This window comes from Rattus norvegicus, chromosome 5 (assembly GCF_021556685.1).
Source record: "Rattus norvegicus strain SHRSP/BbbUtx chromosome 5, alternate assembly SHRSP_T2T, whole genome shotgun sequence".
NCBI lineage: Eukaryota > Metazoa > Chordata > Mammalia > Rodentia > Muridae > Rattus > Rattus norvegicus.
In genome coordinates, this window is record NC_141538.1 from 153,842,523 (window position 1) to 153,967,576 (window position 125,054).

The 125,054-nt window shown below is 48.9% G+C and overlaps 1 protein-coding gene and 4 long non-coding RNA genes across 5 annotated transcripts; 3 read left to right on the forward strand and 2 right to left on the reverse strand.

Moving 5' to 3' along the window:
* Positions 1 to 21,108: 21,108 nt before the first annotated feature.
* On the reverse strand, positions 21,109 to 28,050 carry LOC148006102 (uncharacterized). Its single transcript, XR_015621228.1, has 2 exons — positions 24,990 to 28,050; positions 21,109 to 21,231 (listed from the first exon to the last, which is right to left on the reverse strand). It is a non-coding gene; the product is annotated as an uncharacterized LOC148006102 (long non-coding RNA).
* A 9-nt stretch (positions 28,051 to 28,059) lies between these two features.
* 1700029M20Rikl (RIKEN cDNA 1700029M20 gene like) lies at positions 28,060 to 31,561 on the forward strand. Its single transcript, NR_185228.1, is given in 2 exon segments — positions 28,060 to 28,322; positions 29,062 to 31,561. It is a non-coding gene; the product is annotated as an RIKEN cDNA 1700029M20 gene like (long non-coding RNA).
* A 15,426-nt stretch (positions 31,562 to 46,987) lies between these two features.
* On the forward strand, positions 46,988 to 48,347 carry LOC148006103 (uncharacterized). Its single transcript, XR_015621457.1, has 3 exons — positions 46,988 to 47,047; positions 47,218 to 47,442; positions 48,168 to 48,347. It is a non-coding gene; the product is annotated as an uncharacterized LOC148006103 (long non-coding RNA).
* A 4,614-nt stretch (positions 48,348 to 52,961) lies between these two features.
* LOC148006104 (uncharacterized) lies at positions 52,962 to 68,207 on the reverse strand. The gene is made up of 3 exons (XR_015621229.1): positions 68,001 to 68,207; positions 57,383 to 57,643; positions 52,962 to 53,444 (listed from the first exon to the last, which is right to left on the reverse strand). It is a non-coding gene; the product is annotated as an uncharacterized LOC148006104 (long non-coding RNA).
* A 22,159-nt stretch (positions 68,208 to 90,366) lies between these two features.
* Ifnlr1 (interferon, lambda receptor 1) lies at positions 90,367 to 112,938 on the forward strand. The gene is given in 7 exon segments (NM_001191868.2): positions 90,367 to 90,763; positions 94,570 to 94,693; positions 102,432 to 102,610; positions 105,036 to 105,181; positions 108,539 to 108,698; positions 108,989 to 109,119; positions 109,850 to 112,938. Coding segments are annotated over 7 exon segments (1,590 nt in total). The 5' UTR covers positions 90,367 to 90,705; the 3' UTR covers positions 110,642 to 112,938.
* The last annotated feature ends 12,116 nt before the right edge of the window (positions 112,939 to 125,054 follow it).

Below are 125,054 nucleotides of genomic sequence, written 5' to 3' on the forward strand. Positions count from 1 at the left end.
TTACGGCTTCGACATTAGAAGGCCTGGGTTTACGCCTCACGGGCAGAAATACTCTAAGCCAAGTCCATTCCCCAGCTGGGCCTCAGACCTCCCATCCAGTCAGTAAGACTGTCATAGCCATGACATCAGGAGTTAAGAAAGTTAACGGAAAGGGCTGTGGAGAGAGCTCAGCTGGTAAAGCAACTGCCACACAAGCAGGGGACCTAGTTTGGACCTCTAAGATCTGTACCTGTAACCCCAGTGCCGAGGTAGAGAAGAGCAAATCTCTGGTGCTCATTGGCTGCCCATCCTCCCAGTGGGTGAGTTCCAGGGGTCGTGAGAGACTTGTATCTAAAAAAAAAAAGGAAAGTTGGAGAGCATCTGGGAAAGACACCTCAGACTGCCACATACAAGTGCGTACATACATACACACAAAATGATCACATGCAGTGACCCTAGGCCACTTTCTGGGATGGTGGGAAAGGGGCCTTTCTTGACCAGGCTGACTAAAACCACAGAGCCATCCCGCCCACCCCATATTGCTCCCTACCCCAACCCTGGGCACTTACCACCTTCTGACCCACTTCATACATTGCTTTCTTTGGCTTTCTCTGTCTCTAGCCATAAGCTACACGAGGGCAGAGCTTGGACTTCCCTTCATGACTGTAACCCAAGAGTCCTATATGGGCCTCTTCCAGTGCTGACTGTTTATGGTGTATTATAGCACAGGCATCTGGCATGTTCTAAGCTATGATGAAGAGCCACCATTGGGGACCACTGTGGCTGGCTTTCTCTTTATTCTCAGTGTAACTCCTAGAAGCTTGAGGACAAGGAGGTCCTGGCATACTGGACTGGGCCCGTGGAAGGTCCCACCCTTCCCAGATGGCATAAGTCCAGAGAACGGTGCTCCCCAGTCTGATACTCCTCAGTTAAGGTAGAAGGCTGGCAGGCGTGCAGTGTCCAGGGAGTAGCCCACTGCATCTGGCCAGACATGTAGCAACCTGCAAATGCTGTGGCCCTAGCAACCTGGGTGAGGCACAGGGTTGGCCCGCCCCAGGGGTCTGAGCTGAGAACTGACTTGTCTGAGCCTGCTCACCCCTAATCTGACCACTAAATCAGGGAACTGACTGAACCCCGACTTGTCCTAAGGGAGCTCAGAAGCACCTTGGCCTGAAAACCTGGTCTTGGACTTGGCCTAATAATGCTTATCCAACAAGGTGCTAAGCGCGAGGGCCTCTTGTGTATCTTAGAGGGTTTGTAACCACAGGCCACCATCTTCTAGGTCATGACAAAGATTGTACTGTTTCCCAAGGGTCCATGGTGTCAGATCCCCGTGAGGAGCTCTGGTAGAGGATAAGACACAGAGTCTGGGTCCTCATTCTGGAGCTTCTAATCTGATCCCAGGCGGAGGACATGAAACGTAGAGTTTCCAAAATTACAACTGGCAAGAGGCCTGGAAGGAAAAGTACAAAGGACTGTGGGTGCTTTTAATTGGACACTGAACTAGGCTGGGGTGTTTTCTGAAGAGATGGCATGGAAGCTACGCAGGAAGGATCGTGGGCGTTAACCAAATTGAGGAGCCGGGGTTGTGGTGGGTGGAGGGGAATGGTGCCTCAGAAAGAGGGAATGGTATGTGCAAAGGCCCAGTGGCAGGCAGGTCTGATGTGCAATGCAACTTTATTGAAATCCTGCAACAACACCCCAAGAGGAAACATCTCATCTTGTTGATGAGGAAACTGGGGTTCTAGAAGGTTAGCCAAGCACCTGGGATTCCACGGAGCACACTGAGCCTGTGGGGGTTTCCTGAAGACTCACCCTTGAGTCACCCTGGTCCAAACACCAAGCTCATTTACCTGTAGGAAACATGCAGAAAGAGTCAGTGTTAATGAGGTTTTCTGGGGAGGAAGCTCACCGGGAGAGGTAGAGAAGGGAGGGGAGGAGAAGGAAGGGAGAGGGGAAGTAGAGGAGAGGAGGGGAGGGGAAGGCAGAGGAGAGGAGGGAAGGGGAGTGGAGAAGAGAAGAGGGAAAGGGAGGGGAGAGGAGAAGAGAGGGGAGGAGAGGGGAGGAGAGGGAATGGGAGAAGAGGAGAGGAGAGGAGAGGAGAGGAGAGGAGAGGAGAGGAGAGGGGAGGAGAGGGGAGGAGAGGGGAGGAGAGGGAATGGGAGGAGAAGGGAGCAGGAGAGAGGAGAGGTATCCTGTCTCTTTGAAGGTAGTTCAGGCAACCTTTCCCTGACTCTCCTGGAAGTCAGCCCATCTGATACACCTCTCTTGAAATGAGTCACCATGGAACCCTGGCCAGATGTGCAGATAGGTAAATAAATAAGCCAACATGTGGCCTGGGCCCCTCCTCCTGGGGGAGAGAGCCCTGCAGAATCTGCAAACACAGGAAAAGAGCACCCGGGGACTCAGTGTCATCCAAGACCGTTGCTTCTCTTTGCGGCATTGACTAAAGACAAGTCCATGGTGGCTGAGGTCTGATGAGCAGACGGAGAGGAATTCATGGGGAAGGCTTAATCGAGGTTCAGTTCGCCTGCTTCACAGCCATTTGCAAGCCCAGCTGTGGCTGTCCCCCAGCGCACAGCCTCAGTTTGATTTCTCATGCTGGAGAAGCTATCAGCTCATTAGGAGGGACTGGGGTGACGCCCCCTATACTTCTCAACAGGAACAGGATGACTGTGGCTGGTGTCTCTAGTCAATGTGTGACACCCAGTCACCCACCTGTCCCTAGGTAGCCACACCTAGCTGGGTAAGTGTTAGGTAACTTGGCATGAACCACCCATCCGCATGGGTCATGCATGCAATTCCGCATTTGCCTCGGTGAGTCACTGTCCACAAGTGAGGACCTTGGGGTCCCAGTCTTGCCTGTTGTCTACCAGGGAGGCCGCACAGGAGCTCTCTGTGAGGGTATGTCCAACTAGCTTCAACAAGAAGCCTTCATTTGGGGGGAAAATCCTTTAAAAAAAAAAAAGATTGACTGAAACCTTTGAGCCCCAGAAGCAGCAAGCTAGTTACCTTGCCCAAGGTCACATGACTAGCAGGGCGGACCCAGGTCTGGAACAGGGTGCAGGAGAGCTCTAGAGCACCCTCCCGCCCTCATGCTACTACATGTGTGTTAGTGTATGAGTGGAAGCCCTCACCCTTCACTGGGGAAGGTCGGCCATCCACTTCCTGTTGTTCTAAATCCAGGAATATCCTCTGTCATCACAATGCTTTCCTTTTATATTCAAGTAAAATCGAAATTATATCTTTTCAACGTTGTTGTAATTCGCAATATTTATCATAGGCCCTTCAAACATCCTAAGGGGTTGATACTCACCCAGAGTCCCTCGGATCTGAGTCAGTTTCTGGAGACGTTGCTTTTTGAGGGTGAGCAAGTGTGGGGTGTCTGCTGCAGCCACATGACACCGCCTTCAACAGCGGAGCTTCCAGTACACATGCGTGTGGCAGCACACATGCGTGGTTCTAGTTCTTGGGAGGCTGAGGCAGGAGGATTGCCGATTCAAGACCAGCCTGTGCTACCTAGCCAGTCTGAGGCCAGCCTGGCTATATAGGAGCCTAGCTCAAAAATCAAAGTTTACATGGTAACACAGGCCTGTAATCCCTGCACTTGGGAGTTGAAGGTCTGCCTCCGCCCCATTGTGAGTTCAAGGCTCGCCTGGGCTATATGTAACCCTTTCTCAAACAAACCAATAAGTCAAATAAAATAACTTGCCAGGTGTACTGGTGTACATCTTCAGTCCCAACACTCAGGAAGCAGAGGCAGGTAGAGCTCTGTGAATTGCTGGTGAGCCTGGCCTAAAAGTTAGTTCTGGACTAACTGAAAAGGTACAGACTTTAAAAGCAAAACCTAAAGCTATACAATGACATGGGAATTCATCAATGGTATAGAGACTTAAATAGAAGAAGAAAAACATTCAATTGTATACTGAGTGTGGCGTCAAGTATACTTTTGAAAATCTGTAGGAGGTTGGGGATTTAGCTCAGTGGTAGAGCGCTTGCCTAGCAAGCGCAAGGCCCTGGGTTCGGCTCCCAGCTCCGGAAAAAAAAAAGAAAGAAAATTAAAAAAAAAAAAAAAGAAAATCTGTAGGAAGTACGTACCAAGTATTAACAATGGTTCTCTGGGTGCAGGCTATGGCAACTATATACCGTTAATTTTCAACCACAATAGTATAGGTGTCTGGAGAGGTCGCTCAGCAGTTAAGAGCACTGACTGCTCTTCCAGGGGACCAGAGTTTGACTTCCAGCAACCACATAAGGTAGCTAATAACCGGCTATCACACCAGCCTCAGGGGAATCCTGACTCTGGCTTCCCAGGAGAACTGTGCTCATATACTTATACCTACATTCGGATACAGATACGCATACATCTAATAGTAATAAAAAAATTAAATATTAAAAAACAATAGTATATACCTTTTCGATGAAAAGCAATCTAATTCTAGACGGTTACCACAGTCCTCTCCTCTCCTAGCTGGTTGCTCTGATGACTTACGTCATCGATTGTCAGAGAGTTATTTACTGTAAGAGCTACTGATGGGTCAATCAAATCATCACAATAAAGCCAGGCATAGATCTGGGGACAGAAAGACTTAGAAATCTTGTGGTTTATCTACCGTCGGCCAGCAAGCTGAGACTTGGATCTGAAGTCGGATGGTCCCACAGCAGAGGCTGCCCACAATGACAGCAAACGCCCCCTTTTAGAGTAAAGATGGCCTTTTGAGGAGTGGCTCCTGTGCGCTGTGCCCAGTAGTCAGAGGGACAGAGGAAGAGCCGTCTTGGACCAAGAGGACATGGGCTCTGCATGCTTTGCCAGGAGGACTGGTAAGGAACTGCATCCATGGGGAGAAAGGCTCCTACCCAGAGAAATGTGAACCCAAACCACAACGAGATGCCGGGACACATTAGTCAGAAGCTTAACAAAGACTGACAACACCAAATGTTGACAAGGCTGTGGAGCAACTGGAAAGCTCAGTCACGGTAGTGATAGGATGATACCTGGCGGTGGTATAATAAAATCATGCAACCACTTCGGGGAATGATTTATAAAAATGAAACAAATATACTTCTAACTCGTGACTCAGTCATTACACTACTAAATATTTGCCAGGGGGAAACGAAAACTTATTGTCATAAAGGCTTGTTTGCATAAGAGTGTTCATAACGCTATGTCATCGTAGCCCTAAACTGGAAACAGCCAGGGAAGGAGGGAGGACTGCAGGTGTGGGCCAGTGGTAGAGCATTTGCCTAGCATGTGCAAGGTCCTGGGTTTGATCACCAGCACACAGCGAGACACAGAAGGAGTATGTCTTTATTACAACACGGGCAAACTTCAGAAGCACTATGTTGTGTAGGAGAAGCTTTGAACAAGAGTGCACACTGTTTCATTCTCTCTGCATTGAGTCTCAGGACAGCTGAAGACTATCGATGAGGTAAGACATCAGAGCACCCGGCGGGGAGAGGAGGAGAACGTGGTGACCGTCTGGAGTTAGATTGCTCTTCGTCTTGAGAGAGTTTGAGCCATACAGGTGCACACAGTTACCAGAACTCGAAAAATATGGACTTACATTAGTGATTCCAACATATATAAGGTTTAAGTCAAAGGATGAGAATATGGAATGTTTGTTTGCAGCTTTTGTCCTTTTGATGCAGATTTGTATGCAACACTGTGCACACAGGCCTCAGGGGACATGGATGGAGTCTGCAGTGTCTTTAAGATGAGGGGAAATAGCCACACTGATAGTCAGGAGAGGGAAAGCTTTACAGGAAGAAAGTCAGATGCTGCTGTATACTCACATAGGGTGGTAAATCCATTGAAGAAGACAACTGCCAGCTCTAGAATACACCACATACATTACACTATACTACACTACACACACACACACACACACACACACACAGATGCATACACACATACCACACACATGTGCACCCTATATACATGTACACTACATACATGGTATATACACACATACTACATACAGATAAATTACACACAGAGAGACTACACACACACACACACACACACACATGCACGCACACATGCATACTGTGCACATGCCCACTATGCATACACACTACATACACACTACACACACACACTCAAATGCATACACATACTACACTTACACAGAATACATACACACACCATACACATGCACATGATACATGCACACTACGCATGCATTACACACAGACTATAGACACACACACATGCACGCACGTGCACACACACACACACACACACACACACACACACACACAGCCATAGTACCAGTTCAGTGGCCTTAAAAACATAGGGAGTAAAATGCTTTCAACACTATACGTTTGAAAGTCTGAGGCAAGAGAATTGGCTGGAGCACAGGCTAGCCCAGGTTACATCATGAGTTCTAGCCCAGCCCAGCTAAAAAGTGAGATACACGCTATTACACCAAAGAAGTTAGGCACAGAAGAGCACTGTGTGTACACGTTTAATGAAAGGACACAACAGCTAGTGGTCAGGATAGGGGCAGCTCCAAGGAGCACTAGATGTCGGGGTTTCTGGGAAATTCTGCTTCTAGACCTACACACGGGTAGTGTTCACTTTGAAAAAAATGCAAAGTGGACATGATTTTCCATTGCGTATGTTACCATTCACATGTAATAAAAGAGACTTGCAGGTTACTGAATCTTACTCCAGGCTGTTTGAGGTAGCAGTTCACCATGGATCCTGACCTTCATCCCTTCCCTCCTCTCCAGCACCCTTTCTCTCCCCTCAGTCAGGGTCGAGGCTACCAGGCTTCTGAAACATTCTCCCGGGTTCCTTAGGTGAAAGTCAAGGTTGTAGACTCTGGCTTGGAAATCAGAGAAATTTGGGTTCAAGTTTCTGATTTTGCTACTTACCAGCCATGTAATCTGAGACAAAAAGCCCCTATGGCACTGGACTTTTTCACCCACACCAAGCACAGCGTGGACACCTGCCTCTGATGGGGTGATGCCGTGTTCCCATAAATCTGTGCCCACAGAGTACTTGGCCTGGAGCCCTCCATGCAGCTGATGCCTTCAGTGCAATGAAGTATTCTCAATACTACCTTCTCCCCTGTGTCAGCTGGCAGGAAAGGCATTGGCACCCTCTGGTTAACTGTGGGCTGCTCAGTTGACCTTCACCTAACCTCTGACTTTCTGAGCCTCAGCTTTCTCGTCTACATAGTAGAATTACCATTCCTGCCTGTCAGGGCTGCTGTGGTACCAGAGAGAACATAGACTCTGTCAGCCTGAAGACCCTCCTCTTTTAGAAGTTTCCAAAGTCTGCTAAAAGGGATGTTTAGCTTCAGATGAAGCCATGGTGTCATGCTGTGGATGGGTCCAGAACTCTGAGGTGTCTCACAGCCTTTGTCACTCATCCCTGGAGACAGGCAAAGGAGCCCAGACCTCGCAGCTTAACATCAGTTCCCGTTAAGTGGATGGTCACCCCTGATGGGTTACATGATCCACCACTGATACCTGTCAAAAGCCAGATTTGACATTACAGGGTAAACTGAGGCAGACAGCGAAAGGGGGTATGGCAATGGAGATTGGGGTCATGATAAAAGCAGCTGTCTGTGTACCCCACTCTCAGCAACAAGAGATTCAAGATTCACAGAATCAGCACTACTGACAGAATAAAACCTAATTATCTAGGGCTGGCAAGAATGCCCAGTGAGAAACTCTGAGCTCTTTTAACTCCTAAGTGTGCACACATGTAGACAGACAGGTATACATTTGGTGGATGGGGCAGAGCCCCAACAGTCACACTTTATTTCTTCTCTCTGGCAATTTATACCTTCTTTGACAAAGGCTCTTTATTAAATTACCTCATAGATAAAATGTTACACAAAGAGGGAGTTACAAAAGGATGTCAATTGTTCGAAACAGTGTTTCATTCCGTAAGCTCATTATAAGTTCACAGTAACAGTTTCACATGGCCTTGCTTTATCACGGTGCATACCTGTGGCTTCATCCTTAGACCTGACCTAGGATGAATGTTTTTCCTTAATCACAAATCTGTCCCAAGCCTATTTCTCTTAGTGTAATTATGAAAGCTCATTGTATTCCTTATTATGCGGCCTTTATTTAACATTCTATGAGGGACGGACACATTCTATTCTTGATTCTAACTTTATTACATCTTCTGGCAAAACAACCAAAACCATCTCCTTAAATTTTCTTTCTGAAATTATTTGAATCAAATCAGGAATTCTATAAAGTCATTAATTCATTTAAACAGCATCAATTCATGAAAGTTTATCTTTATGTTGATTTATAGAAAATCTGCCCAATAGCATGAGCTGATGCCCAAGAATCATTAGGCTACATAATGGCAGGTATAGCATATCAGCAGTGAGAAGCAATCCTGGGATGAAATCTCTGGGACCTTGCCTCTCCAGAGTGCACCATCACGGCCATGCAAAATGCTAGGCCATCTCCTGGAAAGTCACTCGATTGACACAGCCTTTCCTAGATGGCTTCTGTCACCTACCCCCACAAAATTTCTATTATGTCACAAATACTGTTTCAGATGCCAGCAGGACCAGAGCTTTCTGAGGTCTGGACTGGAATCCAAGAGCTTTGTGCCCAGAGCTAAAAATAGGCCTCAGGTCTCCAGAGGAGCTGGCCAGTCCAGTCATTAAGATGGACTCCTGTTGGGACGTCCCAGTCGGTAGAGCATGGGACTCTTAATCTCAGGGTTGTGGGTCCGAGCCCCACGTTGGGCGCCGACAGACTCCCTTCTGATTGGCAAGGACAATTCTCTTTTCCTTGCTCACCCTGACAGGACCCTGGGCAGCTTTCCTGGGGCAGCCAGTCAGTCATTCTAGTGAGGAGTCTGTGCCTGTCATCAGTCCTCAAATGGAAACCCTTGACTCCAGTCTGGCACCCCTCATGTAGGCAATCAGGCCAACTCATGCCAAGAGCAAAAACCAAGTAGTCTCTTGTTATGTGTGCACTGGGGGCAGGGGGAGGTCAGTAACCAAGGGGTATTGCTTGGGACCATGCCAGAGAACAGGCATATTTTCCCACCATATATTATCCTCAATCCCTTTCTCTGATGGAGAGACCAAGGGTCAGAGACTTTTTTTTTTCCTTTTTTTCGGAGCTGGGGACCAAACCCAGGGCCTTGTGCTTGCTAGGCAAGCGCTCTACCACTGAGCTAAATCCCCAACCCCCGGGTCAGAGACTCTTAGCTACTTGTCACAGCACAGGGCAGGAACCCGCGCAGGTGACCCCTCCACTCCCTTTCTTTCTTTCACCCAGTCACCACAGGTTGACACCTGCATTTATCAAACAAGCATGGCAGACATGCGCAGTGAAAGCTGACCATCATGGCCTTTAAACCCCCAGAACTACCTGTGTGTTGATATCACACTCATTCCTTATGGAAGAGGGAACTGAATACCTTTGGCGGCTGCAGTTGGTTGGCCCCCTGTGATGGTTAGTATTGTCAACTACACCGGATCTAGAATTGGCAAGGCCATGAGCCTCGGGCACACCTGTGAGAGATTATCTGGGTTATGTGAACTGAGTCGGGAAGACTCATCCCAAATGTAGGTCACACCTGCACGGGCCAGGCCCTGGACTGGATTAAAGGGGGAGGGTTAGGGCCTTGGACTGGATTAAAGGGGGAGGGTTAGGGCCTTGGACTGGATTAAAGGGGGAGGGTTAGGGCCTTGGACTGGATTAAAGGGGGAGGGTTAGGGCCTTGGACTGATTAAAGGGGGAGGGTTAGGACCCTGGACTGGATTAAATGGGGAGGGTTAGGACCCTGGACTGGATTAAATGGGGAGGATTAAGGCCCTGGACTGGATTAAATGGGGAGGGTTAGGACCCTGGACTGGATTAAATGGGGAGGATTAAGGCCCTGGACTGGATTTAAGAGGGAGGGTTAGGGCCTTGGACGGAATTAAAGGGGGAGGGTTAGGGCCCTGGACTGGATTAAAGGGGGAGGGTTAGGGCCCTGGACTGGATTAAATGGGGAGGGTTAGGGGCATTGAGACAATTTAGTAGTGAGGGTACCTGCTGCTAAACTTGACAGCCCGGGTCCAATCCCCCAGAACCTACATGATGGGAAAGAACTGGTTCCAACAAGTTCTCTGAACTTTCCATACACATGCTGTGACATGTGAGTATACAGACAACACACACACACACACACACACACAGAGGCATGCCTGTATGCATATCACATACACATACCCCACCCCCTTACACACTCTGACTAACAAGTTTATATACCACAAACACCCCATATATGCATATACACCCCACCCCCACACCCCCACACAAATATAAATTGTTTTAAGAAAGGAGGAAGCTATAAGTGTCAGCATTCATCTCTCCTTTTTGATGGGAGATGACATGAAATGCAGCCAATTGCCTCAGGTGTGGGACACCACACCCTCCCCCACCATGATGAACCCTGAGCTGTCACCTGTAAGTCCTTTTATCTGGTATTTTGTCCCAGCACCTTTGGGACTCACCCCCCGAAAAGGGGCTGATTTTTTTTCCATTTCTTTCTCTTTTCTATTTTTAATCTGAGACAAGGCTTCCCACTGTAAACCAGGTTGGTCTGGAGTTTGCTGTTTAGCCTAGGCTGGCCTTGAACTCACAGAAATCCTCCTGCCTCCACCTCCCACTTGTTGTGATTTCAGGGGCGATCCCTGCCTGAGCTGAGCATAAGCCACCAAGCCCTGTGGGGTGCATCTTTGTCTTTCTCAGTAGAGGCAGACTTTGGGACAGCGCCTTCATACTAAAACCTCGTTCACCCTCCACAACCCCTAAGACGCCAGTGTAAATCTTCCCATTCTCAACAGGCTCGGGGTCACTCAGCTTCCTGTCAAACCCTGGACACTGGTCTCAGTGTCCCACCCTGGCATGGGAGGCACCAGTTGCTTTGAGTCCAGACTCTATTGAAAATCAGAGCTACCTGGTCTGGCTGAAGCAGTGAAATATCAAGGGAAGTGTCTGTGAGTCGAAATGAGGGTGTAACTGGCCCAGATTCCTCGTTCTTTGGGGCTGTACCACAGGGTATCTGAGCCAGCTTGCCTGGGATCAGATCCCAGCTTTTGCACTGATTAGCTGTGTGACTTCAGGCAAGGAGCCCGGCTTCTTTCTCTGTGCACATTCATCCTTCAAAGGGCAGTGGTTGACGAGGACGGCCTATCAGCACCCGTCTCTGGGTAAGCAGGATTATACCAGCAAGGATTATACGTGCAAGGTGTGCAAGGTGCCTAGAGCAGACGCTGGCTCTGCATACATTACCGAAGTACCTGCGATTCCATGCCAGCCAGCGTTGGGCAATGTCTCTAAGGCGCCTTTAGCTTGGCTGCAAGCACACATATCTTTGCTGAGTTGCGATCCGATGCTATAGCCTGGCTTTTATAGATGGTGGGTATGACAAGCAGCTACCTGAGGACGTGTCATTGTCGCCGGAGAGGCTGAGGATACTGTTCGCCATGTTACACAATACTCCTTATCTCTGGATTCCCTGTGCCCTACTCCTGGAGCTGACATCAGAAAGATCGTGTCTCCCTGACCGCATATATACTCTGGGACCTACTCAAGTCCCCGTGACCATCAGGGACTTGGAAAGGGAACAAAGTGAACACTAGCCCAAGTCCCCTAAGCCTTCTCTTCCCTCGTTGATGGCTTTCTTCATTTAAAACAGTCATTTTAAGCTAGTATGGAATACATGCTTTCAATCCCAGGGTCAGGAAGCCGAGGCAGAAGGAGGATGTGTTCAAGGCCAGCCTGGGCTACACAGTGACAACCTGTCTTTTTTTTTTTTTTTTTTTTTTTGGTTCTTTTTTCCTGAGCTGGGGACCGAACCCAGGGCCTTGCGCTTCCTAGGTAAGCGCTCTACCACTGAGCTAAATCCCCAGCCCCGACAACCTGTCTTTAAAAACAAAACAAGGGGTTGGGGATTTAGCTCAGTGGTAGAGCGCTTGCCTAGCAAGCGCAAGGCCCTGGGTTCGGTCCCCAGCTCTGAAAAAAAGAAAAAAGAAAAAAAACAAAACAAAACACCTTTAAAACTATACATTCAAACCTCACCTTTTTAAATGGAGAGAGTTTCCCAGGGGAAGGGATAGGGAAAGGGTGATGGATGGGTAACTCTTACAGTCAGACAGCAACAGGAAATTCTGGGGTGCTATTGCATAGAGAGAGGCTCTAGATAAGGATAACATAGTGTACATTTCATAAAGCTAAAAGACTTTGGGAGTTTCGCCATCAAGAGACGGTAGCTTCTGGGAGGAGGTGTCTAACCTGATGTAGTCTTTATCCGATGTAATGATGTTTGCACATCGGAACAGGACACAAGACCTCGTTCATATGTGTAAAGTTGTCTTTTGAGTTACTCTTTTAAAAAGAAAAATCGCTGCCTAACCTGGTGCCTTAGACTTACAATACTAGTTCTTCAGGAGGCTGAGGTCGTGTGTCCAAGGCCAGCCAAAGCTACTGAGTGAGTTCAAGACCAGCCTGGACAGTTTAGTATGCCCCTACCTCAATGCAAGGAGGAAAAGGAGGCCAGGATAGAGCTCAGGGGTAGACAGCTTGCATAGATAGCACTTACAAGCTGTGTTCAAGCCCCAATATTACCAGCAAATAGAGAATAAGCTGTCATGTCGCATGGATTTGTTTTTATGTTAAAACACGTGTATCTTGATTGCTTTTTAAAAAATTAAACATTTTATTTACCTCTGTAGATTTTTGGGTATGTATCTCTGTGTGCGTTTTTGTGAGTACATGTATATACATATGCTTTTTAAAAAACTAACATTTAGTGTGTGTCCACTTAGGACCTCTCAGGCTTGGCAGCAAGTGCCTTTCACCACTGAGCCGTCTTGCTGACTCACACATACTTTTGTTAGAGTGAGTGCTGAGTCGGGAGCTAGGAACCTCATACCTGACCAGCTGACAAGCTCCATCATGCGTATCCTTTGGGAAATAAAATTTCAGAAAAGGGGAATTATGTCGTTTTGCTTGTCGTAAAATTGCAATTACAAAATGTGCAATTTTTTTTTTTAGCAAAAGCCATTTGTGCAAGATAATGGGCTTTGATTACATTTCCATGCTGATATAAAGTACTTTTGATCTATGACACAGCTGGTTTCTTTTTAAAGTAAGTTTTATTTTAGAGAGAAATGTGCATCCGAGTGCAGGTGGTCAAGAGACCAGAAGAGGGCGCCAGATCCCCGGTTGCTGGAATTACATGCTCTTGTGACCTGCCCAACATGGGTGCTGGGAACTGAACCCTGGTCCTCTGCTAGAGCAATAAGTGCTCTTAACCTCTAAGACACCTCTCCATCCTTAACAAAACAACTTGTGTTGTTATGGCACCATTTTGAAACTCACCTCTTCCCGCAGGTGCTGAAAACCTTATAATGGTAATAATAGTAACTTCATTTATTCAGCAAAATTCTGTGGTATGCTCAGAGGTTTTTTAGTTTTTTTTCCTATGCACCAAGAACGAATATGTGAACAAAATAAACTCCTCTTAAAGGAGCCATCAAGCCCCGTAAATCACTACAAATGACCATTTCCCAACTGCAGAGAAAGTAATGCACTGGGCTGAGGTCACAGGAGAAAGTGTGGTTGTGAAGCCTTCTCTGAAGTGTTGGTTCTGAGACATGAATATTGAGACTGGAATGGCTTTGGCTGGATCCGGGCAGAAATAATAGCAAGTGCAAAGGCCCCGAGGTTGCAGGAAAAGTTTAAGGACGGCTGTAGGCTGAAATTTTTAAAACCCGCTTTAATATGTGTACTTAAATGCTTCAACCTCCCTTCTAGCCCACCACCCACCAGAGGTCGTGGAAAGGAAAGGTTAATAGACCAAGTAGGATGTGCACCTGCTTAGAAATGGCTCTCTGGGGAGAATGCAATCTGCGTTGTCAGGATATCAGCAGTTCAGTTCCCAGGAACCAGCAGCAGTAGTTCCATTCATTTGCGAGCAACCATTTACCAACCAGCAATGACAGCTCAGTCCAAGAGAAACCTTTTAGGCTCTGTCAATCGATCCACCTCTGCAAAGGCACCAAGAAGCTACGGAAATACCATAAAGTTTTTTGGTGCATTTCTTTCTACGAAGTCAGGACAAACAACGGTCAGTAAAGAAAGGCAAACCAGTAGCAGCATCAGCAAATACCAGCGTCAGCAAATACCAGCGTCAGCAAAGCCCAACAAAGATTGGCCAGGTGAACCACTACTACACATCGTCATCCACTGTCTGTTGGGTTGTACATCGAACACGGTGATGCTGCCAGAGCCTGGCTGGGGGTCAGGCTCTGCAGCTGTTAGAGGTGGTTGGGTTTTGTTTTAAGTGTCGTTTTCTGGCTTTCCCTTTAGGAAGAGTCCCAGTGCGAGCTGAGTGGAGAGGAAGTGGATGAGGGAAGGAACAAAAGAAAGGGACAGCGGCAAGAACCTAGGTGGCCAGCAGGAGGACTGCCATAGACCCACATGGATTCAGACTTGGGTTTGAAGTGAGATGTACCAGAACTGAGGTGCTGGCCTGACATCCCAGCCGCTCAGGAGGCTGAGGTAGGAGGAGCATGAGTTCAGTGTCTGCCTGGGTTACAGAGTCAGCTCAAGGCTGGGCTGAGCAATCATTTCTCAAACTATGAGAAGGGCTGGGCACAGCTCGTTGGTAAAGCTGCCTCTTAGCATGTGCAGGACTCCGGGTTAGGGCCTCAGCATAAAAAGGAAGGAGCAAACACAGCCGGCTGCACTGAAAAGTAAGAGGCAGGGCTCACCGTCAGCTCTGAGGCTTTTCATAAAATCGACAGTCAGGGGCCATCCAGACCGCTCAGCGTATAAAGTCACTGGCCTCCAAAACTGGCATCTGGCTGCAAGATGAGAGACTTCCATAAGTTGTCCTGTGACTTCCACATGTGTGCTATGTGGTATGTATGTGTGCATACACTCATATACATACATACTTACTCAGATGCACACACATATACATGATACATGTACACGTATGCACACGCATTCATACACATATATTCACACACATATACACACATATGCACACATGCACACACATGTATACATACATACATATACACAGGCACACATATACACACATACATTATGCACATACAAACACACAGATGCACACACACACACACACACTAGATAAGTAAGTCAAAAGCGAAGGTCATTACCTTCTGATTTCCTAATAACACTCAGTGCTGACCTAAGTCATTTGCAAGTCCCCAATTCCCCAAAGCAATGCTTTGCTCTATGTTGTCGAACCTGCCAGAAGGGCTTGCCAAAGCCGCTGGGATTTGAATTCAGGTCCCCAACCCCAACCCCACACTCAGGCTTGGAACCACGGCTCATAAATCCTTTCTAGCTGTAGCCAGCAGAAGCCCAGTTTCACTAGTTGCTAATTGCTGTAATGATCGTTGATAACTCTAATACTCTCAGCCCCTACTTGCTGAGTGCTTCCTACAGGCTGGGTCTCCTACAAATGCCATCAAGGTGTGTATGGGTGGGGTCCACTCCCACTGTCTTCCCTCCCTGGGTCTCCGCCCTTCCTCCTGGGTTGTCTACCTGGAGCCCAGATGGTGTCAGCCCTGCCTGGTGGGTAAGTGTGGCAGGCCTTTGCTGCGTGCTCATTACGAGCAGTGGCTTTTGACCCATTTCCTGGGTCAAATCCATCCTCAAGTCCTCGCCCTCTTGTCAGAATTTGACAGCAAAATTTGACCAAGGCCTGCCTCAGGGTGGGGCAGTGGGTGCTGGAGAGGGAACAGGGTGTGAAAAGGCTTAAGTGTGAATTGGTCTTTGGTCTCTGCTCCCTGGAGACGGAGAAGTCTGTTTCGTTGGCATGGTTATCTGTTGCTGCCAGGATCCAATGTCCTGTCCACTTGTGATGATCCCCAAGGCTTGGTGTCACAGGCTATGTCCACCTCTCTTTCTCAGTTACAAGCCAACTCTAACTCCAGTGACAGGAACCAAGACTATTAGAGAGAAAAGTTTGATATGCAGAAACCTAACATGGATTCTTCCATTTCTGCTTTCAATGAACCCATCTATCATCCATCTTCCGTCCATCCTTCTATCTGTGTTCCTCCATCCTTCCCTGTGTCCAACTATCATTTCATGTCTACCTACCCTACCCTTCCATACATGCATCATTCTATCATCTATCTATATCTATCTATCTATCTATCTATCTATCTATCTATCTATCTATCTATCCATCTATCTATCTATGTATCTATCCATCCACTCATCCATCCATCCATCCATATATCTTTATCTATCTATCTATCTATCCATCTATCTATCCATCCATCCATCCATCCATATATCTTTATCTATCTATGTATCTATCTATGTATCTATGTATCTATGTATCTATCTATCTATCTATCTATGTATCTATGTATCTATGTATCTATGTATCTATCTATCTATCTATCTATCTATGTATCTATCTATCCACCAGTGAACCCATCTATCAGTCCATTCATTCACCCACCCACCCACTAGTGTATCTACCCACCTATCCATCCATTCACTCAATCACCCATGCACCCATCCATTTACCCTCTGGTGCATCCACTTTCCTACCCACCTGCCCTACCAACCACACATCCATTCATCCACCCACCGCTGATGACTCCATTTCTCTGCCCAGCCAGCCAGCCAGCCAGCCAGCCAGCCAGCCAGCCCACAAAGAACTATGCCCAAAGCATACCCATGCATGCTCGGGCCAATCTGAAATACAGAAGCAGCATGGGCTCTGCTCTCAGGGAGTACGCAGAAATCGTCATCAAACTGATAATTCCATCGATATTGAGGGCCATTTCTCAGAGACCCAATAAGCTAAGCTAAGAAACCTCTGCTGAAATTAGACACAGCAGTTTGGGACCTGGAGACTCATGTCTCAGCTCAGGTCTTCATTCTGTTAATCTACTGTCCGCGGGCCCATCATTACTCCAAACTTAGATTTCAAAGAGTTGCTTATGTTTGCAATTGTGAGAGTTAAAGGACATGTGAATGGAGGAATGGAGGCGCCGTGCCTGGCATGTAGGAAACAAATAATTATTATTGGCTTATTTTTTTAACTTCCTTTTTCTTTATATTTTCTAGAAAGATCCTGGGCGACTAAGAACCAGCACCCAATGGGAAGGGGCTTAGAGGGTAGAGAGCAGAATGCCACGGTAGTGTTGTTAGAGGCTATAAAATGCTTTCATTTTTGCATTGTTTGTCTCTTTCTACCTGGGAAGGAGGTTTTATCATTCCTTCATTTCTCAGCTGAGGAGAGAGAGGCAGAAGAAGTAAAGCAGCCTGCTGAGCCACCGTAGCTACAAAGTGGCCACACTGGGGTTCTGTCTGTTTGTTTTCTTGCCCAACTGCCTAGCCCATGCTCAAACCCCACACTACAATGCTTCAAGGGCAAGAAAAGAGATACATAAAGGACCAAGAACATTCGGGAAGCCCAGAGAATGAGTTGGAGTTGCTTTGGATTTCTTTTTCTTTCTTTTTTTCTTTTTAAATTTCTGGCTGTCCTGGAATTTACTCTGAAGACCAGGCTGGCCTCAGAGATCCACCTGCCTCTGTCTCTCAAGTACTGGGATTAAAAGCGTGTGCCACCACTACCTGGCTTGCCTTGGATTCTTTAAAGATGTGAATGTTTAAGCTCTACTTGGAAGGAGAGATTCTAGAATATGATCTCCAGTAGATTTGGGAGTAAGTTCCGAATCTAACCACTTATGAAATCAGATCATTTTAGTCTAAACCTGTCATCTCAGAGATGACAAGACCAAGATCCTAAGAGAGATTGGGGCATTAAAAAAAAGATTTATTTATTTTTATTTTATGTATATGAGTATTTTGCCTGCATATATGTCTGTGCACATACATGTGCTCAAGCCCAGGTAGGCCAGAAGAGCGCATTGGATTGTTTGAAACTAGAGTTACAGATGATCGTTAGCCACCATGTGGGTGCTAAGACTAGTTAGTACCCTAGTTCTCTACAAGAGCAGCCAGTTCTCTTAGTGTCTGAGTCATCTCTCCAGACCCTGTGTTCATTTCCTTTGTTCAATACCCATAAAAAATCAAATCAAATCAAATCCAGGCAGCACAGTGTGGGAGGTGGGGAAGCCAGACAGAGACTTGCACGTTTAGCCATGCCAGGAGGTGCAGGCTGGGAAAGATGCTCACAGACCTGCCCTTTGACCCACAGTGCAAGTGGGCCCCACCTACAACCACAGAGGGTAGCTTCCGAGGAGGAAGACAGACCTGCAGACCTCCAGGCCACTCGAAGACCTGTCCTCCTGGGAGGCACAGGTGGCCGTAGACACCCACTTGCCACCATGCTGCAGTACAGGGGATGTCACCCAGGGGCCTGCCAGCCACATGGCCAGCTGCAGCAGAAGCCGCTACAATGTTCAAGCGTGTGGTGGACACATGGGAGAGAAAGAGAAGAGAAGCATTTTGAACATTATTAAGAGAGATGGAACTGGAGACTGGAGGGTAGAGAGGAGTAGCATGTTGTGAGACACCAGTCCTGCTACCTCAGGTCATGGTACTGACCAAGCTGCCACTGAGGGCCATGCCTGGGTCCATGACTTCACAGCGGCAGGGGTTGTTGGTGTTGTTCATGTTACCATTAGAGAGCAGGGATCATGTGGATGTGCAGGGGCTGTGCAGAACTGGCCCCTCCCCCCCACTGGCCAAAGCATTTGGGAGCGCAGTGGAGTGCACCCTCTTGAGGGGGTGTGGGTGACCTGGCCCTGAGGGCTTGAGTGTAGGAGAGCTTACCCTGACTCTCGTCCATTGTGGTCTTGAGCACAGGAGCTCTGATCCTGCCTCTCACCAGCTGCAGAACCTGAAAGAGTGGGCCCTGCTCCTGGCCTGGACACCACAGTAGAGCTGACCTTGGTGGTGGGGCACAGGTGAGGTCCTCCCTTGACACTTGTGGTATTTAGAAGAACTGGCCTTCAGGGCACGAGAGGCTAGTCCTGCCCGCTCTCTGGCTGGAGCACTTGGGAGAGAGGTAGCCCTGAACCTCACCTGGGCAACACAGTGGAGCTGGCTCTGAAGATGTGGGTGTAGGTGAGAAGCTCCAGAAACTTGAGAGCAGGAGAGGCAACCCTGCCTCCTGCTGATGGCGGCATTGGGTGGCCTAGCCCCAGCAGTGCTGTAGAACTCGCCCTGGTGGTGTGGAGAAGGGAGAGCCAGGGGGCTGACCAGATCAACTACTGGCCAGGCCCAGATCCAGGGCACTGAGTTGGCCCATCCCAAAATCTGTATCATCTGTGAATGGTTGGGTTTAGAGAAAGGGCCACTCCCACTGATCCAAAGCTGCAGGATCTCCATGACACAGGGCAACAACAGGATAACAGGGAGGAGTCCCAGTGAGGATCCAATAGTTATGGTGTCACAGAAGCCAGACTTGGAACCAGACCAATGACTCATGGCAAGGAACATCTGCAAGTAAAGATGTGTGGACAGAGGGACACGCGGTGGGACACACTGTGACACACTACAGCTTCCACGATGCGATGTTTTCTATGGTCTGGCTTTTGTTTTGCTATTTTTGTTTGTGTGACCTTTATTTTGGGAGGGAGGTTGCAAGAGCCAAGGGGATGGGGAGATGAGTGGGATTGGGTTGCATGATGTGAAACTCACAAAGAATCAATAAAAACTTTTTTTTTTATAATTATAAAAAATAAGGAGCTGGAGAGATGGCTCAGCGGTTAAGAGCACTGACTGCTCTTCCAGAGGTCCTGAGTTCAACTCCCAGCAACCACATGGTGGCTCACAGCCATCTGTAATGGGATCCGATGCCCTCTTCTAGTGTATCTGAAGACAGCTACAGTGTACCTATATAGAGTAAATAAATAAATCTTTTAAAAAATTATAAAAAATAAAAACCAAGAAATATATATAAGCAAGAGAAGGCAAGGTTGTGCTGAAGCCAGGGTGCCTGTCTTGCACTCACTGTTGCCTTGGGAACAAGATTGACTGGCTACTGAGGACTGCTCCATGTTTCTAAGGTGTTGATTTAATGAACATGCAAACGGCTCGGCTCTCGGGTATTTCCTTCCAAACTTCATGGAGCTCTTGGGGTTCGAGAGCAGGGTGGGGCGGGAGCGAGGTGCAGGGGTGGGGGTGTGCGCTGAGGGGTGGAGGGTGGAGGGGTGGAGGGGCGGTGGGGCAGGGTTGGATGTAGAAAGCCTGAGAGAGGGTTGGACTGAGAGATAAACAGGAGCTTCCACCATCCCAAAGGCTGAACCCTGCTGGAGATAGGAAGCTGCGTGGTTCCCACTGCTCAATTTGCATTTCCCTGGTTCCTAAGGAGGTGACACATTCTGTCCCTGGTTTCCTGGCTGTTTGGGTTTCCTGTGGGTGAGGTGCTTGCTCATGGCCTTCATTTTTCTTTTCTTTTCTTTTCTTTTCTTTTTTTTTTCCTGTGACTTCCTCCTCATTTCACACACGAAGAAACTACAGTTTTGTTTTGGTTTTTTTTTTTTTAAAGTGATTTGCATACAGTTAAGGAACTGATTTACGTGTGAGGCAGAAAACCCTGTTAGCTATCGCACAGTTCTTGCTCAAGGCCTGGTGGAGTGAGTTTAAATGAACAGAGAGACACCTCGCCAGGTGTCAGAAGGAGCATGCGCTCCAGAGTCAAAAGGAGCATGCGCTCCAGAGTCAGTGGTCTACAGTTGCTACTGCAGTGGCAAACCTGCCCTGTCCCGTGTTCATATGTCATGTGAGCAGGCCCTGGGCTCCTCCAAGCCTGGCTATCCTTGCAGGAGAGGAAGCCTATCCCAGGGAAATGGGAATACTGAGCTAGCAGTGGGGTTTGCTCAGCAATGCTCTATTTCCCCTCTCTCCCTCTCTACCCACGTGACTGTGGACTCCAAATCAAGTGGCACAGGGGTTGCCAGGACTTCAGTGTATCTCCCCACGGACCATACAATGGAAAGTTGGTCCCCACTGCAAAAGTTTTGAGAGCTCATAAAAGGTGATTGGGTCACAGACTAACGTAGTTGTTGTGAAACTAGGTTAGTTGTGGCAGGGGTGGATTGGTTTTCTCTCCCTCTTTCTGCCCGTATGGCAGATGCTGTCTGCTTTATGAGAAGACCCTCACCAAACCGGAAGGTGGTGGTGTTCATCTTTAATCCCAGCACTCAGGGTTGGGGCAGGAGGATCTCTGTGAGTTCCAGGACAGCCAGGGCTGCACAGAAGACCGTCACCACATCCAGGTTCTACCTCTCAGCCTCCAGCCTGTAAGGAATAGATTTATTTTCTTCAGTAATCCCAGCCTCATACATCTTATCACAGCCACGCGAACGGATCCCGGCATGCTCTGAGAGACTGGATAGTCCTCTAGATTTCTCAGTCCTGATGCTCAGTGGGGGGGGGGGGCAGTGTTAACCTTACCAGGTGGATGGGACTTTGCAGGGGTAATTAGGTCAGAGACCTTGAGGTGAGAGGTCATCAGTCAGAGAGCTGTGATCATGGGAGGGAGGCAAGGTCAAAGGTGAGGAGGTACAGGAGGGACTCCCTGACGATTAGGTTGGAAAGCCACACCTTGGTCACTGGGGGAGGCCTGCAATGACCACCTCTGGAAGCTGGAGAAGGGGAGTGAGAGATTCTCTCCTGCGTCTTCGGAAGGATAGGGGCACTGCTGGAATTGGCCCTGCAAAATATATTTTGGATTTCTGACCCCTGAACTGTAAGAGAGTTGGTCTTGGGTTCTGTCTGCTGTGCTGAGGAAGCTCAGGGTCTCCGAGTGCTCCATAAACTCTAAGGTCTTAGCATTGTGTTGGGCCGCTAAAGGGGGTAATTCTCACCACACTGGCGGGAAATCAATATGGCAGCACCTCAGAAGGGCTAAGTCTTCTAAAGAGAGGTAAATCATGATAGTGAAGAAATAACAACCCCTACTTTGTGTTGCCTTCAACAGCCTCTAGCATTCATATCGCACTAAGAAGTAGTCAGAACTCTAGCTCTAAATGATCTGTTTCAGTGTCCCACAGTAGGCCGGAAAGACCACTCAGAGGCTAAGAGCATTAGGTGCTTTTGTAGAGGACCAGTTTGGTTCCCAGCACCCACACTGGGGCAGCTCACAACTACTTGAAACTCTAGCCACGGAGCATCTGACACCCTCTTCTGGCCTCTGTGGGTACTACACACACACACACACACACACACACACACACACACACACACAGACACCCTCTTCTGGCCTCTGTGGGTACTATACACACACACAGACACCCTCTTCTGGCCTCTGTGGGTACTATACACACACACAGACACCCTCTTCTGGCCTCTGTGGGTACTACACACACACACACATACACACACACACACACACAATATATATATATACATCCACACAGACACATCTGCACACATAAATATTAGCCAAGGGAAGCACAACCCATCATCCTGCTTGGCAGCTGAGAACACCCAAACGGTGTGGGACATTTAGCTATATTTTATGTCCTCAGAGGGGCTGGTACTTGAATCCAGGGCCACTTGTGACAACTCGTCATGCTTTTCCTGAAGGAAAGGTTGGTGGCGTGAGTAGAGGACAGACGGTGGAGGTTTGAGAGCTGGCAGGTCTCTGGGATGTGTGATCACCAGCCATTGACCTGCACCTCGTATTTCTCTAAAGCAGGGAAGACCCACGAAGGCTCCTTGAAGAGCCAAGGCGCTGTGGCATCTTGGAGACCTGAGCGAGATCACCACACTACAAAACCCCTGGGACTAAAATGGAGATCTGGTGTCATGGGTTCAGTATAATCTTTCTCCTCAGAGGTCCATGTTGAAATACAGGCTTCACCATGAGTTACTAAGAGGTGGGACTAAGCAGGAGCTTTCAAAGGTGATTAAGACTCATTAGCATCCACTCAGGCCATTAATGAACCAACGAATCAATAGTCTAATGGATTAATGGTTTATCTAGAGAACGATCTCTCCACAGCCAAGGTCTCCCAGACACTGCCTGTTGACATCTGATACCCTGGGCCACCTGGGGACTTTACTGGGTATTTTCGGGGAAGCCGTCCCTAGATATGGACCCACGGCTTTGCACCAGAACTAGAAGCCAAGTTAAGCCTCTTTTTAATAACTTTCCCACGTGGGTTGGTTGGGCACACCTTTCATTTCAGCACTTGGGAGGCAAGGAAAGGCGGATCTCTTGAGTTTGAGGCCAGCCTGGTCTACACAGTGAGTTCCAGGACACCCAGGACTACATTGTGAGATCCAGTCTCAAAAGCTCATCTAGTCAATACTATTGTGTTATTGACAACAGAATATGGACTAAGACATTGGGTCTAGCAGGTTGGGCTCTGAGGAGAGGGTGGAGGAGAATACGCAGGATGGTGGGAGACGGGAAGATGGTCAGTTAAGGAAGCCATGGGCATCACTCATTCTGAAAACTCTGCTCCCACCGAGACAGCTCACCACCTTCCTTCCCTCCGGTCTGTCAGCGTCGAATGGACTTGCTCTCTCCCCTCCTGGGTGCTCCTCCAGCCTCATGGACGAGGGGCTGTGAAGCTCTGGTCTCTATGGAGCTGGCCTATTTGTTTCACTTAGCACTGTTTTGAGAAAGGACTCAAGAGATGAAAGGCGGACAAAAATCAGATCCAAATAAAATGTCCTCGAGGTTGTCTTCAGGCAATAGGTTTATGTGTGGTTTTCAAATTCCTTTCCACACTTGCTGTTTCCAAGGGCTTTAAATTACACTTTATATGGTTTAGATTACACTTTTAATAATTGGCGAGATGCTTCTTTTGACGGAAATAAACAAAGAAAGTGAGCCCCAAAGAAAGGGAACCCAAGAGCTGTGGGCAGCAATGGTTCTCAAATGCGTATCTGGAGGAGGGGGAAGCCACATGAGATTCTGAGCTCAAGACAGAATGCAGATGAGGTGTAAGCCATGCTGTTGTCTGTCAGCCTGTCCTTCCAGAAGCCACTGACTTCTGCGTCCTCCAGTGCCTAAGAGCCGGGGACATGGAAGGCTGCCCTGGTTAATTCCCTGCTACCCAGGATTGATTAGACTACAGACGAGGAGCCAGCTGATCCGCCCAGTGCAACCTGTGAGTCATTCCCTCCTCTCACAGGAATGGTTAAGAACATTTGTTTGGCTGTCTCTGAACCCACCCAGCCAAACAGCCCTTAGGGACTTAAAGAGGTCAGACTCCACCCACTGCATGCAGCGTTAAAAGGAGGAACTGGCTTGGTTTAAAGAGAACCTTTGTGGGTAGGAACTGAGAGCAGGCGGAGGGACCCGAGCACATCCATCTGGTGCTGTTCTTGGAAGATCCTTGAGGGCTCAGATCTTTTTGTGTCTCTCCTCCACCCTCCAGCCTTGGGAAGCCTTATAGAGGTTTCATGAATATTCATCCCCTGGGTGAACCAAGAGCCTTGTGTCATGGAGACAAACAGCTTATTTGAGGTGTGGCACGCTCATCTTGGGAAACTAGCAAGACACTGGAAAGTTACCATAAGAGTAGGGGACTCTCAGGGCGGAGACCAAGGCAAGGAGCTGACAAGGCTGCAAAGGTCTATCAGAGCCTTCCTGCTTTCTGCCCCGCCATCCTGCTCCAGCAGCCTCTGTGAGAACAGGCCTGGTCCCCAGCTTCATAGCCACCCCCTCTCCCTGTTGCAAGAGTAGGCTGAGGCTATCCCAGAGCACTCCTCTCATCCTGCTTGGGTCGGCTGGAATAGAATTCGCTCCTAAGTCCGCTGTCCGTGAGGTAGGTGAACTAAGGGTCAGGCTGGCCGATCTAAGTGACTCCGGCTCAGATCTGTATCCGTCAGCCAAAAGGCTACATACAAAGGATCGAGCTAACCCCAAGGTATTTACTGCTAGGGTTCTTAGATGGAGGGAGCCCAGATCCAGGGAGGTTGAGTCAGTTTCCCAGCGTCGAAGGCTGGGATCTGAAGCCAGATCTGATGACTTTACAACCCTGGCTTGTCTTACAACCCTGGCCTGTCACCGGGCCAAGCTGCCTCCCATCCACACCTACCGGCAGAGTACCGCTGTGAGGCTCAACAATGGGGTCAAACATCCGAAATCACGCCCGAAGCTCCAGCACACCAGATGATCGATTACAGACATAGAACAGAACCGCAGAGGGGAAGAGACTGGAAAATTTTATGGCCCCTTGCCACACCCGATTCCTGTCCCCGGTCTTCTCCATTCCTGTGAAGGCGGACAGCCCTCAGGCAGCCCATCCCTCCCAAGGTGGGCAGTAAAGGAATTTTCCCTTCTGGAACCAATGGTGGTTTCATAACAAGGGCTGTGTCCCATGGGCTTTCTGAGCCACCCACTCGCTGTCTCTATCAGCTGACAAAGTGACCAGAGTCCCTGCAGCAGACTCAGCCAGGACCAAGTCTTTCTGCCTCTCCTTGCCCAGGGTGCAAGAAGACAGGTCAGAAGAGAGGAAGTGAATCTTGGCACAGGAGGGCAGCCCGACTCTAGGGCACAGAGGCAGGGGAGTCTGGCTAGAGAAAGCCCTTTCCCAGATGCCAGGGGAGGATGTCAGACAACAGGAGAGGTGACCGATTCACAAGCGTAGGTCTGGCTGCTGGCTGACTCAGCTGTGCAATGTCTCGCCCGCTCCTCGTGATTACTAACAATTGCTCTTAGAAGCGGGCTGACACAGTGACCCACCACGTGTACTTCTGAATCGGATAGGCAGGGGTAGGGCCTGATGCCGCTTCTGTCTCACTGGGGGACTTTAATTACTTCAACGACCTGACCCTCAGTTGCCACATCTGTCCAGAGAAACGACTGTGCCTCATTCCCAGGATGTCTGTGGGCAGCGGGGGGGATGGCTGCAGAGGCTTCAGCAGCCGACGAGTTAGCGGGGCCTCAGTTGGGACCACAGGGGCCTTGCTACTGAGATGGAATAGAATGTAGAATGCACGGGGGAAGCCCTCAGGGAGGATACGGATGCAGAAAGGTGCAGAAGGACATGGCGGTCTATTGCCGTGAAGAAGTGAGCTGGATGCCAACTGATTTCATTCACCCTCGTGCAAGAGCAGACTTGTGAGATGAGCTTATCGAAGTGAGTCCCCGATCTGGAGGGAAGTGTGGGATCCAGAGTCAGGTTACTTCGGAATACCCATCCCTCTTTCAGCTCAGTTTTTCAAGCTGTCAAACCCCTCCCTCCCTTCCTTCCCCTTTTCCTTCCCTCCCTATCTCCTTCCTTCCGTTCTTCCTAACTTCCCTCCTTTTTTCCCCTCCCTCTCTCCCTGTCTTCCCTTCCTTTCTCTTTCCCTTCCTATCTCCTTCCTTCTGTCCTTCCTAAATGACTTCCTTCCTCCCCTCCCTCCCTCTCTCCTTCCTTCCTTCCCTTTCTCCTTCCTTACCTCCTTCCTTCCTTCCTAACTTACTTCCTAATTTCCCCTCCCTCCCTCCCTCCCTCTCTCCCTGTCTTCCCTTCCTTTCTCTTTCCCTTCCTATCTCCTTCCTTCTGTCCTTCCTAAATGACTTCCTTCCTCCCCTCCCTCCCTCTCTCCTTCCTTCCTTCCCTTTCTCCTTCCTTACCTCCTTCCTTCCTTCCTAAATGACTTCCTAATTTCCCCTCCCTCCCTCCCTCTCTCCCTGTCTTCCCTTCCTTTCTCTTTCCCTTCCTATCTCCTTCCTTCTGTCCTTCCTAAATGACTTCCTTCCTCCCCTCCCTCCCTCTCTCCTTCCTTCCTTCCCTTTCTCCTTCCTTACCTCCTTCCTTCCTTCCTAACTTACTTCCTAATTTCCCCTCCCTCCCTCCCTCCCTCTCTCCCTCCTTCCCTCCCTCTGCTTAGCCCCTAGACGTTAGACTAGAAAGTACAGAAAGCACGTTCCCACCCACTCTCCAAGAAGCAACCCAGGCACAAGAACAGATGATATCGCTGTGGCCTTGTCCTGGGGACCCCAGGACGGGAAAACATTTGTCAAGTCAGACATCCTTGGTACTGGAATAGCTGCGCTGATATGGTTGCGGCTTTGTCCCAGGAACTCCAGGACGAGAAACATCTGCCTGGTCAGGTATCCTTGGCACCGAAATAGCTGAGCTAATGAAGCTGTGTGACCTTGTGGGGACTATACAGACTGTGTGTTCCTGCTGTTCCGGGCTTTTCACATCCCTCCTGCGTGAGGACCGTGTCGAGCCCCAGTGCACTGGTATCCCAAGTAAACCTCTTGTTTTTACATCAAGAGTGAGTCCCGTGTGTTCGTGGGGTGGTGGGTGTCCTCAGGACTGGAGTGAGAGTCTCCTCAATCTGAGGGTCTTTCATCATCAGCCCGTACATATATCATGGCCTACCGTGTTAAGAAGATATGTCTATCCTATGGTTCTAGGCTTGCAGTGGACCAAGAGAACATGTGTGAAATAGCCAGCCACACCAGACCCGAATGTGAGGCTCAGTTAGATTTTTCTGGTGTTTGAAACAGGGTCTTGGTATGTAGCTCAGGCTGGCCTTTGAATTTCCAATCTCCCTTCCTCCGGCTCCCCTTGGAACACAAACCCAAGCTCAAATCTGAGCTAGGGTATTCGTGCTTGTGTGTCTGAGGAAGCCACTTCACCCCCTGGGCCTAGGAGATGAAGCCTGTGGTCCTGCCAGCACCAGTCCTTGGTAGGTTGTGCGAGACAGAAAGCTTAAGAAACAGAAGAGAGGCGGGACTTGGTATCTTTTCTGGGGTAGAAGGTGATTGGAGTCGGGGAGTGCTTCTAGTCCAACGACAATCCACTAGGGGCCTCAAGAGTCTGGCTGGGTGTGAGGGTGGCCAGATGCTGTCCCCTCCAACACTCACAAAGACCAAAGGCCAGAAGCACCATTTCTGGAAACTTCCAACACAATTTTGCTGCCCCCACCCCCAGTTCTTGCAAAGCTCTGATTGGACCTCCTGTGACCACATGGCCCAGTAGCGAGCTCTCCTATTGGGCAGAGCCCACACAGACCCGCCTCCCTTTAACACTTTAAGCCAATCAGCTGAAGCAGCACCATGGGTCTCCTTGGAAACAGCCCACCTGCCAGTCTGAAAGAGACCGTTTTCTTTCAGGGCTGGGGGAGTTAACGGTTTGACCGGACTCTCTCGCTTAAGTCCCACTTCTTCAGGGTCATTCGACTCGCAAGTTGACTCGGCTCCTCCCTCACACCCATGCTTAGGGGGCCGTGGCCAGCATGGTGCCATCCATAGTCCTGGTACAGAAATCGCGTGTCCGGCAGCGTGACCAACCGCTGAAGCAAGGCAGGAGGAATGGCTGGAAGCCTAGATGGGATTTAAGAATGGCTCCTATGATCGCAGCATCAGAGGAATGTCAAGGTCATGGGGATACAGAACACACTTTAAGGGAGAAAAGGACCGCTGTGAGGTATGAACAAAGTAGATAGTGTTCTGCCCTGGAGCAGGTAGGGCCACCCCGTGACTACCATCGAGACTTGAAGTACACGATCCTCCCAAGAGCTTTCTCAGTGGGCGAAGGGGGACATCATGGTCAGGAGCACAGAGCTCAGAGTGAGTCCACATTGTCGCGAATGCCCATTCTTGTTCTTACATTTCCAAGCTCCAGGGCTTCAGCAACCTGCTTCGTGCGGTAGCTCTAAGCTTTTCACGGGGCTCCTGAAAGTGGCTCAGAGCTCTGTGTCTAGCAAGGGAGGTTATGATTCCTTCTCCAGTGATCAGACCCTCAGGTCAACCCAGGGTGAGTTCTAGACTCCCCAAGGACACACCTGGAGCGACACTCTCATTTCCTTGAGCGACCTGCTTGTCACTCAGAATCGTTAAGAGAGCGGATGGAGCAGATAAACCCACCCGGGCTTTCAAAGCCTTAATTCGGTTTTCTGGTACCCGAATCCTGAGGCATCACTTCTTTCTTACCCAGATTTCTGCTGGGGTAATGCTGCCAGTACTGTGTTCCTGCCCTGTCTGCTGGCTCTGGCCTGGGCTGACCCTCTCTGCACGAGATAGACCCATCCATCCCTTTAGCAGTTCAGAAAGAGAGGCGGATCATGTGTCCTCTGTCACTAGGAGTAGCCAGTTCACCACCACAACACAAAGGTTTTCAGCCACTGAATCCTCAAGTGTTTCTCAACTCCAACTCTCTCCCCTAGGGATCTCTGGAGCAAGCGCCTATACTCTCTTGGCAACTTTCCTCGATGTCCGGTTCCGGTGTGCCCCTTCTACTTTTGAGCATCGCCGTCTACTCGTCCTTGAAGAATGCCAGCAAGAAGAAAATTGCTCTGCCATTGGCAATCACATCTCATCCCAACCTTACCGTACTTATCCTAGACTGGGATCTTCCAGGACCAGATCTGTGTCTGATTCACCTCTGTGTTCCCAAAATTGAGTACCAGGTGGTACAAGGGTGGCTCCCCACCCCTATTTGAAGAGTGGATATATGTGGGGCCCATCTCATTCGCTGGGTTCTAGGCTCTAGGGTGTTTTCATCCTAACAGGAAACTGATCTGGCCTAGGGTGTTGTCTGCAAGTCACCCATTGGCACCATTGCCTTTTCCGGTCACGGTTTCTTAATGTAGTACTGGAAGTTCATGTATTCTCCCCAAAAGGGTAGGCAAAGTTTTCAAGAGTTTGTGGGTAGTTTTCTGGTGGTGGGGGTCAGCAGCAGACTCCATCAGAATTCAGCGGGGTTGTGAGAAGAGACCGGAAAAAGGGTATAGGGATAAAAGTAGTTCCCAGAAGTATTTGGCAGACACCCCCTGCCCTCCGTCCCTGCCCCCGCCCTCGCCCCTGCCCCTGCCCCTGCCCCTGCCCTGGCCCCGGCCGGCCTTTTGCATCTCCCGGAAGTACACATTTGCTGTTGTCCTCCGGCGTGGGAAGATCCCTGAGCTCCAAGGGCGTATGTCATTGTTCGGCCCTTTGGAAAGTTCTAAAACTGGGACGTGTCCCTTGCACGCACATTGTGCCTCCTATGGTATGAGCGCCCTTCAAAGGCATTCGCTGCTTTCACACAGCTCTGGATCTTTTCGAGGTTCCTTTAGAAGCCCCATTCACTGGGGCTTCCTGACCAGGGCCTGGTGCGCACTGGGCAAGCTCTCCACTCTTCAGCCCCAGCACCATTTCTCCCTGAGGTCTCTTCCCAAGCTTGCTTGCTTTTCCTTCAGGCCTCTGCTATCCAGTCTCCAGGCCAACTACCTGCTAGACCACAGCCTGAGCAGCGAGCATCCCCAACACCTGCTTCAGCACACTGCTGGGCTGATCCTGATTTTCAAGACACGTTTGTGGTCCTTTAACTGTTAGGGCGACTGACAGATTGTGGTCTCCCAGAAGATGGGCACCACGCTTGCTCGCTCCTTCTCTCCGTTCTTTATCTGTGGCCTAGCACAGGGTATGCATGCCATAGGTGCTAAATAAATGAGCAGGAACAAGAAAACAGTCTTGTTTTCACAGACTGGAGCGGCCATAGCTGAACCGGTTTCTTGGATGCTTTTTTTCTAGTGGGCGTGCAGCATGCACCGGGATGTCTTGTTTGCATAAGTGGTATTAGGTGGCCATTCTGGGGCTCAAAGGGAGAGCTTTGTTCCTCACTTCTCTGCAGACCCAGGGAAGGAGCTCAGCTACGGAGACTCTGAACCCAGGCAGTCTGGATTCAAATCTCAAAGTAACTCTATTGCCCTGAGCATGTTGATCTCTTTGTGCCCCTCTAACACAGGGATGATAACAGTCCCTACTTCCTAGGCCACTTAGGGAACTGAAGGAAAAATCGTGTATTTGTAACCTAGAGAAGGACATAGTCAGTGCATGGCTGTCATCAGTGGCCACACAATTCAAATATCTTCTGCCTTTTGCCTTTCAATAATATGTCCAAAGCTTAGAGGCCTTCACTTCAGTTCCTTGACTCTTACTTACTAGCCCAAGTAACGGGCTCATACGAGGTCATTTCCAACCTGTGGGCCCTGCGTTGTTAGCTGGAAGGACCTGTCTGAGCCCCGTCTCTGGTGCACGTGGGGCAAATCTTAGTTTCAGCAAAACGGCCATAGTTACATGCCAGTCTTGGGTCTTGGAGTTTTCTTATTCCTGGAGCAAGCCTCAAAAACCTCCTCAAGCCAGAAGCCTGATGGGAGAATTCATTAATGCCCTCATCCGACCCTTGAGAATGAAAAAGGGTCAGGGAAAGAAGCCAGATTTGCTGAGCGTCGACCATAACCCTTGGCATCCTACACATGTTGCCTCTAGTGAGCCTTCACATCAGCCTGAGGGACCCAGGAGCCTGCAGAGGAAGCCTACGACTTAGAAATCGTAGGCCACCGTGTGGACTTCTGCTCACGTCTTCACTTTTGTTAGAGGAGGCTCTGGAATGATGTTTGTGGTAATGGAAAAGTTCTGTATCTTGATTGTGGTGATGATTATATGTGATAAGCTCTCATAGGAGCGTGTGCCCCTGAGCACACAGACTGCGTGCTGAGGAGAAGCCTCTGGACTCTGAAGGCTTCTGAGTTCATGAAATTGTACTGCAGCCAACTTGGCTGGCTTCAAGGACTGTGGTCACATTGGATGTCGCTAAGGGGAAGCTGGGGAAGGGTCCATTGAACCCTCTTATCTCTACTATTCCTTGTGAGCCTTAAACTGGAATAAAATATTTGAAAAATGCAATCATTAAGAAAGTGAGGGGATGGGGGTGGAGGTTGCACATACTGCTTTTTCCAGAGGACCTGAGTTCCTTTCACAGCACCCATATGAGGCAGCTTATGACTGCCTTTGACTCCAACACTTGGGGATCTGACGCCCTCTTCTGTCCTCTACAGGAACTGCACTCAGGTGCATCCCTCCCCAAGGACGTATGTAAACATAACCTAAAATGTTTAAAAAGGGCTACATGGGGAGTTGAGGTACCAACAATCTGTGGACTGTGGGGTCTGTAGCCTCCCAAGTCTTCCTCCTCTGGGCACAGTTTGCCTTAGGTCCTTTGGATCAAGAGACTTAGAGGTTCAGAAAGAGGCTACTTTGTTCTGGTACCCACACACACACCAGCTGTCCAATATGATTGACAGTCCTGATCATCACTAAGGCACACTGATTGGTTTGACCCAGTGATGCACCAGAGCTAGCTGGTCTCAACTCTTCCCAAGCCAGTTGTGAGCATCTTCCCAACCCCACATTTGAATGGTCACTGGTGATTTGAAACCAATCACAAAGGCCTCTTTTGGGCTGGAGAGATGACTCAGTGGTTAAGAGCACTGACTGCTCTTCCAGAAGTCATGAGTTCAATTCCCAGCAACCACATGGTGGCTCACAACCATCTGTAATGAGATCTGGTGCCCTCTCCTGGCCTGCAGTCACATATGCAGGCAGAATGCTGTACATAAAATAAATCTTTAAAAACAAAAACAAAAACAAAGGCCTCTTTTAAACAAGATGGTTCGCTGGCTTGATAGAACACACTTCCCCAATCCTTACCACCCACTCCTAGGAGATCTGTCACTTTCCATGGGCCACCAATCAGAACAGGGATAATTATGCACCTGGCAGACCCTGTCACAGGCAAGCCAGAGTGCCAGCCACACAGACAATCCCTTAAGAGGCTAGGGCTCGTCGAGCAGCCTCTTGGTTCTATGGCACCTTTAGTGTGACAGCCTCATCTTTAAGGACTCTGTCTACTGAGGAAAGAAAGGAAGGGGAGTTGAGCTAGAAGGTCTTCAAGGGGCCACAGGAAAAGGTAGTTACAGTTCAGACTAGTCTTTGCTTTTTAAATGTTTTTTATAAAAAAAAATCAAAATCTCCTTGCCTATCAGATACTATGAATAATGTCACATTTTAAAAATAGGGATTGTGGGGTTTGGTGGCTAAGAGCACGGCCTGCGCTCCTAGAGGGCCCAGGTTCAATTCCCAGCACCCACGAGGAGGCTTACCACAGTCTAACTCTAGTCCCTGGGGATCCTTTGCTTTCTGACTACATTGGGCACCTCATGCACATGGTACACAGACAGATATGTAACCAATATATATTCATACATGTAAAAGCCTAAAACAGGAATTGTTTTAAATGTTCAGAGAATTAGAATTATAAGAGCAATCTCCAAAGGGAAGCTTTGTAAGTCACTGAAATAAAAAATCCCTCCAAGATGGAGGCTCCTAGCACCTTTGATTCTGAGGACACTGACCTCTGGGGTTGTGAGCAAATGTGGATTCCATATATGGAACCGCAACAGTTCTGCCTACCAGGGAGGGAGGCTGCAGGACTGAGAGGTGCCTGGCCACTGCCAGGGTTGTGCTAGAAGCCATCACCAGATCAGCCAAGACGTTTCAGGTGGAAAGTACACGAAACAGTGACTCAAAGTTTAAACAGGAAGAGGATTTTTATGGGGCTGAGCAAGTGAAAGACTGGGCAGAACTCTGGGTCAGGTCTGTTTTAACCCCACAGAGTCTGTAGGCTCTCCGGGCTCGCCCCACCCTCACTGTGCAAGGCACACTGGAGACCCCCAAGCTGCCTCCTCCTCTTGCCTGGAGTGGCTGCCTTCAGTTCTGGGTACCACTCTTCCGAGGCCCATGCCAGTGAGATGGGAGCGGGGTGGGGGCAGGATGGAGGGGGATGAAAATTGGTATGGAGGGGGGGTTCCTTCCCACATCCAACAAAGCCTCCATTCAGTCTGGGGTGTTCTGCCTGCCCTCAGCCAGTAACTGTTACAGAAGAAGGCTGTTCTCTACTTGACTTAAGGCTTGGTTTCTGATGCAGCTGGAGAGAGAGGACAGCCAAGTATGGCATATAACCCTTTGGTCAGCAGGACACTCTCCTACGCATGCCATTGTTGCTTCTCATTAGAGGAGGAGTCAAAACAGTGGGGGGACAATTAGCGCTCCTCATGCTGTGGCAGGCCCTGCAGATGACCACCAAGTTCATTTATTTTCTTTCTCGAAAATATAGGTGGACTACATTTCCCAGACTCCCTTGCAGTTAGTTAGCTGTGGCCAACCAGTGGAATATGAATGCCACTCAGCTGGCTATTAAAGTTTATTAATGTCTTCATTTTTAACCCCTGGCCTCAGACACTGCTGATCAAGTCTATGGAACTGTATCCCCAGAAATCTGAATGTTTTGGGTTTTGTAGTTCCATACGATCTCATACCTTTCCTCTTTACCCCTCTTCGATGTTCCTCCTTCCCCTCCTCATCTTCCCTTTTTCTTTCTTCTCCCCTTCACGAAGGGCGTGAAGTTTTTCACAATTTAACAGTGTAAAGTCCTTCTGTTTGGTTGGTTGGTTTTTGTTCTTTTGAGACAGGGTTTCTCAGTGTAGCCCTGGCTGTCCTGGATCCTTCTCTTTAGACCAGCTTGGCCTGGAACTCAGAGATCCTCCTGCCTCTGCCCCCCAAGTGCTTGGATTAAAGACGAGTTCGTCACCCAGTCAGAGAGTTCTTATGCAAATGCCATAAAAATAAAAAGGACCCCAGGTTACAAGCTGGATCTGCCATAGGCTATAGTTTACAAACCCTGCTCTAGACTGACGCCAGGAGCCACATGTTTGGAATGAAAATGAAACTTTTATATTTTAAAAAAAACCTTTTTTTGTTTTGGTAAAATAAATCTAATACAAATTTTACCATTTTAACAATTTCTCGTTTGTTTGTGATAAATTTGCCCTATGTAAGCCCAGGTCAGCCCTGGATTCTTTTTTTTTTTTTTTTTTTTTTTTTTTTTTTTTGGAGCTGGGGACCGAACCCAGGGCCTTGGGTTTGCTAGGCAAGCGCTCTACCACTGAGCCAAATCCCCAACCCCGAGCCCTGGATTCTTGATCCTCCTGCCTCAGTCTCCTGAGTGCGTGGCTTAGTGGCTTCTTCACCACACCAGGCAAAGCTGGAACTCGTCTGCACCAATAGCTCCCATCTCCTGCCAGCTCCACCCTGGGGACCACCATTTTACTCAATGTCTACAGAACTAATGGTGGCTCTCTCATACAAAGGGAACCAGAATTTTTGTATTCAACTGAATTCATAGTGGCCGATGCCACAAAGGTTCATCCACAGACTAGCAAGTATCAGGACTTCCTCCCTTCTGATGGTTGACTGGTGTTCAGTCGCGTGCGTTTCTCCATACGGGAGATCCAGACAGTGACCCGTATACCGGGAATCTGCTCAACCCTCTGCTTTCTATTCTTTGGGTCACACATACAGAAGTAGTGGGAGGAGTCGTGTGTGTGTGTGTGTGTGTGTGTGTGTGTGTGTGTGTGTGCGCACACACACACACACGCACACGGAGACCTGAATCAACCTCAGATGTCATTCTTCTGGTACCATTCACTCTGTCGGTTGAGGCAGACACCGAGTATCTAGACTAGAGCTGCCTCATGAGTCTCAGGGACCCGCCCCATCTGTCTCAGGACCCAATGCTCCAGAGTTGGGTTATAGCACATATCACCATGCCTCACAGGTTCACAAGGCTCCTAGGGATCACGCTGGGGTCCTCATGCATGCCCTTTACCAACCCTGCCATCTTCCTCAGCCCCTTAAGCGGAATGACCTTTACCGCTTGTCTCCAGGCGATTAGATTAGAGCGCATTGGTTGTAGGGATAAGTGTTGACAAAGCTTGCAGAGGCAGCATTGTCTCGGCTTCCTGACAGGGGACAGGTGAGGCGGTGAGTGAGAAGCGGTCCCTTCTAACTCAAGGGGTCTATCCGAGTGCAGTCTGAGCTCTCTGCAAACGCCCACCTGGTATCCTCCTGCTCTGTTCTCAGGATGTGCACGCAGGGGGAGTTCCCACCATTAACCCTCCGCTTTCCTCCGGGTGGTGGGTCAGTGCGCACGTGCCTGTGTACACATCCAGTGAGCCAGATTCAGGTCACCCCCGCAGCCTGAGCAAGGCCTCCAGGACACACCCAAGGGCCAGGTCCATTAAGACTAAGTACAGAAAGCCTGCCTGGAGCCAGGCTCAGGCCCAGGGAGGTGTCTGAGCATGCCATCTCTCCTCCCCTTTTCAAGGCAGGGCCAGGCGGCTAGCTCTGGTTCCAGGGTTCCTAGGGCAGGCAGAAGGGCAGCTTGCACAGCCCTTCCCCCACCCAGCACACGGGTTCCTCTGGCCTTCTGCTGATCGGTGTGAAAACACAACCTTCAGCTACCTCACTATGGATTCCTGGGACAGCATAATTCCCACTTCTTGTGTCCAGAGGATTCTGAGGCCTCTCTCAGGGTGGCAGCCCCCAGGCCAGTCACTCTTCCTATGGTCACTTCTGTGTTAGAGATGATGAGACTCTATAGGAGGGAGAATGACTTGTCCAAGGTGAGGTGCAAAGCTCAGTATAGCTCCACAATTGGGCTAGCCTGCTGTCCTGCCCTGACAGTTCCCTCCAGGGTATGACAGATGGGAAGGGACATCCGAGAGAAAGGGAGGCTTTGCCACCGACAGTCCTGAATCCCAGCCCTGGCTTCCCCATTGTGCTGAGCCATCTTTTTCTTTTTTCTTTTTTTTTTTCTTTTTTTCTTTTTGTCGGAGCTGGGGACCGAACCCAGGGCCTTGCGCTTGCTAGGCAAGTGCTCTACCACTGAGCCAAATCCCCAACCCCTACTGAGCCACCTTCAACAAGTCACTCAACCTCTTAGGCTTCTGTTTTCTGATCTGGAGAGTGAAGACTACAGCGACTATCTATGGCCGTCCCCACAGGGTTACTGTGAGCATTTACTGAGATGGTCAGACAAACACAGTAGACACCCAGGAATGCTTCTAGCCAAAGATGGTGCAACCCGTCACTTTCCCAATCAGAAAGTTCCTGGGATTGCACTGCATATCCAGCCCTTTCTTCTTTATTGGTCTTGGGGATGGAAGCTGGCACAGGGTTAGAAAAGTGCTCTATTTTAGATCAGGAATTAGGAGCCCCGTGTCTGGGTTCCAGTTTTGTCACAGATAGGGTTTATGGGGGCAGAGAGGCTTTGTCCCCAGCTAGAGAATCTGTCCATAGATGGAAGGAGGGACCCTGCCTTCCGAGGTCAGCTCCAGTTCTGACATCCTGGCACTGCAGTCATTGATCAAATGCTCTACCCTCAGTGAGGACATCTAAAGCAGAGCCCGTCTTTGAGATTTGCTGGATTCTCTTTCTCCATGGAGATCACAGGCATGACACTCATCACCTCTGGGCAAGTCTGAGAAGAAGTTTCTAGAACTGCAGATAGCACAGTTTGGTTCCGTGGGCTGGGGGCCTTTGGATGGATCAAAAAAAAAAAAACTAAAAAAAAGAAAAAACAAAACAAACAAACAAAAAGAGCAACCGGCTTGAATTGATCGCTCTGCTTCCTGACCGCAAACACAACCGGAACCAAATCTCAGGTTCCTATCACCGTGCCTTCCCCAGCGTGACCAACTGTGCTCTCAAGCCAAGCAGCAAAATGAGCTCTTATGGGGCTTTTGTTGAGTATTTTCCTATTGCGATGGGAAAAGTAACTGACCCGACCTACACCACGTAATACTCACCGTGTTTAGTGTCACATGACCAAATTAGCGTCCTGAACCCCTTCACGGGGAAATGATTTCTTTGGGCTCACTATTTCCAGGAGTTCCAGGTAAGGTTTCTGAACTCTGCATTTAGGAAAAACATCGAGGAGACAGAACACTTGTAGAGGAGGGGCTGTTTCGTGTTCAATGGTCAGGAGGTGGTCAGAAAGAGAGAGAGGCAGTGATAATCAGAATAAACCCCAGATACATCACACACACACACACACACACACACACACACACACAATGGCAATCAGAATAAACCCCAGATACATGACATCAACCTACACACACACACACACACACACACACACACACACACACACACTTCCTCCAGTGAGATGGCACCTCCCAAAGTTTCTAGACCCTTCCAAAGTAGCATCGTCAGTGGCGGGTGGGAGTAGGGGATGGGGGGATGAGAGGATTTGAGACCGTGGGGACACTGCATCTTCAAGCCATAACATTGACCTAAATGTAAAACTGTAAACCATTCAACTTGTAGAAAAAAAATTTTTTTTTGTTCAACATGGTAGGACCCCGTCACTCTGGGATTTAGACAGTTCTGAAGCAAGGCAGGAGGATTGAGCCTGCACCATAAACTGAGACTATCCCCAAAACCATCAAGCATCACCACACAGGCAAAGCTGCTCAATATAATACAATTTAACAAATAAAATGCAGGGCTGGAGAGGTGGCTCAGCGGTTAGAGCTCTGGCTGCTCTTCCAGAGGTCCTGAGTTCAATTCCCAGCAACCCCATGGTGGCTCACAACCATCTGTAATGGGATCTGATGCCCTCTTCTGGTGTGTCTGGAGACAGTGACAGTGTACACACATGCATAAATAAATAAATCTTTAAAAAAATAAAAAATAAAATACAGATTGGGAAGTAGAGGCAGGAAGATCAAAAGTTTGAGGTCACCCTTGGCTACATAGCAAATTTGAAGTTAGTCTGGGCTACATGAGCTCCTAGGGGCCTCAGAAAACAACAGACAAGAAATTCAATTAAAAAAAAAATCCCTCAAACTTCACTGTCACTGTTAGGTCTCAGAATGTTCACATATCCAAAAATGAACTCAAGATAAACTCTAGAAGGATTTCTGGTGGTTAGATAAAAGACAGCATTCCTTGGAACTAGTGAGAGGACTCCTTTCCCTTACCTCTGGGACTTGTGGCTACCTGTGGTGTCTGTTAGCATACCAAAGCTCATGCTGGCCTCCAGTGTCACAAGTACCAGTTACACATTTCCAAGTCCACACTAGAATCTTGGCCCTTCTCTTCCCCTAGCTATTCTCTCTCTCTCTCTCTCTCTCTCTCTCTCTCTCTCTCTCTCTCTCTGTCTCTGTCTCTGTCTCTCTGTGTGTCTTTGTCTCTGTATCTCTCTCTCTCTCCCTCCCTCTCTCTCTGTCTGTCTGTCTCTGTCTCTCTGTCTGTCTGTCTCTCTCTCTCTGTCTGTCTCTGTCTCTCTGTGTGTCTTTGTCTCTGTATCTCTCTCTCTCTCTCTCTCTCTCTCTCTCTCTCTCTCTCTCTCTCTCTCTCTCTCTCTCCTGTATTCATTCACTTTCCTGCCTGCCCAGCCTCAGCTATGCCTGGTCTACTTTTCTCTGAGGACTGAGGACTCTTCCAGATGCCTCTGGATATTTTTATCTCTCTCTTTTTTTTTTCTTCTTCTTCTTCTTTTTTTCTTTTTTCTTTTTGTCGGAGCTGGGGACCGAACCCAGGGCCTTGTGCTTCCTAGGCAAGCGCTCTACCACTGAGCTAAATCCCCAGCCCCCAAACTGGCTATTTCTAATAGGTAAATGCTAGCATGCATTGTTATAGCTCAAAAGCTATTAAAACATCAAGATGCAAGCGAAGGTGACAGTGACCTTGAAGATGGGCTGAGTAGGTTAGGATCGGAACACGTCACACTTTTAAAACAGCTTTACAACACAGCAAAGATAATACGGTTTAATGCATGCATATAACAGAATATTTTACCATTAAAATTGGTAGCCGGAGAGATGGCTCAGTGGTTAAGAGCACTGTCTGCTCTTCCAGAGGTCCTGAGTTCCCAGCAACCACACGGTGGCTCACAACCATCTGTAACTCCAGATCCAGGGTATCAACACCCTCTTCTGGCCTCCTCAGCGACCAGGCATACACGTGTCCCACATATATGCACACAGGCAAAACACCTGAACACATAAAATAATTTATGGGGTCCCAACATGGTGTAATACGCCTTTAACTCCAGCACTCAGGAGGCAGAGACAGAGGATCTCTATGAGTCCAAGGACAGCCTGGTCTACATAGAGTTCCAGGCCAGCCAAGGCTACAAGAGGAAAAGAGGGAAGAGAGGAGAAGGAGGGAGGGGGAAAAAAGAAAAGGAGAAAAAAGATGACCATAGCTCTGGGATAGGCTTCTGACTCAGCATGGGTGAGGTCCAGGGCTCCACGCCCGAATATGTGATAAAATAAAGTTCAAGTGCTCACGCGTTACTCAGTCCTAAGCATCTGACTGGGGAAAATGATGTTTAAACGTGAGAGACTACACTTACAGACACACACACACACACACACACACACACACACACACACACACACGTCATGAACGGATGGAGTTCCGCCTACACTACACTTGCTGACCTGCGGACTGGAGTTGCTCTCCCTGGCAGGTGTCTTTTGCTAATGTGCAAAAGCTACCCTAGCTAGCTCAGCTAGGGAAGACACACACACAAGGCTGCTTACTGTACAGACATCATCCACAAGTCAGAAACACGGGGTGTCTTCGGCTAGGGGCTGGCAAGCCAGAGAGCCAGGAATAGGTGGAGGCAGGCCAGCTAGGGAGTCATCCAAAGGGACGTTGGGTGAAGTCCTGCCTATGGCTGTCTCTTGCAGCCTGCCCACTGTCTCTTTCTACTCTGTAGAATCACTTTACAGATGTCAAAAGTACTGACTCTCATGGGTAGAAATTATTACACAGGTAGAAAGTAAGAGTTGAGTTTCTTTTAAAAGGTTTAACTATATAAACACAGGGTGGTGGCGGGACAGTGGGACACCAACACGCATGGGGGTTAGGAGGGATAGTGGGACACCAACACGTGGGGGGGGGGCTAGAAGGGATAGTGGGACGCCATCATGAGTGGGGGGTTAGGAGAGATAGTGGGACACCACTGACTTTTTGTCTCTTCAGCCTGTTTTGTTTGTTTTGAGACAAGGTCTCACTGCATAGTTCTGGCTGGCCTGGGACTTGCTATGTAGACCAGGCTAGCCTTGAACTCACAGAGTTCCGCTGAACTCTGCAGCCCTCCAGAGTGCTAGAGTTAAAGGTGTGTGCAGTGCTGGTGCCCAGTGACTTTTCTTCCATGTCAGCACCTTCGATGCTTTGCAACTGGTATCGTTATTTTTCTAATAATCCGGGTGGTATGTGCATATGTGTGTGGGGGGTGGAATGTACATACATATGTATATGCGTTGGTTCGTGGGGGCATATGCGTGTGTATGTGTGTGTGTGGGGTGTGTGTGTTTGGCTGTGTGTGTGTGTGTGTATTTGTGCGTGTATGTGTGTATGTGTGTGTGTGTTCGGGTGTGTATGTGTATGTGTGTAGGTGTGTGTGGGGGGTGTGTGTGCGGTTGTGTGTGTGTGTGTGTGTTTGTGTGTGTGTGTGTGATTCTTGTACCTCCACACTACTTTCCTTAAGTGTGAAATTACATCAGACGTTAAAGCTTAAGCATTTAAAAACAAAACAAAAAAGGTCGATTTCTGTTTTCTTCAAGAAATCATATACTAAAGTGTATCGACTCACTCCTTACCAGCGAGCACAATCTAAACAGCTCAAAGAAAATTATTCAGACCACAGACAGAAAGGGAGAGTGGAGGGAAGGCTGGGCACGGCGTGAAAACGGCCTCAGCTGCCTAGGGATTCAGAGCCTTCCATCTCCAGCTCTCAATTCCCAGAAACCCTGGGATCTAAAAGATTTCAGATCACAGCTTTAGAGTTTTGCTTTCTTTGCTCGCTTTGAGACAGAGCCTTACGTAGCCCAGGCTGGCCTCAAGTTTGTTATATAGCCCAGGGATAACATTGAACTTCTGATCCTCCTGCCTCTGCCTCCCAAGTGGCTGGGATTACAGGCTATACCATGCCTGGTTTATGTGGTGCTGGGGATGGAACCTGGGGCCTTGTGAGTGCTAGGCCAGCGCTTCATGGCTGAGCTGCCTCCAGAATTTTAAGGTAGGATTTCCAGTTCAGCAGAAAAGACTGCCGGGAGCCCACAAAGCTGCCATGCTCCGTCTTGCCGTTTATTTTAACTTCTCCTTGTGTACGTTCTCACTCTTCAGATGTCCCACCGCGGACACGTGTTATTTTGTCAACAATAAAGCATTATTATGGCTACATGTATTATCATAAACACAGATATGTCTATAGAATGGTTCGCAGACAAAAGGCAAGGAGGAACCACACCCCACCGGCTGGCAGCATTTATGCCTCTGCGATGGTGTCCTGTAGTCTTCTCTGTGCTTCTCTGAGGTCGCTTGTCTGTCGGATGACACACAGGAGCCACCTTTCCTGGAGTTAGGCCTGCTCCTCCATTTCCTCCTTTTCTTCCTTTCTCTTTCTCTTCTTAACCCTCCTTCTTCCTTTCACCCCTCCTCCCACCCCTCCTCCTCCCCTTTTTCCTTTCTCCTCTCCTCCGTGTGGATTTTCATATGGTGATAGAAGTTTAAGGTTGTGTTTGTTACAACATACCGTGTATGTGATTCAACTCTGGTTTACATTGTCCTCTGTGCGACGAAAACTCTAGGTTATAAAGGTTGATTCAGATTAAACGCTGATTTAAGACGCATGTCTAGCTACTTAGGCCTTGACTAATTGCTCAACACTGAGCTGCTAGAGAATTTAGATAAGTAACAATATATGTTTGATAAATAAGGTATACTTAACTTATAAGTATACCTTAATAAGTTTATACTTATATAAACTACTAAGACCTAATGAGGTTCGCAGTAATGTTTCTCTAGCTCCTCTGTCTTTTAAGTCTTAGCAGTTTAGATAAACTAAACCATACCAAAACCAAATCAAAACAAAACAAAAAACTGCAATATTCTTTAATAATGGGACTGGTCCCCCAAGAAAAATCCTTTTCCCAAGGTTGGGCATTTAGGCAAAAGCCCACATTCCCTCAGGGACTTAAAGTTTTTTTCCTGCTAACATGGGAGTCATTCCCCTTATCTCTGGCAGGCAGAAACTGAGGCCCTTCTAGTATATGACTGTGGAGTATTAACTAACTGGTCAGGGCCAATGCTGGCCTCTAGGCTCCCTCAGTCCCTGCTCACAAGCCACACTCCAGCTCAGAAGCCAGCTCTGTCTCCAACAGCCTTGGCAGGTTAGAATACACTCTTCCCCACAGAACAGCTATTTTGATTGTTTTACTGCGCCCATTTTCAGGATCAGTAAAGTTGCCTGTCTTCCTGTGAACCTTATCCACGATTAAAAGTTTTATTTTGATACTAAAAAAGCTTTAGTTCAAAATCATGATTTTTTTTTGGTTCTTTTTTTTTTTTTTCCGGAGCTGGGGACCGAACCCAGGGCCTTGCGCTTCCTAGGCAAGCACTCTACCACTGAGCTAAATCCCCAGCCCTCAAAATCATGATTTTTAAAGGCTAAACTTTAGTCCTAGTCTTATGAAAGCTACTAAATTATTGTAAACTGTTAATAATATTTAAGAAATACAAGTTGAGGGGTTGGGGATTTAGCTCAGTGATAGAGCACTTGCCTAGCAAGCCCAAGGCCCTGGGTTCGGTCCCCAGCTCCGAAAAAAAAGAATAAAAAAAAAAAAAGAAATACAAGTTGGTAGTCGGTCACCTTATAAATGATCAAATCCTTTGATGCTTTCAAAACTGTATTGGGAGTTATGGTAAACACTAATTAATTATAGAAATCAGCCTTATTTAGTTTCCTGAGTATGTTTTCGAGGTTAAACCTAAGACAGGTAACGAGAACCAAGCAAAGTTTGTCTATTCAAATATACTTTAGATAGACTGGTGGTCCTCAAATACTTCAGAGATCTGGAGAATATGGCATTTAAATGTTTAATAAAAAAGGCTTTTCGTGATAGGAAGACATATCAGCTTGCGGCAGCACCATTAATCACTAGAGAAGATGGTGGGCATAGAACAGCCTCCCCCTAGAGCTTGCTTTAAATATGGCAAAGCTGCCACTGAGCTATAAACTGTCCTTCACCTCAACCGCTTGATATCACACAGTCCAGACTGTGGACAGGCAGGACACTGGGCAGTTGATTGTCCTACTTTGTCCAGACAAAGGCAGGACAACTCCCTACCTAAACTTCCCCACCTACTGCCTGTTTCAAAGGGTGGGATTCCTTCCCAATTTCCCTGGTTTGGGGCTCCCCTCCCCTAACTAACAAGACCATGGGTCTAAGGATCTAAGTTTCAAATGTACACCAAAGCAAAAACTTTCTCCTTAAACTCCTTAACTTTATCTTCTGCCCCAATACACGTGTGTGTGTGAATGTGTGTGTGTGAATGTGTGTGTTTGAATTTGTGTATGAATGTGTGTGAGAATGTGTGTGTGAATGTGTGTGTGTGAATGTGTGTATGTGTGAATGTGTGTGTGAATGTGTGTGTGAATGTGTGTGTGTGTGAATGTGTGTGTGAGAATGTGTGTGTGTGAGAATATGTGTGTGAATGTGTGTATGTGTGAATGTGTGTGTGAATGTGTGTATGTGTGAATGTGTGTGTGAATGTGTGTGTGTGAATGTGTGTGTGTGAATGTGTGTGTGAGAATGTGTGTGTGAGAATATGTGTGTGAATGTGTGTGTGAATGTGTGTATGTGTGAATGTGTGTGTGTGTGTGAATGTGTGTGTGTGAATGTGTGTGTGAATGTGTGTGTGAATGTGTGTGTGAATGTGTGTGTGAGAATGTGTGTGTGTGTGAATGTGTGTGTGAATGTGTGTGTGAATGTGTGTGTGAATGTGTGTGAGAATGTGTGTGTGAATGTGTGTGAGAATGTGTGTGTGAATGTGTGTGTGTGAATGTGTGTGTGAATGTGTGTGTGAATGTGTGTGTGTGAATGTGTGTGTGAGAATGTGTGTGTGTCTGTGTGTGTGTAAATGTGTGTGTGTGTGTGTGTGTTCCAACATCCTGCCAAGTCCAGGTGTTTCCTCAAAATCTGCCAGCTCCAAAGCCGTTAGACCCAGGTGGTCCAGCCTCACAGACTACTTCAAGCCTTCATGTTCCTAGCTCCAGAAGATCCCACAGAGCTGGACAGCGAGGGATGCAGCCTATTCTTCCCAGATTTGGCCAATATTCCATTTTAGGGCCTCTGATAGTGACTCTTTGGTGTCAGCAGGAAGTAGTCACAGATGTCACATTGCCCCTTATTTATTGTCAACAAGAAGCTGGGATGTTGGGCACCTCTAACCCTAACCCTACTGATACACAGTCAGTCCTACCAGGCTGCTCTCAGGGACCTAGCAGTTGCTTACGTCATCACATAAGCCAGGTGCACTGGTGTGTACTGCGGGATAAAAGGATCCACCAGCCACCCCAGATCTCTGACTTTCTGTCTGTGTCTGTGTCTGTGTCTGTGTCTGTCTCTGTCTCTCTCTCTCCCTGTAGTTCCTCTTCTCTCTGTGTGTGCTCTCTTTCTTTCTCTCTCTGCCCTCTCCTCTCTGTCTTCCTATCTACAAGGTGATTTCCCCTGCCCCATTCCTTAGCCCAATCAGTGACTCAGCTGCCCCCAGTAAACCTGCTTATATACTTCTAATACGACTTGAACTGGCTTATCTCATCGGTGGGGAAAAGCTATTACTGACACCCAGAGTTTGCTATCCCAAACCCACTTGGTGGAAAGAAAGGACCCATCCCGCAAGTTGTCCTTTGACCTCCACACAAGTGTGCCGTGCCGTGCGTATGCATGCACGGGCACAGCACTTGCACACACACACACACACACACACACACACACACACACACCACTGAATTTAAAAAAAAACACTACTAAAACACAAGGATCGTTCTTTTCCAAGCTAAAGCCTGAACAATAGCTTGTAACTTGCATAACTTGTGTGAGGCCCTGGGATCACACTCCCATGGAGTCTGGTCTGGTCTCCTGTGACAGTGCCTGGGCTATTCCCCTAGTTGTAGCCCCCCTGACAGTCACCTCGGTGACAGGATAGTGATGCTGTCTGTCAACAGAAGACAGGCGTGTGGACCTGAGGAGGATTCGGGGTAGAAACCCTGAACCGCCTATGGCAAGAAATGGTATCATAGCAACCAGTGCAAAAATGGCTACAAGTCCAAAAGTGTTGCCCCTCCAGCCCCAAAAGGTGTTCCTCCTTCTCTCCCTCCTCCTCCTTCCTTTTCTCTCCTTTTTACCTCCTTTTCCCCCTTTCCTTCTCCTTTCCCAACCTGCTCCTCTATCAGGGCCTAATGCATCTCAAGCTGCTGCACCGCCTTCTCCAGGAAGTCCTCTCTCCTTCAGAGCCTGGATGCCTCTGGTTCCCCGTACCCTAGTGCTCCCGCACAGCACTGAACACCACAGACTCTGTCAGCCTGCTCGACAGCCCACGCAGCAGCATCTGCCTGCCCAGCCCTCGGCAGAGCCGGAAGGAGGGCAGGACGCCCGCTTATCGTCTCGCATCTCAGGCATTTGCAGGGAGCTGGAGTTCACCCCTGCTCCTTAGGTCCCGGTGAGGTGCCTGGGCTCCTGGGAACGGAAGTCGCCTGCCTGAGTATTTGGAGGGCAGAGGTAAAGAATCTGGGCTTTGGTTCCTGACTAGCCATGCTGGCATCTCACCTCTGAAGGCCCTCGGCTTACAATACGGACAAGCGTCCCATGCCCCTAACCCTCCACCCCAGCGGCTAAACCAGAGAAAGAACAAGCCATTCCCAAGACAATGTCACTGTGATGTTCAAATGCAGCAGGTGCAGGGGGTGGGGTGGGGGTGGGACAGGAGGTGCGGGGGTGAGGTGGGGGTGGGGCGGTGGGGCGGGAGGTGCGGGGAGGGGTGGGGATGGGGGAAGGGAATCAGTCCAGAGCTGCATACAGCAGGCGCTGTGTAAATGCTCTCCAGGCTTGTTTTCTCAGCCTCCAAAAGCGTGACAGTTGGGACCCACTGTCTTCCCCCATCCCTCAAGCAGAGAACCTGGGGGGCCAGAAAGGTGGGAGTGGGGAGAGGCAGACAGACAGACCTCCCGAGCATGAAGACACCCTGCCCCTATCTATTCCCAGCCTCCTTTGGGGCCTCAACAGCCGGGCCTCCAGCTCTCCTTGTCAGAGATTAGGCTATCACATCTGCGAAACTCCAGTGGGTGACTCAGGCAGGCGGGCCACTTTGATCACTGTTCCTAGGGCTGGGCTCAGGGGCAAGGCTGAGGCGTGGGCCCTCCCCACACACCCTCACCCACGGGACCCCAAGGCAGTGGAGAGCAAACACCCCTTCCTCCTTCTCCCTACTCTTTTATTCCCACCGGTCTGGCTAGTTGTCGTCCCTCAGTGAAACATGAGATCAGTCCCAGAAAAGATCGGCATCTCCAAGCTTACAGAAGAATGTGGGGAGGAGGGCAAGGAAAGACAGGGAGGCTGGGCCAGGCTGCATACTGCAGCTGGCATTCACTCATCTATCCCACAGCGCACCGATCGCACAACAGGCAGATAGGTAAGCCGAGCCCCTTCGCGTTGCCTGCTGCTTGGAAGCACGCTTTCGGCAGCATCCCTGAAATTCTCAGAAAATAGTCTCTGAACCCTCGGGCATCTCAAAGACCCTTGGAGAGATCCAGGAAGCCATGGTCAAGCCCTGGTGTTGTTTGTCTTTTCCTTTGCTCCTAGTCACACGGTATGGAGTTTTCCAGACTGTTGCAACAGAGGAAATGCAGAGGCTCCCGCTGTGCTCAGGGAATCCAGCCACCCCGAGATGCTCTCACTTATTTGGAAAGCACTGTGTCGATTCTAGTTTGCTTTTTTGTCGCTGTGATAAAACACGTGACCCCAAAAAGGAGGAAAGGGTTTATTCGTCTTACACTGCCAGACTAAAACCCATCACTGAGGGGAATGGTAGGTTCTTGAAGCAGAAATCACGGAGGAGTACTGCTGGCTGCCTCACTCACACTTGACTAAGTTTTCAGAAGTCAAGGCACAGCTGCCTAGGGACAGTGCCGCCCACGGTGGGCTTGGCCCTCCTGAATCAATTACTAATCTAGACAATCCCCCACAGACATGTCTACAGGACAGTGTGACTGAAGCAATTCCTCACTTGAGGCTTCTCCTCTCAGATGACTCTAGGCTGTGTCAAGTAGACACTCAAGGCTAACCAGGACAGTGTCTTATAAAATGTGTTTGTATGTTAATGAGGGATGAGTTTGTTATCCTTACAAGGCTTCTCGGTCTTGATACAGGTGACACATTTGGCCTGGAAAAATATACTGATGGGATTGTCCTAGGCACTGAAAGATATTTCATGGTACCTCTGGCTTTTATCAACTAGAGCTTTAGCCCCACGCCCAGATATGAAGAACTGTGTCAACTAGAGATGGGTGTGAGCCGAGGAAACCTGTGGGTTTTAGGCAGAAAAAGTGTCTGGAAATGGAGCAACCTGGAAGCCACACACCAGGCATGCAGGCATCCTGGGCTTGAGACACAGTCAGAGACTTCCCCACCCCAGAGGTTTCCATGGCAGCTAAAGGAGGCCCCTTGCCACATTGTTTTTGGGGTGGTTAGGGGTTGGGGAAAGCTGTTTTATTCCTCTCAATTAACATTTATTTTGCTTTTAAAAACAAAAGAATGAGGCTGGAGAGATGGTTCAGCGGTTGAGAGCACTGACTGCTCTTCTAAAGGCTCCGAGTTCAAATCCCAGCAACCACATGGTGGCTCACAACCATCTGTAATGGGATCCGATGCCCTCTTTTGGTGTGTCTGAAGACAGCTACAGTGTACTCACATATATAAAATAAATAAATCTTTAAAAAAGAGTCAGCATACACTCAAAATACATTGTCAAAAACAAAGGGTGAGAGGGAGTCCTCTTGTTGTTTTGCTTATTGAGGGGAATATTACAGCCCATTCCCCTCCATGATGGGCTGTAATCTGTAAGATGAAAATCCGTTTCCTCCCCAAGTTGCTTTGGGTCACGTGTTGCATCACAGCAAGAAAAAGCAAAGTCGAACCGACACTGTGCTTTCCAAATAAGTGAAAACAGACACCAAGTCACCGCTGCCCTCATAGTCAGGAAATGGGGTTGTGGTACCAGCGCCGTCACACAGGCATCTGTGAGAGAGATGGCTTCGGCCCAAACCCAGTACCCTCAGGTCACTTAAGTTGTTCTCAGCCAGATCTAGCAGGGAGCACACATGGAGTCCCATAGGTAACCGCAAAGCCAAATGGCTTCACAGGGCACTGGGTTACAAACACTCACACACACCCTAGAATGCCTGGAGACTCTCCTCTCTCTCTTCTCCTCTCTATCTCTCTCTCTCTCTCTCTCTCCCTCCCTCTCTCTCTCTCTCTCTCTCTCTCTCTCTCTCTTTCCCCTCTCTTCTTCTTCTTCCTCTCTCTCTCTCTTTCCCCTCTCTTCTTCTTCCTCTCTCTTTCCCCTCTCTTCTTCTTCTTCCTCTCTCTCTCTCTCTCTCTCTCTCTCTCTCTCTCTCTCTCTCTCTCTCTCTCTCTCTCTCTCTCCCAGGTTCCCATTGTTGAGGTTTAAATCTCGTCTCGTTCCGGACAAAGCACACCAAGCCAACATGGTTCCATGTGAAGAGATTTAATGAGAGAAGAGTAGAATTGAGGAGAGGCTGGCCATGAGAACAGGGAGAGAAGTGGGGGATGGGGAGAGAAGGGACAGGGACAAAGAGGGCACGAGAAGAAGAGAAAGAGAGAGCAAGAAAGAAGAGGGAGAGGAGGGGGGGCAAGCATATAGTCGGGCACAGCTGGCTGTTGCTAAGCAACTGTGGGGCGGAGCATACCTGGCTGTTGCCCAGGTGTCCGGAGCGATGCTAATTCTCGCCTGTTGTGTCCTCTGTGCACCAGACTCTTTGGATCACGATCATGTCCGTTTAATTCTCTTGCCGTTAAAAACATCACTACCCTCACATCACAGATGACAAAAGCAAAGCACAGAGGCTAAGCCACACGTTCAAGGCCACGTGGCCACTGAGTGGCAGGGTAAAATCCACTTACTGGGACCCATGGGCGCCCCTGTGTGTCCTTGTTCCCTGCTGAGCTCTACTGGGTCCTTTAACATCTTCTCCCATGAAAAACAAAGACGCATAACACAGATGCCCGATCTGCTCCAGACTTCACCTGAGAATAACTGTGCTGGGGGAGGGGGAAAGCTGGTCCCCTCTGAGCTACCATTGTTCATCTGTAAAGTGGGGGTTCCCAGGGGTGTCCTGAGGACCTAAAATGGCAGGAACCAGGCTTAGTTGGTTCAGTGAAAGGAAAAACAAGGGCCTGATGAGATGACTCTGTGGTTAAGAGTTCATATTGCTCTTGCAAAGGACCCCAGTTAGGTTCCCAGCACCCATGTTGGGCAGCTTACAATCGCTTGTGCCTCCAGCTCAGGGTGATCCAACCATGTGCATGGATACACACACCTATACCCAGAAATACTTTTTTTCAAACAAAATGCTTTCTCAGGAAAAAGCAACTCTTCCACCCATCACACCAAGATGCCCTCATGTTTTCCAGGCAGCCTCTTACGGGCCACACTGCCTTGTCACCCACTGCCCCCTCCCCTGGAATACCCTCTACCCTTCAGCCTAAACCTTTCTTGTCCTTCAAGACTCTGTCAAGGCCGTGTCTTAATCCCCAAAGTCTTCTGGGGGAGGGATGATGGTAGCCCAGGCTGGCTTTGAGTTTGTAATCTTCCTGCCTCTGTTTCTCTGTTCACAGCTCCTTAATGCACATCCACCCCAGCCACCAGCTAAATCAGAGTTTCCAGGGTGGAGTCTGGGGCTAGACTTGCAATAGGCTTCCCTTTGTGAGGACACCCTGCTAGTGTACCCTGGAGGCCTGCAGCTCGAATCCTATAATTATGTATTTCCAAGACATCCAGCGTGGTCTCCCACAGGGCGTTGGGAAGTCTGGAGTAGCATAGGAGTGGATCTCCTCGATGAGTCTCCAACAGTTGCTGAGTGCTTCCTCTGTCTGTTGAGATTGTCTTAGAGATCCCGCAGATCACTGGGAGCATCAGGAAGCTGGAATTATTGGCAGGGTGGCTTCTGTCCTTTCCTTACTCTACCCTACCCTCTGGGTATCCACAAGGCAGCCCAGCCCAACAGCTTCCTCCAGAGGGAAGATAACACCTAAGGTCCTCAGTATACCTTGAAACCCATCCCTGAGGGACTGTCCCATTAGCCTTCCTGTCCTGGTGATGCTTCCTCAAGTGGACCAGCTTTGGGTCAATGTCTTTCTGTGACTTTGAGGAAAGTCTCCGGATCCCACAGCCTCCAATGCTTTCTTCTGCCACCCCAAGGCCTTCCTTGCATTTGGAATTGGGCTACTTCGAGAGCTGCGGTCTGCAGCATCTTGCCTGCTCCCTTTCTGCTTTTCCTGCCTCTCACCTGCACTTCTGCCCTGACAGCGGCTTCTCGGAGGACCAGACTCTCCTGCTAGCCACTGGACAGGTGCAGAAGTTAGCACCACATTTCTACAACTCTTGGCATCTAAAATCCTGGGAATGAAGTAAGTCTTGCCAAAGAGATGCTTTGAGGGGCACTGAAGGGGTGGGTAGAGGTAGGGCCTCATATTCTGGTTTTTGTTGCTATTTGTTTTTTCAAGATAGGGTTTCTCTGTTTAGCCCTGGCTGTCCTGGAGCTCACTGTGTAGATCAGGCTGGCCTTGAACTCAGAGATCTGCCTGTCTCTGCCTCCTGAGCGCTGGCTTTAAAGGTGTGCACCACCACCTCCCAGCCTCACATTCTAGCTTTTTAAGTGGTTTCTCCTGACAGCAGAGAACTTTTCCTTCAGTGTCCTTTGTGCCCAGACACAGAGGCCAGCAATGTGAAGGAGTGAGGTGTCTTCTTGTCCCCAGTTGGCAGTTAGAAGCGTCTGTTGAGCATAGCATCAACTGGGGAACAAACTCTGGGTCTACTTCCTGGACTCGGGAGCAGAGCCCATTCTCTCAGTGCTTGTAACCCTAAGTCCCTGTGTTGGAACCCTCATTTAACCTACCTGGAAGAGCCTCAGTTTCCCCAGCCAACATTGCAGTCATCTCTAAGACTTTTGTAATGGAGCCTGAGGTGTTGAGAAACCTACCTCAGCCCTTTAGTGAGAGTTACCAACAGAAACCAGGTGCTGTCCCTCCAGTGCCCTGTCACCTGCTCTTTGAGACAGCATATCTTTGTCTGAGCTCACCGAGTGGGGCTAGAGGCTGACCAGGAAGCTCCCAGTATCTGCCTATCTCCTCCACGCCCCTCCCCTCCCCAGTGCTGGGGTTACAAGTGTGCACTACGCCTGGCTTTTATGTAGGTTCTGAGGATAGAATTCAGGTCCTCGTGCTTGAGCTTTAACTGAGTGAGGCAGCCCCAGCCCTAACCCTGGCCCTAGCCTTGGCCCTAGTCCCTGGGTCCCCATCCTCCAGCCCCAGCCCCAGCCCCAGCCCCAGCCCCAGCCCCAGCCCCAACCCCAACCCCAGCCCCAGCCCCAACTCCAGCCCCAGCCCCAGCCCCAGCCCCAGCCCCAGCCCCAGCCCCAGCCCCAGCCCCAGTCCAGCCCCGACTGGTCCCTGCCGTAGCCTCAGTCTCAGCTAGCCCTAACCCTGGCCCTAGCCTTGGCCCTAGTCCCCGGGTCCCCATCCTCCAGCATCAGCCACAGTCCCTGCCCCTTCCACAGTTCCTGCCCCTGCCATAGCCCCTGCCCCCACCACAGCCCCTGCCACAGCGGGCCTGGCCTCAGAATGAGAAACGTCATCAGTTCTGCTCTCTGCCATGCTTGACACCTCTTCTGCCACACAGTCACCTCCCTCAGTGAGTGACACAGCTCAGAAGGTGCGCCTGCCACCCGCCGTTTGGGAGAACCTCTGTCATGTAACAGTGTGGGATAAGCCAGTAAAGTACCCAAAAGCAAGTGCCTTGAAAACCCTGCAACCCACCCCAGGAGCCATGATGAAAACGTTCCCAACGGACCTTGTCGTGTGTGCAGAGCCGCGCTCGGGGACTGGTGAAACAGGTTCAGCTCTCTCTCCAAGCCCTCAGTCCCCAAACCTTCACTGCTGTGAATTTGGGAAGGTGCTGCTCCCTCTGGATCCATTGACCAGAGCCCACGTGATTCCGTGGGTCGTAGAGAAGCAGCAAGAGACCTTTTTCCTTCCCCATTATGGTTGCTCAGTCCTCCCCAAGACCTGGCAGTTCAGTCAGGTCCCAAATTCTGGAGCCTTCTTTGATTGCCACTCCCACCTCTTCCTCAGCAGGTGTCTGCACCTGACTCTGAAGCCACTGGAAACCTAGCCCTTTAGTCCTGTCCGTACCCATAACGCCACCATCAACTGACTCCTTGTGGGCTTCAGGATCCCCTGTCCTCAGCCTACTACCTACGCATGCGTGTTACCCTTTTGAGGCAAAAGTCAGAGACACAGGGAGGTTTAGCGGAACCCAAAGACTGCATCAAAACAATGGACCTTGTGTGTAGGATTCTGAACACAGGCTGCTGGGGAGAGAGATGTGATAATTTGCAGCATTGGGCATAGACAGGTACAGGAGGAGGGAGGGAGGGAGTGAACTAGGCCCTTCCCAGCCCTGTCTTGTGGTCACCCAGGAGCCCATCCCCTCAGGCAAGTCCTAGATGTGGGCTTTGTCCTGCAGAGAAATCAGCCTTTAGCCCCTCTGGGTCTTTCTTTCTTCAGTCCAGGCCTGGGGTAGTTAGGGTGTCCTTGGTCAAGGTTCTTTTTCTTGGGGGGAGGGAGGGACTCTCAGAGCCACAGAACTTGGCATTGGTTATGTCTTCAGTATAAGGGCAGATGTCACAGGTTGTGCCTTGTGATCCAAGTAGCGTCCTGGTCTGTTTCAAGTTGGGCCTTCCCATTTTCTCTTGGTCCTTGCACAGTCTTATTTGAAGGTCCCCGTGGCACTGGAAACCATTGTGGAAACGCAGACAAGGAGAGAGTCAGGCAGATCCAGGTGGCAGTGTGTATATGAATGATCATGTCCCCAAACACAAAGGTCACCCCGTGGACCCAGTTCAGTCACTGATACTCAGCCTGGTCACTTGTGTGTATCGTACCACTGGGCACCCAGCCGTCTCTGGGGAGTGATTTAGGTGTGACCTTAAGTGTTATTTATGTTCCTACTGGAGGTTCTTAGCTGTCCCAGGCACTTCTACCTGGAGACATTTGTCAGCGCCTAGACACTGTCTTGAAATACTGGTAGGTGGAGATTGAGGGGCATCTGCTGCATGGTGCCACTCACTGCCCTACATCACATAGGAACCCCACTTCCTAACAAGGGGATGCAGAGCCTCCCTGGCAGCTGCTGGTGTGCATATGTCATAAAGAAGAATGTGGGGGATGCCTGGTTTATAGAGAGCCCTCCATAGGCAGGGAGGGAGCCATTGCTGAGATGAAACCCCATGTGGACACTGAGAGCCACGGACTCCACCAGATTGCAAGCTTCCGTGGTTGCAAAATACATCACTCGCAACCTGTCACTCAGGAGACCAGAGCCGAGAGCTAACGGCAGCCTGTGAGAATTTGGACCCTCGTGATCTGGCGAGATGCCCCTTCCTGGAGCCAGACAAAAGGCTCGGCTGTTAAGAGCACCGGCTGCTCTTCCAGAGGACCTGGGTTGGATTCCCTGCACCTGTGTGGTAGCTCGCACCCAAACTCTGGTACCAGGGGACTTGATACCTTCTTCCGGTCTCCATGGTAGATGCGCACATGTGGTATACAGATATGCAGGTGAAAGACAGCCATACACAAAAAAACAAAGTAAGTGAATCTAACAGCAGCAGCAGCAGCAGCAGCAGCAGCAACAACAACAATAAGAAAACATTCCTGCCTTATGGATGGAAAACCCAACCTTCTTTAACAGTTTCTGCCTGACCTGTCTCCAGAGAAAGGTGTGATGGCATATACCTCTTATCCCAGGACATGGGAGACTGAGGCAGGAGAATTCTAAGTTTAAGCTAGCCTGGGATATAGGTAGGTAGGTAGGTAGGTAGATAGATAGATAGATAGATAGATAGATAGATAGATAGATAGATAGATAGAGATAGATAGAGATAGATAGATAGATAGATAGATAGATACCCTATGTTTAAAAGAAAGAAAGGAAGGAAGGAAGGAAGGAAGGGAGGGAGAGAGAGACAGAGAGAGACAGAGACAGAGAGACAGAGAGAAAGAGAGAGAGAAAGAGACAGAGAGAAAGAGACAGAGAGAGAAAGAGACAGAGAGAAAGAGAGAGAGAAAGGAAGGAAGGAAGAGAGAGACAGAGAGAGACGGAGAGAGAGAAAGAGGAGGGAGGGATGGAGGGAAGAAGGAAGGAAGAAAGGAAGGGAGGGAGGGAGAGAGAGACAGAGAGAGAAAGAGACAGAGAGAAAGAGACAGAGAGAGAAAGAGACAGAGAGAAAGAGAGAGAGAAAGGAAGGAAGGAAGAGAGAGACAGAGAGAGAGAGAAAGAGAAGGAGGGAGGGAGGGAGGAAGGAAGGACAAGACAGGGTGCTCCTCCATCTCTGAGGGCTTTGTGTCCCGCTTGCTGCTTCCAGATCTCCATCTGTGGGTCCGAGCGCCGGCATGCGAGGCCTGCTGCCCTCGTTTATAAACCAAAAGTGACTATGTTAAAAATGAGGGTCAGAGGGAACTTCTAGGAAAACAGCTGTAGCCATCAGCCAGGGACCTTTGTGTGCTGTTCCCTGTGTGCAGGGGTCTCTTTGACCCACTTCCTGGTTCAAAGATGAGGCCACTTGACCCTGTGTGCTAAGCTGCTGACCAATCTCCCCAAGGTCTGCTTTGGAATGTATCCTATGACCAGTTTTTATCGAGCCAAATAATAACCTCTTGCAGAATTTGATTTAAAAGAATTTAAAATAAATACACAGTAGGAGACTAACTGGTTCGTGACAGGCATTGTGGGCACAGGAAGTTGGTCAAGTCCCTTGGGATTAGCTGTGAGCGTTCATTCAGCGTGGTACATGGTTATCCAATCATTCACTCGTTCAGCAAGATTGTGGGAGTGGGGTGTGCCGAGCATGGAACCCCAGCGCCTTATATATGCAAGGGGATCACTGATCAAGCTGCATCCCAGCCTCGACCCTTTTTGTGTTCAGTTTTGGTTTTTGTTTTGTTTAAAATACGGTCTCACCTTGACTCTACCTTCTCAGTGGATGGGATTCTAGGCCTGTACCATCAGCCCCAGCTAATGAGTATTTAATGAGTGTTTGCTGAGCGCTGTTCTGAGACACCCCTCTCCCACCAAGACCAGCACTCTCTCTTCACAACCACCAATAAGGCTGGTTAATTTCTGCTCGCTCCACAGATGACAAAGCAGAGAGTCAGAAGGGCGAAGTCACTTGTTCAAGGTCACACCTTCAGGAAGGGGGTGTGGGGTCTGAGCCCTTGCCCCCCCCACCCTACCTCCCAGGCTTCTGACTCCTTCCCTACCCCCACACCACACCTCCCGCAGAAGCCTCTGATAGCTCTTTAAGAACCCCGTACTAGGCCGGTGCTCACATAGACAGGCTCTGGAAGCCGAGATGTATTTCACTAAGCTCTCGGCAAGTCCGTGTGGCTCCACCCTTGAGAGATACCAAAGTGCCAGCCTCCCATGACAGAAGGGGAAGCCTGGCTGTTCCAGGGCTCTGGTGACTCTGGCCTGGTGCCAGCTGTCCCTGGTCCCAGAGTAGCACAGCCCGATCATGAGGGCTGAGCTGTCAGAGGTGGAAGGGGAAGAGAGGTGGTGACAAGCAGTCAAGACCTGGAGGCCTGTGATAGATGGGCCGCTTTGCCTCTAGAGACACACACATGGGTTCTTGTTAGCTTTCATGGGAAAAGTGGACCTCAGGACCTCAACTTGTCTCTGCCCCCACCTTTGTAGTTTCTAAGACAGTGTGGCAAGCCCCACCTGAAGGGATGATGCAGAACCACTCCCTACCTTCTCCACACACAGTTTCCCACAGGATGGACAACACAGATGTCCTTCCAACTCTGGCTGTGCCCAGGGCAGACATTTCTAAACGATCCCAGAATCCTTCCCCCACCCAACCACTCAGCTTCAGAGACCTGCCCAAGGTACCGTTCCAGGCAGCCACCTCCAGTAGATCAGGGTTGACGTGTGTTCCAATAACCCATGACAAGACTGGTAGAAAACAAGCATTTTATCGCATCTCTTGGTTTTACGGGTCAGGAATTCAGAACAGGTCAGCTGAGGAGACCTTTGACTCTCCCTGGCATGGGGTAGTGGCAGTGGTTACTGAGTGGCATTGGCTGGCAGCAGGCTCGTCTGGAGGGTTTATTGGCACACACTCCTGGCAGTTTGGTGGGGGTTGTGAGGCGGATTTGCCTGGGATCCCTCTCCATCTATGATATTCACCAGCTAAGAGTCATTTTCTCCCACAGCAGCTGATGGCTCTCAAGGGATAAACATTGGGATTTCCATCTGCAGCGGAGCCAGAAGGTGGCTGGGACCTTTCTGTCTTAGATTCGTGGTCAAAGCAGTCACATGCTCAATCCATGCCAAGGCAAAGTGGGTGCCCAGACACCACAGCCCACCTGGATTTTATTTTATTTAGACGTGTGAGTGTTTGGCCTGCCTGTATGTCTGTGCACCACTAGCATATTGGGTGCCCTCAGGGGCTAGAAAAAGTCATCATAACTCCCGGAACTAGAGTTACAGCAAGTTGTGAGCCCCCCAAATGGGTACCAGGATGCAAACTCTGGTCGCCCAGGTATGCAACCTGTGCTCCCTGAACCCTCCCTCCAGCTTCTAGTCAGAACATTTGAGGCAGAGTCTCATATATCCTAGGCTGGCTTCAAACCCACTGCATAACGGACATCGACCTTCTGATTCTCTTACCTCCACTTCCCTCCTCTTCCCCGGTGCTGGGATCACAGGCGTGTGGAAGCTGAGATAGATGTAAGACGTGATGTGTACAGGTTCATGTAGCACCAGGCTGTATGCCCAGCAACCATTTTAACAGCCACACTGTATCCTCGGGCTCTTCCGTAGGAACCTCCTTTGGATCAAGCTCTGGGGGACGGTGAGCAGGACCCTTCTGGGCTGCGCTGGAGTCCCCAAGGCCCTGGGGAGATGGACCCTGGTCTTTATGAGCTGGTCCTGAGAGGAACAGGAGGTGACATATCTAACTACACTGAAAAGAGGGACAAAGTTCACAGCCACCATTTACTGTCTTCAATGGCTGCTCCTTGGGTGCCAGGCACTGTCATTGGCTTGACATGTAGCAGTGGACTGGACAGGGTTCGAGAGCTCCTGCTGATCAGGGAAGGTTAGTGATGCGTGGTGCAGGGGCCACACAAAGGCCAGAATTCCTGCGGTTCCAGGAAAATACGGTGAGAGATAGGAACTGAGAGCTGTGGAAAGCGTTGAAAGTGGAGAGTCAGCCAGGCCCCTGAAGAGAAGAAAGGACGAGTAAAGACAGAGATGTAGCCAAGTACAGAGGTTGGGAGGTGTCAATGGTTAGCGCCCTGTCGAGGAGCGAGGCCAGCGGATGATGCCTGCTGGGCCAGAGTGAGTGGAGGTCTGGCTAAGTAGTGTGTGAGGGGCTGCTGGCCTCAGATCCGTCTGGCAGTGGGTAGAGAGTGGGCTGAGGGTGGGGGACCCGACGCTAGCTAGGAGGCTGCAGTGTGGTGTCTGATGGTAACATGGGGTAAAGCTGTTGGAGAAGGCAGAAGGGGGACATACAGAGCTACCGGAGGCAGAAAGCCTAGTCGTTGACATGAAGACAAAGGCTGGGCTGCCTAGGAGAGTCAATGGAGCGTGTGCTGTCAGGCATGGGCTGGGAGCCAGGGAAAGCTGGCGGAATGAGGAACCTGGACACCTCTCACAAGCTCACAAGCGGTGCAACAGGAGTCTGGGGGTGGGGGAGTCTGAGCCTAGAGCCCTGGGAAGGGGCAGGATGCCAAGGCATACTCGTCAGCTAATGACAACTTTACCTTGGTGGAGAAATGACAATAGACTAGATTGTGGCCCCCCCAACCCTCCAACAGCCCCCATAAACCTGCTAAGGGTGGGTTCGGCTGTAGAGGAGAAACCAGAGACCCTGGGGAACTGAGCACCGAGAAGTGTAACTGGTCCTCAGAGCCACAAAGCATCTCACTTGGACCTGTGTGTTCCTGGTGTGGACCAAGTCTAGGGAAATCCCAGAATTGTAGTCCTTTACCGAGTACTGCTTGCTGAGCAGTGTTCTCAATTATCATTTATTCTGCACAGCAAACCTGCCAGCCTGTACCACCTCACCCCATTCTAATGTTAGGAGGCACAGAGTGGGCCTGAGGTCACACGGCAAGCAGTGGTCACCGGGACTCAGATCTTAGCAGTGCTGTTCCAAAGCCTAGAGTGAGCCAGTGGTGGGAAGCCCAGTGCATTGTGGGAGACAGAGTCCACCAAGCCAGCTGACCTCACAGCCCTCTCACAGGTTTCCCAGTGTGGCTGGGAAATATATCCAGGGAAATCTCAGACTCCAAGGATGGGATGGCACGATGGGAGGGACAAAGGAGGAAAATGGAGGACACATTCTTGGCCCGAGGCCATCTGTGAGCATCTGTGGTGGGTGCTACTTTGCCAGGGTTGCCAAGCCTACCCCGCCCCCTGTCTACCTGTTAGCTGTCTGCAAAAGCTGAGCTAGGCATGCTGGGAGGTTGGTGCAGGGCTCTCTCTACAGCACTGCCTGGAGTTCCCCTCTTCCCCTCAGCTGCCTGTTCCCAGAAGACCGTTCCAGGAATCGCAGTGCAGAGGAAGAGCCTAGGGCCGTTCCCAACCTGGTGACTCCGTACTGTACACCTGCTGGGATCCACCTACTCCAGACTGGCGTTCCCTGCCTTCCTGCCCACTCTGCGGCAGCTTAGACATCTCCCCAAGGTCCTCAACCAACATCAGTCACCAAGACGCAGATCATGGCGCCGCGGCGCCTGCTGGTCCCCCCCAACCTTCCCAGTCCCGTCAACGTAGCTTCACCTACGGGCACCCAGACGACGTGATGAAACCCAAAATGGTTCCCCGGTCATTTTCTTCCCCTCAGCATCTGCCCTGCCCCCACTCTGCTCCGCCCCCACAGCGTTCTACCCATCAGCCATCTCGGTGGATAACTATCACATTCCCTGGATTTGAACACCTCTCCCTTCCATTCATGGCACTGGTCACGTCTACCCTGCTGGGCTGTTCCCCCTTTACCCCCTCACCCCCTGCCCGGTGCGGTCCTTCTGCACACGGCCCAGTGGCGTTGTAAGACATTGTAAGTCAGACCAGATCTTAGGACTGTCCTCAAGAGTTTCTGCTCGCTTTCTGTAAAGTGTCTTGGCCTCCTGTCTGCTCCCCCAACACCATCCCCTATGTTATCCCCACTCCCTGGGCCTTCTGTGTGAGTCCTGTCCTCTCTCTGGAATGCCCTCCCTCCAGAACATTCCATGACTCTCATCCTGCCATCATCCCTGTCTCAGCTCAAATATCAACCCAAGAAGGCTTTCCCTGAGAAGCAGCAGGCCTCCCCTACTTCCCTCTTCTAAGCAGAGCAAAGCTGCTTCCCCCACAGTGCTCCTCCCATCCTGAAATTATTGAATTCACTCACGATCTTTCCCTTGTAGAGTGTCAACTATTCAAACGAAGAGCTCAGGGCCTGCAAGACGGCTTACAGAGTAAAGGTACCTGCTGCTGATCCTGCAGACCCACATGGTAGGAGGAAAGAACAAACCCCTGCCGTTGTCCTTTGACCTCCACACACGCACCTCACCCCCATAGATGCACACAAATAAGGTGTAAAAAAAAAAAGTAAGGAAAGTTATTATAAAAATAAAATGGGATTTTTGCTAATGGCATCTTAAAATTGTGTTTGTAATAAACATCACAAATATTTTGATTACTCATTTGATGTATCCTAGGCTAGCTTTGGACCCATAATCCTCCTGCCTCAGCTTCTCAAGACCCAGGAGTATAAGCAAATGCTACTTCATCCCACTTAGTGTTGGCTCTGAATTTGGTAATGACGCACTCAGGTGGCCTGGGTGGCCCCTCCTGTGACGATCTCTCTTAGGCCTTGGGAAGACAGCTGCATGGGTGTAAGTTCAGTCCCCAGAAGGCACATGAGAAAAGGCAGGTGTGGTGGTGCATGCTTGCAAACCCAGTGCTGGGGAGGTGGAAGATCTTTGTGGCTTGCTGGCCTAACCGACAAGCTCTTGGCCAATGAGAGAAGATTCTGTCTCAAAGGAGGTGGGCAGCATTTCTGAAGATGATACCTGAAGTTGTCTTCAGGGGTCCACATGCACAAGCATGTGTGCATGCATGGATGGGTGCACACACACACACACACACACACACACACACACACACACACATACACGCATGTAAATACACACAGATTCCTTCTAACACATCGCAAACAGGCCTTTCTGCAAGCAACCTCTGACTGGCCAGTTGAAGACAAATCCCAATTCTTACGGGACGGCTTGCAATCTGTCAGAACACTGCAGAATCCCCGTTGGACAACAGTTAGGCTCTGAGTGACCACTTCGGATCGAATAATAGTTGGGGAATTAGGAAATCACCAGTTCTGATTGGTTGATGAGCAGATTAGATTGTCTAACTTTCCCTAGATGACCACTTGGGAAAAGTCCACCGCTAAATTCGGACTGGCTGACTGTTCTTCTGTACAAGTGAGAGCCAGCCCAGCGGCCTGGGGGCAGAAACTGATATGACAGCCTGTCGAAGCTGCTCCTGGTTCAGTTCTCACCCTATGATCTAGTTTCAGTGTGTCACTGAGTGTCAGACAGTATCTAGAAAATGGCCTTGGCGGGCAACAAGGCTGTGTCGTTCTCAGAGCCTTGCCTGGATGCAAGACAGAGCCTGAGTTGACCTGAGCTGCACTGAGATATGCCTGATTCCCTAGTCTGTGTTCTGATCTTTACTTTGAAACTCATGGCATCCTCTGGGCTGTAACCACACCCTACTTCTTTCTGTAGGCAGCATGGAGGCCTCTGCAGCCCCATCTGGCTGACACTGTATACCTGATAACCCAGCAAATCCTTCTGAGGATCATGTGTCAGCCTCCTTCACACCCCTGGTGTCCCGTTCCCAGTGGTCCAACCTCCAGCCTTCCCTCAGAGTAAAGAGCCCATGGCTGTGGGTCAGTGAGACACCCTAGTTCCTGGTTGAGGGGGTTTGAAACCCTGGTAACCTGCAAAGGGACAGTAGGCATTTCACCTAACTCCTTGGAAACCAGGCCAGTCACTAGCCCACAGCCCTCCATAGATTTGTGACCATCAGTCACAGAAGTGCAATGCCCCAGGCCCCTTCACAGGTAGAGGACGTGACCACAGGTCATGCAGGCTCAAGACAGTTCTCCATTATAATGAGATACCCAAAGGCCTGGAGGCTTAGCCAATGAATTTCCCTTCCCAGACACTCCTCTCTGCAAAAGGTATTTAATCTCAGGCCCACCTTGAGAAGTGGGGTACAGTTTTACTCATCTGCTTTCCACCATGACAATAAATGTCTTGAAACCATGGGTTGTCTCTTTCATCAGGATCTGCCATGAAGATTTGTGACCACCAAGAAAACCTTTGCCTACAGAGCTGCGGTCTGATCTCCTGCAGAAGGCCTCCTTGTGCTCCCAGGGGCAGCACCCAGCTTATGCCCACCGCAGTCCAGCAAAAGACTCCTCATTGGGACCAGCCAGAGCAGTCCCCCCTTTTTCTCCCCTGGCTCCGGGCTAGATCTAGTCCGCCGGAGGGCTCCCACTCTGTTCTCAGCTCTTCCGGGGCATCCCAGCAGCGCCTGGATGCCCAAGAGCCTGAGACCCAGACAGCTCTGGCCTCCTTACAGGCCTGGAGACCCCCAAGCCAGCTCACTGTGTCTCACTTCAGACTGCGCTTCCCCACCCTGGAGTGGTGCCCTGTAGCTTCCCACAGCCCAGCAGCGTGGGGTAAGTGCGGTCAAACTTCCTGCGTCCAACCTCCCCGAGTGGGTGAGACCTGTGGTGGAGCAGACGTGGGTTCCCCCCCTTATCCTACGCATGGCCAGCCCAGTGGAGGACCCCAGACCGTGAGTACCTGTCTGTCAGCACTGCCTGTGCCATGGGAGCCAATGAGAATTTGAGCATCACTCTGTTGTCCTCAAACCGAGGCTGAGGATCTTGTCCAGGTAAAGTTCATTTGCGGTTTGCAAGTTGGGGTACATAGGAGGCAACCTAAGAAAGCTGCAGCTGGGTATTGGTAGTTGCATCTGCTGATGGCCAGAGCTGTCCTTTGATTAAACCACTTGGGTTGTCCCCGTCCATCAGAAACTAAGACCCCAGGCGCATTAGCAACACGGGGCTCGTTGCAATACATTTGCACTGTGGCTTTGACACAGAGGGTACTCTTTGGGACTTTATAGAGGATGGGCGGGGCCGGGGGGGCAGTAATACCTTAAAAGATGGCATCTAGGCCTTCATGACTGGGGAGTGTATAAACCATCTTACCCATGAACACGCCATCTATCTCATAAATATTTGTAAAAATTTGTTTGAAATCCAAAAGCCTGAGCCACTAGGCCATCCTGGCCGTTAGGAACAGCCCACTCCAATCTTGGGACTGCTTGTCTTGCTTCGCCAAATAAACTCTGCTTAAGTGTTCTCTATCTGGTGACTGAATCCTGTCCTTTGAGAATACAAGAAGCCAGAGGACCCACCCCACCCAAATCCCATACCTGTGGAATCCACAGCGGGGTGGGATCACAGCTCGGTGGGATCACAGCTTGGATTATGGCAGCCTTACTCACTCAATGAGCTAGATACTCTCCCCTCCTTTCGGAATAGTACGTTATCTCACCGGTTGTTCTGAGACTCTGAGATCTGACATAGAGTAAACTCTCATTCCACAGAGGTATTATGTTGTTCTAAAGTCAACCCTGAGCTGGCCCGGCCCTTTCTAGAGTATTCTGCATCCCAGCATTTCTCGGAGCTTGCTCAGGTACACGCTAGGCCCACCACGAGACATCTTACTATCAAAAAGAAATCGAGAGTGCCAGGTGTTGTGGTGAACATCTGTAATGCCAGCACTAGGGAAGTTGGGGGTGGAGGAGCCTGAGGTTGAGGCTAGCCTGGGCTACATAACAAGGTCATCTCAAAAAAATTAAAGAGACGATTCTAAGACCCAGTACCTTTGGGAAACTGAGGGTGCTGGGAGGGTCGCAAGTTTATTTACTATTCAAAGTTCTGAGAAGGCCTGCAGTATAAGGTTTGGATTTGCATCCATTGAGCCCAAGCTCCTAGGCCACCAAATCTGTGTGACCACAAGAGTCTCTGGGCCCTGCTGGGTTGTTATGGATCTGGGTAACTGTTAATGGGAAGCCTCCAAAGTGTACTTTGGAAATACCTGCTCAATCTAAGAGGTAACAATAGAAGCATCTTTGTGCGTGCATGAGTGTGTGTGTGTGTGTGTGTGCGTGTGTATATATGTGTGTGTGCATGACTATGTATGTGTGTATGTGTGTGCACACATGTCTCTGGGTGCACATGAGTATACATGTATGTGTGTGCATGTCTATGTATGTGTGTGCACGCATCTCTGTGTGCATGTGTGTACATGTAATGTGTGTGTGTGAGACTTCATGCATGTGTGGGGGTTGGTTACCCACAAAGAGGAGCCCAATGTCATGAGGAAGGACTTGAGAATCCTTCTGCACTGCATTAACATCTAGAAGCCCATCTCTATTACGCTTGTTTTCTCAGGGACCTCTCTCCCTCTTGCTTCACAGAGGATGGGGCAAGCGGGGTAGTAGGGTCAAGCTGAGAGGGCTTCCTGGAAGGAGTGTGGAGCTAGCTGAAGAGGAAGGGCATCCTTTGTCAGGGAGGAGGGCAGAGGCAAGCGTGGCACACCCTTGGGACACTTGGCTCTTTGCACACTGTCAAAGCCAGCTGTTGGCTCTCTGCCCTGGCTTCAAAGTCTACAACCCTTTCCTGAGTCAGCTCTGGGTTCCAGTTGGGGAGGGGTCAGGCCCTTTCCTGCTTAGGGACCAGGGCCATCGTGAGGCTGCAGGGCCCTTCTCTTTCTCTGGAGTAGGGACAGGAGTGTGGGAGACAACATACAGTCAGCACAATGTGTCTACTAAGGACTGTGAGCCTACAGCCACTTCCCCGGAGGAAAAGACAGCCAACCAAGAACACAGGAACAGGGAGGGAACCCCCCAGGGCAGGAACCTGACTCAGGCTTTCTCGGGTTCCTCTAGAGATCCCCTTGGCCAATCAGAGGGGTAAGGTGTGGGGAGGAAGTGGGTGCTACCACAGAGGTGGGAGAGGCCCAGCAGGTGCTGGCCAGCCTCACCACCCAGCCCAGAGCTGGGAGCGGCAGGGAGCCTCCTTCCCTCCCTCTCAGCTGACAGGGCAGGGCTAGAGAGCATGCAGGGACCTGGGACCGAAACTCAGCAGCGTGTTCACCAGGGACCCTCGCCCAGGCGGGTGACGCCAGATAGCTTCCAGCAGCCCTGGAGCCTGCCCCACCCAGGACTCAGCCTCCAGAAAATGGACCAATATCCCAATACCCCCCTCACGACGCAATGACAGAGGGAGAGGGAAGCCATGAGGACCACCAGGGAACCCTTTACTGAGAATGCTTTTCTCTTTGAGTGTCTCAGCCTGATGCTAGACTTACAGCCGAGACCTGGGCTAGATTTGTCTTCTTAAAGGGTGGTGCCTTGGGCAAGTCCCTGTGCCCCTGTGAACCTCAGAGGTCTCTCTCCACTGTGACAGAAGGCTCCTTTCTCTCTGCCACCTGGTTCTTTAAGGATAAGCTGACTAAGCCTTGGCAGAAGGGATAGGACACCTGACAAGAAGCAGGTGTATGGTTGTCACAGTTCCACAAGTGGCAGCAGCTGCTCTACGAAGTTCCTACGTAGGGACCTTTCAGCTTGCTTCACATGCCAGTCTCCGTGTGCTTGGCTAACCCAACTCCACCCTGTCCTCACCCCCACCTGCCCCCACCAACCCCCAACCCATCCCCAACCCACCCCCAACCCCATCAAAGCGGTTCCCAGCTCCAGAACCTTCGAATGTCTAGAAGCAAATAAAACAGACCTTGGGCCCATTACAAAGGTCCCCGACTCAAGGCTGGGGCAAAGATCTGTGGTCAAACACGTATTTTGCATGCCTGGGTTTAATCACCAGCACCAACAGAAAGATGGGCGGAGTCACTGGGGCAAAGTGGACCGTGGACACGGATTTATTGCTTGTTTTTCAAAGTTCTGGGGGCTGGGACACTGTTTTTCAAACCATCACGAACCTTTCCCACCCCACCTCCTCACATCCAGTGTTAGGAATGGAACCAAGGACCTTATTGTACTAGGCCCGCTATTGAGCTGCACCCCCAGTGCTAAAAGCCAAGTGGTCACTACAGCCAGAATACTCTTTTCTTTGTGACTATTGGTGGAGAGTGCATTCATTCATACAGTGAGTGTAGGGGTCAGAGGACAGTCTTGGGCATCTGTTCTCAGGGGCCTTCTACCTTTTGAGATTGTGTGTCTCTCATTGACCTGGGACTCCACAACACAGGCCAGGCTAGCCGGCCCTCAACCTTCTGTGGACCCATCTGCCTCTGCCTCCTCTGCCTCTGCCTCTGCCTCTGCCTCTGCCTCTGCCTCTGCCTCTGCCTCTGCCTCTGCCTCTGCCTCTGCCTCTGCCTCTGCCTCTGCCTCTGCCTCTGCCTCTGCCTCTCTGCCTCTGCCTCTGCCTCTGCCTCTGCCTCTGCCTCCTCTCCTCTTACGGATTACTGTCACCGGGACTACAAACACCGGCTTTTTATTGGTGCTGCTGCTATACGTGTGTGTGTGCGTGCGTGCGTGTGTGTGTGTGTGTGTGTGTGTGTGTGCGTGCGCACACACATGCAGGTCGGGGGAGTCAGAGGATGCTGTCAGGAATCAGCTCTCTCCTTCCTTCTTTACACGGTTTCTGAGGCTCAAACATAGACTGCCAGGCTTGCACAGCAAATGCTTTTAGCTGCTGAGGCATTTCACTAAACATGCGCGTGCAAACACCATATCGGCATTTTACCTGAATCCTGGGAAGTCAATCTCATGTCCTTGCAGTTGCTGGGCAAGGGCTTTACAACTAAGCCATCTCCCGGCCGGAATTGTTTAATTTTATTTTAAAGATTTATTTATTTTATGTGTATGTGTTTGTATATGTGTTTATGTATTGTGTATATGTTTGTGTATGTGTGTGTGCATGTATGTTTGTGTATGTGTCTATGTGTGTGTGTATGTTTATGTATGTTTATGCTTGTATATACATATGTGTATGTTTGTGTATGTGTATGTGTGTATGTGTGAATGTCTGGATGTATGTATATGTACTATGTGTGTGCTTGGTGCCAAAATAGGCCAGAAGATGGCACCAGAAACACTGGAAATTGACTGCCAGGCAGTTTTGCGATGCCGTGTGGGTGCTGAGATTTGAACTCAAGTCCTCTGCAAAAACAGCCAGTGCTCTTAACCACTGAGTCTTCTCTCCAGCTTCTGGAACTTTTTTTAATCACCTGGAGAAAAATGTACCTTGCAAAAATGTGGGGGTTTCTTGGACTTCTGCTGTTGGATTGATTGATGATTGATTGATTTGGGTTTGTACTGTTTTGTTTCCTTTGAGATGAGGCACGGTTCTGTTGGTAAAGTGTTTGCCTAGCATGCACCAAGTCTGGATTCTGTCCCCAGCACCATAGAAACCAGCTGTGGTGATTTGTGACTATAAACGATTTGTGACTATAAACACATCACTTGGGAGACAGAGACAGAGGATCAGGAGTTCAAGGTCATCCTTGGCTACGTAGTGAGCTTGAGGCCAGCACAGAGTACATAAGACCCTGGAGAGAAACAGACAGACAGACAGACAGACAGACAGACAGACAGACAGACAGAGAAAGACAAAGGCAGAGAGAGAGAGAGAGAGAGAGAGAGAGAGAGAAGGAGAGGGAGGGGGAGGGAGAGGGAGAGGGAGGGAGAGGAAAAGGTGTTTGTCATGGCACACACTTATAAACTTAACAGTTGGGAGTTTGAGGCAGGAGGATCCCTAAGTTTGAGTCTAGCCTCAACTACATAGTGGCACCCCATCTTAAAATATGAACAGAGGGATACAAGATAGAGTGAGGTTAATTTAAAATTTTAAAGGCAGGTTGTAGGAGCTGGGATATGGCTGGCTCAGCAGCTGAGCATTTACCCAGCATGCTTCAGGGTTGAGGTTTGATCCTCAGCACCACAAAAATGGGTGTGACTGGTTATGAAACAATGCACACATTAAAGCCCATGTTGCACATGTATATATTCTTATAGGGCTACGTGGTTGGTCTATGTGCCCCTCCAAGGTCCCCAGCGATGGTTTCCAGGTGGTGGGTGACAGAGACACACGGTACTTCTTGCTCTGATCACTCTGTAGCGAACTGTGTGCTCCTCTCAGGGAAAAGAGACATTCGTATCAACATCAATGGGAACCACTACCCACCTCGGCTGACTCATGTGACGTCTCCAGGCCATCGCGGGGGCTGACGCCAGGCCTTCTTCGCTCACTCAAACCACCAGGTGTGTTTCTGTGGTTTTTCATTTTCTTCTTTGTTCACACTAGCAGCAGACAGCCTACTGCTGGCATTGCCCTGTGTCAGAAGCACATGCCAGAGAGAGCAGCTCCCACCCGCAGGAGGCCACGGGAGGGAGGGCGGGGCGGGGTGGAGGTGGAGTACAACCTTCTGGGAGTCTATACAACCTGAGTGAGGAGTGCAGGATTTCAGTCAGGGCTGACAGCGAAGATACACCAGGCTTTGGGCACCAAACTAAGAGGGTGTCTTGAGGGTGGGGTATAGGGAAGGTGGTTGGGACAGAAAAAGTCATCAGAGCTGTGTCCCAGGTGACTGGTCCTCTGCCAGGGCTTTCCCATGAGGTCACATCCCAAGTATCAGGGGCATGTGTATATATGTGCGAGTGTGTGCATGCGTGCCAGTGTGTGTGTGTGTGTGTGTGTGTGCGTGTGTGTGTGTGTGTGTGCGTGTGTGTGTGTGTGTGTGTGTGTGTGTGTGTGTATGAGCATGCATGCATGTGTCTGATGCAGGATGCAGGAAATAAGGTATTTGGCTAAAAACATCATGTTGAAGGTCAGCAGACATCGGGGGAGGCCACAGGGAAGATGACTGGTGGAAAATGCTTAGTTCAAGATGGCTCTCATTAAAAGGGGCTGGAGCCAAGGAGATGGCTCAGTGCTTAACACTTGCTGTGCAAACATGAGGACCTGAGATTGGATCCCAAAGACCACACCAAAAGGCCTGGCATGGCCACACATGTGCCTTTAACTTCCCAGTACCGTGGGAGATGCAGACAAGAGGGTGACTGAAGCTTACTGGCCACCAGCCTAGCTGCCGGTTCAGTGAGAGACCTTGTCTCTAAGGAATATGATAGGGAGTGAGGGAATGCACACAGATAAACACATGTGCACCTTCCTGGTGCACATCTGTGAGCCTGGCACTTGCGGGTGGGGCTAAAGCAGAGAGTTGGAAAGTTCAAAGCTAGTGTGAGCTGCATAGCCAGACACTGTTTCAAAAATAAGTAAATGAACAGTAGACTTGCGATTTGTCGAGGCTGTGGTCTTAAGAATCAACAAGGAAAAAAAAAAAAAAAGAATCAACAAGGCATGCAGAAGTCAAGCTACCACCAGTGGGCTGGCTGGCTGCCCTCTGCGTCAGGATAAACTCAAGAGCTATGAGGCCCAGCATCTCACCGCCCTCATTAGCATCCAGCCCAGCAATGGGCACGGCACTGACAATCGGGGGTGACTGGTGAATGTCAGTGTCTGTAGCTATCAGAAGATTGACTGCTTAGGGCCCCAACTGCTAGGTTCCTCTCAGCCTGCCTGTATCCCAAGCTTGGGCACATACAGGAGGATGCAAGGAAGGAAGGCCGCTGCGGCGTCAAGTCTGGAAGGAGAAACCAGCGTGCACAGGAAGGTGGCCCACGGCAGTGCCCGATCACTGGGTTTGGGAGGCTGGGAAGTCCAGGTGGGATGGACGCCTTCGGGGCAATTGAACAGCTTAGCCTGAACCAATTAGCAAAAGGGGACCAAAAGAGGACCAGGCCCATTGTGGGCACCGGGAAGGACCATCAACAGGACCATCAACAGACCTTTCTCCAGGGAAAAATCACGGCCCACTTCCTGGATCTCTGTGGGCAAAGAAGTGTTAAGATCGCCCCCTTCTGAACACTCCGGAAATTACACTGTCCCAACTATGTTGGAAAAATCCCAAACAGCAAGCCATGGAGATTAATTCTAATATTTACTTTTTTTTTTTTCCGGAGCTGGGGACCGAACCCAGGGCCTTGCGCGTGCTAGGCAAGCGCTTTACCACTGAGCTAAATCCCCAACCCCTGGAGATTAATTCTAGACCATGCTGGCTGGCATAACAAGTCAACATCTTTGCTGCTGCTTTTTCTTTTACTGATTTGGTGCTCGCAATGACATCATCATTGAACTGAGCGATTTCCTTGGATGGTCACAGTTAATTTGATAGCAATATTAGCCTCCAGCCGGCATCCTCTTAGCCCAGAAACCCGTTTTAAACTATATTCGTAGACTCTGTCAAGCCCAAGGAAGACTGAAAACTTCGTCCTTGCCTCAGATCTTAGTAGCAGCTGCCTCAAGCTCTGAGTTGAGGAAGATCCTGAGTATGACAATGAATTGGTAACATCTTCCAGGAGTGCCACAAGGGAAGGAGTCACAAATTGGTATCAAGGCCTCCCGTGGTCCAACTGTCAGAGTCTTCTTATCTATACAGGAGACCCCAAGAAAGGGATCCTCTCACTGCCTGCCTTTCTTCATGGTACTTCCAATTTAATGCCTTTAAGTATGAACTCTTGATCTGCACCCCTAAACCCATCTCGCCCACTCAATAGAAGGTCTTCGTCCACAGAAGACAAATCAGTATCGCCCCCGATGCTCTCTCCTCAGGTTCCACATCTAAACTCATAGTCGCTCCCACGGGCTCTACTTCTGAAGTAAGATCCAGAACGCGACTACTTCTTCCCACCTCCATCCAGAGCTGCTACTTCTTGGAGCTGGTTACAACCTGACTGTCCCACCAGTTCCGAGGCCCCCTGGTGTTCTCAGGATTCGTTTGCATAAAATAAACACAGGTGGTGGGGATGCAGAGAGGAGAGGAAAGATAAGGGAATCCTGCTTCTTATCTGATGGATAAGAAAGAACCGAAGCCCAGAATAATAGTATTGTTGGCTCCAAGAATATATACACAGCAGTGAAACCAGCAAGCTGGGCTTGCTTCAGTGCTGTTACCTGCCATCGCCTTCCCGGTGTGCCCCTCTGCTTTCCAGAGACTTCCTATGGGTACATCCAAAAGTTTCGGGTCAGGTAGGAAGGGTGTCAAGGATGTTGGTATTACCCCCCACCCCTGCTCTTCCAAAACTGACCTGGTGATCCTATAAGGCGTGTAGCATGAGCCATTTTCCTTTGGTGTATGGTGCCCCCTGGTGTTCATCTTAGGAAGTACATGCAATTATCTAAGATGCTTCAGGGCAAGAAATGGGGTTTGGAGGCTGGTGGGAACCTAGTCTAATTAATCACTTTCCAGGTCGCTCCTTCCTTACTGGACCCTTACTCCTTCGATTAAAAACAACTATGAAGGCAGTCTTTAGAAGTTGGAAGATTGTTTTGTTTTGTTTTTATTTCGAAGGTTTGAGCTGTATCCCGATCCTTTAAGCTCAGTGAAATTTTCATACAAAATCTAAGTGCCATCCATGTTACATGTCTTTGAAAAACACATGGCAGCAGAAGTCTCGGAAGACTAGCTTTATGACTACGTTTGCTCAGCCTTGCAAGGGCTAGCATGGCAGGCTGTGCCCAAGGTTCCAGTACATTTTTGCTGTAGCTGTTTTTAGATTTTATTATCTTTGTGTGAGGAAGGGGATGGGTGTGCATGTGCAAGCATATACCCCGGTGTGTGTGTGTGCGTGTGCGTGTGCGTGCATGTGTGTGTGTGTGTGTGTGTGCTGCAAGAGGGGAGTTTCTAAGCACCCCACTTTACCCAGGCATTCTGTAATCACAGGGAGCAGGAGGAAAAAGACAATGGAACTAAATACAAGCCAAAAGAATGTTCGTGACCAAGTTTCTTAGACATATATACAGGAGATAAACAGTGTTGGAGACCAGCTCTGCCAATGTGTTCAGAGATCCAAGGAGGGGATGTGGGGTCATCAACGACATAAAGCAAGCACACACACACACACACACCACACACACTCACATACACTACACACACTCACACACACCATACACACCACACACACTCACACATACACACACCACACACACTCACATACACTACACACACTCACACACACCATACACACCACACACACTCACACATACACACACCACACACACTCACATACACTACACACACTCACACACACCATACACACCACACACACTCACACATACACACACCACACACACACACCACACACATTCACACATACCACACACACTCACACACACCATACACACCACACACACTCACACATACTCACACACACCACACACACACACCACACACATTCACACATACCACACACACTCACACATACACACACCACACACACTCACATACACTACACACACTCACACACACCATACACACCACACACACTCACACATACACACACCACACACACACACCACACACATTCACACATACCACACACACTCACACACACCATACACACCACACACACTCACATACACCACCCACACTCACACACACACCACACACACTCACACACACTCACACACACTCACACACACACTCATACACACCACACACACTCACATACACCACCCACACTCACACACACACCACACACACTCATACACACCACACACACTCACACATACAACATACACTCACACACACCATACACACCACACACACTCACATACACTCACACACACTCATACACACCACACATACTCACACATACCACACAACTCACACACATCACACACACACTCACACATACCACACACATACACTCACACACACCACACACACTCACACATACTACACTCACACACACCATACACACCACACACACACACCACACACACTCACACACACCACACATACTCACACATACCACACACACACTGTACATACCACACACACTCACACACACCATACACACCACACACACACTCACACACACCACACACACTCATACACACCACACACTCACACACACACACACACACACACCACACACTTGGCGGATAAAGCAAACTGCAACCACTTTATCTCCGTACATATGCATTTGATGGATAGATCAAAGCTCTAATAGCTTCATACAGACAGACAGACAGATACACATTCATACACTGAGTGGATGGAGCAAAGCTGCAACCACTTTACACACACACACACACACACACACACACTCGTGGTGGATGAAGCAAGCTGCAACCAGTTTATACACATACATACACACACACATTTGACTGATGGAACAAAACTCCAATAACTTCACACATACACAGACAGACAGACAGACACACATTCACACAAAGCTCCAACCGCTTATACATACACACATACACATATATACACATACATGCATATACATATATACACATACACGCATATACATATATACACATGTATACACGTACACATGTATACACACATATACATACACATTATATTCATATACTCACATATACATACACACAATTTTGGCAGATGGAGCAAATTCCAACAAGCAAGTTCCAACAACTTTATTTTTCCTCCCGTAGCTTATATATTTCAGCAAAACCTTTCAGGCAGCATAGAATTACAGCGCGATTACATTCCAGTTTTCTTCTAGTGACAACTATGAAAAAACAGTGTGTTCCCCAATATCTTTGCAAGAAAAAACCATTACGTAGTACAGGGAAAGAAAACAAATTATTCCCAAGAACCCACGGACGTCCGTAACTAAGCGGCCTGTTACAGGTTAGCAAAGTCCGAGCGAGCGAGGTAATTTTCTCAGCCACTTCTTCTGACTGACAGGCTGCAATTTGTGGTCACAAAGAAAGTATCAGTCATTTTATTATGTGTCTTAAAAAGCAATCTTCTAAAAAATAAATCTTGAAAGAACCACAAATCTACATTTTTATATTTAAAAAATTCAGTCATTTCTATTTTAAATCCTCATCTACTCATTAACAATTTTTTATTAAATTGTATCAGGAAGCTGAGGGTAAAAATGTGCGGCACAAAATATTTATTATCTTGATCACCAGTCCAGCCTTAGCAGGAGTCAACCTTTACTGCCATTGTTCTTGTTCCCTGACCTTAAAAAGCCCTTAGCTCAACTGTTGAGAACGTGCCCTTCTGAGCTTCAAATTGTTCCCTAATATTTTTCTTTTTAAAAAAAGTTATTTGTAGTTGGGGATTTAGCTCAGTGGTAGAGCGCTTGCCTAGCAAGCGCAAGGCCCTGGGTTCGGTCCCCAGCTCTGAAAAAAAAAAAAAGTTATTTTTGTTTTATGTATGTAAGTACACTGTAGCTGTCTTCAGACACACCAGAAGAGGGCATCAGATCCCATTACAGATGGGATGTGAGCCACCATGTGGTTGCTGGGAATTGAACTCAGGACCTCTGGAAGAACAGTCAGTGCTCTTAACCACTGAGCCATCCCTCCAACCCCCTAAGACTTTTCTACATCAGAGCAAAAGCATCTTATCCTAGCTTTACCAACAATCTCCAAATTCTCCTAAAGCTGGCGATCGTTGCTAAGGATCTACTTCTCTAAGTTCTCTCTGAGGGCGATAGAGGAATTGTCAATTTGCTCCCCCAGCAATGCTTGCAAAAGATCAGGCACTGTCATTTGAGAACCAATGATTCTGCCCAGTGCGGGGCTGGAAACCCCTTCAGAGTTTTCATACAACTCAGATTAGGCAGAGCAAAACCCCACAGCATCATGAAGTTCCCAGGACGCATAGTCTTCAGGGTTCTGCCTCTCTGAGGCACACCGACTATGCTTGTACCGGTCAGTGGGACACATTCCATCAGTTCTAAACTTGTTGTTGCTCCTGCACTGTCCTCTACTAGAGCATGTCCGGGACCAGAGAGGTCACTGATTGTGCCCCAGGTCACACAGCAGATAATACAAACCCCAATTTCTGAGTTCTCCTCTGATTCCAGCAACCTAGAGCTTCCACACAACACCTTTGGGAAAATAAATTAACAAAGCCTTGAGACCTAGCTGATGACATTTTTTGGTCCTTTTTTTTCCGGAGCTAAGGATGGAGCCCAGGGCCTTGCACTTGCTAGGTAAGCGCTCTACCACTGAGCTAAATCCCCAACCCTGACAAGACATTTTAGATCTGATGAGTTCCAAACTTGGCACAGACGTTGGGGGAAGGGTCTTGAGCGTTCTACTGGTGGGAATTAAGTTGCTTTAGCCACAGCGGAGAGCAGATGGCAGTGTTTGTTGAAATGTTAAATGTCCACACCCTATGACCTAGCAGGGTGTTATCTGTCCTGGAGAAACATGAGCCCGGTACATGAGGGCTGGGAACAGCGGTGCTGGCCATGGTGAAAAACTGGGGATGGGTCAACTCTGGCACGCAGGACCCAGGGAGGACTGTATGCAAGAGAGCACCCTCCTGCTTCAAAGGGAGAAAAATGTTGAGTCACAGTTACTGAAAAGGAGTCTAAAAGAAATTGTATTGGTACATATCCCGAGCAATTTAAATTTCATTTTGGAAAAAGTACAGCTAGGAGGAAAAGAAAGTAAGAAAGAATGACAGGGAGCAGAGAGAATGTCCTCAGGAGGCTGCCACACATAGTAGGTCCAAACCGTCAGCCAAGGGGAAACACGGGCCTTTTTAAGGAAGTTGGAGGGAAGAAGATTCTAGAACAGACTCTGATTTTCCAGAAGGTTCTGGCAGACCTTCGAACTGAGTCCTGGCATTCGGTATCTGCCCCTGCATGCCTATTCTGTGGCCTGCACACCTGGGAGCTCTGTCACGAGCCTGGAAGGGACAGATAAGGTTTGGAAAAGCCCAGATACTCTTACAGGAGAGAGAGGGACAGGGGATTTCCAATGGGAATGACTTTCCTCTTCCTCTCCCACCATCTCTGTATGAATATCAGAGTCCTCCATATCCCATGGCCTACAATGTCCCATCCCACCTCACTGTTAGCAGGCTGGCCAGATGCTGGCCCAACGCCAGATCTGAGACAAGGTCAGAAGTCCCAGGCTTGTTCTCAAGCAGCCCTGAAGTTCAAATTGTACTTCCGCCATTCTCAAACTCTGTACCCACAGGACCCCTCTTTAACTGAGAGAATCTACACTCTAGTCACCCTTAAACTTGTATGTACTTATATGGGTAGGCGTGTCCAGCCTCCATGTATCTATCTATATGTTCCACATGTGTTCCTGGTGCCTGAGGAGCCAGAAGAGGGTGTCTGATCCCCCAGAACTGAAGTTACAGGTGGTTATGAGCCGCCATGTGGGTGGTGGGAATTGAACCTGGGTCCTCTGCAAGCACAGCCAGTGCTCTAACCACTGAGCTGTCTCTCTAGCTCCATAAGTTATTCTTTTTACATGCACAGTTTCAATACATCCACATTGCTGTGTATATTAAACCATCACTACCATCTAATTCACTTTCCTCACTCAGGAGGCAAACTGTACCCAGGAACAGTCATAGACACAGTCCCTTCCCTGCCCACCCCCTCCCCACTCACCCCCCCCCCAGCAACAGCTAATGACTTTCTTAGTAATTCGGTTCAGTTTTCAGAGGCATGGATAAAATGTTGTCTGCTGAATCTGCACACCTCACATCCCTCTGAGCCTCAGCTGCCTTTGGCTAAGCCTCCGTGTGAAGATTTACCTTAAGCCTGGCTGTGCACAGAGAACAAAGGACGCAGAGAAAGAAGTGTATACTTAGGAACTGCTCCGGAAGTGGGGGGTGGAAGTAAGAATCATGGACTCTATAGGACCGGGCCTCTTCCTGTCCACTCATTCTCACTCTAACAGAACCAGAACCTACTCTATATGTTTCTCACCTACTCTCTTAAATTTGAACTTCTCTAGATGTTACTTTTGGAACAAAATTCCAGCCACCTGGACACACACACACACCACACAAGCACAGCACATACACACACACACACACACACACACCACACAAGCACAGCACACACACACACACCACACAAGCACAGCACACACACACACCACACAAGCACAGCACACACACACACACAGCACACACACACATGCCACACAAGCACAGCATACACACACACAGCACAAACACACAGTACACACACACCACAGAAGCACAGCACAAACACCACACACACAGCACACACACACAGTACACACACACAGCACACACACACAGCACACACACACACCACACAAACACAGCACACAAGCACAGCACACACACACACACCACACAAGCACAGCACACACACACCACACACACCACACACACACACACACCACACATACAGCGCACACACACATACACAGCGCACACACACACACAGCACACACACAGCACACACACAGCACACACACACAGTACACACACAGCACACACACACACACCACACGAGCACAGCACACACACACCACACAAGCACAGCACACACACACAACACACACACACACAACACACAGAGCACACACACAGAGCACACACACACACACACACACACACACACACACAAGCTGCACCATCACACATGGTACTTGAGAGCAGGAATCAGAATCAAATACTAAGTGTTCTCAAAGAGTGAGGACTGGTTTAGCCTCAGGCTGCCAAGGGCGGGGCTCCTGACGAACATTCCCAGAGGAATTGGCAATCCCCCAAATGTGGTGGCATCAGGTCACCGAAGGAGACTTTTTTGGACAAGGTTGGTGTGGACAGTCACAGGAAGTCTCCTCTAAGGTAACCATTGTTTGTGGACACAGCATCTTCCAGCCCACTATATCTACTTCCCAGACTGACCAATGAAGGCAGCCCATCCTTCTGGCCACACAGATGGGTCGGGGCACGTGACCCAAATCAGCCAATCAGAATCTTTCTCTGCATTAACACCCTCCACGACCCCTACCTTAGCCGCATCCATCTTTGAAATTCCCAGTGTGGTGCACTGTAGAATTTATGCTTTGCCTGAGCTGGTTTGGGGTATACCCTTCTTCATGTACCTCGCTAGCTGAAGAACTTGCTCTTCGCCAAAGCCCTTTGTATGTGGAGTGTGTTCGGTAAATGTGTGTTCATGTATGTACTGGCGTATGTGCTTGTGCGAGTGCCTATGGAAGCCAAATGTCGGGGTCCAATGTCGTCATCAGTCATTCTCCACTTCGTGTTCTGAGTCGAGAGCCTCTCACTGATCCTGGAGCTCGCTGACTGGCTAGCCTGGACTGATTCGCTAGACTGGCCAAGAGACGGAGACAATTTAAGTAAAGAAGTTTTTATGGTTGGCTATGAGGTAGGGATATAACCGTGGGATAAAGTGACCCCCTTTCCCTCCCAAATCATAGTGGTCCAGATCTTCACTTACACTATGTCTTCAAATGATCCCCTGGGAAAGTGCACAGGTGGGAAGGGGCAAAACAACAATGTATCATGGAGGACAGGAAAGGTAAGGGCTGGGGCTGTCAACATGACAGAATACAAAGTCACCTGGGAGATTTTAGTGCCTCTGGTTACAGTAATTGGTGTGAGAAGGCCTACCTTTATTGTGTGTGGGATGGCTTGGGGGTCAGGGGATCCTGGACTGTAGAACACGGAGAAAGTGAGTACAGTGCTAGTGTGAGTGTTTCTATCCCGCTCTGCTTCCTGCCTGCCGATGCAGTGACCCGCTGCTGTAAGCTCTGATTTTCCTGGCAGAACCGACTTACCTGTAACTGTGAGCCGAAATAAACCTTTATAGGGCACGTCGATCGCGCCATTGGATTGGTGAGGTGGAGCATGCTCAAACCCCAGGAATCTCAGAGATTTAAAATGGCAGGAATAGGGCTGCTCCCTCTCCGCCTCCATGCCTGCTCTGGAGCACGGAACCACCACCCTCAACTGAGGCGACCCCAGTCAGTCAAATACCACAGCACCTGGAACACCTTCTCATGCCAATGAGGCATCTCAATAGCTTTAGCGTTCATCGAACCACCTCCCCTTCCTGGATATTCTCACACCCTTCCCCAAAATTAGATAATCCCCAATTCACTCCAAATAAAGCTTATGCATTCATCCACCCCCAACTAAGAAATATGAACAAAGGGTTGGGGATTTAGCTCAGTGGTAGAGCACTTGCCTAGCAAACGCAAGGCCCTGGGTTCGGTCCCGAGCTCCGGAAAAAAAAGAAAAAAAAAAAAAGAGATATGAACAAGCTAAGATTGTCTCAGTCAGCTGCTTCGTTAAAGATCACCACTGGGAAGGCCTTCACCTAAGCTAGCACAAGCCCTAAGCCTCCCAAAAAAAAAGCCTCTCTTCTGCCATTCCTCTTGGCGCTCACTCCTAACCAGACTGGGATCTTACTCGTCCTGGAGTCCCATCTCCTCTTCTCAGTACACAGGCAGGCGCAGGCGCTCTGACACCCTGGTAGGAGGCTCAACTGTGGACTCCCTTCTCAGACTTTGCCCTGTCCTTCCCAAGCCAGTGTAGTGTATCGGTGACCTCCAGATCCTGCCAGAGGAGAGGCAGAACATGAGACCACAAACCCTTTCTCCTTTAAGCTGCTTTTGTCAGGATGTTGTAGCACTTGGGGAAGAGGAAAAGAAACGAAGGGTGCTGACCCAGCATTGGCATGCACATGCAAAACCAAACCAAAAAAAACCTGCCCTAGTGCCGTAATGTCTGATGTAGCAGGGTCAACCAAACTGCAGCTTCAAGGATATTTACCCACTACAGGGCTTCTGACCTGACCACAGTTTCCTGGATCTCTCGTGTATAACTCCTTACCTACCTGATATCAAACACCTTGGAAGAAGTGTGACCTCAAAGTCGTACTTTCAGATTCTGAGGTTTAATAAGAATGAATCACAAGCCAAGTTCAGCTCAGTAAATATTGAGTGGTGCACGAAGCAGCGAGGAGCCAGGAGGACGACATTTGAGGTGTATGGAATGTTCCCGACCAAGCCCCAGACAATAAAAGTTTTCTTGTTCACTGCTCAATGGACTGTTGCTATGTGCCTGGCCGTGTCATTGAAGCTACATTAAAGAAGGAAGTTATTAAAAGCACACACAAAAGTACTTTTTGTTCTGTTACAATTTATCCCCCGAATCCACATAGCCCTGAATGTGACAGCTTTGGAAACTCAGGCTAAATGGGGGTGTCGAGGTTGTGTGGGCTCAGGCCTCGTGGACAGGTTTCAAGTCACCATAAAAATGGCTTTTGTGAGGAGGATTCTTCTCTGCTCTTCTCCACTGGAGGGCAGAGAGTGCCTTAAAGCAAGATGCTGGCATTCTGACCTCGGCCTTCCGGGCCTCCAGAACTGAGAAACAAATTTCTGTTATTTAGAAGTTAGCATTTCGTCTAAGCTCCGCCCCACGGTTACCTGGCAACAGCCAAGCGTGCCTGACTCACTGTAAAAGGGGCTGCTTCCCCCCTCACTCCCTTGCTCTTGTTCTTGTCTTCCCTACCCCCACCACTTCCCATTCCCTTCCCCCCCCCATTATCTTCTCTTGCCCATGGCCAGCCTCTACCCCTCCTCTCTCTCTCTCTCTCTCTCTCTCTCTCTCTCTCTCTCTCTCCTTTCCTCTACCCCCCTGACTCCCCTCCCCATGCCATAAATAAACTCTATTCTATACTATACCTTCGTCATGTGGCTAGTCCCTCAGGGGGAAGGGATGCCTCATCAGAATGGGCCCGCCAAGACGCCTCCTTCCCCTACACCTGGCTACACCTCCATAGAACATATCCCCCCCTTATCCTTTTATAAACACATCAGAAGTCACCTGGTATTACAATGTGAATCTAATATGCCCCTGGCTTCACGATTTTTAGCTTGGTTTGGTTAGATCTGGGATGGCAGTTTAGCTATTGTTAAGGCACAGATTCCATACTGTTGGTATCAGGGACCAGTTTCCACCTCAGAATCCAGCCACGACGTCACCCATAGGCGACAGGGACCCGCGGTTACATCACAGCCCAAATAAAAGACAGACCCTTCCTGACCTTCACCCCTTCTTCTTCTCTCTCTTTCCCCCTTTTGTCTCCTTCTCCCCACAATGAACCTCTCTCCCCTGGAACTGCATCGGCCTGGTGTGGTCTCTCTGGAGATGAGCTGCGATTCTATCACAACAGATATAGCCCAGGCTGCCCTGTAACTCACTATGTAGCCACAGATAACCCGATCTTCTTCACCTCCTGATATCTGGGGTTACAGCCACGAGCCCCTGTGCTTGTTTCATGGCATTCTGGGAAATCTAACCCAGCACTTGGCTTCGTGCATGGTAGGCATGCACTCTACTGCCTGAACCCCAAGCCCAGGCTTCAGGTTTATGCTTTGAATGTTCAGCTCCCAGTTTTTGGTTCTGTTCTGGAGGCTGTGGAGCCTCTGGCTGTGAGAGCTGACTGGAAGAAATAGTTCACGGAGGATGGGCCCCTGCTTCCAACGCATTCTCTTTATTTCCTGGGATGCCAATGTGTGAGTGGCCCCTTGCCCACAGCGCATGCCCTCACCACCATGGACAGACACCTCGCCACACTCTTGCCCCCACAGACGGGGCTGTCCTGCCTTCCCTCCTAGGCTGAACTGATGTGGGTCTCAGAGACCCTGAGCCCAAATAAACTCTCCTTTCTTCAAGTGGCTTCTGCAAGGTATTTTGTCACAGAGATTAGAGAAACGACCCAACTAGTTTGTGGGATTCTTCTCTCAGGATACAAAGCAGAAGACGACAACAGAGAGCAAACTAAAGCCAAGGCCAGGGAAGGTTCCCTGAGGAAGAAGCAAGAATAATCGATGACTACGAGACAAAAGGTGGGGGCACTGGGGGAGTGGAGAGGTGGAGATTCTGGGCACAGATAATAGTATTGAACAAGACTAAAGACGTGAAAGAGGGCTGGAGAGATGGCTCAGAGGTTAAGAGCACTGGCTGCCCTTCCAGAGGTCCTGAGTTCAATTCCCAGCAACCACATGGTGGCTCACAACCATCTGTAATGGGATCTGATGCCCTCTTCTGGTGTGTCTGAAGACAGCCACAGTGTACTCATAAACAAAATGAACTTTTAAATAAAAACTTAAAAAAATAAAAGATATGAGAGAGAAAGGAGGCCTTTGTGACTCAGGCTGGAATAGCGGGGAACTTGTCAGGGTAGGCTGAAGCCTTTTGGCTATTGGGAAGTGACCTTGAATCTCTTTATGGATTCGACAGTTTCCATGTAAGCCCCCAAAGACTTCTGGGCTCAGGATACAGTATGTTCTAAAGGGATAAGCTGAGATGGCACTACAGACAGAAGGCGTTCATTCTTGTGGCCCAGCAGTGTGCAGGGGTGGCTCCCATAAGCCCTGGACTGGCTTGTGCCTCCCGACCTAATGCTTCAAAGAAGCCACAGACTGCCCATTCATACCCTGAGACTGGCTGTACACACCCTGAGGTTGGCTGGCCCAGCCACACAAGCTTGCCAGTTTCCCTGCCCCCTGCTTCCACTTATAGACCTACCTTATCACAGGGCTGGTATTGGCATCCATGGGGTCAGGGGCTGTGATCTTTGCAAATCAGGAAGAGGTTAAGACTTGGGGCTTTCCTTCTGGATTGCCCTTAGCCGTCTAGAAGGTGAATAGCAGAAGTCTAAAAACCACAGGTTTTGAGGGCAGACAGACAAGGTCCAAAATCGGCTATCATTGTGCTTAGCTCTGTGACATATAGCCCATGAGTTTCACCAGCGAAAGGAAAGGAAAATATTAGCACTACTCAGTGCATGAGGTTACAGGAACAAACGCTAAAACATCTGTCCTGGGGCTTTCTGGAGTGCCTCGGGGCAATAAGAACCAATAAAAAAAAAGTGCCACCAATGTTTATCAATAAGGTGACATCAGTAGAGGTGCTGGGAATGTGGCTCAGTTAACAGAGTGCATGGGCCCCTGACACCTCTCAAGCAAGCACATGCTGGTAACTCCAGCTTTCTAGAGGCGGAGGCAGGAGGATTGGAAGTTCAAGATCACCATCAGGCAAAATCTGTTGGAGCACTCTAACATATCCAAACTGTGGTCACAAAATGTCCCTTCAAAGACCAAGGCATTTAGACACAGTTTCCTAATTGAAATGATGATTTTGTGGGCAGGGGAGCATGGGAGAACTCAGATTTGTAGCAGGGACAGGGCATTCAAACTAATAGAGAAAGATACTTCTGTCCCTCTACCACAGTCTCCCAGTTTGGTTGGCTTCTAGATCTGAAAGGTTTGCAGGTTCAGGGTGGAAGTCAGATCATCTAAGGAGGGGTAAAGACTCTGAACTCTTCCCACTGTCATCTATGAGGCCCCGCGAAGCAGGGCTGCTGGAACTGAAGGCAGAAATTCTACAACACTTTGGACGTTCCAAATGTCTGCCACCCGGGGCCAAACTCAGGGCAACTTTTGGATCCAGCAAATTCTGTGAAAAGGCATCTTTCCCAGGAGCTGGTGAGACCTGAACCGAGAGCCAGGTGGGATCCAGCCTGAGCCAGTTCTGTGTCAGGATCGAAGCTCAGGAGTGGTTCCTCTGTTCTGCCTGGTCTTCTTTTGTAGCTTCTGTCCCACCTGACCAGCTGTCACCAATACCCAGGCAGGGAACAGAGTAGTGACCCCAGGGGCAGTGTGACCACGGAGTCAGACAGGCCAGGTTCTGAATGGGACTGAGTCTGAGTCTTGTGCCTTCCAGCTGCATCAACTTATGGGACACTCAGAAGGAAGTTTCCACATCTGTAGAAGGGAAAGAATAAAGGGGAGAAAAGAAGAGTGGGGAAGGGAGAAAGGAAGGGGATCAAGAAAAAGGGAAGGAGAAGAGTGTACAGGAGGAGGGGGGAGGGGGGAGGAGGAGGGGAGAGAGCGCAGTATAGAAAACATGATTCCTACATCATGACAAGGGCCATGAGATGAATTGGAAAGAGAAGGAAATGAACAAGAATAGCTTCAGACAGAACTGAACAGAGCTGTCTGGTTTCGCCCTCTCTGAGGAGAACCAAGATTGTTCTCTTAGGAACTTTGGAAGCCACACTCCTCCCATTGACTACGCCATCCCCAAAGCTTCCTGCCCTCTCCTCCTGTCTTAGTCAGGGTTTCTATTCCTGCACAAACATCATGACCAAGAAGCAAGTTGGGGAGGAAAGAGTTTATTCAGCTCACACTTCCACATCGCTGTTCATCACCAAAGGAAGTCGGGACAGGAACTCAAGCAGGTCGGGAAGCAGGAGCTGATGCAGAGGCCATGGAGGGACGTTTCTTACTGGCTTGCTTCCCCTGGCTTGCTCAGCTTGCTCTCTTATAGAACCCAAGACCCCCAGCCCAGGGATGGCACCACAGACAATGGGCTGGGTCCTCCCCCCTTGGTCACTAGTTGACAAAATGCCTTACAGCTGGGTGTCATGGAGGCCTTACCTCAAGGGAGGCTCCTTTCTCTGTAATGACTCCAGCTTGTGTCAAGTTGACACACAAAACCAGCCAGTACACCACCCTAGCAGCATGTGCTTCTGCTGGGCTAGCTCCACAGTCAGACTCAGGAAATAAAACATTTTACTTCAGAAACCTCTCCACCTTAAGGGTTTTAGGTCTACACAGCTACAATTAATTTTAGAATAAGAGTGACCTTTCTTGTTGGAAAGCAGGACCTGTTACTTTGTATACAGATTTAATTTTTTTTAATTAAAATTTAAAAACAGATTAAGAGAGCAGATGCTTTTGAAGGAAAATGCTGAGTGGGGTGCTGATGCAGGCCAACAAGGCAAGTGAAAGTGTCTGTCTGAGTGACAGTGTAAGTTTAGGGCTAACCTGGGCTACTTAATGAACCATGACCTCCAGGGGGCCTGGAGGTACAGCTCGGTGTCAGTGTGCTTGCCTATAGTATGCCTTAGGCTTTTGATTCAATCCTCAGCAAGGTCAAATAAATTTTTTTAAAAGATCCTGTTGGGGCTGGAGAGATGGCTCAGGGGTTAAGAACACTGGGTGCTTTCATAGAGGACTTGGGTTTATTCACTTGGCGGCTCACAACCATCTGTAACTCCAGTTTCCAGGGGGACCTGATACCTCCTTCTGGAGTCTGTAGGTGCTATAGGCATGTGGTACTGAGTCATATACACAAACAGAGCACATACACATAATTCGAGTCCAAGTGGATCAAAGACCTCCACATAAAACCAGATACACTGAACCTGGTTGGAAAAAAAAAAAAAAAGGAAGTGGGGAAAAGCCTGGAATACACTGGCCAGGAGACAACTTCCTGGAGAGAACACCACTACCTCAGGCACCAAGATCAACAATTAATAAGTCGGCCTGAGGGGCTGGAGAGATGGCTCAGAGGTTAAGAGCACTGACTCCTCTTCCAGAGGTCCTGAGTTCAATTCCCAACAACCACATGGTGACTCACAGCCATCTGTAATGGGATCTGGTGCCCTCTTCTGGTGCATCTCAAAACAGCTGCACTGTACTCATATAAATAAAAATTAATAAAAAAAATAATAAGTCAGCCTGAAGAGAGATTTTAACCCAGCAACACGGTTGCCGTGGCCGTGGAATACCGACCTTCAGTGCACACCTTTAATCCCAAACAAGGAAAGTAAAGTTAGCTCGAAGAAGGAAGCACGACATGTTCGAAAGTCACATCTAATTGAGAGGCAGACAAAGTGACAAATCAGAGAAAGATTGGACAAGATACGATGCGCCCAATTCTCAGGAGAACGGAGGGAAAGAAGAGGCTACCTAAGAGAGAACAGCTCCGGGAGAGAGAAAGGAGAGAGGGCAGTTTTACAGGGACAGTTGTATAGGGAGAACCCGCAGAGAGAGCATGAGCTAGACACAGGTGAAGACAGAACTTAACTAGAGAATGAGAAGGAGCCAGAAGATGAGGACATATGGCCAAAATTAGTATGAGGCCAAGCAGAGCAATTCAGTCAGAAGCCAGTTTGAATCAGTCAGTGTGGGAGAGGAGTTTTGAGTCAGGAGAGCTGAGTTCACCAACCGCAGTTCAGGAAGAGTTAGACGGGGTGAGCTTATTCAGCAGCGAATCTCAGAGGTTGATGACAATGTAGGTCTAGATAAGATTGCAGAGAGTCTAAAAGCTTCCAGGAGTAGGCCGAGGATAACTGCTGGAGGCAGTAAGCCTCCGAGACAACAGTTACATCAGACAAACAAAATACATTTTTATAAGGGACCTCACGAAACCAAAAAGCTTCTGTGAGGCAAGGCACACTGTCAATAGGACAAAATGGCAGCCCATAGAATGGGAAGAGGTTTTCATCAACTCCACATCGAACAGAGGACTAGTATCTAAAATACATAAAGAACTCAAAAAGCTAGACACTGACAAACCTATTAAAAAATGGGACACGGATCTAATCAGAGAATTCTCAACACAGGACTGTCTAATGGCCAAGAAACACTTAAAGAGATGTACAGCATCCTTAACCATTAGAGAAATTCAAGTCAAAATGATTCTGAGGTCCTCCTTATACCTGTCGGAATGGCTAAGATAAAAAACACACACACACACACACACACACAAGTGACAGCTCACGCTGACGGGGATGTGGAGGAAGGGGACACTCCTCCACTGCCGGTGGGAGTGCAAATGTTTACAGCCACTTTAGAAATCAATATGGCAGCTTCTCAGGAAATTAGGAATTGATCTACCTCAAGATCCAGTTATATCACTCCTGGGCAAACACCCAAAGGATGCTCCGTCCTACCACAAGGACACTTACTCAACTATGATCGTAACAGCTTTATTCATAATAGCCAGAAACTGGAAACGACCTAACTGGTCCTCAACAGAAGGATGGATGAAGAAAATGCGGTGCGTTTACACAATGGAACCTTACCCAGCTGTTTTTACAAAATGACGTCATGAAATTTGCAGGCAAACGGATGGAACAAGGAAAAAAAGATCATCCTGAGCGAGGTAGCCCAAACCCAGAAAGATAAACGTGATAGGCACTCACTTATGGACATTAGCTGTAAAGGGTGATCGTGCTTCCAACCACAGACCCAGATGTTGCGGTGAAAATTACAAAGGGGCGTGGCCGATTCCCACGCGTACCCTTGCGGTTGCGCCCTCCCTAGTTCCGGCTCCGGCGGACCATGGGAACTAGAGCTAATTTATCTCAGCGGCTCCACGCTGCCCCCAAGTACTCGCTGACCCAGGTGCGTCGCTGCCACGCCAGTTTCGTACAGAGACCTATCTTTCCGCTCTCTTACTGTGGACTCTGCTCACATTCCCAACATCCACGCCCTGGACCCAGTGGCTGTCTCCTCCCTACTGCTGCTCTGTTTACAATATCCACCCCCTAATAGTTATGGTATAAACTCCCAGCAACCCGTTAAAATCAAGACTCAACAAACTGTAGCCCAACAATCAGATTTATGTGTTAAATTCTCAATCCACAATACCTCCACACGATAAACTTAAAACCAATTGATAAGGATATAAACTGCCCACCTAGATAAGATAAATTTGTCTACAGAAATCCATCCCAGCTACCTTGGCCATTCAAGACCACCCGGGTCTGGGTCATCCTTCTCCGTCTCCATCCTGATTCTCCTTCCTTCCCCTTCTCCCTCGCCTCACAAAAACTTTGTCCCCACCTTATTTTTTACTGTCCAATCATGGCCTTGACCTAACTGGTGCCAGCCCTCAACTGTATATAGACATCAGCCTACACCCAGAGAGGCTAAGTAAAAAGAAGGGCTCAACTGGGACACATGAATCTCCCTGGGAAGGGGAAATAGATTTTCAGGTGGACTGGAGAGTGGGTGGGAATGGGAGGAGAAGGGATGGGAGTGGGGAGGGAGGGAGAGAGAGAGAGAGAGAGAGAGAGAGAGAGAGAGAGAGAGAGAGAGAGAGAGAGAGAGAGAGAGAACTGGGAGAGATGCTGAGATTGGGGGGCCATTGGAGGTGAGGGAGAAACCTAGTGCACTGGAAACTTCCAGGAATCTCCAAGGGTGAGAATTCCTAGTAATAGGGGCTGTGGAGCCAATGGAAGAATTAAGACACCAACCCAATCACAAAAGCTTTGATCTATAATTTACTCTTCCTGCAAGATGTGCTGGGATAAAGGTGTTGAAGAAATTGTGGGATTAACCAACTAATGACTTGTCCAACTTGAGACCCAAGCCACAAGAGGGAGCCCACGCCTGACACTATCTGGAGTCTAGGAACCAGAGACTGGATAGCCCAGAGACCTGGGACAGAAGGGAAAAGTCAAGGAAATGGCTCCTAATGATACTCTGCTATACCTGTAGACTCGGGGTCTGGCGTGATCGCCATCCGAGACGCTCTAGCAACTGGTAGGAGCAGATGCAGATTCACAGCCCAGCATTAGGCAGAGCTCAGGGAATCCTACAGAACGATGGAAGGGAGCACTGTAGGAGACAGAGGGGTGCAGGACCCCAGGAGAACACAGAATCAATAACCATAGGAGCTCACAGAGACCGAGGTGGCGGTCAGGAAGCATGCATGGGTCTGACCTAGGTCCTTTGCACACGTTATATAACTTGGTGTTCTTGGGGAACTCCTAACAGTGGGAGCAGAGGCTATCTCTGACTCTTTTGCCTACTTTGGGGACCCTTATCCAGCCTAATCTTATCACAAGTTGATGTACCATGCTTGGCTGATGTCCCTGGCTGTCCTACTCTTTTCTGAAGGGAAATGGAGGAGGAGTGGATCTGGGGGAGAGGGGAGGTGGGAGAGAGGGAGAGACTGGGCAGAGAGGAGGGAGGAGGAAACTTCGGTGGGGGATGTAACGTATGAGAGAATTGGAAATTAGAAATCAATAAATTAGCATTGCCTTTAGAGTGAAATCGTTAACTAGCGTCTTTAGATTTCTCATCTCTGGGATATTGTTTGAGTTTCTGGGGAAGAGCAAGCAAAAAGCCAAACTTGCTTTTCTGAGAAGCAAGGGAGAGTGGTTTGTAAGTTGAAGACGGCCATGAGCCCCGGCACAGCGCTGTAGGGTGAGGAAGGAATTAGCTGGGCTTCTTGCCTCTATAACTAGCCCTTTGTTTACCTCACCTTTAACCTGTTCATATTAAAGTCATTATTGCGGGGAAAGGGTAAAGAAGGAATCCTCTTTACTTCAAAATAATGGCCATTACTTTAAAGGGAGATGTCTAGATATTTCTATGTTGTCTATGGAGACATAACTTTATCCAGCTTTTGTTTGTTTTCGTTTAATCGAAACACAGTCTTGAGTAGATCAGGCTAGCCTCAACTCCATATAAAGCTGAGAGAGGCAGTGGTCTTCACTTCAAAATAAGAGTCCTGGAGACACAGCACTCATTAGGTCTTCACTCCAGAATAAGAGTCCTGGAGACACAGCACTCATTAGGTCTTCACTCCAGAATAAGAGTCCTGGAGACCCAACCCAGACTGTTTTTATGAACCTGCAAGGTTTCGGAAGTCAGCCTAGAGAAAAGGCAAAGATGTTTGGCACACCAAATGTGACACAAAACGGGTTTTTTATATCCCTAATAGCATTTCTCAGCCCGCTTTAGTTCTCATTGGCTGAATTCTTCAGGGAGTTAACAGTCTTTCTGTTGTCTAGTACTGATTGTCCCCTTCCCAGATTCCTTCTCTAAATGCTACAGGACACAAACCCCTCCTTTTCTGATATGCGAGCTCAGTCAGGTCGGCAGGCTACCTGCAACTTTTCAACCCTAGAACATACTGGGGATGCCTAAGAAAGCAGACACCAGCTGCCGGGCAGAGGAAACAGGGGCCTAGAGCCCCACCTCCCTCCGTCTCTGATGAGCCCTAAACATACCTCATACTGAAAATGGACCATGATGGTTGATTTCTTACCTATCGAAGGTTGACCTTGAACTCCTGGTCCCCCTACCTCTATCTTCCCACTGCTGGAATTGCAGATGTGCATCTTAAAAGGCTAACGATTTTAGGGTGTGTCTTTCTGCTTCTCCATTATAGTTAAATAAAAATCCCAGACGCCCCTTATTGTGCTGGGCCTGAACAGAGCAGAGTACAAACAAACAAACAAACAAACAAACAAACAAACAAACAAACAGATCCAGTCATGTTAAATTTTGGTCCCCAGACAGAAACGCGCTGTCTATTGACCTCCTAGGAAATCAAGAGAAATCTGAGCTAGTGACCTGCCTTCCCAAAGGCCAGCTTTTGTTCTTTTTCTATCTCGTATGCATTCTGCAACAATTCCATATAGATATCAATGTATCTGTGTGGCATCCGCCCAATTCACCATTCCCACTCCCTGCCAGCGAAAGGCAGAAAACGAAGTTCACGACCCTTAATCCTTACACACAAAAGGACACACACACACACACACACACACACACACACCCCACACACCCCACACACTCCACACACACACACACACACACACACACACACACACACACACACACACACACACGTTGTTGTCCTAGCCTTGCCCCGACACTTCCTATAGGAAGAGTTAACTTGGAAAGAGCCAGTTTTCCTTTCCGTGGGAGTTAGAATATTTTGTGTGGTGGAATGAAGTGTCCCCTGTTCCGAGGAGGATAGATAACAAAGCCTGAAGCGAAGTCCTTTCTGGTTCGTGGCGGCACAGCATGCGTTGTGGCTTAGGACAGCCTCCTCCAAGCCTCTACCGCGAAGTAGGCGGGCAGTAACAAGCCTGCCCGGAATTCCAGCAGAAACTCTGGTGAGAAACTCGCAAGACAGGCTGGGTGCCTTCCTCCATCTCCAAAACAGGAGACCTGCCGGTGACCTCGAACTCTACCCTGGGTGCTGATTACTTACTCCTCATCGGAACCCCAGAGCTGGATTTCTTGTCTGATTTACAGAAAATGTTACTGAGAGCCCCGCCCCCACCCACGACGGCGACGCGAGGCGGCCCTAGGTGAATCCCCGCCGTTGGCACCGCCGGAGGCTCCTCCTCCCTGGGCCGCCGCCCTTGTCACCTGCCGCCCAGGGGCCTGGCAGCGGGCGGCCGGGACCCTCGGGACCGAAATGTGGCGGGCTGGCCGGTGGGCGCCCCTACTCCTGTTCCTGATGCAAAGCGCCCTAGGTAAGCACGTTCCGCGGGGACAGCGAAGATGTGTCACCCGTGGTCTGGAGAGGGGACTTGGTGCTGGGCCTCAAGGACCCTTTGCGTTCGCCGCGGGTTTGCTTGGTCCTTGGACGGCCTTTCCTGGCCGGAAGGAAGTGGGTTTCCTTATTCCAGGCAGGGCCGGGAGACCGAGGCACAGACACCTGGAAGCGGTTGCTGTATTTGTTGACGGAATCCTAGAGTGTATACCTGATTGGCCTTTATAAGTTGGGGACATACAGGAACTGCCCTCCTGCTCCTGGGGACCCAGCTCTGGTTGATCTGGTCCCCGCTATGAGACTCTTTAACGGTGCGTTTTCTCTCTGTGTCTCTCACAGAGAGAAATAAGACAGCAGAGGCACAAAATACCCGAGGCCAGGACCCAAGCACAAAACCCCAGTTTTTCACTGATCAGCTGCCCAGGGAGGAGAACCCATGGGCATACTTTAGATGCAGTCAAAAGGGCTGGAAGGGTTCTTAGACCGAATAAATAATCATAAAAAGCCCATATTATTTCTGGTTGCTTCTTTGTCCTGGGCACTCTGTTTTCGTTAAGGTTTTCATCCCAGTCACCCTAAGAGGCAGATAGTCATCATTTTTAGGTGAAGGAAACTGAGGCTCAGAGCACTTCAGAGGCTGCCTTAGAGGTACCCCAGAGGGGCACACACAGGGCAGAGGAGTAAGGTTGAGCCTTGGGTTTGCCCACGACCAGTGCTGTCCCTGACCTGGGCAACCTCACAGCTCTGTAACAGTATTTTTGAGTTAATGAGGGTCTTGGGGGTAGGGTGGGAGGGTATGTTGCATCCCCAACACAAACTGGTTCAGGAACATAGGTGTGGGTAACACCTGCCCCGGGGGGGTAATCTGTCCTGAGACCTGAATGACATTTTTATACAGTGCTACACCAGTCCCTGGAACCTTTGAAGACTCTGTGAGGTGTCTTTTCCCATGTGGCCAAGCTCGAACTTTGGTCCTGTTCTGCTCATGGATGGCTTAAAACTAAGGGGCTTTTACCCACAGAGTGTGGCCTCTTGCTAGGCAAACTGAGTTTAGCAAAGCCGGGTTTAAAGACAGTGTCTTGGTCATGAACCTTCAGGGTACAGGACAGGCTAGAAATAGACTCCCACAGCTGAGTTGAAAATCCCTGAGGTAAGGAGGCAGTCCTGGTGTGGGCTTGAACTGAGAGACATCATGTAGACCTGGACTTATCTTGCCTGGTACCTAAAATGTATGGGTCTCCATGGTGACTCATGTGACTAAATTCTCCCTGTGACCATGAGCTCCCGTGGGGCAGGAGATGGAACCATTTCCTTCTGTTCTCTGGTACACAAAGGAGCACAGGAAGCGTAGGTTAAAACTGCTTAGGTGTTTGTAATCCTAGTACCCAAGAGGTTGAGACAAGACGATCACGGCACGTTTGAGCTAGCCTAGAATAGAGTGGTCCCTTGTCTCTACTATAGTCAAAAGGGGACTGGCAAGGTGTCTCCGAGGGTAAGCGTTGCTGGCACTCATTTGACAGAATCTACACATCGGAAGGAAAGATTCAATGTCTGCAAATTGACCTTTTACCTCCACATGTACACCATAGCATGTGTCGCACACACAGTAAATAAATGGAAAAGGTGATCAAGCCAGGTGGTGGTGGCACACGCCTTTAATCCAGCACTAGGGAGGCAGTGGCAGGTGGATCTCTGAGTTCAAGGCCCGAACTAAGTTCAAGGCCTGAACTACGCAGATACACAGAGACAAAAAACAAAAAACAAAACAAAACAAAACAAAAAAGCTTTTAAAAAATAGAATAAGGCTGAGTCCCAGGAGAAACTGGAAGAGGAAGTAAGCTCAGAGGGCAGACCTGAGAATCGGCTTTTGAGTATCTAAGAGGGCCTTGGTTTCCCCATCTGTCTCAGGAAGCTCCTAGAACACTCAGGAAGTGCTCAGCTCAGCCAACCAGAAGTTACAACCCGATACAAAGGGTCTGGTATTACTTTGTTGCCATCATGAGTGGCCCCTCTTAGAGGTAGCAAGGCGGGCTACCTAGAGGAAGTGGCATTTGAGTAGAATCTGAACTCCAGGCAACCTAAGACACCCAGGTTCAAAGACATCTAAACGATGGTACCGGCAGCTTTGCGAGCCTACGGGAGCTGCTGGAGATGTCACACAGGTGGTCAGGCCACCCAGACAAGACATTAGACCCCTGGATGAGAGTATTAACTTTATTCTTAAGACAAGAGAGGGCAGGAAGCCTGGGCACGGAGGTAAATAATTGTATAGCTAGTTATCTGTGAGAATAATAAGATAACAATAACAATAAACAGAGACCAAAGATAGCCAGGGAACGTGTCACAGACAGAGAATGCCATCAAAGGAATGTGAGGGAAGCCAAGAGGAGGGACAGATGTTGGGAACACCATGTGGGAAGGCTCAGAGTAAGGAGCAAACCACGATGCTCCCCAAAGAGCCACTGGCCAGCATGTCTGGAAAGGAGGAGAAACAAGCAAGAGGTATGGGCCGTACTGGGAAGGCCTCTTGGAGGTTCCGATAAAAGCTATGAAGTTTTCTTGGAGTATGAAAGATGGAAACCGCAAAAGGGTTAAGCAGGAGGCAGACATGGTGTAATTGTCTCTTTAACCCTTGCCTTTGTGCAGAGGGTGGACGAAGAACTCACAGGGAACCTAGGATTCCAGCAGGAAGGAATGTTAGGGGGTTGGGGATTTAGCTCAGTGGTAGAGCGCTTGCCTAAGAAGCGCAAGGCCCTGGGTTTGGTCCCCAGCTCCGAAAAAAAGAACAAAAAAAAAAAAAAAAAAAAAAAAAAAAGAGTGGCAAGTGTCCTCTCTAAGCCTAGGAATGTTAGTATGTCAATCGGGCCCGGACCTCGGCAGGTGATGCAAGGGAGCTGACCATGGGGCTTTTAATGTGGTTTTCATGGTGAAATAATTCCCTCTTCATTGCTGTGCCAGCATTCCTGTAGAAGCAACCTAAAGGAGGAAAGACCGGTTGGGACAGCGTTCCAGAGGGTCTAGGGCCAGTGCACTGAGGAAGGCCAGATAGAGTGGTTTTATTCTACAGAAGCTGAAGTATGTGGTGAAGGTTGCTTGCCTGGGCCCAAAAGCAGAAAGAATGGATTGGAACAAGGGCTTGGATAGAATGCTCAAAGGCTCACCCCTCTTCTACCAATCAGCTCCGACCTCCTATGGGCTCCGAGGCTTTCAAAATGGCGCTCGGAGCTGCGGACTGATCATTCAAAACACGAGCCTGTGGGAGGCGTTTCCAGTTGAAACCAGGACACACAGGACAACCAGGTGCCCCTTACAGAAGAGATCTGTTTATCCTGGCAAGTCTTCCGTGGCTCTCGTCTGACTGACCGGCATTGGAGTCACCTCTACCCCTGTGCCATGGCATGCACACACACACACGCATACATGTCACACATGCACAGGCACGTACACTAGTGATAAATTCAAAGTTTAAAAACCTAACAAGGAAAACAGAAAGCTTGCTCCAAGAATCTTCTGGAATCCAGGAACAGAATGGGGCCATTCATTGGCTCCTGCCCCATGGCAATCAAGTGGAGCCCACCCTCAGGTGCCAGAGTTCATAGAACTCCGCTCTGGTGGCACTGTGGGCTGGGGACGGGAAGGATCTGCAATGCAGCAACTGGCAGATGCTGTTTCCTCAGTGGTGCCAAGGAAGTGAACACCTGTCATGCTTCTCATTCTTCGGCTGTTTGCACCTTTGCCAAGGTTGGCCAAGAGCTCCAAGCTTTATGACCTCTTTCTCTCCCACAGGAAGGCCCCGTCTAGCCCCACCCAGAAACGTGACACTGCTCTCCCAGAATTTCACTGTTTACCTGACATGGCTCCCAGGGCTAGGTAGCCCCCCGAATGTGACCTACTTTGTGACCTACAAAAGGTACAGGAGGAGCCTTTGTGCTGGTGGGTGGGGATATGGGAGAGTGGATGAGGAATGGAGGGGTTTCCCTGGGCTAGCTGCATTCCATGGAGTCAGCATTCAGAAGGTCTCTGGGTCACTGGAAGGGCTTGTGGCGAGTCCTTGAGGAGGGGCTTTTGATAGGGGCTAGAGGTGGTGGGAGAGGGACTTGATGGAGAGCCACAGGTGACAGGCTTGCTGGAGATTGAGCGAGTCTCTGTGGAAAGCTGGAGTAGGACCCAAATGGAGCCGTGAGGGCCAAGACACCAGGGGACAGAAATACTTGGGGTCCGTATTAGTCACTTTTCTGTTGCTATGGTAAAACACCACAACCAAGAAAACGTATGGAAGAAAGAGTTTGTTTCAGCATATAGGTCCAGAGCCCACAGTAGAGGAAGCATGGCAGCGAGGGCTGGAATAGGAAGCTGTAAGACAACATCTCCAAGAGAACGTGAAGAGAGGCTAGAAACTTTCAAAGCCACCCCAGTGATGTCCTTCCGCCAGCAAGGCAGCACCACCTCCCCAAACATCACCACCAACTAGGGACCAAGTGTGCTAATGCCTGAGCCGATGAGGGGCATTTTCACTCAGCCCCACCAAAAGATTGTTCTAGCCAATGGGTGAGGGTGAAGAGTGGCCAAGGATCTGGTCCTGCTCCTTGTAGAGCCTGGTCATTGAGCTAGACAGAGCTACAGGGTTCTTATGTTCTTGGAAGCCCAGGCCGCCACTACTTTATTAGTCTGAAGGAATCAGAAAAGGAAAGCCCATCTGCCATCTTTTAGTCATGATTGGCTATACCCAACTTAAATCCTTCTTTCTTCTCTCCTTCCGTCCCTCCCTCCCTCTCTACTTCCTTTCTCCCTCCCTCCCTCCCTCCCTCCCTCCTTCCTTGCTTCCTTCCTTCCTTCCTTCCTTCCTTCCTTCCTTCCTTCCTTCTTTCCAGTGGTGGGATTCAAACCCAGGAGCCTCATGCATGTTAGGTAAGCTCGGAACCACTGAGCTACACAACCACCCAGAGGAAGGTTTTAAAGACCAGATCCTGTGTTGTAGCTGCTCTGGTCTCTAACAAGCAGTTGCTTTAGGCCTTTGTGTCGAACGGCGATATCGATCTTGGACGAACACACACACACACACACACACACACACACACACACACACACACACACAGGTGTGTAATTGTCCAGATAGAATGACTGATGCATTCATTCAACCTGACACTTCCCACCTACATTTGATTCTTTGGGATTTGTGCTAAATTCCTCCCGTTGATGATGTTTCCTTATGCTACAGTCTTGGTTGTCGCGGCCGTGGGAGAGGATGGATCGCTTTCAAAGGACCTATACTTATTCACCACCCACTCCCTTCATCCTAAAGTCTGCAGGGCAGTCTCCAATACACGTTCGCTTTGCTCTAGAACAGTGGTTCTCAACCTTCCTAATGCTGCAGTCCTTTAATACCATTCTTCACGTTGCCGTGACTCCCAACCATAAAATTATCTCCGTTGCTACTTCATAACTGCAATTTTGCTACTGTTACAAATCGTAATGTAAATATTTGCATCTTAGGCGATCCTGTGAAAAGGTCTTTTGATATGCCCCTCCCCCCAAAAGGGTCGAGACCCACAGGTTGAGAACCACTGCCCTAGACTCTGCCAATTTTGCAGGGCTGGGCTGACGTCTGCCACTGCTTCTGAGCTGACATCTTTGGGTGCTCAAAGTCTCAAGTAAAAAGCTTTATTCTTCAAAATAAAGTCTTTTAATTTCAGAAAAGTTTTCTTAGTAATTTCATAAGGCCCTGTTCCCCAAACAGGAAATGGGGCTTTTTGTACCCATGGCTGGTTTTACTTACCACCTCTCTGGAATCCACCCACATCAAGTGTGCGTTCATTTCAGTCGTGACTGGACTTTAATGTGTTTCTCCATTTTCTCCTCAGTGGACTTTTTGGGCTGTTTCCAGGTTTGAGATGTGTATCAGTTTGCAATGGATGTTACATGTTTTTGTCACGATTCCCTAAAACTCATGTTCTCATAGACAAAAGGCATCCACTGGTGTCTCAATAACCCCAAAGGACTTTCCTTACTCCAGCATTCGCTGAAAGTCCAGAGTTCCATCTTTTATCTGAATCAGGGGTGTGACTAAGACTGTGACTCACGCTGCTGAGAGAGAGTTACTCTCCCTTGGTGGACCTCAGAAACCAGAGGACGTCATGTGCTTTTACACTGAAATGGCAGCACAGGGGGGAGAGAGACATGCCCCATTCCCAGAGGTCAAATCAGGAGAGTGACAGATGCCAGGCAATCCTGGTGAGGCAGCCTCCAGTAAGATATTTTATTTTACAGACTTTCTTTTTAAAGATTTATGGCTTGAGGTTGATGACAAATGCCGTTAACCCCAGCACTTAGGAGGCACAGGCAGGTAGATCATTGTGAGTTCAAGGCCAGCCTGGTCTACATAGTTCGCTCCATCTAAAAAAAAAAAAAAAAAAAAAAAAGCAACCAAAAACCAAACCAAAGACCAAAATCCAAACCAAACCACCAACAACAACAAAAACCAAGCGGTGGCAGCACACACCTTTAATCCCAGCACTCAGGAGGTAGAGACAGTCGGATCTCTGTGAGTTCCAGGCCAGCCTGGTCTACAGAGTGAGTTCATGACAGCCAGGGCTACACAGATAAACCCTGTCAAAACGAAACAAAACACAAAAGCAAAACAACAACAAAAAAAGATCGTGTGTGTGTGTGTGTGTGTGTGTGTGTGTGTGTGTGTGTGTGTGTAGGAAGAGGAGGAAGAGGAGGAAGGGGGAGAGGAAGACGAGGAAGAAGAGGAGTAGGAGGAGGAGGAGGGGAGGAAGGGGGAGAAGAAGAAGAGGAAGAAGAGGAGTAGGAGGAGGAGGAGGGGGAGGAGGAGTAGTAGTAGGAGGAGAAGTAGGAGGAGGAGGATGAGGGGGGAGAGGAAGAGGAGGAAGAAGAGAAGGAGAAGTAGGAGGAGGAGGAAGAAGAGGAGGGGGAGGAGGAGGGAGGAAGGAGTACCCACTTAAGCTACTCAAATTGACCCCCAGTGAACGTGATTGTTGGGGGGAGGGCGGCAATGAGGGGAGGATGGGGAGGGGAACACCCATAAAGAAGGGGAGTGGGAGGGGTTAGGGGGATGTTGGCCCGTAAACCGGGAAAGGGAATAACACTCGAAATGTAAATAAGAAATACTCAAGTTAATTAAAAAAAAAAAAGCTACTCAAATTGATTCCGGGGTCTTCAACCTCATCAGAGATCTGAGAATGAATTAAATATTACCTGAATATATAGGCAGCACAAAAACATATAGTTTCCAAAATTTAAACAAATTGTAAAGACAGTTGACTGCCTGGTCAGTCCCCTATATTCTTCATAACATTGTAGCATGTTTCTTCAGCCTTCTGGCCCAGACGCCTTTGACAGATCTTAAGTGAAGCAGGAACTATGAAGGACTAGTGACCCTGTCTCGGCAGAGCTGAGCTGTTGACTATCCCGCCTCTTGTGTCCTTTCTTGAACAGTATGTTTTGTCTGTAGATGAATCAGGGACGTTCTTGCCCAGTAGCTACCTCGTCACAACAGGAGCAACAACAGGTGGAGGTTATGATGCTCAATGTCTTCTTTGAGCTGTGAAGGGGGTACTGTCAGGAGCAGACATATCTCCTAATCAAAAGATCTATTAATATATGAAATGATTTTAAATGTCCTATTCCGTGGCTCTCTGATGCTTTTAAAGACTATCTAGCTATATATAGTATATCTGAACTGTTAAACCCCGACTACTCTTAGCTATCTAATTATCTTAATTATTTATCATAATTAAGTCAGAGTCTAATATGACCGTGAGTTTGCTATCTGGCTCTTACCTTGCGTTACTTAATCCCCCTAAACAGTTTGTGATGGCAGCTATAGAAGGACTGGGTCTGAGTCTTTTATTCTCGAATGAGTTGCATAGGCATAATGCCTATCTAAGAGTCACAATTAATTTTAAATGTGTATCAACACTCAACGATTTATATCAATGAAAACTTTAAACCTGTATCAATATATAAATTCTGTACCAATGTAAGAAAATATAACCTCAATTCTGCATCAAAATTTAGAGATTTCTACCAATGTAAGATTATAGCTATAAAATGTTTTGTGTAAGAGTGAACTTAGTAATCCATCCCATATATCTAATTTCTTATACTAGTACTCTATCCCCCTTTCCCTTTTCAACTTCCTTCCCTTTACCTAAGAAAGAAAGGATAGAGAAGAGGAAAGGACAGAAATCCCCACGTCTAAGCTCTCTATTTAGTTTCCTCCCTCTCCAAAATTATAACCATCCCCAGATTATCCCTTAAAATGACTATCTATAATTTATAAAATAAGCATAAACATAAACCATAAATTTATAAGACACCCAAAACTAAAGAATAGGGGTGATGACTCTCCATGGCTTCTTCCTGCTAAATAGGGATAATGTGTATGTGTGTGTGTGTGTTTACATATATATATGTATATGTATATACATATATACATATATATATAAACTTTTTAAGGGGTAAGAAGGGTTAGAAAAGTTGGACAAGTTGGTTAGACTTAAGAAAGCTAGCTTTAGCATTTGTTATCTAGTGTTTGCATTCTTAGAAAGTTCAGGGCTTGATTGAAGTTCTGACTGGATCCGTCTGAAAGGCTGGATGAACCAAGGTCATTGGGAACCAGTAGCTGATCCTGGAGCTGTTCTGGAAGCAAGTCTCTGGAAACGGCTGCAGGGAGAAGGGAGCTGGGCGAGCGGGTCATGTCAGCATCCCCAAGGACGGATCTTGTCAGAGCTGCGTCTTGGTGTTTCGTTCTGCAACATATGAATCCTGTCACCAAATTTTTTAGTATCATAGAGATATTTGTATGAATTGCACAAGGTGCATAGATCACTTAAAGATACATTTTTCACTCCTTGTTTGAGCAGGTGTCTTTTTTATGAGTTCATTTGGTCAATGACCGATTGTAATAAATCTTCATGCATGCGGTGTGATATGATGAATCTTAAGGATTCCGTGACCAACAAGATCTCTTGGCTGATTTTAGCTGAAGTTTTGACTGGTTTACGTCTGAGCCAATTTCAGGGCTGGTCCCCTGTGGTGGGATCAGCATAGCATGTCACCTGGTCTTCTTGAGTTTTTCTTTCCTGCCTGTAATCAAGACCCTTAGTGGGTCTTCCCCTATCGTATCTCATCCACATTACTCTGGAAGGGATCCAAAGCCTTTTCTTCTTGCCTGTTACCACAAATACAGAGCCTCTCTCCCAAATTAGCATGTCCTGGGTTCGGCAACCCCAAATCGCCAAAAATATAGATTGATTCAACTTGAAAGCCTCCTCTTTCTTTAGACCTGGTTTATTTTGACCTCTCGCACGGGTGATTTGCAATATCACCTACATTTTGATGATTAGCACAACTGAAAACAATTAAAGTACTCTTTTTTTTTATTTATTCATTTTATATATGATGAGTACACTGTAGCTGTCTTCAGACACACCAGAAGAGGGCATCAGATCTCTTTACAGATGGTTGTGAGCCACCATGTGGTTGCTGGGATTTGAACTCAGGACCTCTGGAAGAGCAGTCGGTGCTCTTAACCACTGAGCCATCTCTCCAGCCCAATTAAAGTACTCTTAAACAATTATTATTACCCATTGAGACTGAGTTCCTTCCCCGTCTCCTGCCTTCCCCTCCCCCCTCCCTTTTTTTTTGAGGTCAAAGGCCTACATTAATTTTATCTGTTGACACAGGGCTCCTTCCTTAAGATTAAAGGAGTGCGCTATTGCCTCCCAACTGGCCGTTTTGGTTTTTGTTTTAGAGATAGAGTCTTACTGTTTTAGCCTTGGCTGGCCTGAGACTTTCTCTGTAGACCAGGTTGGCCTCCAAGTCACAGAGGTCATCAGCCCGCGTGTGCGCTGCAATTAAAGTCATGTAGCCGGTACCCAGCCTCTACTTCCAAATTTACATGAGTTCTAGGGATCGCATGTAGGTGGCTAGGGTTGTATGATAAGTACCTTTACCTGTGGAACCAACTTGACAACTCCAAGGATGACCTCTTAAAACCACAGGTTAAATCACATCAGTGGACCTCAGCCTGTTCCTGATGCTCTAACAGAGTGCCTTAGCCTGGGTGATTGAGAGGTGGTAACTATTTATTTCTCATATTTCTAGGGGCTAGGGAGAAAGACTCCTAAGATTATGCCTTCTCACTGTGTCCCCACATGGCAGAGAGGCCAACCTATGACCTCACGTGAGAAAGAGACTGAGCATCCGAGCAGCTCTCTGAAGCCATATTTACAAAGCCCTCCTTACGAACTATGTTGTCCTCATGACTTAATTACCAGGAAGTTGGGTTTCGGTGCCAACATTTGTTTGGAGGAACACATGCTTTCAAACCGTAGTGGTTTCCATCAAGTGTCCAGTGACTTCCCATCACACTTTGGATAAATTCACATCCTAGCCAAGACCTGACACAACACCACTTCCCAGTCCCCCTCATCCCCTATCCACTTGGTCCTCCTCCTCCCTTACTTACTGGGTTTTGGCTCTCTGGCATTCTTGCATTTCTCTGGATATGACCAACTCCTTCCCATCTGTCCCAGTGTGCTTTCTTTCCATTGCTGTGATAAACATCATGACCAAAAGCAACTTGAGAAGGAAAGGATATTTTTGGTTTATGTATCCCAATTACAGTTGGTCATTAAGGGAAGTTGGGACAGGAAATCAAAGCAGGACAGAAACCTGGAAGCAGAAACTGAAGCTGAGACCATGGAGGGGTGCTGCTTACTGGATCACACTTCATTGCTTGCTCAGCCTGTTTTCTTATACAACCCAGGGCCACTTGCTGAGGAGTGGCGCTGCCCACAGTGGGCTTTTCTCTCCCATATCAATCATTGGTCAAGAAAATGCCCTTCTCTATGGACCAATCTGACGAAGGCATTTTCTCCATTGAAGTTCCCTCTTCCTAGGTGATCCTGGCTTGTACAAAGTAGACAAAAACTACCCAGCATGCCATCCCAGACCTTCATTCTCTTGCTCTCCCACTCCATCTCCATCACCCAGTTTCCTCTTCTTCATTACTGGGGAGTTCCATTTCTCTGGCCTTTTTTGAGCCTCCCTTTAGAAGCAGTGACTCCATTTTTTTTATCATTTTATCACTGCATCTACTAGCTGCTGAGTTTGTCTTGTTGGGTGTGATGACTGTCCCTTGTTCCCTCCCATCAGCTATGAGTAACTTGAGGAGGCAAGAACTCATTTGTCAGGAGGCTGGGACAGATGCCTGGATATAGATCACTTCTTTGACCTCCGTGTTCTGTAGGTGTTGCAGTCCAATGAAGCCCTATAGGTTCCCCTCTGATATCCCGTTCAGTACCCAGCATGGCCTCTAGCATACAACAGGCGGTCTACCGATGCCTGAGGAAATCAACAGAAAATATCCACTTAGATAAGTGACAGTGGTTCCATGAAAGCCTTGTGAGGAGAACTGCAGATAGGAAACTGGGTTTGAGGGGAAGTACCCCACGGAAGGACCCAGAGATAGAGAGGGGAGAGGCAGGATTCCCCTCCACACTTGTCTGCCAATGGCTGCGTGGCTGAGCAGATGGACCAGTGGCATCTGGCTGAAGGGGAGGGTATATATTTGGGAGGTCCTCTAACCATGACACATTCTCTCTGTCTCCCCACCTCAGCTATAACAATCATTGGCGAAGAGTAGAGCATTGTGCGGGCATCAGTACTCTGGTGTGTCCCATGATGTGCCTGAAGAAACAGGACCTGTACATCAAGTTCAAAGGTCGAGTACAGGCAGCTTCTGCCCATGTGAAGTCCCCATGGGTGGAGTCCAGGTACCTGGAATACATTTTTGATGGTAAGGAGTACTTGTTACTCTTGCAGAAGACAAACCTTTGTTCCCGGTACCCATGACAGGCGGTTGACTATTACTCCAGTTCTAGGGGATTTGACACCTTCTTCTGGCCTCCTTTGCTACTGGCACTCTATATACATACACACACATATATATATATATATACACACGCATATATATACATACATACATACATACACAAAATAAAATAAATATTGAAAGTAGGTCCTTTTTTATAAAGAGGCTGAGTGAGAACATTGGACAGCAAAACAACCATGTGTGTGTTAATATGTGCGAATATGTGTTCGTGTGTGTGCACATGCATGCCTGTGTGCTTGCAGGGGTCATTCCTCAGGCACGTCCCACTTTTTTTTCCCAGATAGGATCTCTCACTGACCTGGAACTTGCCAAATAGGTCAGACTGGCTTTTCCAGACGAGAGATCCAGGGAGTCCAACTGCCCCTCCGCCTGGGTCTCACCATAGACGTCCAGGGCAGAATGGATTTATGAGCTCAGTCAGAGTGCCAGGCTGAGGACCCTGATCCCTCATTTCTTATCAGCTAGGAGCCTCTCCAAGCTGCTGAGAATATCTGTTTCTCCTCATGACCCTACCACCCTTCCTCAAACCGGAAGTGACACAAATGGGTCCTGGTCACATCTAGCATCTCATCACCCTGTCCTCTGCTCTCAAAGGCTCTGGCCCATCCACATGTCCAAGGGTAAACACACCATTTTATGGCTCTAAACCTTAACCAAAAATTCTTTATCCATTCAACCATGACAACAGCAGGCTGGCCCCATCCAGGGACAGGGACAGAAGCCTACCGTGGGCTTTCTTCTCAGCCCCAAATTCACAGCTTTTGCAAGCACAGAATTAATTAAAGGACCCCATGTCAAGGTCCCCCAAAGTTGCCTGTTATTGCAACATCAACTCAAGTTCCAAAATCTCCCTGGCAGTATCTGAAACAGAGTGTCAGGTAGCTTTGGTGTAGTACACTCAGTCTGGCTTCTGGGCACAGTTCCTCTCCACCTATGAGCTGGTGAGGCTGAGGGAAGCCATCTCTGTTCCCTGTATAAGATGCAGGAGTGGAAAGTAACACTAAGAGAAGACCAGGGCTTTGGTCCAAAGCGGCTGTAAATCCAGCCGAGCAAACAAATGCCACTCACGCTGACTTTCTGGGACAGTTCTCCTTGACTCCCAGCAAAGACCTTTGAGATCCCGCTTCTAGGAGTTCCCACTTCCAAGGCAGGCTTCCTTCTCCACCATGGGCCACAAGCATCTGCCGCCAAGGAGTTTTGCCAGCCTCTCCCTGGTCAGCAGGAATGAAGTCGACAGCTCTCTTTGATTTCACACACAAAAGATCAGATGTCAATGTTTCTGTAGATCTATGAGCCCTCAAGAGTGATGGCTCTCCTGTCACTGCTTGGAGAGCCACCCCTGGGGGACACCTGGTGTTATATCTACGTACATTGTGCTGGGTGGCTTTCCCTGGGCATCTTTGACTAACCCATCTCCCCACCCCCATCTTTTTTTTTTTTTTAAACGCATTCTTCTTTTTTTTTTTTTTTTTTTCTTTTCCCGGAGCTGGGGACCGAACTCAGGGCCTTGCGCTTCCTAGGCAAGCGCTCTACCACTGAGCTAAATCCCCAACCCCTCCCCACCCCCATCTTTCATCTCTCTGGGACAGCAAGAGACAGAACGAAGTTTTGAGAGGTTACCGTTTGGTATTCACAGTCCCTTATGACCACCCTTCCCTACCTACACTTGACAAAATCAGAAGAACCCAGACTCCCATCCAACATCCACCCACTACTAACAATATATCCTGGCAATAGACTAGGCCTCTAGTAGTTCTCAACCGGTGAACCATGACCCCCTCTATGGGGTCACATATCAGATATCCTATATATCAGATATTTATATTACTATTCATAACAGTAGCAAAAAAATTTTTTACATGGGTCACCACAGCATGAGGAACTGTATTAAAGGGTCACAGCATTAGGAAGGCTGAGAATCACTGGTCTAGGGTCTTGTTTTATTTTTAAAAAATGGAGTTGGTGAAGGCTTGAGAGAGAGCTCAGAAGTCAAATGCTTCAGTGAGCCCCAGGCTCAGTGAGAGACCCTGACTCAAGACATATGGCTGAGTTCAACGGAAGATGACAAGCATACTCTGACCTCTCACCTTTGACCTCTGCACAGGGACTCACAGGCATGCTCACCCACACATACACATGCACACACTTAGTCGGACTGTGATGCTTCCCTCCCGGGGTTAGTGAAAGGCAGATAAAAGGGCTATGAGGACCTCCAGCACAGACGATATTTAAAAAATGCTAATGGGATGCTCTCTGAACCGGACAGAGGCAGAAGAATAGGGACTGGGCCCCCAGGGCAGTCTGACTGGTTTGATTCTGTTTCTGGCAGTGGAGCTAGCCCCACCCACCCTGGTGCTCACCCAGAAGGAGAAGATCCTAAGTGTCAACGCTACCTACCAGCTGCCACCCTGCATGCCTCGGTCACTGGAACTGAAGTACCAGGTGGAGTTCTGGAAGGAGGACCTGAGAAGCAAGGTAGGAACGCCTGTGCGGTCCCGTGCTGGGTCTCCTCCCCGCTTCAGACACTGCCTCCTGGACTTCCCTCCCAGAGGCCTTCCACAGTTTTTGACTCCAGTCAGCCCTTAATGGTGTGCAACACCCACAGCCCCACAACATCCCATGCAGCCAGAGAGGAAGCATCAGGCTTTGCCCTTCAAGGAACAGGCCTGGACTGCAACATTGTTTTCAACCTCATTTTGAAAATTATGAGCCTTACCTCCCTGGGCAAGACACAAGCTGGAGGATGTGCGCATGGGAGTGTGCCAGTGAATATACGTGTGTGTGTGTGTGTGTGTGTGTGTGTGTGTATGTGTGTATGTGTGTGTATATGTATATGTGTGTATATGTATGTGTGTATGTGTATGTATGTGTATGTGTGTGTATGTATGTGTGTATGTGTATGTATGTGTGTGTATGTGTATGTATGTGTGTGTATGTGTATGTATGTGTGTGTATGTGTATGTATGTGTGTGTATGTGTGTGTATGTGTGTGTATGTGTGTGTGTATGTGTGTGTAATATGTATGTGTGTATATGTGTGTATATATGTATATGTGTGTGTATATGTGTATGTGTGTGTGTATAATATGTATGTGTGTATATGTGTGTGTGTGTGTGTATGTATGTGTGTGTATGTGTGTGTATGTGTGTGTATATGTGTGTGTGTATATGTATGTGTGTATGTGTATGTATGTATATGTATGTGTGTATGTGTGTGTATGTGTGTGTGTATATGTGTGTGTAATATGTATGTGTGTAGTGTATGTATGTGTGTGTATGTGTATGTATGTGTGTGTATGTGTGTGTATGTGTGTGTATATGTGTGTGTAATATGTATGTGTGTATATGTGTGTATATGTGTATGTGTGTGTGTATAATATGTATGTGTGTATATGTGTGTGTATAATATGTATGTGTGTATATGTATGTGTGTATGTGTATGTATGTGTGTGTATGTGTGTGTATGTGTGTGTATATGTGTGTGTGTATATGTATGTGTGTATGTGTATGTATGTATATGTATGTGTGTATGTGTGTGTATGTGTGTGTGTATATGTGTGTGTAATATGTATGTGTGTAGTGTATGTATGTGTGTGTATGTGTATGTATGTGTGTGTATGTGTGTGTATGTGTGTGTATATGTGTGTGTAATATGTATGTGTGTATATGTGTGTATATATGTATATGTGTGTATATGTGTATGTGTGTGTGTATAATATGTATGTGTGTATATGTGTGTGTCTGTGTGTCTGTGTGTGTCTTTATATGGCAGCTGCAAGGTTCCTTTATCAGATGCTTCCACTTCTTCTTTTGACGGAGTCTCACCAGGTAGTCCTGGCTGGCCCAGAACTTGTTACGTAGACCAGGTTGGCCTCAAACTTGAAAGAGATCTGTGCTAGGATTGATGCTCCACCTTACTCTCTTAGTGAACCAGGCGCTCTAGATCAAGCCAGTCTAGCTGTCCAGCAAGCCCAGAGATTATGATCCTACCCCTACCTCCTTAGCAACGAGATGACAGGTACGCCCATCTTTTTTTATGTGGGTGCCAGGGATCAAATTCAGGTCCTCATGCTTGCACAGAAAGCACTTCACTGAGAAAAAGAAAGAAAGAAAGAAAGAAAGAAAGAAAGAAAGAAAGAAAGAAAGGAAGTAAGAAAGAAGCACTTCACTGACCCTCTCCCCGGCTCATCCTCCCCCACACTTCCAGTAAAAGTTTGACTGGAATATTTTGGACTGCAGGAAGTTGAGTCACCAGATTCATTACGGAAAGCCCTGAAAACCCAAATGAGCTCCAAGCAAAGAAAAAGCACCCAGAGATGTCCATGAACATCTCTCTGCACACCCAGCTTCGCCCGCGTCAGGCATCCAGCAGGAACAGGCCTGAATACTCATGCATGGCAGATTAAAGCATCGTCAGTGTGTTTACCACTGTGACTCCAGGGTCTGAGGCTGTAACTCAAAAGTAGCCACTGGTGGACGATCTGGACGAAAGCACGTCTTGCGGGGTTCTTCCCGTTATGAAATCAGGCCGTGGGGTAGAATTGGCCTAGCAGTAGCTGTTACTCATTTACATTCTCAACTCTAACCCTAGGGATGGGAACGCAAAGTGCTTTCTGCCTTCCAGAATCTCTCGAATATTAAAACATCACACTGCGCCCCATCAACACAATTTGTTCAAGTCTGGGACTCATTATGTAGTCCAGGTTAGCCCGGGCTCAATCTCCGTGCCTCAGCCTCCTGAACGAATGTTGGGATTACAGGCATATGCTATCATCCTCGGACTAAATACACATAATCTTTGTAAGTCAGTCACAAGTCAATTCCCTGACTAGCACTGTCCAGCAGAAACAAGGGCCAGGTATGCCGTTTCGTTTCTTTCAAATTACATATATTTATTTTGATGTGTGACTGTGGAAGCTGTGACATACATGCCCGCCTCTGGAGGTCAGAGGACAACTTTGTGAAATTGGTTCTCTCCTCCACTTCCTGGTCTTAGGGGTTGACTTAGGTCATCCGGCTTGGCGTCATGACTTCACTAAGTCATCTCTCTGGGGACTAATCCACCCCCAAGTCATTTTAAATGTTCCCCATTATGTTCAGGCTGGCTGTTGGCGGGGAGGAGAGGTCAAGTTGAGATAGGATTTCCTAAAGCCCAGGCTGGCCTCGAACTTGTTATGTAGCCAAGAATGACCTTGAACCCCTCATCCTCCTGCCTCCACCTCCTAAGTGTTGCTATTATAGGCATGTAACACATAGCTCGACTTTAGTATTTTGTCTGGAACTAGAGATCCTTCTGCCTTTTATCCCATAGCACGCTGTCGTGTCAACCCCGGAAATAATACAACCTCTGAGCTGTTTTGCCTTCTCTTCCTCCATCTTTGGAAACTGACAAGCATTTGTACTCGGGACATAGCTCCATTCGCACTAGCCATCTACCCCTGCCTTGTACTGCACTGGCTAGCCGGGGCAGCGCTGAGCCTTAAGTGATTGAATGACCCTCATTCCCAGTGGACTGGGAGGCCAGAGGGCTAGAAACCTGTAGAAACCCCTCTGAAGTGGGGATCCCCCCCGCCCCGAGGTCTTGATGAGCTTCACTGGAGTGACCCAAAGTACTACTTTTGAACTCCAAACGGTCTGCACAAGGAGATTCAGCTGAGAAGAAATCAGGTTGTAGCAAATGCCCTTAGAGCTTGCACTATAATGTAAAAGAAATGAAAGCTGCGTGGTCCCTACCCTACCTCTCCCGGCCAACCCGCCGTGGGTATCTATTAGCTCTGCGCATGCTCAGCCATCAGCTCTGCGCATGCTCACTGCCTCTTACTTCTCCAAACAGACCCTGTTTCCAGACACTCCATATGGCCAGCCAGTGAAGATTCCTCTCCAGCAAGATGCTCGTGGACGCCACTGCTTCAGCGCCAGAACCGTCTATACCTTAACCCACACGAAGTACAGCCTGTTCTCTGAGCCCAGCTGCATCTTCCTAGCGGCCCCAGGTGGGTGCAAAGTAGCACTAGGGTGAGGACTGACCCCCACCACCCAGGGACATCAGAAGTTTCATAATCGAATGGTTGAAAGGATAAACTGAGAGACAGGTTTACAGATGGAAATCCCAGCCCTACCACTGTATGTTTTGGGGTAGTTTACATAACCTCTTTGCGGCTTGGCTTCCGCTAGAATGGTCTTATTCTCCTAAGAGTGAACAGGACGGTCACCGGAAGCTCTTGGTACACTGAGGGACCGGGCCATTGTTCCGTCTGCAGTTTCTGTGTTCTCTCCTCCCTAGGGGCCAACAGGGCTGTCCTGGCGGTGCCCTTACTCTTGCTTCTACTGATAGCAGCGGCTGCAGCGGGTACGGCATGGAAGAAAATGGATGGGAACCCCTGGTTTCAGTGGGTGAAGATGCCCCAGGCACTGGTATGGCATATCCGGAAAGCATGACGTGGTATATAGAAGTGAGGTGTTGAATAGCAGGAAGTAGGGCTGAGTTTCCAGTGCTTCAGACAGAATAACGAACTGGCCCAGACTGTAGCATCATCGGCCATCTTGCCTTGGTGTCTCGATCCCCACCTCTGGGGGTGGATGCCTTTAGCCAAGTCCAACAGGCAAAGCTACCTCCCAAGGAGAAGTACCTAAGTCCCCTTCCGTGGAATCACTTCACCTTCTGCTAAGGCTTTGTCAGGTGGAAAGAGGAACACAGGGCCCTGAGTCCCAGCAGAGAGGACCAGAGCGTGTGGGCTGGGAGGTGGTACAGACAGGAGCATCATTTAAGGCTGCAAATGCTTGGTTTACAGCTTGATCAAAGCGGAGCGTCTCCAGGCTAAATCCTCTTTCAGAGCCATGAGCTAGCTGGGGGAGGGGAGAGGCCTAGAGAAGTCAGAGAGAGGCTGGACTACAGGGGGCTGTCCCTGGACCATAGCACCACAGCAGGGAGTAGTTTCAAAGGCTGTACAGCCCCTACCTCCCAGCCCCCACCCCTACCCCTGCTGCGCTTGGCCCTGGTGTTTCCTGGAAACTCCTCCCAAAGAAGCAACTTCCACTTCAACCCATGTGGACTATTATTGCTAGGGGGGTACCCCAGATTTTCAACCAGTCATGCTTCGAGAAGCCGGACTCACCTTTCTCTCCCCTCTCTGTCTTACATCAGGACTTTTCTGAAAACAGACACCCAGTGGCGACCTTTCAGCCCAGTGGACCTGAGTTCTCAGGTGACTTGATCCTCTGTCCCCAGAAGGAACTGACCATAAGGACCAGACCAGTCCCTCGGGTCAGAGGCCCAGCCACACTGCAGGCAGGATCAGAAAAAGACAGTACTGAGGATGAAGACGAGGACACAGACGACGACGGTGACAGCATCCAGCCCTACCTGGAACGGCCCCTCTTCGTGAGGGAGAAGCTCCAGGTTACGGAGCACTCAGAGGCAGATGAATCTGGGGTGGATTCAGTTGGGAGCGAAGGCTCGTCTGCATGGGACTCTTCAGGTGGGAGCTGGTCCAGCACAGGGGTCTCCTCAGGGGACTCCTCTTATAAAGATGAAGCTGGATCTTCCAGCTGTTTGGACCAGAAGAAGCCAGATCAGGAGCCTCATGGGGATGGGCACCAGGGGCCTCTCCCATGCCTGGAATTTTCTGAGGACTTGGGCACTGTGGAAGAGCTTCTGAAAGATGACCTCTCCGGTTGGAGAATATGGGGTACCTTATCCCCAAAGAGAGATCTGGCTCCTGTGGAGCCCCCAGTTTCTCTTCAGACACTGACTTTCTGCTGGGACAGCAATCCAGAGGAAGAGGAAGAAGAAGAGGAAGAGGAGGAGGAGGAAGAGGAAGAGGAAGAAGACTGGGAATCAGACCTTAAGGACAGCAACACCAGCTGTTGGGATGCTTCAAGCCCGCAGAGGACAGACGTCAGGGGTGGGATGCTGGGAGATTACATGGTCAGGTGAGATGGCCCCGGTGGTCCATCCATGGACCAGAGGCACCTCCAAGAGCTGTGTCCCTTTGAATGGTAGCCAAGGTCCTGGCCCTTCTTTATGGATCTTTATGGCACCTTGTCATTTTGTAAGATGCCACCTGCTGTAGGTGACCTGTGAGCGGGATGGAGCTGTGGTCAGAGACTAGTTGAATTCCAGTCTGCCCACTGTCCCTGGGATGACAGGTCTAATGGAAAAATCACCCTCGGACAAAATGAAGCAGGTGAAGCCGGGTGGCTGTGGACACCAAGGACTGACACGCCCTAGTCCATAAGTCACACACAGCATTGCACAAAACAGGCCTTGGTCCAAATCACTGCTCTGCCGTTTCTGGCAGTCACTGAGCAAGAGACTCTTAACCTCTGAGCCTCAGTTTCCCCTTCTGCAGCTGTCACATGGATATGGTGAGGGTTCGAGGAGTTTTCAGGTAATGGGTGACAGGGGGCCACCAATGTCATGTGTACTGACTACGAACTAAAACTCATCAGTCCAGACTCCTGAGAGACCCCAGGCACCTCTCACCAGCAACCCCTAAGCCAGGAGTAACAAAATACCTACCCTCCAACCTGTCCACCCTCTAGGTCACCCCATTTCTTCCTTGTCACCTTCTAGTCAGGAGCTCCCTGAAACTACAGCCTGACCAACTTTGCTTCTTTCTCAAACATAGTTCACCTTCCAGGGTCGACATTGGTCAGGGCAGAAATTGCACTCCTGGCCCGGTGTCCTTTTCGAATGCCATTGTAACAGGGTTTAAGTTTTTTGGGTGTTTGATTGTTTGTTTGTTTATTTGTTTTTATCTGTTTTGGTCATGATGAGGTCCTAGTATCTGAGAAGCTAGTGTCTTTTAGAAATAGACGACTGTCCTTTTGGGGGTGCGCGCGCGATATGTGTCCTTGGTCTGCAGGTGTCACTCAGAACCAATGTGTTTGTGGCTGAGGACCTCAACAGTCCATGATGCAGAAGAGAGCTCACAACTGCTTTACTCACGGAGCTGTGCGGCTCTGAGGCTGGTACAAAGCCACAACCTTACAGAACTCGTGTGAGGGTACCCCATAAGGCAGAAGTTTTCAACCTTCCTAACACTGCCAGCCATAAACAGTTCTTCATGGTATGGTGACCCCCCCCAGTCATAAAATTATTTCATTAATACTTCATACCTGGAGTTTTGCTACTGTTATGAATCACAATGTAAATATCTGTGTTTTCCAGTGGTCTTAGGTGACCACTGTGAAAAGATCATTGGACCCCTAAAGGGGTCATGACCTACATGGAGGTTGAGAAACACCATCTTAAGGGCATCTGATTCGAGGGTTCTCTAGCTCATTCTCAAAGGCCTTTGGGGCTCCAGGATCTTCCCCCTTCAGTGGGAGTGGCCTCACTGAGTTAATACACAGACAATGGCTTTGCACAGATGGTGTCTTGAGTGGGGTTCACAGGTAACAAAACCCTAAAGCACTGTCCTCAATACATACCTGTATCATTTCAAACAAACCTTTAAGTCACCTGGCAAGGCAGCCCTAGTGACTTAATATGTGTGTCCCCAAGAGTTCCCACAGTCATCAAACTGACAGGAGGTCTTTGTGACACACACACACACACACCTACCTCCTACCTCACTGGGGTTTCCCTGCAGTGATGCTTGACCACATCCCTGAGCCCAGAAGCAGACCAAATGCACATGCTTGAGGACGGTCATAGCACTGGAGCAGCTCCAGGAAATGTCCCAGCCCAGCCAGTGGCCTTTCTGAGACCCAGCTGAGCTGCGCCACAGAGGCTTTGTCAGAAATCCTTCCAACTGTGACAGCCTTGGCCTCGCCTTCCAAGCTTACTCTCCGATAGTTCACCTTACTGTTTACAATGTTTCCCAAAGTTTACTTTCTGATCGAGCCTTCTTGTCATTCTAAATCCCAGCTCCTTTCAGCCATTAGGTCATTGACAAAAGACTGTGGGAAGCCCATGGAAAGGGCAGGAGGAACAACCCAGAAGTTCCTAGTGTGTGCTCAGCACTTAACTTATATGTAAGCAGCCCTGGGCGACAGTCTCTGGGCACCTCAAGGATAACAAGGTCAAAGTGACTGACTGGATTTGCAGTGGTGGGCAGCATCAGTACACTGAGGCCATACATCTTTCTTACTTGTTTATATTACCTTTCTTGCATATTTGTATTTTTGTTGAATTTTGCACTGTATTTTATACCCTATTTAAACAATAATATCAGCTGGCATATAATACCCAAAACCTTAAATAAAGAGATCTATTTTTAGAGAAAACTAATGTCCACTCATTTGTTTGGAATACAGGGATCTAAAATTGTGCCCCCAAAAGGAGACACGGAGAAAGGGGTCTGGGGCACACAGTTTCCAGAGGACACCATAAGGAAGTAGGACGATCAGGGCAGGGAGAAGGAGGCCAGCCATTCAACATAACAATCAGGTCCCTGATCCTGGAGATGGGGCCTCCACATCCCTGGGGAGTCTTCTGATGTCCGTGTCTGGCCCGTCAGATTTGGTGCTCTGCAAGGACAGGAGCTGGGGTGACTCATGCTATGTGAACGTTGCCTTTGGTTTGGTTTTGAACCTGGGGTCTTACCTGCGCTATGTAAGTTCTGTACCACTGAGCTGTATCCCCAGCTTGGGGTGGGGAGCTGCCATGTGGCCTTCAGCAACTGAACTCAGGCTGGTGGGTTTGCCTTTGGCCTCCACTTCTTATTTTTGAGACCCGGTCTCACTAAGTTGGCCGTGCTGGCTTTGAACTCATGGTACTGCCCGGGGCCAATCTTGAACTTGTTTCTTCCTGCCTCTCTTCCGGAGTTGTTGAAGTGACAAGCCGAACCACCAGGCTGTCTCTTATACACATGCTGTTGGGATCCACATAGGCAGTGTGAGAAGAGTGAGCGCTGTGGGTCCGTGGGTCCGTGGGTCCGGGGGTCTGGGGGTCCGGGGGTCTGGGTCTTTGGTGCTACCTGCTGTGGTGAGGCTGGAATTTGCTCACACTGGGAGCTCACTCGATGGAGACAGCGGTTCAGATGTCTTGGCGTGGCCAGCCTTGCAACAGCAGCAGCAGCTCTTCACTAGGGAGGGTGTCCAGCCTCCAGTGACACTCCTGGGGACATGTCGTGATTATGTGGTACTGCGCCTACAGTTGTCACATGTAGACTGCTGCCGGCCAGACCCCAGACACAGGTTGAGCAGATCCAAGTCTCTGCAATTCAGTGAGGCCGGTGACAGGTGCCACAATGTCTTCCCTCGAGTGTGTGCTTCCTACTCTGAGAGGTGGGACATCTCAGCCTAGAGCAGGGATGCAGTCCCTGGAGGGAGAAGCCATAATGCGCCTGGTACCACAGAGGGCAGAAGAGGGCGTCAGATTCCCTGAAACTGGAGCTGCCATGTGGGTGCAGGAAGCTGAACCTAGGTCCTCTGCAAGAGCAGCCAGTGCTCTTCACCTCTGAGCCGTCTCCCTGTGTGCTAGTTTATCCAATGTCTTTCCAAATGACAGGCACAGGCAGGGGGCAGCGCAGTCTGTGGGCAGGCTCAGGAGTCTGTGACTCACTTGACTGTCATGTAATGAGACCGTGTGAAGGCAGGACAGATGCCCCTCAACGGCTCCTGGGCTTGTGTGCTGCCACCTGCTGGACGGTGGTGGGATGGCGGGACTGCCAGAGAAGCCTCAACCACTGCTCTGACAAGAAAGGATAAATGGACGCTACATCCAGGCTCCGGCACTTGGCCCAGAGTGAACATTTGACACTGAATAAATAAATGAAGGAAATAATAAGACCCCTAGGTAAAATGCTGACTAGAAGGGAGGAGAGTCAGAATAAGAAAAAAAAAAAAACAAACCAGATTTTATTCCAGACAGAAATAGAAGAAGAGCTTCAGAAAGTCACAAAGAGAGGGCCAAAAAGAAGAGTGGCCGGAAGAAGTGAGCGGAACCGCCCCCAATGGGGAGACGGGGAAACAGCCACTTCTAAAGCATGCTGCCTGAGAGCTGGGCAGCCCTGCCTTAGGAGACGCTCGCAGCTCTCCCAAGCCTCAAATCCAGCTGCTGGATTGGCAGTTTAGCAGTGCCCAGGGAGATGGTGATTTCCAATGGCCTACGAATCAGCTGCAAAGAAATCATATGTCGACACACCATCCTGAGAGAGAACCTGTGGTTTCAAAAGGAAAACAAACAACCCACCAGGCCTACTCCAGCGACCTGAGATCAGGGATTAACCATGTTAGATGACAAAGTCTTCTGCAGAGAGGGGTCAGTCCTATCAGGTACCTTCCCTAAGATGCTCAAGTCCTAGCCTGTAGCAACCCCAAGGTGGGGTAGAACTGCAGGATTCATTCCTGTGTTTTTACCTTATTCCTATCTGGTACCATCACCCAACTGCTAAACTCAGAGACACCCCAGCCCCAAGCCTATAAGATTACGGGGTGCCCTGCACTCTGGTTGCCGTTGAATCTCCCAGGTTACCCCCCAAAGCATTACTAAGATGTATTTCACTTGAAATCCATCTCAGCTCTTTTCTCTACCAACTCTGAAAGGAGTCTTTATTATGTAAGATAATCCACAGGTCCCAAAGCATCAACCTAGCCTGTTGTGGCTCCTGGGAAAAGAGATAGCTATGGAAAGCCGGAGGGAAGCCCCAGGGCTCAAACAGCAGGAGGCTGGGCTCAGGCTAGGAAACATGAGGGGAGAGATAGCCTCACCCTGCAGCTGGGGACACATCTTCTCTACTGAGAAGCACCCTAGAGCCCTGGTTCTCAACCTTCCTAACACTGTGATCCTTTCCTCGAGCTGTGGTGATTCCCAACTATAAAATATCTCATCTCGTTGCTACTTCAAGGCTGTAATTGTGCTGCTCTTATGAATCATAATGTAAATATCTGCGTTTTTCAATGGTCTTAGGTGACCCAGAAAGAGGATGAGACCCACAGGTTAAAACCACTGCCCTAGAATTTGATGGCTCTGATCTGAAGGCCAGGGGGAAGCGTCAGATTCTGGACCCTGGGTATGTTAGTTTGTCTGCTCCTCCCCTAGGCAGAACTCTGAAGTTGCAGCTCAGGGGTGTATATGATATCCAATGGCAGCATTGGATGGTTTTAAAAGGAAGCTTTGGAAATACAAAGACAGGTCCTTTGCCCATGCCAGCCTCAGCTTCTCACACTCCCAACACTCTCAGGAGACACACCCAGCTAGAACATGCCCCATGGATGCAAAGAAGGAAATACATTGATGTGAGTGTTGGTATCAGAAATTGCTTTTGCCTCCAGCCATGCGACAACACCTGGCCACCCGGTCACTTTTGCCATGGCAACGGCCATACATTCCCAGCATACCTTTGGCTTAGTTCCCACCGTCACCTGGGAGCAGTTACATCATATTCCAAATAAAAGGCAGGCATTTTCTGCCCCCTTTCTCTTTCCTCTCCTCTCCTCTCCTCTCCTCTCCTCTCCTCTCCTCTCCTCTCCTCTCCTCTCCCCTCCCCTCCCCTCTTCTCTCTCTCTCTCTCTCTCTCTCTCTCTCTCTCTCTCTCTCTCTCCTTCTCTCCCTCTCCTCTCCCTTGTCTCGTTCTCTCATTAAAACCTCTCCACGTGGAATTGTGTTGGCTTGGTGTGGTTTGTCCGGAGGCCAGTCGAGATTTCTACCCCAACAGTGAGGACAGCTCCAAGGGACATCAGACTCTTGTCCAGGTCAGACTCGTCGACAGCATAAGAAAACCATAAGAAAACTAAGAGTCCACTCAACTGGTCAGACTGCTGAGAATCAGTGTCTATTGAACACTCAGCCCTAAATGGGACACGCATGTCCGACCCTGCACCCGAGGGTCCAGGAAGACCCACAGAGATAGGTAGAAAGAGTGTGAGAGTTGGAGGAGGACTGCTGCGCAATGCCCTCATGGGACTTGAACTCATGGCAGCTTCGGTTCCCTGCACCAGATGACTCCAGCAAGGCCAGTCACCACCGCAGCAGGCATCACTAAGTGGGTAATTAGCAGGAAAAGGAGGTGCCATGAAAAAGGTAGAGGGGTGGTTGGAAGTGCCCTGGGGACAAGAAGAGGCTTGGGAACGCAAGACCAAGACACATTGTTTACACGTATGAAATTGCCAAAGAATAACAACATAAAAAGAAAGGGTTCAAAAGCTCAGCCGACCCTCTGGCGGCACACTGGCGAACCTTCCTCCTAGAGCCTGTCTCTGCCCAGAAGTTCTATCTTCCCTTCTTGCTTGACTGAGCCTCTATCTCTGCCCAGAAGTTCCGCCTCCCCTCCTTCCTTCAGACATTGGTTGTTGGCTCTTTATTAAGTCATCAAAAGGTGAGGGAGGAAGAGTGTTTACAAGATATGATACCAGAGATGAGCCGTGAGAATGCTCAGCTCTCTGCTGGCACAGAAATCAACATTTGAATATACAAAAACAACCTTTACACAGTACACAAAAAAGACCACCCCAACGCCATCCTTCCAGACCTCACTGCTCTTGTTAAAATTTTAGTCTTTATTTGACGTTCCCCTTCTTGCATTTATCTGACCTTTTCTCTCAGATCCCTGCCTCCTCCGTGAATCTCATCTGTGCTAGGCCTCACCAACCTCTAACTCTACACAATGTCATGCCTAGTTTACGAGCCCCAAAAGACCACCAAGGAGCCGACTCCAGCGCAATCACACTAGGGTCTCTTTTAATCAAGTCAAGCTCAGACTCACTCACTACTGACTCTGATGTCACAGGACCGGTGGGTGAAGCCCCAAGTCCTCAGCGGGACAAGGTTTTATAGGAAATGGTGAGCAAGTGAGGGGTGCCCGCCTGGCAAGCATCTAACTGAATGTCTATTGTAAACCAGCAGGTGAGCGCTCTGAAACAAGACTGGATACAATCACAAAAGGTCTGAAAGCACATTTGAAACAATCTGACTAATCTTTGATTAACTGTTGCTAGGAAGTAGCTAGGGAGTAACTCTGGGATATGGACCAAGGACAAACCATGGGGTCCTTCCTGGTACATGGGTGCAGCTTGGGTTCAGTTGCAGGTCAAGTCTCAGGGTTTTTTTTCTTTTAAGATGGAGGCCCGTCTGAAGATGGAGTAGGTCTGGCCTCTCAAGACTACTCACAGTTTCCCACGGGCACTGGCGATGTATCAGTGGGCTGTCACCTACTTTAAGCGTATTTCCATTCCTCATTGCTGCTATTACAATGGTTTGTTTTCTTCTTGTCATGTGGTACTGGGGATTGAGCCTCCCAGAGGAGGCTGCTCAATGAGCTCCTCCCCAAAACCAAGGCCATCCAAAGCACCTGATGCAAAAAGCGCAAAACAGAAATGTAAGAATGCAGAAAAGCCAGACAGCTCAGCTCGCCCAGGAGCTCCTAGCTCCACAGCAGTTGAACTCAGACACCCTGAACTAGGTCAGATGTCAGGTGAGTGATTCACAAGTTTCCCGGCAAAAAACTGTGAATGACCTGAAAGGGTATAACCCAAGCAGATGCATCCTTCCCAGGCCCGGAAAGGAAAGTCAACAACACCTCCTCCATCCCTGATAGGTTCCCTTCTGCTTCACCCAGTGTATGGGTGACACATGCCGCTGGTCTATTATTGTTTGCTTCATTAAAATTTTCATTTCCGAATTTTCTATTTTTTTCTCCCAAATCTCAATTTTCTCGCCGACTTTTTCTTCCATGTTGCTAACTTGCTCACTCATTTTTGTTGACAAGAAAGAAACACAATGGGGTTGGGGATTTAGCTCAGTGGTAGAGCACTTGCCTAGCAAGCGCAAGGCCCTGGGTTCGGTCCCCAGCTCCGGAAAAAAAAAAAAAAGAAAGAAAGAAAGAAAGAAATACAATGACAGACCAACTTCAAGACTAGTGAACATAAATAATTAATTTTATTATATATATATATATGTGTGTGTATCTGAATGCATATCTGTGTATTGGGGTGTGTATATCTGTGTGTGTGTGTGTGTGTGTGTGTGTGTGTGTGTGTGTGTGTGCACGCCCAAGGTCAGAAGAAGTATCAGATCCCCTAGAACTGGAGTCTCAAGAAGTTGGGAACTACAGACATTCTTCCAAACTGAGGGGCTGAAGAGAGGGCTCAATGGAGAATGCCACAAAAGTATGAGGACCAGAGTGTATTGACAATTTTGGAGGGTCTGTTTCTTTGAAAAAGAGAGAGAGATTATAAGACTATGTCTTCACTTTCATCCCAGGTATGGGGTATGGGGTGACTTCAGAGTGTCCACAGCAGCTGACTATGATTTGCCTCATGCTCTAGCAGGGGTGTGGCTTTGACAGCTGCAGATAGATTCTGCGACTGTGTGACGTTTGGAATTCTGGGGAGTTTTCAGAGAGTATATAAATGCTAGGGCCCCCAAGGGGTGGGGCGTTGCTGTTGTTGGCCATGGTTTGTTAAGTTGTCGTGATCAAAGAAGAAACAAGAAATTAGATATCCTGACAGCAAAGATCACAGCTGACCCAAGGAAGTCAACACCCCGTGTCACCAGGAAGCCCTCTAATGCTAACATCGCCCTCTTTCTGACCCCTGACTTTTTTCATGGACCTCTCCTTTCCTCTCTATCCTCTTTCCTCTCTCATCTAGTGTTATGGGTTTGAAAGGGTGGAAGGAAAGGGGTGGAGAAGGGTGGAAGAAGAACCCACAAAACAGCAAAAGACCCACATTAAAAGCCAGGCAGACATGGTGGCCCTTTGTAATCTGAACGCTCAGGAGGCAGAGACAGGATTCTCTGAGCAAGCTGGTCAGCTACAGTAACTCCAGGATGAAGGAGAGGCTCTACTTCAATAAAGAGAGACTGAGTTCACAATAAAGAGATGTGAACTTCAGGCCTCCGCATGTAAACATATACAAGTGCAATGCTCTCTCTCTCTCTCTCTCTCTCTCTCTCTCTCTCTCACACACACACACACACACACACACACACACACACACACACACCCTATACACATGCCAAAGTAAGTGAATAGATGAACACTGGGGGGGAGAGGCAGTTATCTGGGGCTGATTTGCATATCAGACAGGCTGAGGTCCCCAAGTCGTGTCTCACTGAGGTGAGTGTCCTCTGTCACATGATCCGGGGATCAGCTGCTCAGTAATCACAGCACAGGTGAGGGTAGCAGGAGACAATTCAAGATCTCAGACTGTGATCTGTAACAGCATTGCCTCTAGGACTCACAGTTTCGTCACGTCAGGACGCTGCCTGCCATCTTCCCGGAGCTTATATTCCCAAGTGTGCAGTGTGATCTCATTTCCCTTTAAAGAACACGAACCCTACTTCTCTCTATAACTGAATGAGTCAAACCCTATGAGTCATTGCTCAGACAGCCTGGGACCCAGCCCAGCCCAGGAAGCAGACTCCTCAGCATAAGAGGACGTGTTTGCAAAGCTTGCAGAGCAAGGTGTGGGTTTGTTTGTTGTTTGTTTCACCCTCTGCTGTTTGTGTGAATTAGAGGAGGAGCGCAGCATGGGCCAGCCCCTGTCCTGGTGCATAAAACCATCAGCAGATGCGGGCAGCCTCCTAGAGAGTATCTGATAATATCCCAGCCCCAGTGTCTCTGGGAAGCCAGATTCCCACAGAGCTCTGCAGCCCCACATTCCCAACTCTGAACCTTGAACAAAGTATCCCCTTTTCTAAATTTCAGCATCTTAAACTGTGGTTATGATCCCTCATGGAGGGGTTGCGTAATCGAACGAAGAGAATTGTAAAAATATTGGCAACGGTAGACTCTCTGACATGCGACGTGTATTGGATCGATGCTGCGTGTGCTGCTGCCTTGGCACCTGGCGCCCTGTATATCATCGTGCCACACGATGCCAGTAATCGCCGCTTAAACACATCAGGTCACATACAGGTCATTAGTTGTGGGACTTATTTCGTAATTATATTTATTTACTTGTATAGCTGTGCATCTGAGTTTGAGTTTTCTTGCTGTGAAGAGACACCGTGACCAAGGCGACTCTTTTTTTTTCTTTTTTTTTTTTTTTCCGGAGCTGGGGACCGAACCCAGGGCCTTGCGCTTCCTAGGCAAGCGCTCTACCACTGAGCTAAATCCCCAGCCCCGACCAAGGCGACTCTTATAAAGGAAAACGTTTCATTGAGGCTGGCTTAAAGTTTCAGAGGTTTAGTCCATTCTCATCATGTCGGGAACTATGACAGCACGCAGGCAGACATGACATCAGAGGAACCGAGAGTTCTGCATCTTGCTCCGAAGACAGCCAAGAGAAGACTGTCTTCTTCAGGCAGCCAGAAGGAGACCGGAATTCCACACTGGGCAGATCTTAGTCAGAGGAGATCTCAAAGCCCACCTACACAGTGACACACTTCCATACCTACTCCAATAAGGCCACACCTCCTAATGATGCCACTCTGAATGGCCAAGCATTCAAATACGTGAACCTATGGGAGCCACGCCTATTCAAACCACCACATATGACAGAAGTGTAGGGGTCAGAGACTAATTTAAGGGGGTTGCTTCTTGCCTTCCACAATGTGGGTTCCAGGAGTCAAACTTAGGTTGTCAAGCGTCCTTAGTGCAAGTTCCTTTACCCATTAAGACATCTCGCTGGTCACATAATACGGGGTTTTTTTTCTATACAGTAGAAATGTTCTACTCTTATTTTATGTATGAGTACACTGTAGCTGTCCTCAGACACACCAGAAGAGGGCATCAGATCCCATTACAGATGGTTGTGGGCCACCATGCGGTTGCTGGGAATTGAACTCAGGACCTCTGGAAGAGTAGTCAGTGCTCTTAACCACTGAGCCATCTCTACAGTCCTGAAGTGTTCTACTCTTAGAGAAACATAATGGCCTAATTATGAGGAAAAAGGCTTACAGGGACACCCAGAGGCCCATGTGCTATATGGCTTGCCTGCAGCAGGAGCCACCACAGTACATAAGTGACAAAGAGGTCGACGAGGAAGAGAAGTGGAGCAGCTTGGGCACTGTGAAGAGAGGCAGAACTGGAGCCAAGAAGGGAGAGAGGAACAGCCTGATATGAGTAGTAGCCTACCCTGCCACCTGAGGCCATGGTGAAGTCCCAGCCTGCGCTGTCACTGAGGGTCACATGTGGATCTGTGGCCATGCAGCCCCAAGGGTCTGTGTTGATGTCCATGACTCATATTGCCACTAAACACCACGTGAATGCCCTGCACTAGGCTGCCTCCCAGAACCACGCTCATGTTCAAGGGATGTGAAGAGCTGGCCCCACCTCTTGCTGGGAGCCAAGCACGCTCAGTCTCAGGAATTCTCAAGAATGTTCTGTTCATTATATGGCCCCTATCTTCTCAGGAATGCTCTGCTCACTGTTTGGCCCCTATCTCCAGGAAAATTAAGCCAGTTACAGCCTCCAGCCTTGGGACACCTAGCCAGTAGTCTGTTCTTATCAGTGTATACCTGTAATTTATGGTTTAGGGCTATAGGGAGGGTGGTGGCAGTGATGGATTGTTTTGGGTAACCTTCTTGCCTGCTTGTCTTTATAAGCTGCTTTTTTTTTAAAAAAAAAATAAACTTTGAGGATTTGATCAGAACACAGACTTGCTGTCCTTCTTTGTGCCTCCTGTCCCCCATTCTTTTGCCCCCTCCCAGGTCCACTCTGAACCCCACTGGCTGGGGCAACCTCTCACTGCTGCAGCCCTCGGGAGAGTGGGTCCTATACCTCACCTGGGCAGCGCCATAGAGCTGGTCCTGATGGGGAAGGCACAGGGAAGGCAGCCCCAAGGGCCTGAGAACAGGAGAGCTGGCCCTGCCCCTTACCAGCTGCAGCACTGGGTGAGGTAGCCTGAGCTGTGTTGGTGAGTTGGCCCTGGTAGTATGGGCTCAGGAAATCTGGCAAGCTGACCAACTCAACTACCACCCAGGCCCTGATCTAGAGCTTAGAGTTGGCCCACACCAACAGCTGCCCCATCTGTGAACTGCTGGAGTGTGTAAAAGGACCGGTCTTCTAGGTCCAAAGTTGCAGGATCTCCATGACACAGGGCAACAATTGGATATTTGGGAAGAGTCCCAGTGAGGATCAAGTATTGACAGCAGAAGCCAGAGGCCTCGAACTGACCAATGACTCCTTGCAATGAACATTTCTAAGATATGTGGACAAAAGGATGTACTGTAGGACACTCTGTGATTCACTGCAGCTTCCTAACCCTAACGAGATAGTTTTTATGTTTTGTTTAATGTTTTATTTTTGTTTTTTATTTTATTTTGGGGGGAAGTTGCAAGGACAATGGGTGGATACAAAGGGGCCGGGAGAAGAGTGGGATTGGGGTGCGTGATGTGAAACTCACAAAGAATAAAACGTTTTTTCAAACAGACAGTATTTTTCAATCATCGTCTCTCAGAAGGTATGAAGCTTTCACATTTTTGGACTGTACCATGTTAGAATACTTGATATTAAGATTTGTTTGCTTTGACTTGGTTTTATTTATATGTAGTCTGTGGCGGTGGGTATGTGCTTGTGTGTGCAGGTGTCCACGGGGGCAGAAGAGCACACTGGATCTCTGAAGTCAGAGTTCCCAGCAGTTGACAGCTACCCAACCTGAGGGCTGGGAACTGAACTCAGGACCTCTGTGAGGGCAGCACTCTTCACCACTGCTTGGTTTTAAAAACTGATGTCTGAATTGCTGATTGGAACATTTTAAAAAATGTTCATAAAAAAATGTTAAAGAAATTTTGTCTTTGGGACTCTGTTTCCAAGACTTTCTGAAATGCCCTAAAAAAAAAAAATTAGTTTTCTTCTAGGTGCTTATAAAAGGTGACACTCTCAGCGGTGACAATAAGATTGCAAATCAATTCTCGCAAACACGGAAGGTGCTCTGGACCCTGTGGTAACAAACACTTGACCAAGGTTTAATTACGTCTATGAAAATAAGCAAGTATGTCCGTCTCATTAATATGCAAATTTCCTTTGTATATTAATGGATGTTAAAGGTATATACACAGAAAATTGCTTTTAAAAATGTCCCTATGGTTTTTCTATCAGTAAACTTTCAATATTTATATTCCTACACACACACACACACACACACACACACACACATGCCTTGTGTAAAACTTTCTCAGGAGGAATGAGGTCATAGATGGGAAGTTTTTAAGAAGGCCTGTTCTAAGTAACGATCCCACTGGAGACCTGATCAACAGGACTAAGTAAGAATGCCCTGCCCCTGGACTTAGCCTCAGAAACCAAACCTGCCCACCTGACCTCCCGGCTGAACGGCCTCACCATGCCCTTCACCAGAGCTTTTACAAAAGTCCCTCCTACTTCCACATCTGGAACAAGGGAGTCCTCATTAGGGTTACTATTGCTGGGATAAAACACTACGTGGTGGTTTGAATATGCTTGGCCCACAGGACGTGGCACTGTTAGGACGTGTGGCCTTCTTGGAGGAAGTGTGGGTGGGCTTTGTGGTTCTATGCACAAGCTCCACTCATTGCAGAAGAGGGACCTGCCTTCTGGCTGCCTTTGGATGAAGACATAGAACTCTGAGCCCCTTCTTCAGCACCATATTAGCCTGTGTGCTCTCATGCTTCCTACCACGATGATAATGGACTGAACCTCTGCAACTGTAAGCCGGCCCCAGGTCATGGTGTCTCTTCACAGCAGTAAAACCCAAACTAGGACACAGTGTGACCGAAGCGACTTGGGGAGAAAGGGTTTATTTCACTTACACTTCCAGGTAACTAACTGTTCATCACTAAGGGAAGTCAGGACAGGAACCCAAACAAAGCAGGCACCTGAAGGCAGGAGCTGATGCAGAAACCATGGAAGGGTGCTGCTTACTGACTTGCTCCTCAAGGCTTGCTCAGCTTGCTTTCTTTAGCATCCAGGATCACCAGTCCAGGGATGGCTGCACACGCAAGGGGCTTGGCCCACCCCCATCAATCACTAATTAAGAAAGTGCCCTAGAGCTGAATCTTACAGAAGCATTTCCTCCACCGAAGTTCCTTCCTTCCAGGTGATCCTACCTTGTGCCAAGTTGGCATAAAACTAGCAGGGGGAAGAGATATGCACTCCCCGAGTCCACCCCCCTCAAAAACCGCCCCAAGGCAACAGCGTAGCCGTCAAGGAGTTGCCGTCAAGGAGTAGTGAGCTTCGTTTCCACATTTCCATGTTGTAGATGAGAAAGCTGAGGGGGAGAGAGTAAGCAATCTACACACAAAAAGAAGAGGGAGAGCCAGGGCCTGAACCCAGTCTGTCTGCACCGCCATTCCCCACTCACATGCATATTACCATCCACAGCAACACTGAAACAACGGTGTTCAAGCCTCAAGGGGCCATTCCACGCCTTCTAAACCAAACCTTCCTCACAAATGTAGCCACTGAGGCCAGCACATCGTCACCTCGAGGCTGGTGCAGGAACTAGCCCCAGGCTTCAAAGTTGGGGTGTCTATTCAGATG